The sequence below is a fragment of the Schistocerca nitens genome, chromosome 1 (assembly GCF_023898315.1).
Source record: "Schistocerca nitens isolate TAMUIC-IGC-003100 chromosome 1, iqSchNite1.1, whole genome shotgun sequence".
NCBI lineage: Eukaryota > Metazoa > Arthropoda > Insecta > Orthoptera > Acrididae > Schistocerca > Schistocerca nitens.
Window position 1 is genome coordinate 263,616,229 of NC_064614.1, and position 144,179 is coordinate 263,760,407.

A 144,179-nucleotide genomic window follows, 5' to 3' on the forward strand; every position below is an offset into this window, starting at 1 on the left:
TCAGACTTCAAGAAGAATATAATAATTCCAATACCAAAGAAAGGTGTTGACAGATGTGAAAATTACCGAACTATCAGTTTAATAAGTCACAGCTGCAAAATACTAACGCGAATTCTTTACAGACGAATGGAAAAACTGGTAGAAGCGGACCTCGGGGAAGGTCAGTTTGGATTCCGTAGAAATGTTGGAACACGTGAGGCAATACTAACCTTACGACTTATCTTAGAAGAAAGGTTAAGAAAAGGCAAACCTACGTTTCTAGCATTTGTAGACTTAGAGAAAGCTTTTGACAACGTTAACTGGAATACTCTCTTTCAAATTCTGAAGGTGGCAGGGGTAAAATACAGGGAGCGAAAGGCTATTTACAATTTGTACAGAAACCAGATGGCAGTTATAAGAGTCGAGGGGCATGAAAGGGAAGCAGTGGTTGGGAAAGGAGTGAGACAGGGTTGTAGCCTCTCCCCGATGTTATTCAATCTGTATATTGAGCAAGCAGTAAAGGAAACAAAAGAAAAATTCGGAGTAGGTATTAAAATTCATGGAGAAGAAGTAAAAACTTTGAGGTTCGCCGATGACATTGTAATTCTGTCAGAGACAGCAAAGGACTTGGAAGAGCAGTTGAACGGAATGGACAGTGTCTTGAAAGGAGGATATAAGATGAACATCAACAAAAACAAAACGAGGATAATGGAATGTAGTCAAATTAAATCGGGTGATGCTGAGGGGATTAGATTAGGAAATGAGACACTTAAAGTAGTAAAGGAGTTTTGCTATTTAGGGAGTAAAATAACTGATGATGGTCGAAGTAGAGAGGATATAAAATGTAGACTGGCAATGACAAGGAAAGCGTTTCTGAAGAAGAGAAATTTGTTAACATCGACTATAGATTTAAGTGTCAGGAAGTCGTTTCTGAAAGTATTTGTATGGAGTGTAGCCTTGTATGGAAGTGAAACATGGGCGATAACCAGTTTGGACAAGAAGAGAATAGAAGCTTTCGAAATGTGGTGCTACAGAAGAATGCTGAAGATAAGGTGGGTAGATCACGTAACTAATGAGGAGGTATTGAATAGGATTGGGGAGAAGAGAAGTTTGTGGCACAACTTGACTAGAAGAAGGGATCGTTTGGTAGGACATGTTTTGAGGCATCAAGGGATCACAAATTTAGCATTGGAGGGCAGCGTGGAGGGTAAAAATCGTAGAGGGAGACCAAGAGATCAATAAACTAAGCAGATTCAGAAGGATGTAGGTTGGAGTAGGTACTGGTAGATGAAGAAGCTTGCACAGGATAGAGTAGCATGGAGAGCTGCATCAAACCAGTCTCAGGACTGAAGACCACAACAACAACAAACTTTTAGATCCCTAAGAATAAGTAAGGTAGATGAATATCAAATATAAGTCCACATTAGTGGTTATATGGGCCCAGAAACCGTAGCGAAACTAAAAGGTACAAAAAATAAATGAAAAATTAATTACGCCACATGTAAAATACAGAATTAATCAATTATGTAACATATTAATCTATATAGACACTTGTAACAACAAGCTTAAATGTGATAGAGGCATGTGCAACGAAAAGAGAACAAGGCCTTCGTTATCACTCCGAACTCCGAAGATAGAGGAATAAGTCTTTCAAACTCTAGTTCAAAGTATGTATGCGAAGATAATTCTTCTGAAATTTGTTACTGTTACTGACGCATATCCTTCAAATAGAGGGCTGTCTTCAGATTAAATATTCATATTTCCACAATTTACGGAAGAAGAACGGTATCCATTTTACACACAGGCTGTATTTACAGTGTGCACTTAACCGAACCAAATTATTCATGCATTTAATTAACTGATTAATGTGATTTTGCTACATGTTGGACGCCGTCTTACTGTAACAATATTTATAAATTTACCTGACACCGACAGTATAAAATCAAAACACAAACTTTCGATGACTGGAAATGAATGGAAATACACATATTTCAGAAATAAAGTTTTTTCACGCTGGTTTTGTTTGTTGTATTATGACTGCAATTTTTTTTTGGACTACCATATCTATCTAAAACTATTATCAAGCAATAAAATAACATTTTAATTAATGGGTCTATTTGATCGCCTTGTTTCTTTGCCAGCGTACTACAATTGAACTCTCTGTGAGATATTAATATGAAATGAGGTAAGTTTTGCAATTCTCATTTCCTGTAGTGAGAATTTGAAAGAAAATTCACTTTGTTCTATATCGAGTATAACTGTATGTGATTGTGAACCTTGAATTGGAAACGTCATAAATTAAGTTATTCTCATTTCTTCTAGTCAGGATTTGAAACAAAATCTCTTCTTGATATCTACTGAGTTTTCATAACAGAAGTGGTCTAAAATAATGAAATCAGAATCCTTTAACAGATGCATTAGAGTACAGTCTCTAAACCTGAATTTCAGACAAGACTGTCATGTTCTCTCCTTCCCACTAGTTTTCAGCGTTCTCCCTCGTGTCTGTACCATTCTCGTCGCTCATCGTGTGTGTTTTTGATCAATCGAACTGCTTGCCAAAAAGATTGCCAGCTTTCTTCCAGAACACAGCTCAAACAATCTTACAGACGTGTGAGTTGGTTTCCACCTCCGCACACTAAAAAATCGCCGAAGCTGTTACTGAATGCACGACGTAGTTGTCCTAGACTAGTGCTGGGAGCAACACAACTAAAGATGTGAACCGATGGAATTTTGAAATGTAAATTGCACATCGCGTCATGGCAATCGCTCTATACCGTGTACTTAGTTAAAATTCTCGGACTTCTTTTCCAAATGACTGCAGGTTCAGGTCGTACAATACGCAAGAAATAGACATTGAGAATTTGTAATAAAGTTGCGCCAATGGTAGATCGGTGCCACATCGATATTTTGCGTCTTTCCCTCACAACAGGCTGAAAAAATAAATTGATTCTACATTGGTAGTTAGCATAAATACGTGAACTGGTATGATAAGAAAGTATTCGAACACTTTTGACTGAAAGTTAGCTTAATACATTACAAATCATGCATAGCTAAGGAGCAATATGGTTAAAGTGAAAGTGAGGAGACTCAAAGACAAAAGTGAACAGCCAGGCATCTCGTAGGTGCCGACGAAGAAACTAAAGGCCGCACCTTCATTCACTTGTACAGATAACGCAAATATTAACATATCGACTCTTTGGTTACAAATCTTTATCCAAAATTTTCGACCAATAGTAATTTTTTAGAAAGTGGTATTACAGCCATTTTTATAACCCCTTCGCCTGCCTGGGTTATCAGATTTTACACTATTTGGTTCGCCTGTAAAAAATTAACCGCGGGGAATTCATCCATCGATTTGTAACAGAGATTCCGAGATTTTTTTATTTTTGCTATTGCTATGTCGAATTCGACAATGTAGAAGATTGCTGGAATCGAGATGTATCTTTTCGATACACAGACTTCCTTGTGTCACCTGGCGCTTTCACGGGGATAGCTATAGCACTGCCGAGAGCTCCAAAAAAACTGACTGACAAGTCAAATAGTGCTTTTGTTCTTAAAACTGTTCTGTTGACAGAAGGTTACCAGTTTAAGTTGTTTGTAATTGTGATTCGTAGGTTTTTAGTTCAATTTATGGCATTGAGATCCGACTGATTTATCGTGCTGACGAAGTTTATCGGATTCCTCTTAGCACTTATTTGGATGACTTCACACTTTTCATTATTTAGGGTCAACTGCCAATATAAAGTGCTTGTTGGGTTTCACAAGAACGATGTTTTCTAAATCCGTGTTGACCGTACGAGGTGTGGCTAGAAAAAAACCGGACTAGTACTGGTGAAACAATAAAACAAATGCAATAAGGCTGAAAGTCACGTGGCCTGTCACGTGACTCTCGCTCCGCCTACTGCTCGAGTTTCATCTGCCTCCTGCACTCAGTCTGTCCGTGGCATCTGTTTTAAGTAGTTGACGTTTTGTCTGTGCGTCGGAAAATGTTGAGTGTACAGAAAGAACAGCGTGTTAACATCAAATTTTGTTTCAAACTAGGAAAATCTGCAAGTGAAACGTTTGTAATGTTACAACAAGTGTACGGCGATGATTGTTTATCGCGAACACAAGTGTTTGAGTGGTTTAAACGATTTAAAGATGGCCGCGAAGACACCAGTGATGACACTCGCACTGGCAGACCATTGTCAGCAAAAACTGATGCAAACATTGAAAAAATCGGTAAACTTGTTCGACAAGATCGCCGTTTAACAATCAGAGCAGTGTCTGAGTTAACAGGAGTTGACAAGGAAAGTGTCGAACAAGTTTACCGATTTTTTCAATGTTTGCATCAGTTTTTGCTGACAATGGTCTGCCAGTGCGAGTGTCATCACTGGTGTCTTCGCGGCCATCTTTAAATCGTTTAAACTACTCAAACACTTGTGTTCGCGATAAACAATCATCGCCGTACACTTGTTGTAACATTACAAACGTTTCACTTGCAGATTTTCCTAGTTTGAAACAAAATTTGATGTTAACACGCTGTTCTTTCTGTGCACTCAACATTTTCCGACGCACAGACAAAACGTCAACTACTTAAAACAGACGCCACGAGCAGACTGAGTGCAGCAGGCAGATGAAACTCGAGCAGTAGGCGGAGCGAGAGTCACGTAACAGGCCACGCGACTTTCAGCCTTATTGCATTCGATTTACTGTTTCACCAGTACTAGTCCGATTTTTTTCTAGCCACACCTCGTATGTCAATAGGCCGTTCTCTTCGAGGTAATTTATAATTTTTGAAACAATATATGTTCCAAAATACTGCTGCATGTCCACGTAATGATATGAGTCTGTAATTTAGTGGATTACTCCTATTGCTTTTCTTGAATATTGGTGTGACCTCTGAAAGTCTCCAGTCTTCGAGTACGGATCTTTCGTTGAGTGAGCGGTTGTAAATGTAAGGGGCTACTGCATATAAATGACCTAGCAGATAGTGTCGGAAGTTCCATGCGGTTTTTCGCGGATAATCCTGTAGTATATAGAGAAGTTGCAGCATTAGAAAATTGTAGCGAAATGCAGGAAGATCAGCAGCGGATAGGCACTTGGTGCAGGGAGTGGCAACTGACCCTTAACATAGACAAATGTAATATACTGCGAATACACAGAAAGAAGAATCCTTTATTGTATGATTATATGATAGCAGAGCAAACTCTGGTAGCAGTTACTTCTGTAAAATATCTGGGAGTATGCGTACGGAATGATTTGAAGTGGAATGATCATATAAAATTAATTGTTGGTAAGGCGGGTGCCAGGTTGAGATTCATTGGGAGAGTCCTTAGAAAATGTAGTCCATCAACAAAGGAGGTGGCTTACAAAACACTCGTTCGACCTATACTTGGGTATTGCTCAGCAGTGTGGGATCCGTACCAGGTCGGGTTGACAGAGGAGAGAGGGAAGATCCAAAGAAGAGCGGCGCGTTTCGTCACAGGTTTATTTGGTAAGCGTGATAGCGTTACGGAGATGTTTAGCAAACACAAGTGGCAGACTCTGCAAGAGAGGCGCTCTGCATCGCGGTGTAGTTTGCTGTCCAGGTTTCGAGAGGGTGCGTTTCTGGATGAGGTATCGAATATATTGCTTCCCCCTACTTATACATCCCGAGGAGATCACGAATGTAAAATTAGAGAGATTCGAGCGCGCACGGAGGGTTTCAGACAGTCGTTCTTCCCGCGAACCATACGCGACTGGAACAGAAATGGGAGGTAATGACAGTGGCACGTAAAGTGCCCTCCACCACACACCGTTGGGTGGCTTGCGGAGTATAAATGTAGATGTAGATGTAGATCAGCATACTTTGAAAGGAACCTATTGGTATACAGTCTGAACCGAAAGACTTTCTTTTATTAATTGACCCTGAATAAATAAAAGTTTGAAGTTATTCACATGAGTACTAAAAGAAATCAGTTACATTTCGATTACGCGAGAAGTCACACAAATCTGAACGCTGTATATTCAGCTAAATACTTAGTGATTGTGATTACAATTACAAATAACCTAAATTGGAACGATCACATAGGTAGTATTGTGAGTAGAGCAAACCAAAGACTGCGATTCATTTACAGAACACTTAGAAGGCGCAACAGGTCTGCTAAAGAAACTGCTTACACCACGCTTGTCCGCCCTATTCTGGAGTATTGCTGTGCGGTATGAGATCCACATGAGTTGGGACTGACGGATGACATCGAAAAAGTACAGAGAAGGGCAGCTCGTTTTGTATTATCGCGAAACAGGGGAGATAGTGTCACAGCCATGATACGTGAATTGGAGTGGCAATCATTAAAACAAAGGCGTTTTTCGTTGCGACTGGATCTTCTCATGAAATTTCAATCACCAGTTTTGTCCTCCGATTGCGAAAACATTCTGTTGGCACCCACCTACATAGGGAGAAATGATTATCACGATAAAATAAGAGAAATCAGGGCTCACACAGAAAAATTTTAGTGCTCGTTTTTCCCGCATGCCGTTCGAGAGTGGAACGGTAGAGAGACAGCTTGAAGGTAGTTCATTGAATCCTCTGCCAAGCACTTGATTGTGAATACCAGAGTAATCACGTAGATGTAGATTAAGTGATTTAAGATGCTTCACTACTCTGAGGATATCTTCTTCTAAGTCACTCATGTTGGCAGCTGTTCTTGATTCTAATTCTTGCGTATTTACTTCGTCTTCTTTAGTGAAGGAATTTGGGAAGCTATGTTTAGTAACTCTGTTTTGGCAGCACTGTCGTCAGTAGCATTTCCATTTCTATCGCGCAAAGAAGGCATGGATTGTGTCTCGCCGATATCATGCTTTACACACAACCAGAATCTCTTTGGATTTTCTCGCAGGTTTCGAAACAAAGTTTCGTTGTGGAAAGTATAATAAGCATTTCGCATTGAAGGTGATCCGACATCTGTCGAAGACGTGGCCACAGCGTTGAGGGAGAGGTCGAGCGGTGGTGTGCAAACTTGCAGTGCACGGGGAATCGGACGAACGTTTGACATGCCTGCGAGCACGGTGAATAAAATAGTACGAAACATCCTGCATTGCTATCTACACAAAGTCATCCGTCTTCAGTTGTTTCCTGCTGACCTGCCAACGAGACCAACGTTCAGTTCAAAATGGTTCAAATGACTCTGAGCACTATGGGACTTAACACCTGAAGTCACCAGTCCGCTAGACTTAGAACTACTTAAGCCTAACCTAAGGATATCACACACATCAATGCCCGAGGCAGGATTCGAGGCTGCGACCGTAGCAGCAGCGCGGCTCCGGACTGCAGCACCTACAACCGCTCGGTCACAGCCGCCGGTCAACGTTCAGTCTGTAACTGCTCGAATTGAAGTGGACAGTGAATGACCACGGAACGTTCTGTGGATAGGTGAAGCCGATTTTCATCAAACATGTCACTACACAGAATTGCAGAATACGAACAACGGAAAATCCGCTCTCTCGTCAATCGGTACCGCTTCATTCAGTAAAGGTAGCCGTGTGGTGTGAGTTGACGACATCGTTTATCGAAGGGCCGTATTTTTTTCGAGAAGATGGGTCCTGCGGGCCCTGTTACATGTGACGTCACTGGTAAACGCTGTGAGAGTCTTCTGCACACCAGCGTCATTCCAACCCTTCAACAGCGTGGACGTGTGGGTAGGATAATTTCTGTGCAAGACGGCGCTTCTTCGAGCATTACACAATCAGTGAAGCCGCTATTCTGAGGCATTTTGGAAATGCTAGAATTATCATTTCCCTATAGCCTGGCCGTCCAGATCTTAATCCGTATGACTTATCTGAAATTTGTTGTGTTCAGTGCTCCGACTAAAAAGTAACTGAATTGAACGTTCGCATTGCGTAACGCATTCTGAACCTGACCCCTGAGACACTCCTATCTGTTGTGGAACAGGCTGTTTCTCGATTTGAGTCAGTGGCAGAAAACGGTGCCCTACAAACTAAACATGTCTTGCGCCACTCTCACAACATTTAAAAACCGAATTCATTGTTGCTACTTATGCGGTTTTTGAACTGAGGACAGTTACAAACCGATATCATTGATGACTTTTATGCGGTTTTTAAATTCAGGTCAGTTAAAAAAAAAGATGTCATTGTTATTTCTTATGCGGTTTCTGGCACCAGACAATTAGAGAGAGATTTTTCCCATCCGATAGCAACCTTTTGATCTCAGAGTAACACTTGCAAACTACGACCTCAATTACTTCCTGGATGTATGCCAATCCCTGTCGTCATCTAGTTTTTACCCTCTAAAACTCCCTCTAGTACCATGGAAGTTATCCCCTGATGTTTTAACAGATGTCCTATCATCCTATAGTTTCTTCTTGACAGTGTTTTACGTATATTCCTTTCCTCGCCGATTCTGCGGATAACCTTCTCCTTCCTTATCAGTCCACCTGATTTTCAACGTTCTTTTGTAGCACCACAGATAAGATGCTTCATTTCTCTTCTATTATAGCTTTCCCACAGTCCATATTTCACTACAATACAATGCTGTGCTGCAAACGTACGATCTCAGAAATTTCAAATTAAGGCCTATGTTTGATTAACTTTATTTTGTTTCCCCTTCTTCTATATTGTGTTAAAATCTGACGTGACTCTGAACCACGGTTCATTTTTACTGCATTCTGAAACCAGAACTTTACTTAGAATCACCGTTTACTTTCCTTGCCGCAACAGGTGTCCACCACCCCACGAAGCACCATTCAACCGCGTGATGAGCAGTGGTCATAATGTGTCAGTGCATGTCGCAACTCGGCTGCGGGTTATGAGAAGCAGGTTTATGGATAGCGCAATTTCAGTACTTCAGTGTGTTTGTACATGTGATGACTGTACACATAGCCAAAGTAAACTCGCAGCGTGCAAACACAGATTCGCGTACAAAGCAAATGATGAAACAACATCTCTCTCACTATCTCGTACTTCGTACTGCCAGTTTATCATCGTCTGGTATGTTTACATTTACTTTACACTGTGTCCCACTGGTTACAGTGTTATTTGAAGGCAATCCGCAAGAAAGCTTTGATTTGAAAGCCGCGTTGTTGCGTATTCTCCATCATAACAACAGAGTTCTGTATCTACATCTACATTTATACTCCGCAATCCACCCAACGGTGTGTGGCGGAGGGCACTTTACGTACCACTGTCATTACCTGCCTTTCCTGTTATGGTTCGCGGGAAGAACGACTGCCGGAAAGCCTCCGTGCGCCCTCGAATCTCTCTAATTTCACATTCTTGATCTCCTCGGGATGTATAAGTAGGGGGAAGCAATATATTCGATACCTCATCCAGAAACGCACCCTCTCGAAACCTGGACAGCAAACTACACCGCGATGCAGAGCGCCTCTCTTGCAGAGTCTGCCACTTGTGTTTGCTAAACATCTCCGTAACGCTATCACGCTTACCAAATAACCCTGTGACGAAACGCGCCGCTCTTCTTTGGATCTTCCCTCTCTTCTCTGTCAACCCGACCTGGTACGGATCCCACACTGCTGAGCAATACCCAAGTATAGGTCGAACGAGTGTTTTGTAAGCCACCTCCTTTGTTGATGGACTACATTTTCTAAGTACTCTCCCAATGAATCTCAACCTGGCACCCGCCTTACCAACTATTAATTTTATATGATCATTCCACTTCAAATCATTCCGTACGCATACTACCAGATATTTTACAGAAGTAACTGCTACCAGAGTTTGCTCTGCTATCATATAATCATACAATAAAGGATTCTTCTTTCTGTGTATTCGCAGTACATTACATTTGTCTATGTTAAGGGTCAGTTGCCACTCCCTGCACCAAGTGCCTATGCGCTGCAGATCTTCCTGCATTTCGCTGCAATTTTCTAATGCAGCAACTTCTCTGTATACTACAGCATCATCCGCGAAAAACCGCATGGAACTTCCGACACTATCTACTAGGTCATTTATATATATATTGCGAAAAGCAATGGTCCCTTAACACTCCCCTGTGGCACGCCAGACGTCTATAGACGTCTCTCCATTGAGAACAACATGCTGTGTTCTGTTTGCCAAAAACTCTTCAATCGAGCAACACAGCTGGTCTGGTATTCCGTAGGCTCTTACTTTGTTTACCAGGCGACAGCGCTGAACTGTATCGAACGCCTTCCGGAATTTAAGGAAAATTACATCTACCTGGGAGCCTCTATCAAAACTTCTTCGGCCACGAGTTCGAAACCCGCCACCGGTTAAATTTTGAATAATAATCAGCATTGGCGGCCGAAGGATTCCAGCATAAGAAGTCACTCTCATTCTGCAAACAGAGGAGCGGATAGAGGTTCAGGGCACTTTCTTGTCCTTGGAGCAGAAAACTGCCCCTAAAGGCTGTAGGATCAGCAATGATCAACGGCATAGGGAGGCAGAAGGCAATGGAGACCACTGCATTAAAGACATATAACGTTTATCCACAGGACATGTGGCCTGTAACCGGAAAAGAGTCATGGTGATCTCTCCATTGACAAAAGATTCCAGAATAGTCCCCCATTCGGGCCTCCTGCAAATGCTGCCGAGGGGGAGGTGACCACGAGACAAAGATTTAATAATCAACGAAAAGATAACGCTCTATGAGTCGGTCCGTGGAATGTCAGAAGCTCGAACGTCGTAGGGAAGCTGGAAAGTGAAATACAAAGGCTCAATCTAAATATAGTAGGGGTCAGTGAAGTGAAATGGAAGGAAGATAAGGATTTCTGGTCATGTAAGTATAGCGTAATATAAACAGCTGGAGAAAATGGTGTAATGGGCGTAGGATTCGTTAAATATAACAAGGTAGAGCAGAGAGTGTGTTAATGTGAACAGTTCAGTGACAGGGTTGTTCTCATCAGGATCGACAACGAACCAACACCAACGATAGTTCGGGTACACATGCCGACATCGCAAGCTGATGATGAAGAGATAGAGAAAACATACATGAAGATATTGAACGGGTAATTCAGAACGTAGAGGGAGATGGAAATCTAATAGTCATGGGGGACTGAAATGCGGCTGTAGAGGAAGGAGTAGAAGAAAGGGTTACGGGACAATATGGGCGTGGTACTTGGAATCAGAGAGGAGGAAGACTAATTGAGTTCTGTAATAAATTTCAGCAACTAACAGCGAATACTCAGTTCAAGAATCATAAGAGGAGGTGGTACACTGGGAAAAGGCTGGGAGATACGAGGAGATTTCAGTTAGTTTACATCATGGTCAGACAGAGATTCCGATACCAGACACTGGATTGTAAGGCGTACACACGAGCAGACATGGATCACAAGGTCGTAGCAATGAAGAGTAGGCTGAAGTTTAAGAAATTAGTCAGGAAGAATCAATACGCAAAGAAGTGGGATACGAAAGGACTAAGGAATGAAGAGATACGCTTGAAGTATAGTGTAGCTACTGCAATAAGGAATAGCTCAGTAGGCAGTACGGTTGAAAAGGAAGGGTCATCTCTAAAAAGGACAATCATAGAAGCTGAAAAGAAAAACGAAGGTACAAAGAAGGTAATTGTGGATAAACCATGGGTAACAGAAGAAACACTTCAGTTGATCGATGGAGGAAGGAAGTACAAAAACATTTAGAGAAATTCAGCAATACAGAAATACAATTTGCTGAGGAATGAAGTAAATAGGAAGTGTAGGGAAGATAAACCGAAATGGCTGCATGAAATATGTGAAGGAATCGAAAAAGAAATGATTGTCCGAAGGACTGACTCAGCATTTAGGGATGTCAAGACAGCCTTCGGTGGTGGTAAAACAAGAGTGGTAACATTAAGAGTGCAACGGGAATTCTACTGTTAAATGCAGAGGAGAGAGAAAACAGGTGGAAACAGTACATTGAAGGCATTATGAGGGGCAATATTTGTCTGATCAGATAGAAAAAGATAGGAGTCAGTTTAGAAGAGGTAAGGGATCTAGTATTAGAACCAGAGTTTAAAAAAGCTTTGGAAGAGTTAAGATTAAATATGGCAGGAGGGATAGATAACATTCCGTCAGAATTTCTGAAATTATTTGGTAAAGTGGCAATAAAACGATCTGTCGCGTTGGAATGTAGAATGTATGAGCCTGTCAATATACCATACTCAATTCCCAAGACTGCAAGAGCCAAAAATTGCGAGAATTATCGCACCATCAGCTTAACAAGAATAATGTACAAAAAAGTGGAAAATAAAACTGAGGTCGATGATCAGGAAGATGATGACGTTAAGGAATTCTGCTACCTAGGCAGCAAAATAACGAATGACGGACGGAGGAAGAAGACGATCAGTTCGACTTAAGGAAAGGTAAAGGCACCAGAGAGACAGTAGCGATTGATAGTAGAAGCAAGACTAAAGAAAAATCAAGACACGTTCGTAGGATTTGTCCACCGGGAAAGAGTGTTCGGCAATGCCCAATGGCGCAAGATGTTTGAAATTCTAAGGAAAATAGGGGTACGTTATAGGGAGAGATGTGTACGAGAGCTAAGAGGAGTAATAAGAGTGGATGACCAAGAAAGAAGGGCTCGGATGAAAAAGAGTGTAAGACAGGGATGTAATCTTTCACCCCCACTGTTCAACCTGTATATGGAAGAAGCAATGATAGAAATAAAAGAAAGATTCTGGAGTGGGATTGAATTTCAGAGTGAAAAGATACGATTTGCTGATGACATTGCTATCCTCACTGAAAGTGAAGAAGAATTACATTATCTACTGAATGGAAGGCACAGTTTAATGAGTACTGAATATACACTGAGGGTAAATCGAAGAAAGACGAATGCAAAGAGAATTAGCGAGAAACTTAACAATAGGGTTGATGGTTAGGAAGACGATGACGTTAAGGAATTCTACTACCTAGGCAGCAAAATAAAGAATGACGGACGGAGGAAGATGAACATAAAAAGCAGGCTAGCGTTAGCAAAAAGGGAATTCTTGGTCAAGAGAAGTCTACTGATATCAAACAAAGGCCTCAATTTGAGGAAGAAATTTCTGAGAATTTATTTTTGCAGCACTGCATTGTATTGTAGTGAAACATGGCCTCTGAGAAAGCCTGGACTGAAGAGAATCGAAGTATTTGGGATATGGTGCTGCATTCGAATGTTGGTAGTTAGGTGGACTGACAAGGTAAAGAAAGAGGAAGGTCTACACAGAATCATAGAAGAGAGGAATATGTGGAAAACATTGACAAGAAGAAGGGAAAGGATTATAAGACATCCTTTAAAACACCAGGGAATAATTTCCATTGTACTAGTTGGAGTTGTAGAGCGTAAAACCTGAAGAAGAAGACAGAGACTAGAATGCATCAAGCGCCGCGCGTGATTAGCCGAGCGGTCTTAGGAGCTACAGTCATGGACTTTGCGGCTGGTCCCGGCGGAGGTTCGAGTCCTCCCTGGGGCATGGGTGTATGTGTTTCTCCTTAGGATAATTTAGGTTAAGTAGTGTGTCAGCTTAAGGACTGATGACCTTAGCAGTTAAATCCCATAAGATTTCACACACATTTGAACATTTGAACAATGCATCAAGTCCCGGGTTCGATTCCCGGCGGGGTCAGGGGTTTTCTCTGTCTCGTGATGACTGGGTGTTGTGTGATGTCCTTAGGTTAGTTAGGTTTGAGTAGTTCTAAGTTCCAGGGGACTGATGACCATAGCTGTTAAGTCCCATAGTGCTCAGAGCCATTTGAACCAATGCATCAAGCAAATAACTGAGGACGTAGGTTGCAAGAGGTTGGCACAGGTGAGGAACTCGTGACGGGCCGCATCAAACCAGTCAGAAGACTGATGAGTCGTAAAAAAAAGAAAATCGAGTAACTTCTTAAGTGATCAAGTTTGACAGATGGTGGAATGTAGCTCAATTTTTCCCCTCAGTTTCTGCGTATTTACACACACAATTAATTATTCACAAAACTGTATCCTAAATTAGAAGACTAAGCTAGCAAACAACACTTGAAAAATACTAATTATTTATTCATCATTTTGATTTGCAGCTCCTTGTGTTGGCCGTGTTTGCAGTTAAAATTGTTGGATTTGAGGTCCGCCAGTTATGCAAAACACCGTGGGTTTCCTAATTTCCTGCTTTAGCCACAAAATCTCCGCTTCATTTTTCACTTTCTTTGGTGCAGATGACATGCTATTTACAGAAAGAGAGTGGAGATTTTGTGGCAGGACATTAGGGAATTAAATTACATTCTAGAAGATAGGTTAACTCCCAGCACAAAACTTTCTCATCAACATCATTTGGTTGCAGATGACAAGCTACTTGTACTAATTAACACACAGGTGATCCAGAAAATTCATAAAGATGCACATAATTTTATAATCATTTAAGAAAAATGTTCATATTGCAGAATCAATAAAAACGTAAACCCACTGATGATGGCGCAGTGCTGCCGCAACATGTTTTGGTACTGAGAAAAAACGGTGTTTTGCATAACTGGCGGACCTCTCATCCAACAATACTAATTATTTATTTGTTGCAACCTATCCGTAATATGTATTAGTCTCTGAATTCTTCAAGCTTAAAATAAAGTAAATTACGGTTACTAAGTGTTTCTACAGCATGCTCCTTCCAGTTTTTTCGTGGTAAACTCACACTGCAGAAAATTTCCTTAATGTGCTTTAGACACCATTTAATTGAATGTTCAATTAAATGTTTCAAGTGATTCCTTCAGAACTAAGTTACATGACGCATTTACGACGAAGTGGTAAGATGATTCTACTGAACCGTTTATAAATGTGTCTAGTGATCATCTTGCGAGGGGCTGGTAAAATCATATCGATCAACTGAATCAGTGAGCTCTTATTGATAAGTTCGTACAGATAGTTTTGGATAAGCTAGCGGCGATTCTTTAGCTTAGAGCTTCCTCGGCACGCTGTAAGTGGGCCGGTTAGCTTCAAAACCTGGAGTAGTAGAAAAACGGATGGAAAGCCTACAAAATCTCGTTCTTTTTAGATTCTTTAGGTCGCCGATTAGGTATCAGATGAAGGTATCACAAAATTCAAAATTGCAGATCCAGTTTGGCGGATCAGAACTTATAAATTTAGCGCATTCGAGTAAACCTTCGGGTATGAATTGTTGTGAGGTCGCTGATAACGAATTAGAACTCGAAATTGCCATACTGAAATGCTTTATTCCATATTTTACAATTGTCAGTAGAAATCATAGTGACATTCGTCGCTTGTATCATTATTGTTCTCAGAGTGTCGCTGCCGTGTTGTCCACTGGGAGATGGTTCGAAAATCAGATCTTTCGCCTCAGGAGACATCTGTTTATCTTCTTAAATTAGCATTTTCTGGTCCCCGGGACGGATGCATGCGAAGGTGCCAGAAAGCCGATGGAGTTCGACATGCATCGTTGTCTCACGGAAATATTTGTAATATCTTTTGTAAAATCTTTCGGTAACACCAGGCATGCTTATTCCGAGCTTCCTTAGCATTTTCAGATAGCCGATCAATTGGCAACAAAGCAGCTTCGATTATGGCATATCCGTGCCCCAAGTTTACTGATGTCGGTATCAGGCATTATTGTAGAATATTCTGAGCCCGGTGAAGTTGGCTCTCGACTTTCGAGAAATATAGATTTTTTCAGAGTTCTTGAAAGACACGTTTTAGTTCTAGAGTTCTCTGTACAAAAACTGAATAGTTATGCAGCACTTCAAAAAAAAAAACACTAGTACTCGGGGAAATTTTAACCTTGTAAAATGAAAATTCTTTGCCAGTTCGGGAAAAAAATATGATCACTATTCCGAATAGCTCCCCAAGAATTCTACAGAAAACTACGACATTTTTTTTGCAGATATTAGTTTATAAGATAGTTGCAATCATGAGGGACTCATTTTTACCATGTGGAACTGTTGCACCACAGAAAAAAGAATGTCCACTAAAAATGTGCAAATATGTGAACGCAAACACATTTTAACTCGTTAAACATACTGATAAGGTAGTAGGAGAGCCATTTACAAAACTAGATCCACATACTTTACTTGTGGGCGCTTTTAAACAATCGTTTGGAGGTTACACTATGAGATTTTCTCACCAAGGCCTTAAGCCTTTTCATACTTATTATATTTGATGCATTGTAGACAGTTTAACAATCATTTACAAGTGCTAGACCGAATAATTAAATGTGGTGTGGTTACTAGCGTGTGCCTTATGTAAATATTTGAGTTAAATAAATTTCTGAAATTTTTCTGCTGAGAAACGGTTCACTCGCGTACTACGTCCGGATCCCCGGATCCTTAAAGCATTTCACGTGTCATTACCAGAGCAACTAACTTCCATGATACATTAATTAAGTACATAATGAGTATGACCTGCTCAACTACTAGATCTTCGCAGCGTTCCTCCATACTGAGTTAGTTTTACTCCCTTGTGTAGCCCCTTAATCCCGATGTATGGCTGTATCTACGCAGTAGCTTTCCATTAGCACCTGAACACTAAAGTTTCCTTAGTAATAATTTGCAACGTGTATAATCAGATGTCCGCAGCTCGTGGTCATGCGGTAGCGTTCTCGCTTCCCGCGCCCGCGTTCCCGGGTTCGATTCCCGGCGGGGTCAGGGATTTTCTCTGCCTCGTGATGACTGGGTGTTGTGTGATGTCCTTAGGTTGGTTAGGTTTAAGTAGTTCTAGGGAACTGATGACCATAGAAGTTAAGTCCCATAGTGCTCAGAGCAATTTCAACCATTTTTATAATCAGATGTTCGATACGGGCCACAAAACGACATTGTGTTTTTCCTGTTTGTTATTTTTTAAAATTTCTTTCATGAGAACAATGTCCAAAGATACCCAAGGCTGATCTCAACACAGGTTATTTCTATACTACACTCTGTCGTATTGGATGCGTTCCTTTCTCTGACGTTTGAAGAGGATCGTCCAGACATTTATGGCATGGCCTATGGTGTTAGCTGAAATTGCACTCAAGGCCAACTTTGATTTTTTTACGTAAAAAAACAACGCAAAATCATGAACACAAGGTAACTTCAAGAGAAAAACATTAGCTTGGACTCCAACTTAAGGATTCATACGTTATGCAAATGAAATGACACAATTTCAGAGGTTTTACTGGTCTCGTATAGAGATGACTTTATGTATATAGACTGAAGCGGCGAGTAAAAATTTGTTAAAAAGACAGGGAATCGAACCCGGGTCCTCTGCTCACGAGATAGGTGCGCTAGCCACATATTTATGCGTTACCCTTTTTTTAAGGAAAAAGGATTTTGGAAGGTTTGTTTTTCTGGTTTCTTTTGTATTTTTATTTTATTTTATTTTTATACAAATGGATAAAGGAAAGCGTTCCTCTTCGACTACATAAACAGAATAATAGGAAGTCGTCCCGTTACGACATAAGGATGCTCCATACTACAACCCGCTGCGAATTTTTCGATGACTGTCGTTGTTTGTTCAATCTCATGCAAAAAGGAACTGGAAAGAGGTACTATGGTTATCTTCTCATGTCATCGATAATCCAACTGCGAGGCGGATTATGAATGCACTCCGAAGAAAATTAGAAAAATATTGCCTATATTTAGGGTTCTTGACGATCGCACAACGTCGTTCGTTGAGGTAATGCCAAAAATCGGGTACTGTCTTTTCGCCATTACCGAATAGGTAGTGAACAGCGTGGCCGCTAATCCACAACACTGAGTTCGTTTTTGTTCTTGGGAAATATATCTCATCGGGGAAAAGAAGTGATTGGGCAGTTATACTGTCGGTAGTCTTGCGTGTGAGAAAAGCCGACATCGGAAGTACCAAATACCAAACGTCCTTTGCCGCCCCGCATTCGAAACGATGTTCGCCCGTGTCAATCACTTGGCATGTGGCACACAAGGGTGAATCGGCGAGGTGGATGTGATGTAGGCGGGACTGGCATAACTGTTTCCCATAAACAGTTACGTACCGTGCAGATAGCACGTCAGTATCAAGGGTGGTGGCATTCACTGCCTCCACACAGCACGCTACTTTGTAGTGGGGTGTTTGCTTTCAATCACATTCGGCGTCCTGTTCAGTTGCAAGGCAGCATGTATCGCCCTCGTCATCATCAAGCGTGTGGGTAGTAGTGCGGTATGGATGTAGCTTAATTCAAGGAAGAATTGGCTAATGTAGAAGAAAGGTGCTGGGATGTCCGATATCATCACAGGGAGTGCGAGTGGGGTTGGTCGTAAGGCCTCCAGGAAGAGACTTGTGAGACACGTCGGGCTTCTTCGCCACAGTTGCAGGTGACAGCTGACGAATAGGGCCTCCGCTCTGTTCTGAACATGACAAAGGCCTAAACCCCTTCTGCTCTTCGGTAGGGTTAGGGACTCGTAACGAGTCTCAAATAACATGCCCGTATTAACAAAGCATCCCAAAACCACCAACATGCGGTGAGCCACAGTAGGTGGTATCGGGAGTATCTGTGCAAAATGAGGGATACATGACGCCAAATAGACTTTAGCATGTCGCGTCCGTTGCAGGAGGTCTAGATTAAGACGGTGGTCACATCTGATTCAATAAACACCTGTAGTTAAGGGCTGTTGAACGCTTCATGTCAGATATGGATTCAATGCCAAGACAGCAGATTGTGTCACTGATTCGTAGCGGTGCGACGCTCTCGTCGGCTAGACCTCTGCCTATAGACAGTGAGTGCGATTTGTGGAGGTTGAGATTGCCCCCCGATGCCGCGCCGTAGGTCGCCACCCACGTCAGTGCAGCACGAACATCGTCATTACTGCGAAGGAGGAGTACCAGATCACCCGCATAGGCAGTGCAGCAAAAAGTGTGTCCACCAAGGGACATCCCAGTCAGGCGTTGTCGGAGGCCGCAGAGGAGTGGTTCCAGGACGAGGGCGTACAATATCGCCGAAAGAGGGCAGCCTTGTCGCACCGATCGCTGGATCTGTATCGGCGGCGTGAGACGGCCATTATACACTCCTGGAAATGGAAAAAAGAACACATTGACACCGGTGTGTCAGACCCACCATACTTGCTCCGGACACTGCGAGAGGGCTGTACAAGCAATGATCACACGCACGGCACAGCGGACACACCAGGAACCGCGGTGTTGGCCGTCGAATGGCGCTAGATGCGCAGCATTTGTGCACCGCCGCCGTCAGTGTCAGCCAGTTTGCCGTGGCATACGGAGCTCCATCGCAGTCTTTAACACTGGTAGCATGCCGCGACAGCGTGGACGTGAACCGTATGTGCAGTTGACGGACTTTGAGCGAGGGCGTATAGTGGGCATGCGGGAGGCCGGGTGGACGTACCGCCGAATTGCTCAACACGTGGGGCGTGAGGTCTCCACAGTACATCGATGTTGTCGCCAGTGGTCAGCGGAAGGTGCACGTGCCCGTCGACCTGGGACCGGACCGCAGCGACGCACGGATGCACGCCAAGACCGTAGGATCCTACGCAGTGCCGTAGGGGACCGCACCGCCACTTCCCAGCAAATTAGGGACACTGTTGCTCCTGGGGTATCGGCGAGGACCATTCGCAACCGTCTCCATGAAGCTGGGCTACGGTCCCGCACACCGTTAGGCCGTCTTCCGCTCACGCCCCAACATCGTGCAGCCCGCCTCCAGTGGTGTCGCGACAGGCGTGAATGGAGGGACGAATGGAGGCGTGTCGTCTTCAGCGATGAGAGTCGCTTCTGCCTTGGTGCCAATGATGGTCGTATGCGTGTTTGGCGCCGTGCAGGTGAGCGCCACAATCAGGACTGCATACGACCGAGGCACACAGGGCCAACACCCGGCATCATGGTGTGGGGAGCGATCTCCTACACTGGCCGTACACCACTGGTGATCGTCGAGGGGACACTGAATAGTGCACGGTACATCCAAACCGTCATCGAACCCATCGTTCTACCATTCCTAGACCGGCAAGGGAACTTGCTGTTCCAACAGGACAATGCACGTCCGCATGTATCCCGTGCCACCCAACGTGCTCTAGAAGGTGTAAGTCAACTACCCTGGCCAGCAAGATCTCCGGATCTGTCCCCCATTGAGCATGTTTGGGACTGGATGAAGCGTCGTCTCACGCGGTCTGCACGTCCAGCACGAACGCTGGTCCAACTGAGGCGCCAGGTGGAAATGGCATGGCAAGCCGTTCCACAGGACTACATCCAGCATCTCTACGATCGTCTCCATGGGAGAATAGCAGCCTGCATTGCTGCGAAAGGTGGATATACACTGTACTAGTGCCGACATTGTGCATGCTCTGTTGCCTGTGTCTATGTGCCTGTGGTTCTGTCAGTGTGATCATGTGATGTATCTGACCCCAGGAATGTGTCAATAAAGTTTCCCCTTCCTGGGACAATGAATTCACGGTGTTCTTATTTCAATTTCCAGGAGTGTATAACACCTTTGACGGCGCGCCGCGTAAGGAGACGCATCAGTACCTTACCTATGATGTCCGGATACTCCATGTGTTGCAGTACCTCCATCAAAAATGTGTGGTCGACTCTGTCAAAGGCCTGGCTAAAGTCGAGTGAGGCCAAAACTCCTGGCAGTTGGCGAGCTTTGGCTAGCGCGATTATATCTCGATATCGGCACAGTGTTGTGCGAATACTATGGTCACAACATAACGATGCCTGGTCCTGCGACACAACGCATTGTATCGCCACTAAACCGCCTTAGCACTGCGGTTCGCACGACTGCACGGATTACCCTGACACACCACAAATTTTCACCCTCCCCCTCCCCCCCCCCATCTCCCCCATATCAATACTGTACATAAAATCATACATGTGTGAGACTAGTAAAGCGAAACTACAATTAGTCAGCGAAATGTTGAGTGCGTTGGACCTCGATGGTGTCCTGCCTAGTGACGTTTCCTACTATTCTATGGCTATGTATCTTACCTCACGCCATGTGCTGATAGTGGCAGTGGGACCGCTATCTTTTTAAAGAAAGGCATTGAGGTAGACGAAGTGGTTTACCTGCCATCGGCTAGGGGTCTTCCGATGACTTTCCATGGTGTCCAAATCATCAATGTTTCCGCTCCCGCGGGCTCCACATGCCAGGAATTCTAGCTGCTCGTGCTCACCGATACTTGGGAGCATTGTGATGGACCTGGATGGACACACGTCACCAGCTGTTCAGCAAGTCGTCTTGGCCGGGTATGTGTTTCCCAAGGAATCGTAACTGCCACACCTGACGCTGGGTTGTGGCCTACGGCCTTCTTCGACCATATCGCCTACATTTGCACAATTTCGCCCTCCGGAGGCATGTATGGCACGGTCGCGGCCCGTGGGAGCTAAATATCGCTCATCTCAAGGATCCGGAATACAGGCAGGTCGTAGAGACGACGTGGAACAATTGTGTGAGATGCCTTCCAGCGTGTCCTTCAACAGTCTGGTGGTGGCTCGACTGCACCAGTCCTGCTTTACGTCGTTCGATGATGACTTATAGTCGCGAAAAAATGCTGTGGCAACGACATACCATAGAGTTCTATTTCACAGTTCTCTGCGAACTCTCAGGCCATGTCCCCCCTGTTCAACGACACGTTGAAATTCAACGGATTAAGGCGAAGATAGTTTTGCTTATGCGTCGCCGCCTTGAGGGTACAATAGTACGAGTAAAGTGTCACGCTTGGGTACTAGAAGAACCATCGTATTCCCCGGGACAAGCAACGTTGTCGGAGAAAGCTGGTCAACTCCTCCGACATGCCAGATGGTCGCCGATTGACGTCCCAGAATGATATCGCAGACGCCTTTGTGGATCACTACAAACAGTTCTATGCAGCGGAGGAAGGACATCACGGTAATGAATAATGTCCTCAGCTCGTTGATAGGAACCGTTGACGGGACTGCAGCGGAGATTCTCACAGAGACCATTACAGCTGACGGCGTCGCTGATGCTCTTCATAAGCGCGCGGCAAACAAAGCCCCAGGTTCTGACGGCTTTCCGCTAGAGTTCTACCGCACATTCAACGACATCATGGCTTCACGCTGGACTGGGTGGTCAGTGTGTGTGTGTGTGTGTGTGTGTGTGTGTGTGTCGACTCGATGTTCAAGTCCGGTTGACACATGTCGGCGTCCGTTGAGCCCGACAACTCCGACTTATAAATGTTAAAGGCCGGCCCGTGTGGACGAGCGGTTCTAGGCGCTGCAGTCTGGAATCGCGAGACCGATACGGTCGCAGGTTCGAATCCTGCCTCGGGCATGGATGTGTGTGATGTCCTTAGGTTAATGAGGTTTAAGTAGTTTTAAGTTCTAGGGCACTGATGACCTCAGAAGTTAAGTCCCATAGTGCTCAGACCCATTTATTTGGTTTTTTGGTTTTTTTTTTTACAACTGTTAAAACAAACTCCTCGCTTTGTTTGGTTAGTTTCAGATACTATCTTCCGCCAAAAAGAGTAAATTTGTAAGACTGGATGTCATGAACTGATACATATATTATGACTTCTGAGCACTATTAAGGTAAATACATTGTTTGTTCTCTATCAAAATCTTTCATTTGCTAACTATGCCTATCAGTAGTTAGTGCCTTCAGTAGTTAGAATCTTTTATTTAGCTGGCAGTAGTAGCGCTCGTTGTATTGCAGTAGTTAGAGAAACGGAGAGTTTTGTGAGGTAAGTGACTCATGAAAGGTATAGGTTATTGTTAGTCAGGGCCATTCTTTTGTAGGGATTTTTGAAAGTCAGATTGTGTTGCTCTAAAAATATTGTGTATCAGTTTAGTGTTGATCAGAATAAGTAAAGAGAGTAATGTCTGAGTACGTTCAGTTTTGCTCAGCTGTTTGAAAATCAAATAACGTAGAGGTTTATCAGCACAGTAATTCATTAATTTTTCTAAGGGGACGTTTCACTTGATAACAGTAGTTTTTATGCTCGGTTTGCAAATGAATGTTCAAACGTAGATAATATGATATCTCGAATTGTTTGTCCCACCATTCATGCCGATGCCACATTATAGTCCTGCGAGATGTTGATTTGATCCAGAGATAACTTATTCTCTAAATAACGTATAGAAAGCGTCGTAATAAAATGTTCAGTTTCTGTTCACTGTTACTAATGTCACTCAGTCACCTTTAGCTTCGGTCTTCTATCAAGAAAATAATTATTTCACAGTTACACAATAAAGTTCAATTAAATGATGTAGACGACACGAAGTATTAAAGTTACAACTGAGTTTATTGAAGTTCTGAATTATCCAACCACTGCACTGGAAAGCACAACGATCTGTCATTCAAGAAATTGAAGCTACGATTTACATCAGCAATTCTGACATTGACTACAGCTTCCAACAACACGGCATATCTGTGAATTCTTCATGATTGCGTGTATATATTTCCTACTCAAGTCTGTTTGTAGAGTTTAAGTCGGCGTTTGGTACAGTGCTGTGTTCTTCAATGTTCGTGACAATCACAGATCACGACGACTAAGTCCCAGAATTATTAAGTATCACACGAGTTACTTTTCCCTCGCGTATAATATCTGTTCCGTTGTGTGGCTAAACGCTAAATGGTCTATCACCTTTCTTCAGAACTTTGACTAGAACGTCAAGACGATACTTGAAAAACTGTAAAATTCCAGATCGTTCTGAAACAATCTAATATCGATCAATAAGTGTGTTTCTACCGCGACGTCTACAAGAGAGCGAATTAACATCTCTATTGAGGTTTTTCATTGTAGTTGCAGCGCACTTACAGCTCGATGCAGTTACAACTCTTTTCTTGGATAAATGTTATCTCTGATCACCTTATCTCGTCTGGGTTTTAACCTTCGTAAAGCATATATTTTGAATTCTTTATTTAGAGTTTCATGCTTCATAGATTAAGTAATCATCTGATAGTCTTTCATTTAGTTCTTTCCGTGGAATGATGTTGTTAGTTCTCTAGTATTTCTGTTGGTCAAACTTTCAATAGTGTTAATATTTTGTAGCAGTAGCTACCGTCAAGGTCAGGATAATTAATTTTTATATCTTTTGCTGTCAAAAGTGGTGTCATTAGGGGCTCTATATTTGGGGTATATATATATATATATATATATATATATATATATATATATATATATTTCGCATCTCTGTTTCCAATACCTTTAATAAATCCCAACTGACCTCCATCCAACACATTGTTACTTACATCTGCCGATCTTATGTACATTATTCTAGTTAACATGAGCTGTCAACATGGATACATGAGGTGTCAAAATGACTGTGCAATATATTTCATATTCGTCTGTCCTTATTAAATCAGGTAGTATGTTTCCATTCTCATAAAAATTAGATGTTGATACCCTTGCATTTAATGTTTCCGAAACGTATTTTGCCTTGGCTATATGCTGAATTTGCCATTCTGTCGACCATTGTTATTCTTTTTTCACATTTTTTTCTGCAGCCATTTCACTTTCACTACCTAGCATTTTCTATAAGACTTCTTTCGTAAGTAATTTATATTGTTACATTCCTTTTTACCCTGTATATTGTTGTATTCTCTTCGTTCGTCGATTAGTTAAGTCGTGTCCCTTCTGCTACCTGTAACCGATTTTCAGCTACCCCCACCCCCAAAATAGCTATCTTTATTTGTCCAGCTTCTGTGAATATCATTGTTAGGCACATCAGTGTTCCTGAACTGAACTAGTCAGTGTGGCATTCATTAACGCAATCATATGTATATTATCATTTCTCAATACACCGAATCTGTCTTCCTTGTACACTGATTTTTCCTGACAGTTACATCAAATTTCAGTCTACCCTTCATCATTACTAAATTATGAGCTGAGTATTCTCTGCTTCTGGGGACAGCGTACAATCAAATATCTAATTTCAGACTCTGTCTCGCCATGATGTAATTCGGCTCGTAACTTCCTGTGTCTCCTATCTATATCCAAGTATATTCATCCTATTATGATTCATGAACAGTGTGTTTGCTAATTCTACTTGAAATTTATCGCAGAACTCAAGAAGTCTTATAGCTTTCTCGTTCCGATTGCCGAGTCCGTATTCTCCCCTAAGTGTTCTTTCAGCTCTTTCACCTGCTATCACTTTGACTTCTTCTCCCTCACGTGTATTATTTTTCGTTCCCCCCACAAGTCTCTGCAGGATCTCAAACAGCACGGGATGAATAAGTCGTCACTGAACTCGGGGATAACCCGAATAGAGCTGGAGGACGACGGAAAGAACAAATAACATGCGTCCTAGGTGAGACGTTCACGATGACAACACGAGACGGATAAGTGGGCGACACCCATATCGATCCCAAAAGTAACCAAGCGAGAAGCCAGTATGAAGCGATAACGTCGTAGAGACAATGCAGAGGCAGGTGTGATGGCTACTATGCACAGCAGAGGCAAATACCAGATTCATGGATCTCCAGCCGTGCGGCCACATTTATCTCGGCCTCGGCGAGATCTGCTGGCCGGAGATATCATGTGAAGAATAACGGGTGGCCCTATCTTGGCAATTGAAGCGTTTCATTACAGCCTCCTAATGACCATTTCTTCCGGCCGGCGTTAATTCATCAGGCCACGATATCGGAGTCTGTGTTGCCATCATCTGCTTGTGACGTCGGCTTGTACACCTGAACTATAGCTGTCGGTGACGGGCTGGGTATGATTCTTATTGTTATGATTTTGTCAGTAGCAGCGTTTTCTTTGCCCTACCCCTGTTGAACCATTTCCAGGTATTTTTGAAGTTACTGTACATACTCTGAGGTGACAAAAGTCATGGGATTTGCACAAATACAGATGGCGGTAGCATCTCGTACACAAGGTATAAATAGGGAAGTGAATTGGAGGAGCTATCATTTGCATTCAGGTGATTCTTGTAAAAAGGTTTCCGACATGATTATGGTCGCACGATAGGAATTAACAGACTTTGAACGCAAAATGGTAGTTGAAGCTAGACGCATGGGACATTCCATTTTGAAAATCGTTAGGGAATTCATTGTGTGAAATAACCGCAGATACCGATGTTGGACGTACGACTAACGTATCCGCTAGGACAGAGCGGCAAAATTTGACAGTAATGGATTATGGCAGCAGACGACAGACGCGATTGCCTTTGCTAACAGTACGACAGCGCTTGCAGAGCCTCTCCTGGATTTGTGTCCCTCTGCAACTGGAAAACCGTTCCCTGGTCAGATGAATTCCGATTTCAGTTAGTAAAAGCTAATGGTAGGATTCGAGTGTGGTGCAGACCCCACGAGGCCAAAGACCCAAGTTGTGAATAAGACACTGTGCAGGCTGGTGGTGGTTCCATAATGGTGTAGGCTGTGTTTACATCGAATGGACTGGGTTCTCTGGACCAACTGAACAGTTCATTGACTGGAAATGATTACGTTCGGCTACTTGGAGACCATTAGCAGCCATCCATGGACCTCATGTTCCCGAATAATGATGGGATTTTTATGGATGACTGCGTCACATCACCGGGCCACACTTGGTCGCGACTGGTCTGATGAACATTCTGGACAATTCGAGTGAATGGTTTGGCCACCCACATAGCCCGACATAAATCCCATCGAATATTTATGGGGCATAATCGAAAGATCAGTTTGTGCACAACGTCATGCATCAGCAACACTTTCGCGATTACGGACGGCTACGGATGCAGAATGGCTCAACATTTCTGCAGAATACTTCCAACGACTTGTTGAGTCGGTGCCACGTCGAGATGCTGCACTACGTCGGAAAAAAGAAGGTCCGACACGATATAAGGAGGTATCGAATGACTATTGTAACCTCAGTGTAGGTACCTTTTTTCTGTTTCACTTATTTGCATTTTCGCTGTCAAATTTTCTGCCTTGCCACCTACATTAAGACATCTCGAATTGCGCAGTAGAGACATCTTCATTACAACTTATTTTTATTTTTTTTTCTTTCGTTTACGCCATAGTCCTGCAGCAACCGCAGGGTCGACGTGGTTAGAACGGATTTGGCAATGTTAGTTTTATGGATGGCCGGATGCCCTTCCTGCCGCCACCCTGTACCCCCAGGGATGGAATCAGTGTACCCCAGCTGTCTGCGTCTAGTGTAAATCGTGAAATAGTGCGGACGTATTTCAAATGTCTGTGACGCGTGTAACTGAGGCGGAACGTGGATACCAGCCCGATATTCACCTAGCAGGATGTGGAAAACCGCCTAAAAACCACATCCAGGCTGGCTGGCACACCGCCCTCGTCGTTAATCCGTCGGGCGGATTCGACCCGGGGACGGTGCGCCTACCTGAGTCCAGAAAGCAGCGCGTTAGCGCTCTCGGCTACCCTGGCGGGTTTCGTTACACCTTGTTATTAAAAGTTCATATTTCCTACGTATGCAGTGCTTTCCACCACCTTCTCCATTCTCTTATCATTAATCATTGTTGATTTTTCCATTTTTAGAGGCTTTTCCGTCATAGGGTAAGGAGAACAATTTTGCAATGCTGTTGGCAGAATAAAGGCGACTGCTTGTACCGGACGTAATCGATTCATATAGCTGATGTTTGTCATTCACGATCTAAACTGTGGCTGTGATCGAACATTACCCAGAATCTCTAGAAACCGAGGCACGAACTAATCTTTGCCTTTGTCTTATATCTGGTTGCGTGTTTGTGTATTCTTTGTGTCTCTGCATGAGTGTGTGTGTGTGTGTGTGTGTGTGTGTGTGTGTATGTGTGCGTGCGAGACAGAGAGGGCGAGGGAGAGGGAGAGGGAGAGAGAAAGAGCGATGAGCAGTCACTTGCTTATTCAACCTCTTCATCTGTATCCGTACTCTACAAAACACCTGTGAAATGTATGACAAGAGGGTACGTCCCGTTGTACCAATTGTTAGGGATTCTTCCCTTTTCATTGAAATATGGAGTGCATGAAGATGAGTGCTTGAACGCCTGTGTGCACAGCATAATTAGTCTAATTATTTATTTCAAGTTTCTGCAACCAGTCACTTTTTATTTTATGCTTAATCTAATATAATGCAACGCGTTTCGAATATGTTCTGTTCATCTTCAGGCGTTATACATACATACATACATATAGAGAAATGTTACTTAAAAATAAACAGTCTTAAACTAGATTAATCTAGAACTCTTTGGCCATTGTTTTTTACTGTAGCTGCTGGTGTGGCATTTGGTGGGAAGGAGGGGGGGGGGGCAGTGTATGGCTAGAAATCGAAATCAGTGATGTCTTCTGCTGGTTTTCTTCCTTGTGGTTGACTATGTATATCACTGCAATTCCATCACCTTGCTGCTTCACTTGCATCACTGATGTAATGGCGGAGCTGTTGATTGACATTACACTATTGCACATTATATTTTTTGTCACTGATTTCCAACGTAATTCACTGCACAAATTGCTTCAATGTTAACATGACTGTATATGATCGTTGCATTTCATATCTCACCCCAGTATTTGTAAGAGTTAAGATATTGGATTTGTGACTCACTTGTATTGTATTCATAATTTTCGTTTTGTGAACTGTTCAATTTTACATTTCTGACGCTTTCAAAAATGGCTCTAAGCGCTATGGGACTTAACGTCTGAGGTCATCAGTCCCCTACACTTCAAACTACTTAAACCCAACTAACCGAAGGACATCACACAGATTCATGAACGAGGCAGAATTCGAACCTGACGCCTGTACATAAGAAGGGTAGAAGGACGGATCCTCAAAATTACAGACCAATATCCTTAACATCGGTTTGTTGCAGTTCGAATATAATGAATTTCCTTGAGACAGAGAAGTTGATGTCCATGCATCAGCATGGCTTTAGAAAGCATCGCTCCTGCGAAACGCAACTCGCCCTTTTTTCACATGATATCTTGCGAACCATGGATGAAGGGTATCAGACGGATGCCATATTCCTAGACTTCCGGAAAGCATTTGACTCGGTGCCCCGTTGCAGACTCCTAACTAAGGTACGAGCATATGGGATTGGTTCCCAAATATGTGATTGGCTCGAAGACTTCTTAAGTGACAGAACCCAGTACGTTGTCCTCGATGGTGAGTGTTCATCGGAGGTGAGGGTATCATCTGGAGTGCCCCAGGGAAGTGTGGTAGGTCCGCTGTTGTTTTCTATCTACATAAATGATCTTTTGGATAGGGTGGATAGCAATGTGCGGTTGTTTGCTGATGAAGCTGTGGTGTACGGGAAGGTGTCTTCGTTGAGTGACTGTAGGAGGATACAAGATGACTTGGACAGGATTTGTGATTGGTGTAAAGAATGGCAGTTAACTCTAAATATAGATAAATGTAAATTAATGCAGATGAATAGGAAAAAGAATCCCATAATGTTTGAATACTCCATTAGTAGTGTAGAGCTTGACACAGTCACGTCGATTAAATATTTGGGTGTAACACTGCGGAACGATATGAAGTGGGACAAGCATGTAATAGCAGTTGTGGGGAAGGCGGATAGTCGTCTTCGGTTCATTGGTAGAATTTTGGGAAGATGTGGTTCATCTGTAAAGGAGACCACTTATAAAATACTAATACGACCTATTCTTGAGTACTGCTCGAGCGTTTGGGATCCCTATCAGGTCGGATTAAGGGAGGACATAGAAGCAATTCAGAGGCGGGCTGCTAGATTTGTTACTGATAGGTTTGATCATCACGCGAGTGTTATGGAAATGCTTCAGGAACTGGGGTGGGAGTCTCTGGAGGAAAGGAGGCGTTCTTTTCGTGAATCGCTACAGAGGAAATTTAGAGAACCAGCATTTGAGGCTGACTGCAGTACAATTTTACTACCGCCAACTTATATTTCGCGGAAAGACCACAAAGATAAGATAAGAGAGATTAGGGCTCGTACAGAGGCATATAGGCAGTCATTTTCCCTCGTTCTGTTTGGGAGTGGAACAGGGAGAGAAGACGCTAGTTGTGGTACGAGGTACCCTCCGCCATGCACCGTATGGTGGATTACGGAGTATGTATGTAGATGTAGATGTAGATGTAGAAATCAAACATCTTTCAGCCGTCTAGTTTCCACATTTATTTTATTTACCAACCAGTTTCGGCGATTTACTATGCATCTTCAGGCCCCTGACCGACGTGTAGGAAGATTCCACCTAGGTTCTGGTGTCTGCTATAGCAAGCAGAATTCTACTAATACCAGTATTTCTGGCCCCTGTTTTGACCAGAACCGAGATGTAATCTACCTACACGTCGGTCAGGTGCCTGAAGATGGCGTAGTAAATCGTCGAAACTGGTAGCCAAATAAATTTGGAAACTACACGGCTGAAAGGTGTCTGATTTGACATCCTGTATCGAACAGCCGAGCCCCGCAAACATCTCTGAAAAGATGAACATACAGAGATCAAACGATCGAATTCTCTGGTTACGTTGGCCCAACAGTAGCAAGACAATGAGGATAGTTTCTTTGTCGAAGAGAAAGCTTACATAGTTAAAAACTCAGGCCGACCCAGAACTTGGAACAGTTGGAGAATGAAACAAAAGCGAAATGGACGACCTCGCACGAACAACACTTTATGAGACATCCCATTTGCGTGACTTAATAACTGTCGAGAAGAAATCTGAATAGTAGCGAGGAGGCCACGGTCATTTCGTTCGGCGCGCAGACAGTGGTTTATGTGCGACGCGAAATATGGAGCTGGCGCAGCATTCGGTTAATGACGTCGGCTGGGCGTGGCTCTGCCGGCGGCCGACTGCAGCCTCACAAATTACGCGGGCAGGCGAGCGGCGCGTTTATCTGGCAGCTGCAGCTGCAACGCTGGTGCAGCGTTGCCCGTCACCAGGGAGTGCCCTCGACCCATAGGCTCGTCCTGCACACAGTGCCCTTTCCTGACCTCCCCTGCACGCTAAACACAGGACAGTGCTAACGCGAGGCCTACAGAACGGACTGCTATAAATCAAAAAATGGTTCAATTGGCTCTGAGCACTATGGGACTTAACATCTGAGGTCATAAGTGCCCTAGAACTTCGAACTACTTAAACCTAAGGACATCACACACATCCATGCCCGAGAGAGGATTCCCCGACCGTAGCAGTCGCGCGGTTCCAAACTGAAGCGCCTAGAATCGCTCGGCCACACCGGCCGGCTATAAATCAAAATGTTCTTGTGATCGCTAGCCTAGCAAATCGTTTATACGGCACTCGGTGGCTAAACTAAGGCGAAACGAGATGGATAAAGGTACGTCTATGAGGGTGTGCCCAAAGGAAATCGAACAGGTTGCAACAAATCTACTCCTGTATACTGGTTACCACCTCTAAGCAACATTGAACCACCAGACCTCCGAAGACAGAATTCCCTCCTCAAGGGAGACCAAAAATTACTTAAAATCTCCGAGTTTTCAATGCACTCTGACGTTCGTGCACTCCGAATGAACCGACTAAAATCTAGGCAGACATCTGTCCTACTGGCAGAATCACTACAGGCAGCTACTTTCAGTATCAACAAAAAGTGGACAGAAATGTGGAACACTATTGCCCATGAGGAACATCAGACCCTCCAAAGACCTGATACAAGACTAGCCGGTATGGAACCAACGCGACCTGCCTGGAAAACAATTAATCGGATCCGCACAGGCCACGGCATCTGTGCTGAAAACCTCTACCGATGGGGAAGGGCTTCATCTTGTCAGTGTGACTGTGAAAATGAACACCAGACGATCCATCACATTGTAACAAGGTGTAGCAGAAGAGTTTACCATGGGAACTTGGAAGATTTCCTTGAAGTGACAGACACGGCCCTTGATTGGATCGACAAATTAGATGTTAATTTATAGACTTATTTTTTAAATATTAAATTATGGAATTAACATATTTTTGTACACTTTTGTAAAACTATGTAATCCACAATTGTTAGTCGACGTTCATATGTAACGCCATACGCTAAATAAATAAATCGAACTGATGTTGTGGTCGGCGAAGATTTTGTGCCGCTTGACCACAATAAGTTGACTTCGTGCGGTGGCTGTCGGGAACAGCAGGAGGCGTGCCGTGCCCAGATATCACGACTGGTGTTTGTCAGGAATCACGACTGTGGAAGGGAGAGGATCAGAGAAAGGAACGTAGATCGACTGCGTCCCACAGTGTTGCCACCATTACCCCTAAAATATTCCCGACACACTGTCAATGGAACAGCGGCCAATACCATACCGAAAGAGTTTGTTTTAGTCTATAATTGCAGTTTTTTTATTTCGCCTACTGGCTACCTGTTTCCGTACACAGTATCATCCTCAGGCCATCCTATTATCGAGAAATTCGATAACGCAGAACAAAAATGCAAAGGCAATTTACAAAATATTGTCCTCTACGACAGCATACGTATGGTATAGAGTGTAACCTTAAAATGTATAGATAATGTAGTCGTCAAGCTTGCTTCCCAATCACATACGTCAAATACTAAAAGAAAATATCAATGTTGAGCTTTAATTAGATATAAATTGCGGCCAGCTGTGATAGGAGTACCCCCTAATTACAGAGAATTTTTATCTCTTAAAAATGTTACGAGCATAAAATTCAAAATTAAGAAATTACGTGGCAAAATAGTCGCTACTGTAATGAAACCTTAAAAGCAAATTGGCAGATCGGTTTAGTCAAGTTTACATTTTACAGTTATGTACAGTTAATACCACTATAAAATATCGACCTGACCATGAACCTTCAAGTCACGCAAGTGTCGTCGTCATACATCGAAAACACAAAATTATATTTATTGAAAAGAAATCAAGCAGTCAGATGGAATAGTGACACACTGTGGTAATGTATTTAGTCTGCAACCGTCAGTTGACGATCTTTGGCCGCATGTCTAGTTACATGATTGTCCAGGTAGTGTCAATATGTACGCGGCCCTCCGTGACGCTGCATCGCGCTTTTTCGACCGTTTGCACTGTGTACTGAAACCGGTAACTAGTAGGCAAAATAAATAAATTACAACTACAGACTAAAACAAACTTTTTCATTGCCCCTAAAAATGAGTACAGCAATACTTCGCGTCTACTGTTGACAGCACTTTGAGACTAATGAATATCTTATAACTAGGGTCGATTTTCTCCGCTTCTGGCATTCACCAGTGAAATGTCAAGTTATCGAGGACATATACAGTAGTACCGAGTTCTGCTGCAAGGAACGTATAGTGGTACCATTCCGTAGAGAGCCTATACAGGGTGTTTGACTATTAAAGGTACAAATGAAAGGGGCAAGTAGAGAACAATGAAGCAAGCAAATAATCCTAATAAACATATGTCTGGAAACCAATGGTGTCCCCGATATAACATATGAGCAAGTGCAACTGTGCCAGCGTTAGAACATTTACTGTATGCGGCGACTTATGTGAAGGATGTGTACGTGATACGCACATGATGGTCCAACGGCACATTTTCGCGTGGCTTTTCACGAATATGTAGCAGTAATCTTCAACAAGTGTGTCGTTTGCGGCTCGCCCATACAGCCTCTGAGGTCTCCCGAGATGAGCCTTTTGCATTTTTTTTTTTTTTTTTTTTGTGTGGATATTTAAAAGGATCGGTGTATTCTAGCACTGTTGACAGCATTGATGAACTCCAGGAACTCGTTGTGGATAGTTGACAATTCATTCGGAACATGCCTGGGATTTTTTCTTAACATGTATGGGCACTGCTGAAGGGTAGTGCCACACTCCGCCTCTAGCCGCAACATTCGAGCTTCAGACAGGATACATCCTCAATTGAGAAACCTCTTCCCGTGAAATTTGGTCACATAGTTTAACATTGCTCGACATTGCGTCTGTCTTGGGGGGGATCTGAAAGTTACATTATTCTTGAAAAATCAAGTATGCCAAAATAGCTGTAATTCTTTTTATTACTATTGCCCGTTTCGACAGTTTAATAATGTTACAAGAACCTATGATGACCGAGTAGAAATGTCGAAACTGGTCATAGTAATAAAAGGAATTGCTAACGACCTTAAAAAACTTGATTCTTCAATAATAAAGTAACAAACTGTATAAATCTGCTACTCGTTAATCCATTCCATGATACATTTAGCAGAACTACCATTGCAGTGCTCACCCACTGGTAACGTTGTTGCCAGTTGCTATAACATAAAAAATAAATAAAAAATCGAAAGGGAAGGTTTGTCCGCATCATTTCATTAATTTTCTAACTTTGTTGCTGTGGACAGGTATATCTAGCTCACTAGCCATACATGGCGTTAGTCTGAGTTTCCTGAATCCTAGGCAACGACCTACTCATTTCCATGTAGTAAAATGTGAATTTTGCGATAAAGGGACGATTATTGTTTCAAACGAATCCGTACTCTAGGGGTAGAGTCTTTGACTAGTAAGCAAAAACGCCCTGAGTCTCGAGTTCGCTAACAGTCACAGCATAAATTTTGAGTAAAACATCACCAGCAATGGCAACCGGGGAGGACTCATCCTCATTCTGCCAACAGCCTCGTCAAAGAAGTTTGGGGCACTCTCTTACCCTTGGGTAAAAAACTGTCCCTAAACGGCTCGAAGAATCAGCAATGGTCAATGGCATAAGGATGGAGATGGTCATAGAAACTACTGCATTAATGCCACATAAGATAATCCTCGGGACATGTGGGCTTTAATTGAAAATGTGCCACCATGATCACTCCACTGGCAAAACGTTCAACATTAGTCTCCACTCAGATTTCTAGGAGGGGACTGCTAAGAGGGAAGCGAGTATCAGAAAAATATTGAATAGCCAACGAAAAGAATACATACTGTTGTGTTGGCTGAAGAGCCAACACCGCGTTACTAGAGGAGGCCGAAATGCACGCGTTTTAGCTCACGCAGGCTGGCGTGAGGAGGGAAGGACTATACTGACGTAAGGTCCGGAACATGACAAGGAATTAAAATTCAGAAAGGTTCAAATTGGCTCTGAGCACTATGGGACTTAACATCTGTGGTCATCAGTCCCCTAGAACTACTTAAACCTAACTAACCTAAGGACATCACACACATCCATGCCCGAGGCAGGATTCGAACCTGCGACTGTAGCGTTCCTGAAGCGCCTAGAACCGCACGGCCAAACGGGCCGGCAATTCAGAAAGCGGACGTAATTAGTTTGATACTTAACTTTAATCCATTAATGATGAACGTCGCTCTTGACGGTACATGATTCACAATATTATCTGTTCAGAAGACATAGTAACTGAATATGGCGCCTTGCTAGGTCGTAGCAAATGACGTAGCTGAAGGCTATGCTAAACTGTCGTCTCTGCAAATGAGAGCGTTTGTAATCAGTGAACCATCGCTAACAAAGTCGGCTGTACAACTGGGGCGAGTGCTAGGGAGGCTCTCTAGACCTGCCGTGTGGCGGCGCTCGGTCTGCAATCACTGATAGTGGCGACACGCAGGTCCGACGGATACTAACGGACCGCGGCCGATTTAAATGCTAACACCTAGCAAGTGTGGTGTCTGGCGGTGACACCACACATACTACTAGTCAGGTTGTGTAATGTGGTAGAGCAACTAGAAATCTGAAAAGGGAAATGCATAGGCTCAGTCTAGAAATAACTGGAGTTGGCGAAGTGAAATGGAAAAAAGATAATGATTTCTGGTCAGACTAATGTCAACAGCAACAGAAAGTACTGTAATGGTACCAGCTAACAATGCTGGGAAATGAGGAAGATCTGGTTGGAAAGAGGGAAGTACAAGGACAGTGGTAATAATTACTGTGCCGGATGTGTTTCTGGAATGTAGTTCCATGCCTGTTGCAATTGGTTGGTCAATACTGAGACGGTTAATGGTGGTTGTGGATGACACTGGAGTTGTCGTCCAATGATATCCCACATGTGCTCGATTGGAGACAGATGTTCTGATCTAGAAAGCCAAAGCAACATGTCGACACACTGCAGAGCATGTTGCGTTACAACAGCGATTTGTGGGCGAGCGTTATCCTGTTGGAAAACACCCCCTGGAATGCTCTTCATAATAGAAGTACAGCAGGCCGAACCACCATACTGACGTACAAATTTGCAGTCAGGATGCATGCAATAACTAGGAGAGTGGTCCTGCTGTCATACGAAAGCGCACCCCAGACCCTAAATCCAGGTGTAGGTCCAGCGGATCTAGCATGCAGACAGGTTACTTGCAGGCCATCGACTGGCCTCCTCCTAACCAATACATGGCCATCACTGGCACCAAGGCAGAACCAGCTCTCATCAGAAAATACAACAGACCTCCACCCTGCCCTCCAATGAGCTCTTGGTTGGCAGCACTGAAGTCGTAAATGGTGATGGTTTGGGTTCAGTGGAATGCACACAACAGGGCACCTGGCTCGGAACTGTCCTTGAAGTAACCGATTCATAACAGTTCGTTGTGTCACTATGGTGCCAACTACTGCTCAGATGTGCACTGCACATGCAGCAGGATGCGCCAGTCATGTGCCAACACAATGGTCTTCCCTCACGGTAGTGCCATAAGGTTGCCTGAAGTGCGGTCGTTCTGTGACAGTACACATTCGTGACCACCGCTGCTGACAATCACATACAGTGATTATACATTCTAGCTGAGTATTTCTGGTGTATCACAGAAGGAACAGCCAGCTTTTTGCATCCCTATTAGACGACCTCGTTCAAACTCAGTGAGGTGTTGATAATAGTGTTGAGAGAGGACAGGTTACTCTCTCACCTATTTTTCGTATAAAGAAACTTATTAAAGATTTTGTTACAACCTTACACACCTTGAGCGAGACTCTAGAAAGTTAACGTCCTGAGCAGATGTTGAGGGAGCCTGGGAGGGCGCTAAAAGCATGAGGTATTTTTATGGTTCTTAGTTCGTAGAAACGGCATATTGGAAGTTGAAAGCAAGTGGCAACGAGCCCAACCCTCAGTTAATCTTGCCAGACAGGCCCACAGCCACACAGGGCAGACAGAGAAGCCCCTAGTCAAGACAGGTCTCCAGCAGGACAATGCCGCTATACCTGCGTTGGCGCCAGCTGAAGGTTGGGCTGGGGACGACGGACTGAAGGGACATATCTACACAGTGGAGTCGTAAACCAGGCATTGTGTGCAGAGCCACACATAGTAAAAATTCACAAGTTTTCATGTTCACTGATATGCATGTGACTCACTTCTATTGGCTGCCTCAGTTGTATAAGAAACTCTGGCGTCTGAGAAACGCTTAGAGATAGAATCTTTATCACACCTCATAGTTATGACTAACATGCTCCAAGGCACAGGCGATTTTGATAAAGATCTTTAAGATTGTATCTGTTCGCTTGTTGCCACAGGAAGCGATGTGACTTTGGAGAAAAACATCTTCTTCCTCTGTGAAAACTTTAAAAAGCCAGTAATTGGCGGTTTCTTTTTTTTCCAGAGACACAGGTTTCTTAACTCTTGCGCTGGTTTGACATGTGTTTGTGCTGTCATGTAGGAGGGTATGTGTCTCATGTGTAAAGCCCTGTGATTGGCTCAAGATGGGGTGAAGGTGGTGTCGTTTACGCACTTTGCGAAAGAAAGGAATTTTTTTTATCTGGAGAGGTGTGAGACACTTAGGTTCCAGACTTCGGTCTGGAAGTGATCTTCTGGTCAAAGCTCTGGCATGTGTGGTTGGTGCTTGGGACCTGTGCAGAGACTGACTTCACTTGCAAGTAGTTATACTGGTGAGCCTGTGGTGAAGTTCTTACTGTACTGACAGTGTGACTTCAAACGTCTCAGACTACTTGTTTGCCTAGGGCATATTTATTCGTTTTTGGTTTACCAGTCTTGATGTACGGTATCCTTGTGCGCTCTGTCATATAAGTTAGCCAAATTCGTCCTTGGTGCAACCAGCGAACAGGAGTTTCACACACTGAAATCTACCGTGATTTCAAGGCTCTAGTAGAGAGTAAATTTCGACCCATCTGCATGATTGCTAGACCGTGAAATTTGGCATTTCTTTCAGGGCCGCGATCCATTCACAAGTGCCGCCTTACGCCTCGCTTCCGCCGCACACATCTTGCTACCTGCAAGTTACACACAAAGCAAACAGGGTAACATACTGCTGCCCCAGCCTTGTCATGGCGTACAGATCTCAATCGCCACTTGCTCTCAGCTGCACCAATATAAACCTGTAGATTTGAACAATCAAAGTCTGCACAGCGTCAGATCAATTCAGATTTCGCTATTCACATTTTTAGGGCCACATTATTTGACTCACTTCAGCCACCAAGGATATTTGTCCATTGTGGTCTTAAAATACCTGTTAGTTGTTTACTGTATTCAATCAATAACTATAATTTATGTCTTTTTTTCTTTTAAAAAATCAATGTTGTTAGTAAATTTTATTACATTCTCAATCTTTTTATGTAGTCAGCCCCACGGGTTAACTTTTATTGTCTTTGACGCCTTAAAGGCATTATTGACTGTCATCAACTCATCATGTCCAGTCTCACAAGTAACTAACTGTTATGATCGTTACAGCTTGTATTTAAAGCAAATCGGATTTGAATCCTCATAGTGTCTCTCTAGTGCCACTCTTACGTGACTGTATACACATTGTCTTCCAGGAGTAGAAACACATCCACCAACTTTCTTTGATATTGCACATTTCTTTCTTAGTGCTATCGTAAATATTTCACTTTACTTCTGTCTACATCTTTTAGATATGAGTCATCACAGTCACTAAACTTACATTGGATGTGGGGAAGTGGTGATTTGAATGTAGGGGCAGAACGAAGAATTAACTACTGTTAATTGCATTTTACATTTATTACAAACTCCATGAACAATGACATGGAACAAAAGTTGCAAACATTGAATGCTACTGTGACCAATAGTAGCGGAACAAAGCAGGCGTCATCACACTCTCCATTGTTGCCAAATTTATACAAGATGGTGGATCCAAGATGGCGGAACCAAGATGGCGGTGATAGATATGGCAACGTCGCAATGACATCATGGCAGAAAGTCAAAATTTTGGCAGGAAGATTGGTCAGTTGGGCTACCTCCACTAACCTAACCACCTCCCCTCCCCTCCCCCAGAAAAGAGCGGGAAATTCAAATTCCATCAGAATAATGCAACACAACGCGACCAACTGCACTAACCTAAGGAAATGGCGGGGAAAAAGGTCACTTGAGCTACCTCCACTAACCTAAGTCATCCAACTGCCACTTCTTCCTAGGAATTGGTGGGAAAGGACTCAGCCTGTGGTGGATAGGATGGACGTAAGTCTTTATTTTGCATGCAGTCTATATTTAAACAATTAGAGGTAGTACCTCCATCCAGTGTGTTCACCACGAGGTCCGGAGTCCAACTAACCTAGTGCACAGTACTACCATCAGAGAGTACTGTCACCCCTCCTGTGATGTAATCCAAGATGGCGGATGAGTGATGGCATCCCCACCAGAGATGGATGGCCTTCTTCATCTTGTCTTTGAACACTTGCTTTCTCAGAACTTTTTGTAGATACCTTGCCTGCATCTTGTTCGAATCAGTTTGTAGGCTCTCCTATGACCCAGCATCAAGAACGTCTTGTGAATGAATAGAGCATTGTGATTGGCTCTCATTGAGTTTACCCTCCAAATTACTGATGCTGCTGGTGTGGAAGCACTGTCCGCCTATTTTTTCTTTCTGCAGAAGAGACTTTCAGCTGCAAAAACTATTTTTTACAGATAACCATATTGCACCAATAATTAAACCCAGCATAGTGGCCTACGGATCGTCCAATAAGGAAAGATGCTTAGTCAATTACACTGCTCTGCCACTGAGGACGGAAGCTTGAATATTAGAACGTGAAACTGATCTCCAACCCAGCAATATGTATCACCGAGTACCATGTCGATATAGTAAACATTCAATTTGTATCCTGCACCATACAAAATCGCACCTTTTACGTCATCTGTATAGCTATGGACCGCCAGACACTGGTACATATACCATGAAGACAGACAGCACTGTATACACTCCTTGCAGCACTAGATACTTTCCCGCAGCTGTCAATTAAAAGTCATCCACTCCCGACCAAGACCAGAGCGCCCTCTACTAATCAAAGTCACAAATTCGGGGTCGGCTCCCTTCAGCACAAATGTGTTACTGTTTCTGGACCTGACCTGTTTGCTTGCTTGTCTACACACATCTACAGACTCTGGCATTACAAGATACATGTATTTTCACTTGGTTTGCCATGATATTATACTATTTACCCTCTGCTTCTCGATATCAAGCACGTAGCAGTATCCTATTGATCGCTTGCACAACGTAATTCCGAAGATATAGACTGGAAATTATTTCTCTACAAAACCGAAACCTTAGCAAAGAGGATGAAACACGTATGTGTTCAGTGTATTCAGTACAGCGATGGTGAGGCATGACAGAATCTCTGACCAGAGAGTTATATAACGTTGCTTGTCTTTGCTTGACTGTAACCTCCCCACAGAAATTTGAAAAGGACAATAATTAAATGTAAATGGTCATCGTGCTAAACGTAACCTCCCAGCAGAAATAAAAGAAAAGTCTATGATAATGAAAACGAGCCAAATGTTTGTTCCCCACAAAAATTATAAAATAATGATGACCCAAATGTAAACTCGACACAAAAATTGAGAAATGAACATTAATCATTAAACCCACAATAATAGGGCAGCATCGCTGACCTTAGGCCCTGTGTAATAATTAATCTGATAAATTGATTCTGGGAGGAAAAACATAGGAAATATTGTTTTAATTGGAATGATTCTTTTCTTAAAAACGATTGCCTTGAAAACAAAATTATTATTGGGGCATTTCTTGAACAAATTAATTACAATTAACAGATGTTATTGGCTGTGCGCAATGCTGCTTCATTTCCTTATTTAACAATATACCTCGTTCCGAATCGTGACCAGAGACCCATGTCGACGCCTGCCAACTCCTCACACACAACTCCGACTGAGTACAACTTGCAACTGACAACTCGCAACTGAACTGTTCCTGCGGACTCGCTACACGCAACTGAATTCTCGCGCAGTCAAGCGCAGACTACCAACGATAAATAACTCTCTGGTCAGAGATTCTGTCATGCCTCGCCATCGCTGTACTGAATACACTGAACACCTACGTGTTTCATAACCCTCCACTGGGGGGGGGGGGGGGGGGGCAAAAATTTGGCAGCGATGGTGAGTCATTTGGACTTGCCATGAGCAACAAATTTTTTCATAATTAATTAACTTTACAATCACAGAATATACAGATGTAAAACATGAAGTAAATGTGGTGCACATGCACCGAGTACAAAACATATTAGACAATAACAAAATGTGAGTACAAAACATATTAACAAATGATATAAGTGCACACGCACTGAAAAACTTTTTAGCATTTTCACAACAAATAAACATAATGGCAAAAAAAATCATGTTGACAAGTGACATAAGTGCACATGCACTGTAGTTCAGAATATATCAGCAAATCACAAAATGTATATACAATAAGTAGAAATCATGTTAGAAAAATGATAAAAGTGCACACGCACTGTAGTTCAGAATATATCAGCTAATCGAAAAAAAATGTATAAGCCATGAATACAAATGATGTTAGCAAAAAAAATGATTTTCACTATGTTACAAGAATTAGGAAAGGAAAGGGAAGGATTGCATCATGGTTGTAGCACTTTAGGTTGCACACAGCTGCACTGAAAGTCCATATCTTTCCACAGAAGTACAACACCAAGTGAGACAATCTGAAGTTCTTTTCCCAGAAGTATTTATCAGCGTAGCCAAGACACTGAAATGTCGTAGTAATATTCCATGTTATCATTTTGGCTGTACATCAGGTACACCAAACAGTGGGACCATAATAACATCTCCATCGCTCACGGTGGTGGACAGCATGTCGTGTCAACACCACGCTCTTACAAGGCACACCAACGTAGAATTAGTGCAAAAACCAAATATAGTGCTCCATGATCAAGAGGATATACAGGACAAATGGATATTGCAGTAATTCAGGGTAGTTAGGTCAGAAGGTGAAGGACAGTAAGTCACATACTAGTCTTCATTGGGAATTACATTAGTAGTTTGCGTCAGTCATAGCCCAGTTATTGAACATTTCTGTACCATGTATGTAGTATTACAAAAAAATGTTCATAAATTGTTTTACATAGAACATTGGCATTCATTGCCTAATTACAAATCATCAGTAGTCATTCGTTTTACAGAGAACATTGAAATTCGTTGCCTAATTACAAATCATCAGAAGTCACTCGTTTTACAGAGAACATTTTACAGAGAACATTGGCATTCATTCCCTAACTACAAATCATAGAAGTCATTCGTTTTACAGAGAACATTTAAATTCGTTGCCTGATTACAAATCGTTAGAAGTCATTAGTTTTACAGAGAACATTGAAATTCGCTGCCTAATTACAAATCATCAGAAGTCACTCGTTTTACAGAGAACATTGAAATTCATTGCCTAATTACAAATCATCAGAAGTCATTACTTAAAACAGGAGGTAGTCAATAACATAGTATTACAGAATAATATTGATAATTAATCATTGGTCATCCCAATACAGTAATTAGTAGCATTCATTTCCCAGTTACAAAGCATTATTAATTAATCATTGGTCATCTCAATACAGTAATCAGTAGCATTAGCATTCATTTGTCAATTACAAAGCATTATTAATTAATCATTCGTAATCAGTAGCATTCATTTCTCAGTTACAAAGCATCATGTCAATACAGTAATCAGTAGCATTAGCATTCATTTGTCAGTTACAAAGCATTATTAATTAATCATTAGTCATCTCAATACAGTAGTCAGTAGCATTCATTTCCCCGTTGCAAAGCATTATTAATTAATCAGTATCATTCATTTCCCAGTTACAAAGCATTATTAATTAATCAGTAGCATTCATTTCCCAGTTACAAGGCATTATTAATTAATCATTGGTCATCTCAATACAGTAATCAGTAGCATTCATTTATGCATTCATTATTCAAGTGACATACTATTCAGAGCTAATCAGAATTACTCAGAACTCTCTTAAACTGGTATCATTATTTGGGACTGGTAATACATTTTTTTTGTTAGCAATGCATTGCTTTGGGTAATTATAGGGGAAAGCAAGAAGAAAAAAAAAATTTGCTTCTGGGTTGTTCCTGTAAATGAAAATGTGTAACGTCATTCGCCATGAGTCAGCTGTAGCAAGGTTATGAAACAAGTATAGTATATGTAATCACATTCATAAACGACATAGATTTAATGAACAACTGCTTATAGCACATTAATTTCATAAACAATTTCTCCTGCAAAAATATATATAAAAAATGGATTATTAAGCTGAAAGAACAAACGCATTTTATGCTGAAAAGTAGTGAACTTCGAATTAACAGGTAGTGAAATGTGTATAAAGATGTGTTCCATAGCTGTCCTTTCCAAAACCTTCAGTCATTATACTATGCAATATAACACCTGCTGTCAAGCGAACTGCAACAAATACTTAAATAACTACATAGCATGAATACATAACTTCCACATTATCCTCATCTGTAAAGAAAAACTTCATTATCCATCACTTCATTATCTATATTATCATCATCACCTGTAAAGAAAAACTTCATTATCCATAGTAGCATTATTCTTCATCATTATTCATCAGCATTCATTATCATCTGCAAAAAATCACTTCATTACTCATTATGCAACTATCCCTTGTTGTTGTTGTGGTCTTCAGTCCTGAGACTGGTTTGATGCAGCTCTCCATGCTACTCTATCCTGTGCAAGCTTCTTCATCTCCCAGTACCTACTGAAACTTACATCCTTCTGAATCTGCTTAGTGTATTGATCTCTTGGTCTCCCTCTACGATTTTTACCCTCCACGCTGCCCTCCAATGCTAAATTTGTGATCCCTTGATGCCTCAAAACATGTCCTACCAAACGATCCCTTCTTCTAGTCAAGTTGTGCCACAAACTTCTCTTCTCCCCAATCCTATTCAATACCTCCTCATTAGTTATGTGATCTACCCATCTAATCTTCAGCATTCTTCTGTAGCACCACATTTCGAAAGATTCTATTCTCTTCTTGTCCAAACTGGTTATCGTCCATGTTTCACTTCCATACATGGCTACACTCCATACAAATACTTTCAGAAATGACTTCCTGACACTTAAATCTATACTCGATGTTAACAAATTTCTCTTCTTCAGAAACGATTTCCTTGCCATTGCCAGTCTACATTTTATATCCTCTCTACTTCGACCATCATCAGTTATTTTACTCCCGAAATAGCAAAACTCCTCTACTACTTTAAGTGTCTCATTTCCTAATCTAATCCCCTCAGCATCACCCGATTTAATTTGACTACATTCCATTATCCTCGTTTTGCTTTTGTTGATGTTCATCTTATATCCTCCTTTCAAGACACTGTCCATTCCGTTCAACTGCTCTTCCAAGTCCTTTGCTGTCTCTGACAGAATTACAATGTCATCGGCGAACCTCAAAGTTTTTACTTATTCTCCATGAATTTTAATACCTACTCCGAATTTTTCTTTTGTTTCCTTTACTGCTTGCTCAATATACAGATTGAATAACATCGGGGAGAGGCTACAACCCTGTCTCACTCCTTCTCTAGTATATTCCATCACTAAAACTAAGATGTGTAGTTCTGTCTGACAGCCTGCATCAATCGCCTTGTATTCTGAAAGACAAAATTAGTTAAGACTACTATTCTACGATGTGTTTAGTATATTCTTGTTAATGCTTGTTAATTCTGATCCATTTACTCTTCCTCACGACGTTTGCATCTTCTTTCGATCATTCCGAAGGTGAAATTCCCATTTCTGTTTAATTTATTTCATTCATGCTTCATTTCTTTCTGAAATTGATGAACAAACATTAATGTCTTGCATTTAAATCATATACTCACTAAATAATGACTGGTTTATGGTAACATAATTAAGCATACAGCATAACATGACAAAAAACGTAATATGTGAAAAACTTATATAGTGTTCAGAGGCAAAAATGAACTCAGTGTATCACAATGTAACAGTAAAGTAGTCACGATGTTGAGATATCATAAGGCAAAATGACAAAGTCAACTGGTGTTTGCTATATCTTAACTATTTCATAGTGCACACAAACAAAACATGAAACAATCGTATACACCTAAGAAAGACAAAAAATGTGACGTTCGTTGTGTTCAGCTTGTATGTTGTGTAGTTAATAGAGGCGAGAATTAAAGACTTTAATGGAGAGAAAATTTGATAAAATTAAAGAACCACTAGATAACATTGCATAATTATTCATACAATACGTAAGTTTATCTGGAAAAAATGTGCACAGTCTGATATGTAACGACAAGAAGAGCGACCTGCTAACCTTACCTTGCCGGGCACTTGCCAGGAAAAAATACGATAATCATCAATAAGTAGTCATGTGAATATAATTGCATAAGTGATCATAAAAGTAGCAAAATGGCATTATAGCATGTTAAATCATAAAGTGTCTTCATTCAATAAAAGGTTTGATGTTTGACCAATGGTGGTTGCCTTTGGATTTTCTGGTTCTCAAAGTTTCGACGTGTACAACATTGGGGTGAGGAATGCTGCGAATCCGATATGGACCTGCGTATAGAAGTTCAAATTTACTGCACCTACCTTTTCCTTTGTTGGATAAATAGTGTGTACGTACTAATATTTTCTGTCCAATGTGAAAGTCACGGCGTGTACAAACCTGTTTTTGCTGTCTTCTCCGGCGCTCTGCGGCACGTTTGATGTTGTTCAGCGCAATGTCAATTATTTCATGGTGTCGTAGTCGACGAGATGTAGGAAAGTTTACTAATTCTTTAATTTTGTTAGGTGGTTCAGCATTTTTCAGTATAACAAACGGAGATAGCATAGTAGATTCATTTGGAATGGAATTAATTACATCTTGGAATGAGAATATGTGTGTGCCCCAATCAATATGTTTTTTGTGGCAGTATATTCTACACAGTTTACCAATTTCTTTCATTAATCGTTCACAAGGGTTCGAAGAAGTATGGTACTTAGATATATAGATCGGAAAAATGTTTCTAGCTCGTAACATGCGTGTCCACATAGCAGATCGAAATTGTGATCCATTGTCAGAAATTACTTTCATCACATGCCCTACATGAAATAAAAAATGTTTCACAAATGCTTTCGAAACGGTTTTAGCAGTAGCTTTGCGTAACGGAGTGATGGTAACAAATTTTGAAGTGAGTTCAACAGCGACAAAAATGTAGCAAAAACCTGTATTAGTTCTGGGAATCGGACCAAAAATGTCTACAGCGGCCATATGTCTTAATTTAACAGGTACAATGGGATATAATGGAGGAATATGTGAAATTGTGTCTGACTTAGCTTTCTGGCAGATTTTGCATGACGCTAAAACTCGTCGTATACGTTTCTCCATGTTGGTAAAATAACAGTTCTGTCTCAGTATAAGAAAACATTTTCTGGCTCCGTAATGTGCATAACTTAAATGAGTATACCAGATTAATTTGTTAACAAGTTCGTCAGAAATGCATAATAACCAATTGTTGCTGTCAGAATGAGAGCGGCGAAACAGAATGTCATTGGGTACAGTGTAATGGTTTCTAATCGTAACATTATTCCTATCTTGCCAGAGGTGTTTAATCTCTTTCCATACGTTGCCTTTACTTTGCTCTTTTGCTATGTCCTGTAATGATGATGAAATAAAATTTTCAAATGCAACTTGCTGAATGTACATAACACTGAAATTTGCTTCGCAGAAGTTGGTTGCGATGTCATGCTGATTGTTGCTGAGAGAACGAGATAGTGCGTCTGCTATAACATTTTGTGTGCCGGGAATGTGAACAATTGTAAAATTAAATTCCTGTAAATATAGCTTCCATCTGCTTAATCTGTCGTGTGTTAATTTAGCTGAAAGTAAAAATTGTATAGCTCTATTGTCAGTGTAAACGGTGGTATGTCTTCTATAAAGAAAGTGCCGAAATCTCGTAAAAGCCCGTACAACACATAATGTTTCCAGTTCTGTAACGGAATAATTCCGTTCAGCAGGTGACAGAATGCGGCTTGCAAATGCGATGTTTTTGATTACTGTAGAACCATCTTCTTCAATTTCCTGGAAAATATGTACGCCTAAAGCGGTGTTAGAACTGTCGGTGGCAATGGAAAAATTTCTGGTAAGATCTGGGTGCGATAAAAGTGGTGCATTCAACAAAGCATGTTTCAGGTTCATAAATTCAGAATGTGCTTGCTTATCCCAGGACCAAATAGTGTTTTTTTCCAGTCAATTGGCATAATCTAGGTGTGTCTAAAGCAGAGTGATGAATAAATTTACGAAAAAAGTTAATTAAACTCAAAAAACTGCGTAATTGTTTTTTCGTCGTAGGAATAGTAATGTCACGTAAAGCTTGAAGTTTTTCCGGATCAGGCGCAATGCCTTCTGCTGAAATTACGTGTCCAAGAAATTTTATAGAAGTTTTGCCAAAGTGCGATTTACAGAGATTAACTGTGAGTCCTTGTGCATGAAAAGTTTGCAACAGTCGTTCTAAAATCACATTGTGTTCAGACCAGTTAGCTTCTGCAATAAGAATGTCATCTACGTACGTCGTGATTCTGTCTTTAAGTTCTGTCGGAAGCATTGTGTTCAAACCGCGAATAACAGCTGCTGAAGAAATAGTTAAACCGAATGGTAATTTACAAAATTGATAAGTCACCAAAACAGAGAAAAGCTGTGTACTTTCTGCAGTTCGGATGGAGCTGAATTTGCCAAAATCCCGATTTCAGATCTAATGTAGAATAAATAGCCGTACCATGAAATTTCTGTAGTAGTTCTTCTAGTGTCTGTGGTCGATCTGTTTCATTAATAATAATGTCATTAATGTGACGTGAATCAAGTACGAGGCGAAGTGAGCCATCCTTTTTCTTGACAATATGTAGCGGGTTTATGTACGGACTAACTGCCGGTTCTATAATTCCTTGGTCGAGCATATCTTGCAACTCTTTGTTAACTTGTTCTCTGTGGATATATGGAATGGGATAATGCTTTGCTTTAAATGTGTCGTGCTGTTTGACTTGAAATTCATACATAAAACCGGACATAGTACCAGGAATGTTGTCGAAAACTGGAGCTTGCTGTAAAAGAATTTTGTGTAGTTGCGTGCGTTCGTCGTCTGTATTTGCACTGCTTTGTTTAACTTTATCAGAAATCATCTGCATTACGTCGTAGTCAGCTTCGTCTGGCGTGTTATAGTTATGTACGTACGTATCAGTGAACAATGTGGAATTACAGTTTATGTTACGTGATGCGGAAATGACCTCTGTTCGATTAATTGTTTGTTCTTCTGCAGATAGTGAGTGCTGAAATTCTATAGCAAATTGTATATTTTCATCCTTCAACATTAAATAGGAATTCTGAAAATCGATAACTGCGTCGTGTTGTACCAGAAAATTCGTACCTAGAATAACGTCTGTTGTCAATAATGGAACAATCCAAAAATTTGAGTGAAATGTGTGACCTGCAATGAAAAATGATAAATGTGTCTGTAATTTAACGTCTACTCCTTTACTCGAAACTGCTCCTTTCACTTTTGTTTTGCCTAATGGTAATGTAGGATAGGTATTCTCTTTGTTACACTCGTTGAAAGTTTCTTCATTTATTACTGATGTAGGTGATCCGGAATCGATTACTGCTGAAAATTTCGATGAACCAATTTTAATTTCGATGACAGGGTGTGAAATAGTTTTTTGAACAACTGGTCTTTCCTGTAAAAGAGTGTCTCTGATGTCGTCAAAAGTAATAACATTTTCGTGAACAACATTCTGCGTGTCAAAAGTAGTGCTTGTGTTATTGGAAGATGCGACTTGTACAGTATCTAGTCAGATTCTATCTGACGTGTTATTATTTTCTGGAGGATGTTGTGGCATTTCGACTATTTGAACCGTTCTGTTATTTCTTCCAGACGTATTACGCTCTGGATGATATCTACTGTCGGGTTCATTCATGAGAATATGTTCTTGCGGATGATTTTGCTGTTGGTAAGACCGACTGTTATTATACGTACGCTGAAAATTGTGCTCATTACTTTTACGTTTGTCATGGTAGTCACTTCTATACGGTGCATTTGCGATACGAGTGGAAATACTGTGTTTTCTGTAGGTAGTTATTTCCTTGCAGGCGTGCGTTACTATTTGTTGTAGTTGGGACTATACGTGCACGCGGCGAAACATTAAAGTTTGGTTGACCTTGTAGACTGCATTGTTGGTTAGGTATGCTAACCGGCTGGCTTTGATGCTGTTGCGGAGAAAAACCTCTGTTGTTACAAAAAATGCGTTTGCTGTTAATTTTTGACGTTTGCTGAAAATGCTATACATACTGATGATTAAAATTTTCTCTGATATTAAAGTTCTCGTGGTTGTCATTTCTGGAGCGTCTAATGAAACAGTGTCACTTTCAGTATAATTTGTCTTATCGGGTTTTCTTGACTCATTCTTAATCCTAGATAGAGCAATAGCTAAAGAGCTGTTTTGATAGATATAAAGGATAGTAGAAGAGAAGGCAGCAGTGCAGAAAACTAAAGATGAAACAGCACTACTACAGCTCGGGGCCCTATGCACGCTACGGCACATATTCATTAAAGCGTAATGAATCCCCTGAGGTCAATTATGCGCTACAAATACCTTTTAGCTTTTGCGTTACAGGCAATGCCGGTGAAAATTCAAAACCAAATTGTTGTATCCATGCTAATTCCAGTTCCTGCGTTATAGGCAATGCTATTGAAAATACAAAAATAAATCGACGTATTCAGTTCAAAACGTGTACCTGTGTTCTGTCATTATTAAATACTTTAGATTTTTTTACACATACAAATTGCTTATAATCAACGTTCTTATCACTGAATTTGAGAACACGTTCAGGTTTGTGTGAAAATCTGTTTGTCTGCGTCATTTCGGATTTCAAGTTGCGTAGCTTTTCAGATTTTAAGTCGCGTAGCTTTTCGGATTTTAACTCGCGTAGTCTCTGTAAATTGCTTAAGTTACACTGGCTGTGTGAGTGTGACAAATGCTCGCAACGTGTCTGATTCTGTGACGTATTGGTGACTGAAATAGTTTTCATTTCTGTTACTTTAATACTCTCGTCAATTTGGTTGTTCTGTCGTTCACTTTTATCATCGACTTCGGTATTCAGAGTGTACGAAACTTCTGGTAACTTTAAAGTAAACTCGTCGCGTATCTGTGTTGCATTTTCTGAACATTGTTCAGTGACTACAATAATTTCATCTTTAAGTGATTCTGTTGTCCCTAAGGCAAAAACATTTTTCATTTCTGTTACTTTAATACGTTCGTCACTGTGGCTGATCTGTTGTTCAAATTTCTTATCGAATTCTGTATTCAGAGTGCGTGAACGTTCCGGTGACTTTAAATTAAACTCGTCGCGTATCTGTGTCGCGTTTTCTGAACATTGTTCAGTGACTGCATTAATCTCATCGCTATGTGATTCTGTTGTGGCTGCATGCTTATTATCTACTTCTTGTGCAACAGTTCCAACTTCTTCATTACTGTTATTAGCACAAGCCTTGGTATCCTCACGTAATTGTTCTTTAGTATTACGACATCGCGCGGCAATGGCTGTAATCTGTTCAGTAAGCTGTTTATTAGGTTCACTAAGTTGTTTGATTTTTTTATTAATGTTGTCTTGTCCTTCATTCGACTGTTTATAACTTTCATTAGTTAGTTTAAGTTGTCTGAGCTCGTTTTCCGCTCTTTCATTCATTAGTAGTAATACTGCCACAAGCCGACCCCAGCCAAAATTATCGGCTCTATTCTCTGTGCTATTAGATGGTGTACCCGCAATTGTCACGTTTTGTGTAACCAGTTGGTTATTCTGTGATTCTTGAAAAGGTTTCCCAATCGGATGTGTACTGTTAGTCACTACATCGGAATTAAATAAATCTGTCGTACTCTGATTACACTGTTCATTTTCATTAGACAAATTTGTCTGTTCATCACGTGAATTTTGCAAACCGGTTGTGTTAAGCTGGGCAGCGCTCATTGCAACAGAACGCCCCACGTCATCAATTGTCGTTAAATTAACAGACGACGCAATTGAATTCGTCTGTTCATCACTAAGATCAAAATCATTATTAATGGTCGGTACGTACTGATTGTCACTAAATGGAGGATTGTCATCATTACACTGCGTGTCACAATTACTATAGGTCAAGTTGTTTAATTCGGTTATTTCACTCATTATACTTCGCGATGCACTATTCACAGTCTTTCGCGGCATTTTTACACAAATCACAATTATTCACTAATGAGACAAAGACAATGCAAAATCCAACAAATACAAATACAACAAAGAGCAACGAATTGCCGATGATCTGAGGAAAGAAAGTCACAAAATTAGTAAAAGCGTTGCGCCAAATGCTAATTATATTTTAGTAAATAAAAGCAGATATCTGACTACTTCTCAAAAGATTCTCAAAGAAATACGATCCTGGTTCGGATGTCGCCAAGTGTAACCTCCCCGCAGAAATTTGAAAAGGACAATAATTAAATGTAAATGGTCATCGTGCTAAACGTAACCTCCCAGCAGAAATAAAAGAAAAGTCTATGATAATGAAAACGAGCCAAATGTTTGATCCCCACAAAAATTATAAAATAATGATGACCCAAATGTAAACTCGACACAAAAATTGAGAAATGAACATTAATCATTAAACCCACAATAATAGGGCAGCATCGCTGACCTTAGGCCCTGTGTAATAATTAATCTGATAAATTGATTCTGGGAGGAAAAACATAGGAAATATTGTTTCAATTGGAATGATTCTTTTCTTAAAAACGATTGCTTTGAAAACAAAATTATTATTGGGGCATTTCTTGAACAAATTAATTACAATTAACAGATGTTATTGGCTAAGCGCAATGCTGCTTCATTACCTTATTTAACAATATACCTCGTCCCGAATCGTGACCAGAGACCCATGTCGACGCCTGCCGACTCCTCACACACAACTCCTACTGAGTACAACTCGCAAATGACAACTCGCAACTGAACTGTTCTTACGGACTCGCTACACGCAACTGAATTCTCGCGCAGTCAAGCGCAGACTAGCAACGATAAATAACTCTCTGGTCAGAGATTCTGTCATGCCTCGCCATCGCTGTACTGAATACACTGAACACATACGTGTTTCAAGGAGCGTGCTGTAATCCACTGAGTAACTACAAACTTATCCCGTCTGCGAAGACCTTTACGTGAGAACTGGAAAAAAATAGAGGAACCCGAAAATTTATTATATATTTAGATCTGACTTCTCTGGGTAGACTGAAATGCAGCTGGTTTGCAGTCTAGTTCAATATGAACTCAAACATTTATCAAAACAAGAAAAAAATTGGAACTAAACGAATTAGAAACACTGTCAGGTAATATGAGCCAAAATGCCGACATTAAAATTATGGAAACCTGTAATTTAGACTCGGACACATACAGCTGTCTAAAAGAAGAGGGCGTTTGCTATTTTGACAATACTTCCATGTACGTATGCCTCTGAGTCATTATTATTCCAACTGAATAACATAAAAGTCTCGCTAAGAAGCCATCTGTCAGATCCCTCGAGTTCAGCTTGCATCTGGCTAAAAGTTACACCTAATAGAAATTGTTTGGCATCAAATTTGCAACAGCAGAAATCACATTACTTTTTCTTTCATTTAGGTAAACTAAAAATGTTTATTTTGTGATCGGTGCATAAAAGGTCAACTTCTGGTTCCAAATGATGGAAGCATTTAGCTTTTTCGTTAATCAGTAGGGCCCAAGTTTCTAAGTACCACCAAATCTTAAAATATGCATGCATTCATGCACTACTATATGTATAAAGCTGCAAAAAAATAAGCAAGAAAAAAAAGAGGAATGTGATGTATCAAATTTTAGTTCCACGATCAGTTCGATGGCAAGCATGGCGGTATTAGAAATATGTTGGAGAAAAATGGCACATAGATATACAAAGGTTCGCCACCCACAGCCTAGGAAATTGCAACAGGGTCAGTATGTAGGTCACGGTAAAGACTTGTTCGCTGAAGTGCCCTGCTAGAGGACCACATTCGATTCTCGCTGTAGCCAGTAGTGTGCAGCGTGCGGCCGTTTGAGGCTGGAACGCGAGCGGGTCCCTCTAAAATAACAATCGCTTTCCAGCCCCGTCTCCGCGCACCAGACTTCCTCTTTTTTTCCGATGGAATTTAATCCGCATTCTCTCTGCTCGAGCTTCATTAACTATCGGCCATTGGCGATCGGAAAGCGTTTTGCAATTTAAGCGCCGACTACTGCGGTATTTGTGTGAGCTCATTAGCGCAGCTCGCCGAATTTAATCCGCTATCAGTTCTCCATTAACAGATGCAGGCGGGCCACGCCCATTTTTATACATGCGCGAGCGTCAGAAGCAGCCGCCGCCACCGCGCCACTGCTTTAACGTCTCTTCTAGTGCCCCCCGGAAGCAATTATGCCGGCTGGAATGGCTTCCCCCTTTCTGTAAAGGCACTCGATGAAATATTTCTCCAGCTCCCTTTACAGGGGACAGCGAGACAGGGGTTATTATAAGCCTCATATATATGTTGTTACATGCGAATAGACGCACAGCGAATGGGAAACAGTAGGCCCTGCATAAAAACTGAAGAAAGTAAGACGCTAGGAGGCATCTCTTTCAAATTTCTTATTTACTTGTAATCGAGCGGCTTATGTGAGCTCATCTTTCTGACTGCAGAAAACTAATTTCACGCATTTCTACACTACTGGCCATTAAAATTGCTACACCAAGAAGAAATGCAGATGATAAACGGGTATTCATTAGACAAACATATTATACTAGAACTGACATGTGATTACACTTTCACGAAATTTGGGTGCATAGATCCTGAGAAATCAGTACCCAGAACAACCACCTCTGACCGTAATAACGGCCTTGATGCGCCTGGGCATTCAGTCAGACAGAGCTTGGATGGCGTGTACAGGTACAGCTGCCCATGCAGCTTCAACACGATGCCACAGTTCATCAAGAGTAGTGACTGGCGTATTGTGACGAGCCAGTTGCTCGGCCACCATTGACCAGACGTTTTCAATTGGTGAGAGATCTGGAGAATGTGCTGGCCATGGCAGCAGTCGAACATTTTCTGTACCCAGAAAGGCCCGTACAGGACATGCAACATGCGGTCGTGCATTATCATGCTGAAATGTAGGGTTTCACAGGGACCGAATGAAGGGCAGAGCCACATCTGAAATGTAACGTCCACTGTTCAAAGTGCCGTCAATGAGAACAAGAGGTGACCGTGATGTGTAACCACTGGCACCCCATACCATCACGCCGGGTGATACGCCATTATAACGATAACGAATACACGTTTCCAATGTGCGTTCACCGCGATGTCGCCAAACACGGTTGCGACCATCATGATGCTGTAAACACAACCTGGATTCATCCCAAAAAATTACGTTTTGCCATTCGTGCACCCAGGTTCGTCGTTGAGTACACCATCCCAGGCGTTCCTATCTGTGATGCAGTCTCAAGGGTAACCGCAGCCATGGTCTCCGAGCTGATAGCCCATGCTGCTGCAAACGTCGTCGAACTATTGGTGCAGATGGTTATTGTCTTGCAAACGTCCCCATCTGTTGACTCAGGGATCGAGACGTGGCTGCACGAGCCGTTACAGCCATACGGATAAGATGCCTTTCATCTTGACTGCTAGTGATACGAGGCCATTGGGATCCAGCACGGCATTCCGTATTACCCTCCTGAACCCACCGATTCCATATTCTGCTAACAGTCATTGGATCTCGACCAACGCAAGCAGCAATGTCGCGATACGATAAACCGCAATCGCGATAGGCTACAATCCGATCTTCATCGAAGTCGGAAACGTGATGGTACGCATTTCTCCTCCTTACACGAGGCATCACAACAACGTTTCACCAGGCAACGCCGGTCAACTGCTGTTTGTGTATGAGAAATCGGTTGGAAACTTTCCTCATGTCGTCGTCACGTTGTAGGTGTCGCCACCGGCGCCAACCTTGTGTGAATGCTCTGAAAAGTCAATCATTTGCATATCACAGCATCTTCTTCCTGTAGGTTAAATTTCGCATCTGTAGCACGTCATCTTCGTGGTGTAGCGATTTTAATGGCCAGTAGTGTACTATTAGGTACAACAACATTTAAAGGAAACATATAAAATACTTAATTTATGTGGCTATCACGATCGTAGTTGCTGCATACTTACAGAAAGTGTTTAAAATCCGTCTCCGCAGTTATTAAAAACATGTATTTATTTTACTATACGCGATTCGTTTCAAATGGCTCAAATGGCTCTGAGCACTATGGGACTTAACATCTGTGGTCATCAGTCCCCTAGAACTTAGAACTACTTAAACCTAACTAACCTAAGGACATCACACACATCCATGCCCGAGGCAGGATTCGAACCTGCGACCGTAGCAGTCGCGCGGTTCCGGACTGAGCGCCTAGAACCGCTAGACCACCGCGGCCGGCTGATTCGTTTCACCCATGTGAAAGATCTTCAGTACTCTGGAATCAAATGTATTAAAAATTTTTGTTTGCTTCTAGATTTAAAAACAGTACGTTTCATAAGCGACTGCTGGTCAGGAATATTTGGCAAATATGCTCGCTGACAACGCTTCTGGACGTAATCTGAAACAGACGCAAATGCAGCAAGTAAAATTTACAAATCAGTACATTATCAACCGAACTGTTTTCAGATCAAGAAGCAAATCATAGTCATTAGTATATTTGATTTCAGGCCATAGACTAAGTTTTAAGAGAATAAAACGAAATGCCTATGTTAAACCGATGGGCATTTTTAGTAACTGCACAGACGAGTCTGAAATACCTTAATTAATGACATAAAATAAGTAAACAATCCGAAATTGATCAAATTAGCCTTAAAATTCTAAATTAAAATATTAACTGTTTACACCGTGTACCATGTAAAGTGGACAGACACCTTAATATTAAGAAAACGGTACGAAATATCGAAGCAACGTCTTCGGTAAGCAAACGTACACAACTGGCTGAGCATTTTTCTGTGTGGCCGCTACTCGTAACTGTTTAGAGGCATTCAGTAGCTTAATGAAAACAACAGTACACACTCGTAGATACAGCCCATGTCCGAGATAACTTTTATTAGTTTTATTTTATTTGTTTATTTATTTATTGCAAAAAAGGAGAAAACTAAGTTAAATTCACAGCAAAAGCAGCAAGTTAATCGTGATTTCACGCACACCAAGCAGTGTTCACACCATAACGGAGGTGAATCAGCTTTATCGGTAAACTTGACCTTACTTTCAGCACACTTCTCGTAAATTATTTCGATTTCTTTTCATTTATATTGTATGATCTGACACCTGCAGGCGAGCAACCCACTCTAAAGCACATTGCATATATAGGGTGTTACAAAAAGGTACGGCCAAACTTTCAGGAAACATTCCTCACTTACAAAGAAAGAAAATATGTTAAGTGGACATGTGTCCGGAAACGCTTACTTTCCATGTTAGAGCTCATTTTATTACTTCTCTTCAAATCACATTAATCATGGAATGGAAACACACACCAACAGAACGTACCAGCGTGACTTGAAACACTTTGTTACAGGAAATGTTCAAAATGTCCTTCGTTAGCGAGGATACATGCATCCACCCTCCGTCGCATGCAATCCCTGATGCGCTGATGCAGCCCTGGAGAATGGCATATTGTATCACAGCCGTCCACAATACGAGCACGAAGAGTCTCTACATTTGGTACCGGGGTTACGTAGACAAGAGCTTTCAAATGTCCCCATAAATGAAAGTCAAGAGGGTTGAGGTCAGGAGAGCGTGGAGGCCATGGAATTGGTCCGCCTCTGCCAATCCATCGGTCACCGAATGAAATGATGATAACGTGCTCCATTGAGCGTAGGTGGAAGAACTAAACTAAAATGAGCTCTAACATGGAAATTAAGCGTTTCCGGACACATGTCCAAATAACTTTTTTTCTTTATTTGTGTGTGAGGAATGTTTCCTGAAAGTTTGGCCGTACCTTTTTTATAACACCCTGTATATAAGTCTACAAATACTCATACATATCATATATGACACACATATCATAACATAATATTTACACAAAACAGATTTTCAATGTTTGAATATGGCGCGTAAGCCTATAAAAGTTTATGTTGGCACTACGCCTACCACGCTTGTGCAGTCGCGTAAAGTTCAATACCCCCACGGCCGTGGCGAAACGAGTTCATCACACTACACATAGTTTATACTCAGTCCGGGTCTTCATGTGCACAAGACGTCGCAGAGACAACATTTATCATCATGGATTTCACAAATGTGGATGAATATTTAACACAGGCACAAAATCCTAAAGATACAACATTCGTTAACATTAAATCACAAATTCTTATTACTGATAGTCTCCTTCGCACGGTATTGCGCTTGAAATGTCTATTTGTTTCAGATATAACGTGTTTTCACAACGTGTCGTCGTTCACAGTTCAATGAACCAAAAACATACGATAACATTTTTAAGGTGAGCATTGTTTATGGCAGTTAAATGTCACAGTTCGCAGTTTTGATACAGATGCGTGAGAGCAAATTATTTAGATTGATGTCACTGTTTTTTGCCCTAGGTCGTACATCGCCTGATAGAAGACTGATGGATTCCCATTACACAGTATAAGTTCGTGAAGGCAATCTGAGAGAGATGCTGTCGATATAGATGAAATTAATAAGTTTATAATGAGTAATGTCGATGATATTAACGAATATAGTGAGTAGGAGGGGGCACATAAAGTGCGAGTGAAAAAGAATTTTGCAGATGCCATTCCCAAATCAGTCGAAATCGACACATTTAATCAGACAGCCAGAAACTGTAAAATACGTCAGGAGTATGTAGCTTCTGACAACCGAATGTAATTAGTAAGCCAAACATGTGGATGGAGCGTGTACGAAGTCAAGTTTGACGTGATACGATCAGATGAAAGTGATAAGGAAAGCAAACCTGCCGATTACTAACATGCACCGATGGTTAAAGATGTCGTGTGTCAAGAGGAGGAAAGGGATGGGGGAAAGCTGAAAAAAAGTGTAAATTAGTTGAAAAAGGTAACGTTCTGTGGAACAATCTGGAAGTGAAACAAGACTTGTTGTGGGAATATTAAGGTTATGAATCGAAGTGTTGTGAGCAAATTATAATAGCCACTGAGGTGTATGGAATAGAAACTCAAATATTAATTGATAATGGTGGTCTAATTAGTGTCATGTTTCAATCATTTTATGATTTTATCAAAACAGCAACAGATATCGTTGAGATGTCTGTTATGGGAGTAAAAGACAGAGGTACTACTACTGTCTGTAGGAAATTGAGAACCAAGTCCCGCTCCAATTTCTTATTAAAGGTGTTGTGTACATAGTTCCGCGTAGTCAGCGTGTACACAACTTTCCCACTAGAGCGCGCCCCGCTAATCACAACAGCGCAGGCGCAGCGCTCGTCCATCTCCGCACTAAGAGATGGCGCTGTCTTAGAGACGGACCAAATTCTGCTTCCGCCGATCCGCGTATTAATATGTAACGCAGCCAATGAGATTGCTGCTAACGTAGAACCTTTTCTCCTCGCGGATCACACTCGTGCAGTGATACCTGAAAGCGCGAGGTATTATAATGAGTGTACAGGCCTCCGATTAGTCAGTCTGCATCAGTCTGCATTTATCTGCACCTGTCTGTACCAGTCTGCACTAGTCTGTACCAGTCTATAGTCAAGTTTCAGTCTGCACCTAATAAGATTATCATATTCCTGTACATAGCCATGAAGAGAAATGTATAGACACAGAGATATGTGAGAATAAGATTAACGTACCAAGACCAAAGGAACTTCATATTGTCAATTGTAAACAGCATCCAGAATCAAGTTATGTAATATCTATGATTTTTATTTTAATATATGTGTGTGAAAATTAATCAAGTTCTGTTTAAAGCTGGTCACCGTCAATCTGCTACTCTAAGCGTGCAAGTGGCATTTCTATCGTCTGACCTAACGGCAGAAGATAAACACGCCATGATAAGACCACGAGATATATTGCTGACACTCGTCTACTTCGTTAGAGCGGCAAGTTTCTCTTCATCCAGATATGGTCGTGCCATTTCATATGTGACTGTGGTATCATAGGTCAAATTTTCCATGAAGGTGAAAATAAGGGATGCGGATCCATAGCTTTTGGTAGTATGACTTTGACGAAATACGAAAGAAGTTATACCGTGTCGAGAAAAGAAGCCATACCTATTGAATGAGAATTAAAAAAACTCAGAGGTTTCTTATGGGGGCACAAGTTATAGCGCATAGGTTGAGGAGATGTGCATTATATATTGCATTATATATGTGCAACAATTCGATTACGAAATTTGACATGTGAGGGGTGTAGGCAATAATGTTGCAGACGCATTGTCTAGGCTACCATATGATCCTGGTGGGACAATAATAAGCAAAATTCAGAGGGAATGTTTAAAATAATTTATTTCAAGGAACATAGAAAAGAAAATGGAAAATATATGTAAGAATATGAGTCATTATCAGAATGAAGATGAGTGTGTGAAGTTGGTTAAGACTGATTATGATGCCAAGAATGAGGAAGGTAAGAAATTGTTGGGACATAAGATTTATGGAGGCATCCTATACTCTTGAAAGAATACCGACAAGGAAGGCTGGCGAGCAAGTGGCCAAAGAATTATGTGCCTGAGTTGATTTACATTTAGCTTTTGGTCATTGTGGCACAAAAATGTGCCTAAAGAAGATAGCTGAGTCAGTAAATTTTGACAACATTATCCAGAGTGTGGCTGAGAGACTACGGATGTGTAATAGATGTCAGAAAGCGAAAGTAACGAATGCAATCAGCCATGGTCCCATGCCGACTATCTGACCTAAGGATAATTTAGAAATACTGGCAATGGATCTTTAGGGTCTGTTACCCAAAAAAACTTGTAATTTTGCGTATATTTCGATCGTGTTGGATATATGTGCATAATTTGCGAAACCGTATACGTTACGTCAAGCCACAGCTAAAGCAGTATTTAGTAAAATACAGTGAAGATAGGGAAAATAAATTTGGAATGAAAGCATGAAGGAAAAAGGTGTAAAGTTGATTCATATATCAGACTAAAACTTTTCGAAACGCTATATGCGTGAATTAGGCAGATATTTTAGAACATATTGCCCACAGATATTGGGGCAAATACGTGGCTGAAACTGAAAAAAATATGATCTCTCTGTCTCATGAAAGTACAGGTTTTACATCTGAGGAAATTATGTTGGGTGCTAAATTAAAGAATGTAATAGAACAGCCGATTGGTTTTCTACCATGACAAGACCTAGACATTGTACAAAAGAAAGAGATGTTACGAGAAAAAATGAGGAAGCTTGCTGAGGCATGAATTAAAAGACACGATGCTAATCTGAAACCAATAATACAGAGACAACAGGGGACAGCGTCCTCCCGAAAACGCATGAAAAAAATCTAGTGGGATGGAAAATGAAATCCCCAAGTTCCTGTTTATTTACAAAAGATAATTAAAAGCTGAGAGCATTCCTCACCCTAAAGCTTACTGTTTGATATACCCTCAATAACATAAAAAGTCTGATGTGTGAAATGTTGTAGATCTGAAAACGTACCAGAGTAAAAACAGTTAATGTTTATGCTGACTGTACATAATCATGAATAATTAGTATAAGAAAGACTTTTGACTTTTTCATACTAAAGGATTATGAACAATGTTTGTGTTACATAAACATCTGTCTATTGTTGTGTTGTAAATAGTAATTAGTTCCAAAAAGAGGTGAATGTAATTTGTGTCTTCAGATGAACTTAGACTTGTCATTTAAGTTCCAGGTGAAAACCTAAAACAAGTGGACGATTATTAAAGCATAGAATTGTGTGTTGCCTGTCAAAATGACAAAGAGAAACCCATGTCAGAAACATTTTGCTTATGGACATGGATGACATACAGACACAAGAGTCAAAGACGATGAAAACGCTCCAGGCAGCGCACCACTAATGACGTTTTTTATTTTCAGGAAAGATAGCAGTATGAAATATTTATGTGAATTTTCTAATTTGGAAAGGGAGTAGTGACTATAAAAAAAATATGTTGACACGGATAATATTAGTGCTGTGTGATGAATTTCACAAATCCCTTTGAGTAACAGTAATACAAATGCATGATACATTAGTTAATGAGAATGCCTTTAGCTGTGTGTGATCACACAATTCATTTGCTCTGCAGAGAAATGATTAATTAAGAGATGAATTACATAATGTAAACCATATGTATATAGCTGTGTAGGAGAAAAAAATATTTGTATAGGTAAGATGATAACTGCAAAAGTATGTCATGTGAATAGCGTAAAATGTTTCAAGCAAAAGTGAGTGTAAAAGAATGAATTACATTTGTTAATATCTTGCTAATAAAACATAAACAATCTTAGGCACTGGTTGTTGATGTTTGGACGTTTCTTTGAGTCTATATTTGGCAATACAGATCAATGAAATGTAGATCAAATGTAACGCAACAACACAGTGTCTAACATAAGAATCTTTTTCTGTATTTATGTTGTAATTCTGAGTAACGGAGTAATTTTTAAGTAACATATTTCGTCAATAGTTTGAAAATAATTTCTTATAAATTAATATGATTCCGTAATTTAATGCAATACATAAAAAAGAATCATGTAATAACATGTAGTAAACTCGCTGATCTACCTCAGGGCAATTTGCGATTGTGAACAACCAAAGAGTATCTCTGAAGCAGGGAACATTGTCGCTGAGCGCGCATGCGTACAGTGCAGTGGAGTCTAGCGCCAACTCTTGCGCAGTAGTCTGAGAAGCGCGCAGGCCTAGTGGTTGCTAGCAGCGTGAAGAGCGGCATGTTGTAAGCTACCAAACTGGAAGAATTGTATATTATGGCCAGCCATAATCACGCTGACAATTGGACACATCGCAAAAAGCATCATATGAAAGAAGAGCACTATGGGCCCAAAATTGTTTATTGCAAAGCGATGCTAAGAAGAGGCCATTGCTATACATAGTCCATCCCGATAGCTGAGTGGTCAGCGTGATGGACTGCAGTCCTACGGACCCGGGTTCGATTCCCGGCTAGGTCGGGGATATTCTCCGCCCAGGGTCTGAGTGTTGTGCAGTCTTCATCATCATTTCATCCCCATCCGGCGCGCAGGTCGGCCAATGTGGCGTCGAATGTAATAAGAACTGAACCAAGGCGGCCGGACCTGCCCCGCTAGGAGCCTCCCGGCCAATGACGCCAAATGCTCATTTCCATTTCCAAAGCTATGTACTGTGAGTGATTAACACCTTATGCAGCAATAGCAGGCACTAAATGAAGTAATACCATACCAACTTTAATACAGAATAATGCTGAAGATTAGATGGGTATAACATGTAACTAATGAGGAGGCACTGAATAGAACTGGGGAGAAGAGGAATTAATGCCACAACTGGACTAGAAGAAGGAATCGGTTGGTAGGACACGAACTGAGGCCTCAAGGGATCATCAATTTAGTATTGGGGGGAAGTGCGGAGGGTAAAAATCGTGGAGGGAGACCAAGGCATGAGTACACTGAACAGATTCAGAAGGATGTAGCTTGCAGCAGTTACTCGGAGATGAAGAAGCCTGCACAGGATGGAGTAGCATGGAGAGCTGCATCAAACCAGTCTCCGAACTGAAGACCAAAATAACAACAAAGGCCGGCCAGCGTAGTAGTTTTAATTTGCGGATAATTACCAACTTAACATTAATGCTGCGTTACGAGCGCTTAAATATGAACAATTACCAAGTAGGGTCCTATCCTGTCGATATTAATTAAAACGAAGTATCACTGTTTATGATAAGACGACTAAAATTTCTGAGCTAACTTATTTTTGATAATTTGTGTAAATAGTAAAAGTTATCAAAACTTTAGAAATAATTGGGACTGATAGTTAAAGGAAACGGACTTTGTCCATCAGCTAAATCTTCACTTAAAGAACTAGTATTAATATCCAGTGACTATGAAAAAGTAATTTCCGTGAGTTTTTAAAGATTGTTGTAGATCAGGATTTTTGAGTTCTTTGTGTGATCAACAATTTCTACTCTCATTTCCAAAAAAATTACATTTTTATGCAAAAATAAATAAGTACTTATGTAATTAAAGTTAAGACATATTTTGCTTAATAGAAAATATTTATTTAAGAACAATTAAAACAGTAGATATATTAGCAGTAATCATTGGGCTGTGTGAAGCTATTTATTACGCAAACTGAGCGACACACAGTAGTCAAGTGCATATGCTTAAGCAATTTGCTTTACTGATGTCACGATTAGATTTTTTTCATGTTGCTAACTGCGATTTGGAATCTGAGCCCAAGTTAGTGCTATTGTGCTCTTTCCTGCCTGATTGTCTTGCATTAATTGTTATGTAAATACTTTTCCATATTTATTAACAACTATACAATAGTCTTCATTCACACCGTGAGCTGGCATCCGTTTTCTGTAAACATTGCTATTTAAACTAAAAAAAATGTAACTCCATTACCTGAAATTTCACTACTTTGCAGTTTTTATCATTTGTCAAAATTCTTTCGATTGTATTGTTAAGAAGTAGATGTGCAACAACGATTCGGTTCTACCTGGTTCTACATTTTTTTTAAAATTTAATTTGTTTTCGCAACAGATGGTTTTTCCCAGACAACAGGGACATTAGGAACAAGTGTCATCAACTATTTCAGTTATCCGAAAGTGTCAGTCCATTGTAATACAACTGTCCGTGAAAGTCTTCATTGTATGGTAAGCTGGAAAAATCTAATATTCTGTGACTGCCCAACACATCACTGGTATATGCATATCATTACCATTCTCAGATGCCAATCAGAAATCTCAGGAGGGAATCGATTTCATAACGTTCTTGCTATGGGTTGACCAGTTCTGAATCGTGTAACACCACTTTTACTAGGTAATGGTAGCATCTTATTTAAGGATTTATGAAGTTGACTTCTTGTAATGTGTTTGGGAAACATTATCCAGTAAGAAACTGGAAGGGAAAATGTGGAAAGCAGTGCTCTGTATATAGAGAAGGCTTCTCCAGCCTTCTCCCCTAATCTTTTCCTATCAGGGCTTTCCCATGGAAACCTTCTTGGCTCTGCATATCTGAATTCCGGTAATGAGACACCTAGTCATTTCAATTAAGTAAGGCGTTGGTCAAAAAGAATTATTCGTCAATAAAGGAAATAAGTTTCCTGAACTTCTCGTTTTTCAATTCATCATCTTTAAAGTTGTTGATACAGTTCACAGGCAATATTATAAAAAATCTGTTCCTGCAATGCTGTATGTACTGAGCGCTCGATGCTTAAATCTAATTACAAAATCGAGCAGGTTGAAGGAATGTCCACAGACTTGATTCAAGCCAGCTAACGATCGAATCGAAGGTGATTGTACTTGCTGCATCATACCAGTGTCTGTTGGTCTGATATTACTGACTGAATGCCAAGGGGGTGAGAGAAGTGCGTAACCGCTGTGTTTTTTTTTTTTTTATAGAACATGGCTTCGCCAAAGTTTATGTGCCGTTACGTTTTATGAGCAATCAAACGGAGTTGCCATGAGGTCCCACAATCACTTGTGGCAGAAGACTTTCTTAGAAACTGAATTTAGCTCTGCCGCGCTTCCTCTACTGTTTTGGCTTCAACACATTGATAAGACTTTTATTATGGGACTACAAGGGTGTGCGGAAACCCATAAGTTTCATCGGCTCAAGACCAGCCGACATCAAAAATTCAATTAGCAGTAAAAGGAGAATGGAGTAGCACACTTCTCTTTGAAGATGTTGAAGTGTGTAAGAGCAGAAGGTATCTACTAAGGCACAAGATCCTCAGAAATCCTATGCATACTTCATCATATCATAGTCTTACACACACCCCAATCTTAACACCACAATCACAAAATCCCAGCTCGGGATTTTGATGATCTGACGCGCCAGTTGGACACAATTTGGCACGATGTCCCTCAGGAGGACATCGAACAACTCTACCAACAAATGCCAAGTCAGACAACTGCTTGCATAAGAGCTAGCGATGGACAAACGCCTTATTGACTTACTCGGTTATTGAGGCTCTTTCTCTTGAATAATCACCCAATATTTCTGAAATTGTAATCATTTGTTTGACTGTTCATTTGCATCACATCTATCGATTTCCGTCCCATTCGGATAATTTCTTTGTGACGAGTCTTTCATTTTTTTCCTTAGTTTATGTATCATTACGATAAATAAGTTACAAACTGATAAATTTTCTAAGAAATGGCAGCTACTGAACACTGTTTTTTCTTAATATACATAATAAATAACAGTTTCTGTTTGCTCCACATAAATTATTAATGGTGCTTAAGGTATTAAAAAGAAATAACTGAAAAAGGTTTTTGATGAATAATTGAGAAAATCCTTTACGTTTGTTTATACAAAGGTTCAGCTTACGTGAACAGAGTATGGCTGCCACAATAAGTAACAGTTCCATTATTGGCTTGAGAATGACGGCTTATACTGCTTGAACTCTTTCCTACTTGGACAGCAGAACGAACCAAGAAAGATTTACAGGGTGACAATTATTGAGCTGTATGTAAAAAAACGTAAATTAGTTACAATTTACATTATTCAAGTAAGACAGAGATTTAGGAATCAGGTTTTAAATTGTAAGACATTTCCAGGGGCAAGTGTGTACTGACCACAACCTATTGGTTATGAACTGTAGATCAAAACTGAAGAAACTGCAAAAAGGTGGGAATTTAAGGAGATGGGACCTGGATAAACTGACTAAACCAGAGGTTGTACAGAGTTTCAGGGAGAGCATAAGGGAACAATTGACAGGAATGGGGGGAAGGAAGACAGTAGAAGAAGAATGGGTAGCTCTGAGGGATGAAGTAGTGAAGGCAGCAGAGGATCAAGTAGGTAAAAAGAAGAGGGCTAGTAGAAATTCTTAGGTAACAGAAAAATATTGAATTTAATTGATAAAAGGGGAAAATATAAAAATGCAGTAAATGAAGCAGACAAAAAGGAATACAAATGTCTCAAGAATGAGATCGACAGGAAGTGCAAAATGGCTAAGCAGGGATGGCTAGAGGACAAATGTAAGGATGTAGAGGCCTATCTCACTAGGGGTAAGATAGATACTGCCTACAGGAAAATTAAAGACATCGTTGGAGAAAAGAGAGCCACTTGTATGAATATCAAGAGCTCAGATGGAAACCCAGTTCTAAGCAAAGAAGAGAAAGCAGAAAGGTGGAATGAGTATATAGAGGGTCTATACAAGGGCGATGTACTTGAGGACAATATTATGGAAATGTAAGAGGAGGTAGATGAAGATGAAATGGGAGATATGACACTGCGTGAAGAGTTTGACAGAGCACTGAAAGACATGAGTCGCAACAAGGCCCCGGGAGTAGACAACATTCCATTAGAACTACTGACGGCCTTGGGAGAGCCAGTCGTGACAAAACTCTAGCATATGGTGAGCAAGATGTATGAGACAGGCGAAATACCCACAGACTTCAAGAAGAATACAATAATTCCAATCCCAAACGAAGCAGTTGTTGACAGATGTGAAAATTACCGAACTATCAGTTTAATAAGTCACAGCTGCAAAATACTAACGCGAATTCTTTACAGACGAATGGAAAAACTGGTAGAAGCCGACCTCGGGGAAGATCACTTTGGATTCCGTAAAAATGTTGGAACACGTGAGGCAATACTGACCATACGACTTATCTTAGAAGAAAGATTAAGGAAAGGCAAACCTACGTTTCTAGCATTTGTAGACTTAGAGAAAGCTTTTGACAATGGTGACTGGAATACTCTCTTTCAAATTCTAGAGCTGGCAGGGGTAAAATACAGGGAGCGAAAGACTATTTACAATTTGTACAGAAACCAGATGGCAGTTATAAGAGTCGATGGGCATGAAAGGGAAGCAGTGGCTGGGCAGGGAGTGAGACAGGGTTGTAGCCTCTCCCCGATGTTATTCAATCTGTATATTCAGCAAGCACCAAAGGAAACAAAAGAAAACTGTGGAGTAGGTATTAAAATCCATGGAGAAGAAATAAAAACTTTGAGGTTCGCCGAAGACATTGTAATTCCGTCAGAGACAGCAAAGGACTTGGAAGAGCAGTTGAACGGAATGGACAGTGTCTTGGAAGGTAAATATAAGATTAACATCAACAAATGCAAAACGAGGATAATGGAATGTAGTCAAATTAAGTCGGGTGATGCTGAGGGAATCAGATTAGGAAATGAGACACTTAAAGTAGTAAAGGAGTTTTGCTATGTGGGGAGCAAAATAACTGATGATGGTCGAAGTAGAGAGGATATAAAATGTAGACTGACAACGGCAAGGAAAGCGTTTCTGAAGAAGAGAAATATGTTAACATCGAGTATAGATTTAAGCGTCAGGAAATCGTTTCTGAAAGTATTTGTATGGAGTATAGCCATGTATGGAAGTGAAACATGGACGATAAATAGTTTGGACAAGAAGAGAATAGAAGCGTTCGAAATGTGGTGCTACAGAAGAATGCTGAAGATTAGATGGGTAGATCACATAACTAATGAGGAGGTATTGATTGGAATTGGAGAGAAGAGAAATTTGTGGCACAACTTGACTAGAAGAAGGGACCGGTTGGTTGGACATGCTCTGAGGCATCAAGGGATCACAAATTTAGCATTGCAGGGCAGCGTGGAGGGTAAAAATCGTAGAGGGAGACCAAGAGATCAATACACTAAACACATCCAGAAGCATATAGGTTGCAGTAAGTATTGGGAGATGAAGAAGCTTGCACAGGATAGAGTAGCATGGAGAGCTGCATCAAACCAGTCTCAGGATTGAAGACCACAACAACAACTTTATTCAACTTGTAAACGTCACTACAGACATTCGGGCTTAGGTTGTGACGTGTTCGTTATGCCTGCCATCATCAGCGATGATGTGGTGCAGACGAATAGCGAAATTCTGTATGACCCGCTGACGCGTCAGAACGTCGATGCTGTCGATGACCATCTGAATGGCTGTTTTCAGCTCAGCAGTGGTTTTAGGGTTATTGCTGTACATCTGATATTTAATATAGCCCCACAAAAAGCAGTCACGTGTGCTTAGATCCGGAGAATATGGCGGCCAATCGAGGCCCATGCCAGTGTTCTGTGGGTATCGTAAAGTGCAGTCCCCGAAGTGCTCCACCAGGACATCAAACACTCTCCTGCTGCGATAGGCTCTAGCTCCGTCTAGCATGAACCACATATTATCGAAATCAGGGTCTCTTTGGATAATGGAAGTGAAATCATCTACTAAAATCTTCACGTACCGTTCAGTAATCACCATGCCATCATGGAATATCGCACCAGTTATTCCGTGACTGGACATTGCACACCACACAATCACCCGTTGAGGGTGAAGAGACTTCCCGATTGCGAAATGCGGATTCTCAGTCCCCTAAATGCGCCAGTTTTGCTTATTGACGAACTCACGAATGAAAGTGGGTTTCGTCGCTATACCAAACCATACAGCGCATACTAATTACCATGATGCATCGCAGCCAACCGTTCAGTTTGAAGGTCCTAACGCAAACTGTTCAAAAGTTATGAAAGTCAAAGATCACATGCAGCTTCTTTTGCTTGCTTCCTCCTACTGCGCGTTTCGCTCCAGTCCTCTGTCAGAAAAAGTGGAAAATCCTTGGTCAAACAGCGTATTTGCTTCAGTAACCGCTCGCGGAGGGTTGAGTTTGTACACTCCTGGAAATGGAAAAAAGAACACATTGACACCGGTGTGTCAGACCCACCATACTTGCTCCTGACACTGCGAGAGGGCTGTACAAGCAATGATCACACGCACGGCACAGCGGACACACCAGGAACCGCGGTGTTGGCCGTCGAATGGCGCTAGCTGCGCAGCATTTGTGCACCGCCGCCGTTAGTGTCAGCCAGTTTGCCGTGGCATACGGAGCTCCATCGCAGTCTTTAACACTGGTAGCATGCCGCGACAGCGTGGACGTGAACCGTATGTGCAGTTGATGGACTTTGAGCGAGGGCGTATAGTGGGCATGCGGGAGGCCGGGTGGACGTACCGCCGAATTGCTCAACACGTGGGGCGTGAGGTCTCCACAGTACATCGATGTTGTCGCCAGTGGTCGGCGGAAGGTGCACATGCCCGTCGACCTGGGACCGGACCGCAGCGACGCACGGATGCACGCCAAGACCGTAGGATCCTACGCAGTGCCGTAGGGGACCGCACCGCCACTTCCCAGCAAATTAGGGACACTGTTGCTCCTGGGGTATCGGCGAGGACCATTCGCAACCGTCTCCATGAAGCTGGGCTACGGTCCCGCACACCGTTAGGCCGTCTTCCGCTCACGCCCCAACATCGTGCAGCCCGCCTCCAGTGGTGTCGCGACAGGCGTGAATGGAGGGACGAATGGAGACGTGTCGTCTTCAGCGATGAGAGTCGCTTCTGCCTTGGTGCCAATGATGGTCGTATGCGTGTTTGGCGCCGTGCAGGTGAGCGCCACAATCAGGACTGCATACGACCGAGGCACACAGGGCCAACACCCGGCATCATGGTGTGGGGAGCGATCTCCTACACTGGCCGTACACCACTGGTGATCGTCGAGGGGACACTGAATAGTGCACGGTACATCCAAACCGTCATCGAACCCATCGTTCTACCATTCCTAGACCGGCAAGGGAACTTGCTGTTCCAACTGGACAATGCACGTCCGCATGTATCCCGTGCCACCCAACGTGCTCTAGAAGGTGTAAGTCAACTACCCTGGCCAGCAAGATCTCCGGATCTGTCCCCCATTGAGCATGTTTGGGACTGGATGAAGCGTCGTCTCACGCGGTCTGCACGTCCAGCACGAACGCTGGTCCAACTGAGGCGCCAGGTGGAAATGGCATGGCAAGCCGTTCCACAGGACTACATCCAGCATCTCTACGATCGTCTCCATGGGAGAATAGCAGCCTGCATTGCTGCGAAAGGTGGATATACACTGTACTAGTGCCGACATTGTGCATGCTCTGTTACCTGTGTCTATGTGCCTGTGGTTCTGTCAGTGTGATCATGTGATGTATCTGACCCCAGGAATGTGTCAATAAAGTTTCTCCTTCCTGGGACAATGAATTCACGGTGTTCTTATTTCAATTTCCAGGAGTGTATAATGCCGTAGCGAGGTAGCAGCAAGAACTGCGCCGTTGAACGTCAGTGAGATGTGAAGGCGAGCAGCTGTGTGAACCAAGTGCACTGTTGTCACGTTAGCAATGTTAGCCTTTCCGGTAGAAGTTGTCTTTTTTTGTTTCTTTATGGTGTTACTTGGACGAAATGGCACCGGCTAGGCTATATTTTGAGGTATTTTGATGAATACTCGACTGTAGAGAAGCAGATAGCGAAATCAGACCACTTCCAGAGGAAAGACATGCGACTGTAAAAATTTTGTCAGTAAATTGTTGAAGTGTTCATAACAAAGTTCCCGAATTTACTGCCCTCCAGGAGTTCTGTCGCGCTCAAATTATTCTCGAGACAGAGAGATGACTGAAACCCGAAGCAGAATGCTCTCAGATATTAAGCGGTTCGTGGAACGTATATCGAAAACACAGATCAGACGCCGTACGAGGGTGTGTTTTCATTCCAGTTGACAAAAATATTATGTCTTCTGAGATTGAATCTGTGTGTGACAGTGAAGTTATATGGACACTTACAGCAGGTCTAGGTGAAATCAAGTTAATTGTTGGATGTTTTTAAGGGCCAACCGACTCTAATGTGACAGTTTTTTAGTTATTCAAATAAATTCTATGCTCATTAGCGCAGAAATACGAAAATCATTCAATATTACTAGAAGGCGACTTTAAGCTAGCAAGTACGGACTGGGCCGTCTATGGATTCATTGCAGGGGGTACGGACAAGCAGTCTAGCGAAGTACTGTTGAATACGTTTTCCGAAAACTGTCTTGAGCAGCTAGTTCGACATCCCACACGCAAGCCGCACCTTATCGACGGTGTCAGCACAGAGACAGGTATTAGTGATCACGACGTCATCATTGTGACGTTGGCCACTAAAGTTAATAAATCAGTCAAGAAGGATAGGGAAGTATTTTTGCTAGAAATAGCAGATAAGCAGGTGCTATCATCCCACTTAGACAGTGAGTGGACATCACTTAGTTCCTGTGTGATGGATCTAAAGAAATTATGGACAGAGTTTAAACGGATCGCAAATCATGTTCTGGAGAAGTATATGTCGAGTAAGTGGATTAAGAACGGAAAAGATCCACTGTTCTTTAATAACGAAATTCGGAAAATGTGAGGAAGGAAAGACTGTTGCACCCTCGGTTCAAAAGAGAATGCGCAAATGCCAACAGGCAAAAGTTATTAGAGATTTCTGCGTCTGTATGTAGATCGATGCGCGAAGCTTGCAGCTATCACCGACATACGTTAGTAAAAGATCTTGCCGATAACACGACAAAATTCTGGTCCCAGGTAAAATCGCTAAGCTGGTCGATGGCTTCGCAACAGAATCAGGCAAACGTACCGTCGTTTGACCATCGCATAGACTCCCACCCTGAGGACATAGTAATCGGCATCCCTGCCGTAGACAAGATGCTGAAAGGGTTGAAAACAAACAAGTCGACATGTCCGGATGGAATTCCAATTCGATTGTGTAAAGAGTACTCAACCGCACAGGTCCTTATTTTGCTTGCATTTATTGCGAATCTCTCACCCAGCGCAAAGTCCCAAGCATGTAGAAAAAAAGCACACGTATATAAGAGGGGTAAAAGAACGGATATGCCAAATTACAGACCATTATTCCTAAGGAGACCTGGACTTCATGAGGTCCCAGAAAATGGAAATTTTGGTTTTTTATTAACAAAATACTATTATTCTGCCTCATTCTAAAAATATATTCTTTATGTACATTACCTCATAATTTTTGTGTATAAACGCCTTCTTAAAGCAGATGCAGGCATTTTTTAAATGTCTAGCTGTTACAAAATCACTAAACTTGGCTAAAATATATCGCTTTCTTTTTAATTTTGGCGCACGTATTTCCATAGAAACTCGATTGTGTATTATCCTTGAAGAACATATCAATTGTACTGTGTCAAGGTAAAAATGTTTACATGGCCCGTTTTAACGCAGATTCCAAATGAAAGTCTCAATACTTGCGTTTGGAAGTGATTTTCGGATTGGTATGATGGATGCTATTATGTCTTCATGCTCGTCGTCAAATATGTGGTGTTTAGGAAGCCTACATACTCGGTTCGCTAGAAAAACAATTCAAGCAAATCTTATTAATGAGTTTTATTACAAAATGAAAAGATACAATACTTAACTTCGCAATTACACAGGTGCGTCGCAAGCAATGGGCGACATACAAAGTAAGCAATCTTATTCAGTATAAACAATACTATGTCTGCTGCTACGTACAGTGTACAAGCCAAGTAACGAGCGTTGACGCTTCTATCCAAGTCACTACTCTTGAAGCTGCTATTAAACTGGGGCGTCGCCAGTCGGTCGCGGCGGTTATGTCCTCTTCGCATAGGGGCCGCTGCTGTCCCGCCTGGAGAGGGGTCAGTCAGCGTGCTATTGGCTGACATCTTCTGACAGCCATCTCTTCTCTATCGTTCCCGAGTGGCGCGCCAGCGCTTGACTTTACGCCGTAATAAATGCCTTAATATCTTTTAATTCTGGAGTAACTAGCATCTTAAATTCATGAGCAGACTAAGCATCAAAACTGGAGAAAATATGAAAAATAGGCTTCTATGAGTGGACAGGCAACGTGTCACTGAAGCTGAAAAGGCACTTGCCCGCGAAAGGCAAAGGTCCTGAGTTCGAGTCTCGGTCCGGCTCACAGTTTTAATGAACCAGGAATTTTCATATCAGTGCACACTCCGCTGCAGAGTGAAAATCTCATTCTGAAAAAGCTGTTGGAAGCACGAGAAGAGGCCATAATAACAAAGAAAATAAAGACAATGAAAAGGATACTCAGAATCAATGAAGTTATGGAGCTAAATTGTTTTGACAAGTCATCACAGAAAAGAAAATGCCATGCAAATATTTAATTTCAATTTCCCGTAGTAAATATTTTTATATAATTAGCATCATTATGTCACCCAGTATTAAAGCTATAAAAACAAAATTTTTCACGGTTAATAACACAGTGCTTTCCTTCACATTAAACCAGTTTATTTAACTTTGTATTAAATTTTTCAATCTGGAGCTTGCCCCATGTTCTTAGACTGTTATGAGAAAAAACTGATTTCTAATAAACATTTTTTCAATATGCAGAATAAGTAATTGGTAAATATAGGTGCTTTGTTCTTTTAAGAAGTTAATAACTGAAATAACAAAATTTATTTTCACGTTTTATTTTGAATAGTGTGGAAGTACAGTTTACCCAAAATAAAAATTAAACATACTTCAGTGCGTAAGATAAAAATAAACCTCCATTCCATTATGAATTCCATAGTACCTAACTTTTTATCATGTAGAGGTCACAATACACTAATTATTTGGTTAAAGTTTCATTTCAATATCTATTACATTCCAAATACTTGTAAAAAAGAAAGATCGTGATGTCACGTCCCCGTAGCATCGGTTTGCTGCAGAATTCTTGTACATATCCTCAGTAGGAATATAGTAAATTTCGTAAGGACTGTATAGCTTCTGTTCACAAATCAGCACGGTATTAGAAAGCACCGTTTGTCCGAAATTCAGCTTGCCCTTTTCTCGCAATATCTTCTGCGAAACACGGATAAAGAGCACTGGTTAGATTTCGTATTCCCAGATTTCCGAAAATCTTTTGACGCGGTGCCCCATTGGAGACTGTTAGCGAAGGTACGAGCATACGGAATAGGTTCCCAGACATGTGAGTGACTCGAAAAGTACTTGATAAACTCTGTACGTTGTTCTCGACAGCGAGTGTTCATCAGAGAGGCAGTTATCATTAGGAGTGCCCCATGGAAGTATTATAGGACAGATATTATTCTCCTCTCCTCTCCTCTCTCTCTCTCTCTCTCTCTCTCTCTCTCTCCCCATTGTTTTATTCTACGTCTATGTAACAATAGTATGGGATTTTTATCTTATATTATACTTATCTCTAGGTGGAGTTATGTCCATAAAGCATTCTGGAACGTAATTTCTTTTATTTATTACATTTTCAATATGGGTTACGTGTTCACTTTCTGTAGAAATTTCATGTTATTTATTGATAGTTGCCAAAATTTGTAGTTAGTATGATGAATGGCAGCTATCTCTAAATGTAGAAAAATGTAAGTTAATGCAGATAGGTCGCAAAAAGAATCCTGTAATGTTGCAGTATAGTGCTGTAGTTGTGTGTGTGAAACGGAATGAGCATGTAAGGACTGTAGCAGGAAAGGCGAATGGTCGACTTTAGTTTATTGGGAAAAGCCGGCCGAAGTGGCCGTGCGGTTAAAGGCGCTGCAGTCTGGAACCGCAGGACCGCTACGGTCGCGGGTTCGAATCCTGCCTCGGGCATGGATGTTTGTGATGTCCTTAGGTTAGTTAGGTTTAACTAGTTCTAAGTTCTAGGGGACTAATGACCTCAGCAGTTGAGTCCCATAGTGCTCAGAGCCATTTGAACCATTTTATTGGGAAAATTTTTGGAAAGTGTGGTTCGTCTGTAAAGGACAGGGCGTATAGAAAGCTAGTGCGACCCACTCTTGAGTACTGCCAGAGTGTTTGCGATATCTAACCGGCCAGATTAAAGGAAGGTATCGAAGCAATTCTGAGGCGGACTGCTAGATTTGTTACCGGTAGCTTCGGGCAACAAGCAAGTATTAAGGAGATGTTTCGTAAACTGAAATGCGAATCCCTCGAGGGAAGGCGACGTTGTTTTCGCGGAACACTATTGAGAAAATTCAGAGAACTGGCATTTGAAGCTGACTGCACAACGATTCTATTGTCGCCAACGTACATTTCGCGTAAGGATCACGGAGAAAAGAGAGAATAGGGCACGTACAGAGGCTTATAGACAGTCGTTTTTACCTCGCCCTATTTGCGAGTGGAACACGAAAGGATACGGCGGCTTGGGTATGAATGTAGATGTAAATAAAATAACACTGTGACAACAGCGGGATCGAGGAAATGGCTTGTTCTCGTGCCCAGAAAATAGGAACATGAGGAGTAGGAGAGCGCACATACTTCTCACGTATGTGTAGCACGTACAGGGTGTTTCAAAAATGACCGGTATATTTGAAACGGCAATAAAAACTAAACGAGCAGCGATAGAAATACACCGTTTGTTGCAATATGCTTGGGACAACAGTACATTTTCAGGCGGACAAACTTTCGAAATTACAGTAGTTACAATTTTCAACAGCAGATGGCGCTGCAAGTGATGTGAAAGATATAGAAGACAACGCAGTCTGTGGGTGCGCCATTCTGTACGTCGTCTTTCTGCTGTAAGCGTGTGCTGTTCACAACGTGCAAGTGTGCTGTAGACAACATGGTTTATTCCTTAGAACAGAGGATTTTTCTGGTGTTGGAATTCCACCGCCTAGAACACAGTGTTGTTGCAACAAGACGAAGTTTTCAACGGAGGTTTAATGTAACCAAAGGACCGAAAAGCGATACAATAAAGGATCTGTTTGAAAAATTTCAACGGACTGGGAACGTGACGGATGAACGTGCTGGAAAGGTAGGGCGACCGCGTACGGCAACCACAGAGGGCAACGCGCAGCTATTGCAGCAGGTGATCCAACAGCGGCCTCGGGTTTCCGTTCGCCGTGTTGCAGCTGCGGTCCAAATGACGCCAACGTCCACGTATCGTCTCATGCGCCAGAGTTCACACCTCTATCCATACAAAATTCAAACGCGGCAACCCCTCAGCGCCGCTACCATTGCTGCACGAGAGACATTCGCTAACGATATAGTGCACAGGATTGATGACGGCGATATGCTTGTGGGCAGCATTTGGTTTACTGACGAAGCTTATTTTTACCTGGACGGCTTCGTCAATAAACAGAACTGGCGCATATGGGGAACCGAAAAGCCCCATGTTGCAGTCCCATCGTCCCTGCATCCTCAAAAAGTACTGGTCTGGGCCGCCATTTCTTCCAAAGGAATCATTGGCCCATTTTCCAGATCCGAAACGATTACTGCATCACGCTATCTGGACATTCTTCGTGAAATTGTGGCGGTACAAACTGCCTTAGACGACACTGCGAACACCTCGTGGTTTATGCAAGATGGTGCCCGGCCACATCGCACGGCCGACGTCTTTAATTTCCTGAATGAATATTTCGATGATCGTGTGATTGCTTTGGGCTATCCGAAACATACAGGAGGCGGCGTGGATTGGCCTCCCTATTCGCCAGACATGAACCCCTGTGACTTCTTTCTGTGGGGGCACTTGAAAGACCAGGTGTACCGCCAGAATCCAGAAACAATTGAACAGCTGAAGCAGTACATCTCATCTGCATGTGAAGCCATTCCGCCAGACACGTTGTCAAAGGTTTCGGGTAATTTCATTCAGAGACTACGCCATATTATTGCTACGCATGGTGGATATGTGGAAAATATCGTACTATCGAGTTTCCCAGACCGCAGCGCCATCTGTTGTTGAAAATTGTAACTACTGTAATTTCGAAAGTTTGTCCGCCTGAAAATGTACTGTTGTCCCAAGCATATTGCAACAAACGGTGTATTTCTATCGCTGCTCGTTTAGTTTTTATTGCCGTTTCAAATATACCGGTCATTTTTGAAACACCCTGTATTTCTTCCGTGTTTTTGTTTTCGGTCGGTTTTTGCGCTCCTTCGCGGCTATGCCCTTGATGGGAGCCTATCTCGCCAACCTCTCGGTACGTTCATGCTGCTACCGGGGCAGCTGGCTTGTTCGCCATGTCGATTACTCAACGTGCGTCCTGGGAAGAGGGCGATAACACAGCGCTACGTTGTCCGTAGCAACAGGTGCAACTCAGTTACAACTGGACGGAGTGATTTTCGTTGAGAGTACGGAAAACAGAACCACCACAAAGTGGTAATATGGAAAAAAAACGGCAGCCACTTACCACTGCAGAAAACGAGAGGGGCTCCCAAAAGCAAAATGTGTCTTCCATCGTTTCATGAAAAGACATTTATGACTTTTTGTATACGTGACGATTACGGGAATCAATACGAGGAGATCTGGCTTTTTCCTCAATTGCGTGAACATATTGAAAACTTCATTTTTCAATAAGGAGGTGTCCCACCGCACTGATATCTACACGAAAGAGCATTTCTTTACAATGCGATTCTACAGCGATGGATCGGCTGTAAGGGACCTATGTACATTGAAGGAAAAAAATCGGAGCACCAAGAAGGATATAAACGAAAGTTGGTAGGCTTGTTTCTACATGAGGAACGTAGTGTCTATTCAGATTTCACACCAGTCGCATAAGAGTAGTGCTAGTCGACAATGCTTTTAAGACGACATACACGCCAGTTTTAACACCTCACTGAGTCTGAACGAGGTCGTTTAACAGGCCTGTGAGAAGCCAGATCTTTCTTCTGCAATACTGCAGAAATATCTGGCAGGAATATAGCCACTGTCCATGATTGCTGGCAGCGGTGGTCACGAGAAAGTACGATCGCAAGATGACTGGGCTGCGGGCGGCCTCGTGACATTACCAAGAGGGAAGTCCATCGTGTACGGCGTATGACTCTGGCGTACGGTACTGCATCTGCAGCAGCCATATGAGCAGCGGTTGGCACCACAGTGACACAAACAATTTTTACAGCTCTGAGTCAAAAACACTGTAGCGTGCATTCCACTGACCCCAAACCACTGCCACTTGTGACTTAAGTGGCGTCAAGCGAGACCTCATTGGAGGACAGAGTGGAGGTCTTTTGTGTTTCTTGACGAAAACTGGTTCTGCCTTGGTGCCAGCGATGGCCGGATGTTGGTTAAAAGCTGAGGGCCTACAGCCAACCCGCCTGCTTGCTAGGTACACTGGAGCTACACTTGGAGCTATGGTCTGGGGTGCAATGTCGTACGACACCAGGAGCACTCTCATGGTTATCACACGCACCCTGACTGCAAATTTGTAAGTCACTCTGGTGATTCGAGCTGTTGTGCTGCCATTCATGAACAGCATTCCAGGGGGTGTTTTCCAATAGGACCACGCACACTCCCTTATCGCTGTTGTAACCCAACATGCTCTAAAGAGTGTCGACATATTGCCTTAGTATGTTCGATCACCACATCTATCTCCCGTCGAGCACATATGGAACATCATCGGACGACAACTCCAACGTCATCCAAAACCAGCATTAAATATCCCTGTATTGACAGAGCAAGTACAATAGGCGTGGAACCTCATCCTATAAACTAACATCCGGCATCTGTACAACACAATTCCTGCACGTCTGCATGCTTGCAGTCATAATTCTGGCGCTTACAGCAGTTATTAATGTGACCGCACTTCACACTTGCAGTGACTCATCTCTCGTTTACATTAACCTGCGGTTCTGCAATGTTAATCACTTAGGTATGTTACCTAGACAAATGTATTCCCGAAATTTCATTACTCTACAGTAATTAGTTTTTGGTGCTACGATTTTTATCCTTCAGTGTATTTCGCGTTGCGCCACTGGTCTCCAAGGCCGCCTGATGTCATGGTTCAAATGGCTCTGAACACTATGGGACTTAACTGCTGTGGTCATCAGTCCCCTCGAACTTAGAACTACTTAAACCTAACTAAACTAAGGACACCGCACACATCCATGCCCGAGGCAGGATTCGAACCTGCGACTGTAGCGGTCCCGCGGTTTCAGACTGTAGCGCCTAGAACCGCTCGGCCACTCCGGCCGGCGATGTCATGGTAAATGACTTTTTGTGCGAGTTTGTGAAAGAATCCATGTGTGTGCTTTCCCTTCCAATTGGTCTGCGTGAACTGCCATGCCCCATGTTGTGTAATGTTATGTGCAATGCAAGCAGTATCATGAATGGAACCACATGAGCCTGCAACTTACAAGGGAAACTCCCCATCGCACTCCCCTCAGAATTAGGGGCATGTTGGCCCATTGGACAGCCCATCAAAAGCTGAACACAGCTCAAGCATGAAAACAGGAAGAAGGTGTACTGAACAGTAGAATAAAAGAGAACAATAGAAACAGTGAACTGTCTAAATTTAGTAAGTGCAATGTGGAGCATTGTTACCGACCGTCGTGTTGTGGTTGTGTGGAATGGTAATAGAGTACGAAGGAGGAGACCCGGGCTCAAACATGCCTCAAATTTTTTTTCACAAAATTACGAACTGTCCGTCCGGCCATTGGCGTGTCTGTTCGCTGTATTCAAATTTGTGTAGGTGTCATAGTGTAATGCCCGTTTGCAACAGCGACCTCCAGACGTATGTACCTTCTATTTTCACTACCCAGCTACCACACGTTATGCATCTTGCGTTCCGTTCTGGAAGTTTTGACTCTTGAATTCCTTCGTTGTGGCATAGTTCACATCCGTTTATTTGCTGTTTCCATCTCTGTGAGAGGTCTATGCGGCACATCGCCTGTTCTCACTATTCATCACAAAATATGAGTCATGTGGAAAGAATATATTATGGTCGCAAGTAAATGTGATGAATAATGAAAGCAGGCGAGATGCCGCAAAGACCTCTCACAGAAATACAACAAGTAAACGTATGCGAACTGCGAAGGAATTCGAGAGTCAAAACTTAAAAAACGAGACGCAAGAGGCGTAACATGTGGTACCTGTGTAGAACAAACAGCAGGTAGGTACGTCTGGAAGTCCCTTTGTTACGCGTCGCTGTTGTAAACGGACATTGCACCACGACAGGTACACAAATTTGAATACAGCGAACAGATACGTCAATGACCGGACGGACAATTCGGAGTTTTTTTAAAAAAAAGGGTAAGAGGAGGATTTGAACTCGGATCCTCCCATTCGTAGTCACGACACGACGGTCACTAATGGCGTTCGATATTGCACATATTAAATCTGGACCGTTCACGGTTTCTACTTTGCTTCTTCTCAGTATAACGTCTTCTTGTTTTCATGCTTGATCTGTGTTCACCCTTTGACGGGCTATCCAATGGGCTATTTTACCACTAAATCTGAGGGGGGTTCCATGGTGAGTTTCCTTTGTTAATCTATAATGGCGCCAGATGCGTAAGTTGAAATTCACGTCCAGTTTCTATCTTCATTCAAATATATTGGGTTGTGAATTCGGACGTTTCCTTTTGAAACAACATTATAGCACGACGAGTGGGCATTAAAGCGATTTACATCGTATAGCAGTAATACATTGGGGTAAATTGTAGGTTCCACAAAACGTCAGAAGGAGATTAACTGAGACTGCTACGGTATTAACGTAGAAGAATTGTACTGGATTATATTAACACACGTGTGATCCAGCAGAAGTACTAAGTGTCATTAGAATAAAGCAATTTTGCAAGTGATGGAACGGTCACGTAGATAATGTGTGGAAAACGAACCAAAGACTGCGGTTTATTGTCAGAACATTTAGAAAATGTGACAGGTCTACTAAAGAGACAGCCTACGCTACGCGTGTTCGCCCTCTTCTGGAATACTGCTGCGCGGTGTGGGAACCGTATCAAACAGGATTGACGGACAACATTGATAAGTTCAAAGAAGGGCAGCTCGTGTTGCATTATCGCTAAACAGGGGAGACAGTGTCACGGCTATGATACACGAATAAGAAGGGGGGGGGGGGGGGGGTTGCTCATTGAAACGAAGGCATTTTCACTGCGACAGGACCTTCCCATGAAATTCCAATAACCAGTTTTCTCCTCAGAGTGTGAAACTATTTTGTTGATACCCACCAACATAGGGAGAAGTGGTCATCGCAATACATTAAGAGAATCCATGGCTCGCACGGAAAGATTAATTTTTCCCACGCACTATTCGAGAGTGGTACAGTAGAGAAATAGCTTAAAAGTAATTAGATGAACCCTCTGCCAGGCACTTAATCGTGAACTGCAGAGACATCATGTAGATGTAGATGCAGCTGCTGATGATTCCATAAAAATAGTAAAAATGTTGACGGAGTTCACATTCTATTAGAACTGTCGGTAGTGATCAAGCAGAAAATTATAAATGACATAGAAATCATTAAGTGAACTAAAAATATGAATAGAGAAGACAGCCTTATCTTCGTGGTCCCTAAAAATAACGACTAGCCCTGCACAAGCCAGTGTAAGAAGGCAAATAAACAAATGATAGGACGACTACGGCTGTGTTTGGGTATTGTCGTCTGAGTTGCCAAAAACAGACGGTCAGAAACAAGAATTAACATACAGGTAGAGTTACTTGCTGCGTGTCCACCACACTAGCTGAGTGGTTCGGGTAGCTAACTGCCATGTGAAGGACCCGAGTTCGATTTCCCGGTACTGCCAGGGCCTTTTCCTTGTCAGAATGACTGTTATGGGATGCACTCAGCATGGGTAGGCCAATTGAAAAGCTAATCGGCCGATAAGCAGCGGTTTCCAATCTCAAGACACACGACAACGACCGCGAGAGCAGTATGCTGGCCACACGCCCCTCCATACTGCATCCAGTCTGCATAACATGGCAGTTGTTCAAGTCCAATTTGCCCGTCTACGGCCAGAATGCGGAACATTACTTCGCTTTACTTTTGCTTCATCTATGTTCCCATCGTTGCTGAGTGTTTTAATTCGTATTACTCGACGTAAACTACTGTAAACGTACCGCGAACCTTGAGCAGTTCCACTATTTTAGGATGATTTTCGTACGTTGCCCCCTGAGAATAGCTCCTGAAAGAGAGGCCGACACGTCGACTGTGTTTGATAGTATGTCGAGATTCAGAATCCATAAGAATTTATTGTTACTTTTACCACACGCGCGCCGGCCGGTGTGGCCGAGCGGTTCTAGGCGCTTCAGTCTGGAACCGCGCAACCGCTCCGGTTGCGGGTTCGAATCCTGCTTCGGACATGGATGTGTGTGATGTCCTTAGGTTGGTTAGGTTTAAGTAGTTCTGAGTCTAGGGGACTGATGACCTCAGATGTTAAGTCCCATAGTGCTCAGAGCCATTTGAACTTTTTTTTTTCTACCTTACGCTGCTGGCCAATTAGACTGCAGCAACCCGAAGGACATCAAATAACGAAATTTTGCGTATTTTCAGTGTACAATGTAGTACGAGCAACACAACGTTAAACTGTAGGCGATTTGGGATGTAAATGGTGTGAAATTTAGTACGCAGAGCAGCCACCTCTGTCAGCCTAACTGTCTCAAACACAGCAGACCATCAAATCGATCTGTATTTGTATGACATACACTGATGGAAGAAAATATTGCAACATTAAAAAAATAATATAGAATGTTGAAATTTAGGGAATATCTTTTTCTAGGTAACATATTTAAGTGATTAACATTGCAAGATCACAAGTTAATGTAAATGGGAGATAAACCATTGCAAATGTGAAATGCAGGTACATTAATAACAGGTGTAACCGCCGGAATGTTGAATGCAGACATGCAAACATGCAACCATTGTGTAGCACAGGTGCTTCCCAGTAGCCCTGTTAAACGAACTCGCTCAAATTCGTTGTTATGTTGACAATGGCGTCTTTGTCACCTTAAAGACATTCCTAAATAACATCTCACCACGTCCAATCTGAAAGTAACTCTCACGACCGTTACAGCTTGTATTTAAGGCAAATCTGTTTTGCATCGTCATAGTGGCGCTACTAGCACCACTCTCTTGCGACTAGCGCGAAATTGTATCAGACACCATCTTTCGTTTATATCGCACAGTTGGTGATGCAAAACTTTCTTTGATGAGTGTACATTGGTACAGAGGGTGACCTGCTGTCACCGTGGCCATCACTTTTTCCTGTTTTCGCAGCCACTGAAAACAAATCATCATGGGTTACTGAGACACGGGAACATCACAACTCGGCAACCACTATGTTTTACGAAATGAGACACAGAGATCAAGCAGCAAAGAATGACGTTCCAGTATATACTGACGGAAAAAATAATCGTCACGAAGACGAATGCCACTCCAATATGCTGCCGATATGGTTGCACTATCGGTCGGAGGATGGCATTCACGTATAGTACAGCCGTTACGGCGCCTTCCAAGACCACCAGCAGCATACGTCGGCCGCACATAACTCCACCCCAAACCAGCAGGGAACCTGCACCTTGCTGCACTCACTGGGCAGTTTGTCTAAGGCGTTCAGCCTGACCGTGCTGCCTCCAAACACGTCTCTGACGATTGTCTGGTTGAATGCATATGCTACACTAATCGGTGAAGAGAACGTGATGCCAATCCTGAGCGGTCCATTCGACATGTTGTTGGGCCCATCTGTACCGCGTTGCATGGTGTCGTGGTTGCAGAAATTGACCTCGCCACGCGTGTCGGGAGTGAAGTTTCGCGTCATACAGCCTATTGCGCACACTTTGAGTCGTAATACGAAGTCCTGTGGCTGCAAGAAAAACAATATTCAACATGGTGGCGTTGCTGTCAGGATTCCTCCGAGCCATAAGCTGTAGGTGGCGGTCATCCACTGTAGTAGTAGCCCTTGAGCGAGGCATGTCATCGACAGTTCCTGTATCTCTATATCTCCTCTATGTCCGAACAACATCGCTTTGGTTCTCCGAGACGCCTGGATACTTCCCTTGTTGAGAACCCTTCCTGGCACAAAGTAACAATGCGGACGCGTTCGAACCGCGGTATTGAACTACAGACAAGACGAGTCGTGTACCTACTTCCTGGTAGAATGACTGGAAATGATCAGCTGTCAGGCCTCCTCCGTCTAATAGGCGATGCTCATGCATGGTTGTTTACATCTTGGGTGGGTTTAGTGACACCTCTGAACAGTCAAAGGGACTGTGTCTGTGATACAGTATCCACAGTCAACGTCTATCTTCAGGATTTCTGGGAACTGGGGTGATGCAAAACTTTTTTTGATGTGTGTAGTTCAGGACACCAAGGGCATCATGCGATATCCCTTTATTTTGTTGGATAGCAATGTTATGGAGTCCTAGAAGATATGGTACAGCCACTTACCTTAACACTTCAAAAAGGTAAAGACGGCAGTCCAATTGTGGTATGCGAAACAGAGGTTATGTAGCACCTTTTGCTGGGCCCATGTGATGTTGATAGGAAATTGGGAGCGTTCTACACATACACACACATACACACACATACACACACACACACACACACACACACACACACAAAACACGTCTATTGTGATGCTATATTCAAACCAGGACTTTTACGAAAAGATGACGTTTTACCACTACTACGACTATTGCTGTCGTTGGCACATCACTGTTGGCGCACCTGTCTTTACTGCTGCATCAAGGGAAGCTGCAACAATGGTTGTCATGGTGACAGCCCATGGCGCTGTCGCTGTGTCTGGTGGATATTTGTTTTTCTGTACGTAAGTCCATTCCACGATACATGACGTCGCTGTACGATCCCACGCTGCTTAGTGAACGACATGTCTGTCCTCCCTGGCACTAGTTGCGTAGATAACTTTTAATTCAACACAGTGCTGCATATGGCGTATTTACATGACAGTCGTGGGGCCTGGATCAATGCGTAGAACAATATTGGGGAATAATAAACTGCAGTCTCAACAGGCCACAATCCTGCTGCTGTCAAATTCTGACCCGGGCTTGTAGCCTTTTCCCCTTTCGACACATGGTACAGCACTGTCTCTTCAAACATGACCATCAATCACATGTCGTTTTCGAATAAGAAACCCGTTCCTAATCGTTCCTCATTTACAGAGGGCACACGGCGTTGCTGCAGACGGCCTTGCCGCCGTGGTAACACTGGTTTCCGTCAGGTGACCGAAGTTATGGGCGGTCGGACTCGGCTAGCACTTGGATTGGTGACCGTCTGGATGCATCGAGCGCCACTGGCAAAACGGGGTGCCCTCAGCCCTTCGAAGCCAATTGAGGAGGTACCTGATCGAGAAGTAGCGGCTCTGGTCATGACAACTGACAACAGCCAGGAGAGCGGTGTGCTGACCACATGCCCCTACCTATCCGCATCCAGTAACGCCTATCGGATGAGTATGACACGGCGCTCGAGCGTACCATTGGACCTTCCGAAGCCTGTTCGGACACCATTACTTAGAATTAGTTTAAACGACGCTACTCCTACTTATGTTGTGCAATTGCCTTGAAATGCCAATCATTCGTATATCCAAATACGTAGTACATTTCATGCCAGTTTGTCGTTTGTTGCTTGCCACCTTCATAGCATTGCATTTTTTATAGGCAGCACTGTACTGGCCTCTGAATCGTATTATAAATTCTGAATGGGTTACGTTTCCAGTATCTTCGAAGGTTAAATAAAGTGAAAACTGTTTAGTTTAGATATTTCTTGTACCAAAGCATGTTTTAAGAAACAGGCCCAACCATCGCAGTGTTGACAAAAATTAATCTTTATTCTCCACAAAATTTTTATTTGAGTATTACAGTGTCAAATAAATATCTATACTAATGCATAAAAAAAACTGTAATTTTGAATTCTAAACCTCCTCAAAGGAGACTCCCCCTCCCCAAACACACACACCGATTTGTGGATAACGGTGGCCCGTCCCTAACAATAGCACCTACCTAGATACGAGTAGGAAACTAAATCCCGTATTCGATATACAATGAGGTGACAAAACTCGGCCGGCCGGTGTGGCCGTGCGATTCTAGGCGCTTCAGTCTGGAACCGCGTGACCGCTACGGTCGCAGGTTCGAATCCTGCCTCGGGCATGGATGTGTGTGATGTCCTTAGGTTAGTTAGGTTTAAGTAGTTCTAAGTTCTAGGGGACTGATGACCACAGATGTTAAGTCCCATAGTGCTCAGAACCATTTTTGACAAAACTCGTGGCTATACCTCCTAGTACCGTGTGACCTCCTTTTGCACGTGGTAGTGCACAAACTCGACATGGCAAGGATTGAACAAGTCCTTGGAAGTCCCCTGTAGAAATATTGGTCCGTGCTGCACAAGTGTGCAAGTGCAGCCGGCGCAGAATATTGCGCACGAACTGAGCTCTCGATTATGTCCCACAAGTGTTCGATGGGATACATGTCGGACGATCTGCTTCACCAAATCACTCGTCGAATTGTCTAGAATGTTCTTCAAACTAATCACGAACAATTGTGGCCCATTTACGTGGCGCATTGTTAGCCGTAAAATTTCCACCGTTGTTTGGGAATTCGTAGTCCATGAATGGCTGCAAAAAGTCTCCAAGTAGACGAACATATCATTTCCAGCCAATGATCGGTTCAGTTGGACCAGGGGACCCAGTCCATTCGGTGTGAACAAAGCTCATACCATTGTGCAGCCCCCGCCAGCTTGCAAAGTGTCTTGTTGACAACTTGGATCCATGGTTTCGTGGGGTCAGCGCCACATTCGAACCCTGCCATGAGCTCTTACCAACTGAAATCTGGACAGGTCTGATCTGGCCACGGTTTTCCAGTCGTTTATCGTCCAACCGATAAGCTGACGAGCCCAGGAGAGGTGCTGCAGGTGATGTGCTCTTAGCAAAGGCAGTGGCGTCGGTCGTCTGCTGCCGTAGCTATTAACACCGAATTTCGCCGCATTGTCCTAACGGATACGTTCGTCGTACATCCCACTTTCATTTCTGCCGGTATTTCACACAGTGTGGCTTGTTTACCAGGGTATGTTTTCCAACAGGATAATGCTGGCCCACATACCGCTGTTGTAACCTGACATGATATACAGAGTGTTGTCATGTTAACACTGACAATTCTACTCAAACGCCGCTGCTCTCGGTCGTTAAGTGAAGGCCGTCCGCCTCTGTCTTGTCCGGGGTGAGAGGTAATGCCTGAAATTTGGTATTCTCGGCACACTTGACACTGTGGATATCGGAATATTGAAATCCCTAACGATTTCCGTAAAGGAATGTCCCATGCGTCCAGCTCCAACTACCATTTCGCTCCAACTACCATTTCGCGTTTCGTGCGGACATAGTCACTTCGGAAACGTTTTCACATTAATCACCAGAGTACAAATGACAGCTCCGCCAATGCACTACCCTTTTATACTTGTGTACGCGATACTACCGCCATCTGTATACATGCATATCGCTATCCCATAACTTTTGTCACCTAAGTGTACAAGAATTTTCCAATCCGACACCTCTACTGGCCAGTCAACTACTTTACTGAGACAAAAATGAGATCAGAGACGTGCAGTAACAGTAGGTTTGATCAATTGTCCCTGTCAGTTTTCGAACAACATTTTTATTCCTGCTGCCAGACTTGTGCAAACTGGTATCATATAAAGCGAATATGAAAGGACTCAGCCAGAGAATTGGTTGACGTCTTTCAAATGAAGAGCGGAGCAGTAGCTTATTATGTACGGCGGACTGACTAGAACTTAATCTACATTTGTAGTGTTTGAGTAGTCATTTTGGAAGGTGTTGCCTGTATCCGTACCTCATTTGTATCGTTGATTTATTGAGTCTGGAATCATCCACTCGCAAACCTTTTTCATACTTTGTGGTAACGTGGGTCAAAGTCGTCGATCGTAACTGATACAAACGGCATATACTCCAAACAGCAACATAACTTCTACAAAGTGCACACACCGGGGCCACAATGCTCCTTCAGCATACTCCTAGCGCCAAATTCCAACACGACACTGTACAATCCGAAGGTGCCTATAATACCCAGTTCTTTCCCTAGACGTGGCAGAGAAAAGGCATACTACTATATTGGAAGCTTTAACGACACGTAGCACTGTGATAGAGAAAGTTAGCGACACGTGTTCTTTCTGTTATCGCACCTTCAAACTAGATCGAAAACTGATCAGCTCAGGGCACTGTTCAGTCCCTTCAATGTAACTTCTTTTACTGTACGGTAATTAATATTTGTTATGATACTCATTTCATTCGCATGAAGGCCTAATTATGCTTAAATGTAAGGAAATTCGCATTCTTCGGCAACAATATTGTACTTAATCCTGAATCTTGATGATTTCCATAAATGATTTTGCTCCTGAAATAAAAATCTATTATCTTTACAGTTAAGTGTCGTGCTCTTTACTTGTATCATTAAGTACATAAACCACTACAGTTGTTGTTACTCAGACAGTCAAAATACCTAGAATAAGTCGCAGAACACAATGACTGGTGCTGTTTTGTTGAAGTTCGTTCATCTTATTTAATCCTACTGATCTGTCTTCTGTTGTATCTTGCTCATTTTCTTCCCAAGCGTCTTTCATATTATGGTTTGTTTCTGTTGTTCACTATTTTCTCCCCTACTCTGTCAAGGCATTTTCTGTTGGTTGTGGTATCGACACACATCAAAAAACGTTTTGCATCACTCCGGTTCCAAGAACTCCTCGAGATAGACGTCGACTGTGGATATTGTATCACAGACACAGACCCTTTGACTGTCCAGAGATGTCACTAAACCCGCCGAAAGATGTAAACAACCATGGATGAACAGCGCCTATTAGACGGACAGGGCCCGACAACCGATCACTTCCAGACATTCCACCAGGAAGGAGGTACACGGCTCACGTTGTCTGTAGTTCAGCCATGCCTAGACGGCCAATACCACTGTTCGATCGCGTCCGCATTGCTACTTTGTGCCAGCAAGGGCTCTCAACGAGGAAAGTGTCCAGGCGTTTCGGAGTGAACAAAAGCGATATACACTCCTGGAAATTGAAATAAGAACACCGTGAATTCATTGTCCCAGGAAGGGGAAACTTTATTGACACATTCCTGGGGTCAGATACATCACATGATCACACTGACAGAACCACAGCCACATAGACACAGGCAACAGAGCATGCACAATGTCGGCACTAGTACAGTGTATATCCACCTTTCGCAGCAATGCAGGCTGCTATTCTCCCATGGAGACGATCGTAGAGATGCTGGATGTAGTCCTGTGGAACGGTTTGCCATGCCATTTCCACCTGGCGCCTCAGTTGGACCAGCGTTCGTGCTGGACGTGCAGACCGCGTGAGACGACGCTTCATCCAGTCCCAAACATGCTCAATGGGGGACAGATCCGGAGATCTTGCTGGCCAGGGTAGTTGACTTACACCTTCTAGAGCACGTTGGGTGGCACGGGATACATGCGGACGTGCATTGTCCTGTTGGAACAGCAAGTTCCCTTGCCGGTCTAGGAATGGTAGAACGATGGGTTCGATGACGGTTTGGATGTACCGTGCACTATTCAGTGTCCCCTCGACGATCACCAGTGGTGTACGGCCAGTGTAGGAGATCGCTCCCCACACCATGATGCCGGGTGTTGGCCCTGTGTGCCTCGGTCGTATGCAGTCCTGATTGTGGCGCTCACCTGCACGGCGCCAAACACGCATACGACCATCATTGGCACCAAGGCAGAAGCGACTCTCATCGCTGAAGACGACACGTCTCCATTCGTCCCTCCATTCACGCCTGTCGCGACACCACTGGAGGCGGGCTGCACGATGTTGGGGCGTGAGCGGAAGACGGCCTAACGGTGTGCGGGACCGTAGCCCAGCTTCATGGAGACGGTTGCGAATGGTCCTCGCCGATACCCCAGGAGCAACAGTGTCCCTAATTTGCTGGGAAGTGGCGGTGCGGTCCCCTACGGCACTGCGTAGGATCCTACGGTCTTGGCGTGCATCCGTGCGTCGCTGCGGTCCGGTCCCAGGTCGACGGGCACGTGCACCTTCCGCCGACCACTGGCGACAACATCGATGTACTGTGGAGACCTCACGCCCCACGTGTTGAGCAATTCGGCGGTACGTCCACCCGGCCTCCCGCATGCCCACTATACGCCCTCGCTCAAAGTCCGTCAACTGCACATACGGTTCACGTCCACGCTGTCGCGGCATGCTACCAGTGTTAAAGACTGCGATGGAGCTCCGTATGCCACGGCAAACTGGCTGACACTGACGGCGGCGGTGCACAAATGCTGCGCAGCTAGCGCCATTCGACGGCCAACACCGCGGTTCCTGGTGTGTCCGCTGTGCCGTGCGTGTGATCATTGCTTGTACAGCCCTCTCGCAGTGTCTGGAGCAAGTATGGTGGGTCTGACACACCGGTGTCAATGTGTTCTTTTTTCCATTTCCAGGAGTGTAGTTCGGACATGGAGGAGATACAACGAGACAGGAACTGTCGATGACATGCCTCGCTCAGGCCGCCCAAGAGCCCTACTGCAGTGGATGAAGGATTATGGCTCGGAGGAACCCTGACAGCAACGCCACCATGTTGAATAACGCTTTTTGTGCAGCCATAGGACGTCGTGTTACGACTCAAAGTGTGCGCAATAGGCCGCATGATGCGCAACTTCACTCCCGACGTCCATGGCGAGGTCCACCTTCGCAACCACGACACCATGCTGCGCGGTACAGATGGGCCCAACAACATGCCGAATGGACCCCTCAGGATTGGCATCACGTCCTCTTCACCGATGTGTCGCATATGCCTTCAACCAGACAATCGTCGGAGACGTGTTTGGAGGCAACCCGATCAGGCTGAACGCCTTAGACACACTGTCTAGTGAGTATTTTCGGAATATAAGGTATGTGTTAATTCAGAGTATAGGTTCTCTCCATTCAAAGTCCATTAAATCCGTCCAATTGCTTCGGCGTGAAGGAGTAACAAACATACTAACTCGAAAAAAAAAGAAAATAAGCAATTCCTACTTCTGTACAGCGCATATTTTACAACGCCATCTGCCTCCAAGTGTGAGCCTGTTACCAGCGGATACCCTCGTATATCATAATCATACCCAGCCTCACTAATAGTCTACCACGTTCGACACGTAATGGCACGACGTGTCTCTGTCGTACAGAATTAAATAACACCGTCTTCGTCTCTTCAAGCATCTTAAAAGCTGCAAGATACGCCTGACGCTCAGCCGCTAAAATCAAACGGACTTGTACAGGAGCATGGATCAAACATTTTGAAGATTGTATAAGCAGTGTATTCATTACGTGGAATCGTGTTATGCAGGACATATTAAACAATAATAGCTTTTTCATAAATATGATACAGTTCAAAGGTGAAACAGAAAATTGCTTTCTCTAAGAGTAATTATTGTTCCACATTTCGTGTTATATTTTTCAGATCAATAAATATCTTGTACTACACACTTTTAAAATCAGCCTACTTGTTAATTCACGGTATAAGCTAATAACATTTCAAATTTCTTCCAAATCCGTTCTCCCGTTTCAGCTACAAAATACTCATACATTGGTCCAGCTATATTAAATTTGGCTTCGATTCTCTTGATAGTATCTCATATTTTACGTTATATCATTTTTGACATATTCGAAAATCTTTAATTGCATTTTCGTACATCTCCAGTGGCTTCATAGCCGATGAGACGAACATTCCTTCCTTGCGTTCTTCCATTTCCAATACGTTTCAAGATAAACTGTCTAGTTTTCACAGCAGCATTGTAAGTTTTTGTTTCTATCCTACAGACCACATCCTCAGGAATCCAGTATCGATATTTCAGTATTAGTTCATGGCTCTCAAACTCTTGTGCATCTTTGAAGTGCCTCTTTTTTAATTTTTCTTCGCATACTTTCTTTGCAGAGTACTCTTTAAAGAGACAGAAGTCACCCTAAATGTAATCGCTCATTGTTGCTGATAACTGATTCACAATTCAGGACTCATATTCAAAATCTTCTTTCTTTTGTGTAATCTCAGTTGCGTGAGAAAAATACAGTTCCTGGATAATTTTCAATTCTAAGTGCTAATCTTACAATTTTCTTTTCTGAAACCTAAACACAAAGATAATTTTGCATCCGCAGTGAAGTTCCTAGAAGTATAAACAAATCCCTTTTTATTTTCAGTGACTTTTATAAGAAATGACGCCCCATGAGCAGTATTTCTGCCGCAGCTTATGAGTGATACCCGTCTTCGCAGAAGTATTCTCCCTTGATAGCTCAGTAAATACTGGAGTTGCTCTCTGGCGGCACACGACTTCGTATTATTTACGATCTCTAGCGAACTATAAAAGCAGCACAGAATGTAAAAATCCACTGCTCAGTGAGCTGCAAGCTAGTGCTACTGCGTCTTTGGACCTAAAGGGCTCAAGTGATCTAAATAAATACGACTGATTGTCAAAATAACCTTAGAAAGTACCAGAAAATTGGACAACTCACCTTTTAAAACTGAAACTTTTAACAAGAATAATAAGTTGTCGTCTCTTCCTCTATGAATAGATGATGAATGCAGCTAGCCGCTAACTTTGTGTAATGTCTTGTCTGTATAGACGTGTATCTGTTGCCTTTAAGATCCCTTCACCTCCACACATAAATCTATACAATAATGTAAGGGCCTCCCATGTCTTGGCTGATCCGTGATAAGACAGGCGAAAAGTTAGACTAATGGAGGATTATTAGTATTATCTCTATTTTCATTCGCTCTCCCTCTTTCTCTCTTTCTCTCTATATACAGTTTTTAATACAATATTTCATTACGTGAAATCAGCCAAATAGGATCTTTGGTGGAGTCCTTCGTCTTGGTAATCAGCGGCTGGCTTGCTGTAAGAGATCTTTACATTTATTATTACTGTTAAACACTGTATTCAGTCGGGAGAATCAATCGTGTGGACAATTTGTTCCTTTTACGAAAGATTGCGAATTCCAGATGTGTACGAAGCCTTTTTGGACGATCTAACACAGACTCAGTGATTGCAGGCTCTCTTCGACACAGCTGAAACTTCCCCACTAATTACAGGGCCAACGTGATCATCAAATGGTTCAGAAAAAACTCATTCGTTCATTCACTCCGGAACAAAAAGTCACAAACCTTATTTATGAAGGAAATTGTGTATTAAATCCATCTCCATTACATGTCCAGATCTCCGGTGATTCCACGTCTTAATTATTTTTCTTTTACAGTCTCTTTCTCTTTAAACAAACCACTAGTGGCACAGATGTTAAGTGGCTCGATTTAGCGAGAAGAAAATCAGAATATGTATCTCTCAGAAACCCGTCAATCCCTCAATCCATACTCCAGAAGCTGTCCTAGTTACCACTCTAACAACCATGGAGAATGTATATATGCATCTCTGTTATTTCAAAGAATAAACGTACTAGAAAATACTTTGGCGTCGACGAGTTGTCGCCGCATATATTACGAGAAAATCAGATCAGATACTTTTCCAAAGTGAATGAATGTGGTTGGTTTGATTGACAATGATTAATTGGTGCGTGGTAGAAGGTATTTTCTGTGGGGACATTACAATGCCCCTCGCAGTGAGCGAAGTTTGTGGGCCTAATTTTGATTTACCGAACACACTTCGCGAGCTATCTATTAGTGTGGGTAACCCGGAAGTGATGAGTGTCAGTCCTCCGACTGAAAAAGATTAATTATGTTTAAGACAGACGAAGAAAATAAACATTGAAAACAGAAGAAATGAAGAGACAGGTACCGCGGCTGTATTGCTTTTACGTGCATCAAGGTGTTATGTTTGCTGTGCACAACCAAGGAAGATGATCTTTCATGAAACTGTTATCAGGGTCTACCCATTCGGGAACTTTCTTAAGCAGGGAAACCTTGGAAAACCTCTTAAGCCTAGACAGGGATACCAGATTTCACATGCAACATTCATTCCAAAAGAATTAGCAATAACCGAAACGGAAACTCTTCCTGTAAAAGAACTGGTTAGGTTCCACCGTCCAAGATTCTCCTTTTTGAAAACAAAATCCCTATGGCTTCATGCATCCTTTTCTTACGATGTACTGCAAGGAATTTAGCCATTGACTTAAAGTTTCCATTTTTCCATTGACTAATGCTGTTGCCGAAAACATCATAATATTTACTCTAGCTTGAATTTTCTTTTGGACTTCGCATCACCATTTGTGCTTGTAAGTCCAAAAATTCTGACACATTTTCTGTCAATGATTTGTTCTTCGTAATTTAAAGGATTCATGCAACTTGCAGTAGATTTTGGATTCAAATCATCGAATAATGGAAAGTGTGGTTCCTTTTATACAAAGCAGCAGTTGCAGGAAGTTTTGGGGAGTGAGTACCAGGTCACCAGCATTGTGAAGCCTAATGCAGGATTGGCTCAGGTGACTTTTAACATAGGGGGGTTATGTAGGGATTTTACTAAAGAGGATCAGGTAGTGATTGTGGGTGGGGCTGGTAATAGTATTGATAGGGATGGGGAGTATGACATAGATGGTGACCTGGAAAAGATAGCCACTCAGACTGGCAACACGAATGTGCATTTCGTGGAACTGTTTCAGCGTCACGATCGGCCTCATCTTAATACAGCCATCAGGCGTAATAACATGAGACTTGGGGGTGCGCTGATGACGGAAGGCATGAGTCACATTTCAGTGGTGTCGGTGGAGTCTATCGGCAGGACGGGTTTCACTAGACATGGCCTACACCTCAACAGGTATGGGAAGGGGAGGTTGGCAAAACTTATAGGTGACAGCATAGGTGGGGGTGGTGGGATCACTCATGGGAAAATTCCGGTAGTTGTGGGTGTTAGAGCTGTACCTTTTTTAGATTGAAGTCAGCTGATAGGTATTCCTGCTTAAGGGAAGTCTCTCTAACAAAGAAACCACTTTCTACAAAGCTTGGGTATCCGATTAATGAGGGAATTAGTATATTTCATCAAAATATACAAGGTATTAGAGATAAAGTTAGTGAACTGCTTATAGATGTTGACTCTGAAATTATTGGTATATCTGAACACTTCTTAAATAAGGAGATAATTCAGAGGCTTCCTTTACCAGGATACAGGTTGGCTGGCAGCTTTTCTAGGAGCTCTTTGCGGTGTGGGGGAGTAGCCATGTATGTGAAAAACGGTATCCCATTTGAGTCGATTGATGTTTCAAAGTACTGCACTGAAAAGGTGTTTGAATGTTGTGCAGGTGTGGTTAAATTTAGTGGAGCTAAACTTCTTACTGTTGTTATTTATAGATCCCCAGACTCCGATTTCACAACATTTTTGCTAAAGCTAGAGGAGGTTCTTGGTTCACTTTATAGGAAATACAAAAAGTTAGTTATATGTGGTGACTTCAATATTAATTGTATAAGTGATTGTGCAAGGAAAAGGATGCTGGTAGACCTCCTTAATTCATATAATCTTATGCAAACCGTATTCTTTCCAACGAGAGTGCAAGGGAACAGTAGAACAACCATAGACAATATTTTTGTTCATTCGTCATTATTAGAAGGGCATTCTGTTAGCAAAAAGGTGAATGGCCTTTCAGATCATGATGCACAAATTTTAAGTCTAAAAGATTTTTGTGCTGCAACACATGCTAAATATAGTTACCAACTTTTTAGGAAAGCTGATCCAGTTGCTGTACAGACTTTTTTAAACCTTATCAAGGAACAAGAGTGGCAAGATGTTTATAGTGCTGATACAGTAGACGATAAATATAATGCTTTCCTCAAGACTTTTCTCGTGCTCTTTGAAAGTTGCTTTCCGTTAGAACGTTCAAAACAGGGTACTAGCACAAACAGGCAGCCTGGGTGGCTGACTAAAGGGATAAGAATATCTTGTAGAACAAAGTGGCAATTATATCAAAACGTTAGAAACAGTCACAATCTAAATGCAAAAGCCCATTACAAACAGTATTGTAAGGTGCTTAAAAATGTTATTAGGAAGGCAAAAAGTATGTGGTATGCAGATAGAATAGCTAAGTCTCAGGATAAAAATAAAACCATATGGTCAGTCGTAAAGGAAGTGGCTGGTCTGCAGAGACAGGTCGAGAATATAGAATCAGTGCGTAGTGGGGATGTCCGTGTTACTGATAAGTCGCATATATGTACAGTACTTAATAATCACTTTCTGAATATAGCAGGTGAACTAAATAGAAACCTAGCCCCAACAGGGAATCATATAGCACTCTTAGAAAAAAGTGTTCCGAGACTGTTACCTGAAATGCTCCTCCATGATACTGACAAGAGGGAGATTGAGTTAATAATTAAATCACTAAAGACCAAGAACTCTCATGGATATGACGGGGTATCTAGCAGAATACTGAAGTATTGTTCCACGTATGTTAGCTCAGTACTTAGCCATATCTGTAACTTTTCCTTTAGGAGTGGTCGGTTTCCTGACCGATTAAAGTACTCGGTAGTGAAGCCACTTTATAAAAAGGGAGACAGGGATAATGTTGACAATTATAGACCTATTTCTATGCCATCGGTGTTTGCTAAAGTTATCGAGAAGGTTGTATATACAAGGTTACTGCAGCATTTAAATTCACATAATTTGCTGTCAAATGTACAGTTTGGTTTTAGAAATGGCTTAACAACTGAAAATGCTATAGTCTCTTTTCTCTGTGAGGTTTTGGAAGGATTAAATAAAAGGTTGCGAACGCTAGGTGTTTTCTTTGATTTAACGAAGGCTTTTGACTGTGTTGACCACAAAATATTACTGCAGAAGTTGGAACATTATGGAGTAAGGGGAGTAGCTTACAATTGGTTCGCCTCCTACTTTAAGAACAGAAAGCAGAAGGTAATCCTCCGCAATATTGAGAGTGGTAATGATGTTCAGTCCCAATGGGGCACTGCTAAATGGGGCGTTCCCCAAGGGTCGGTGCTGGGGCCACTGCTGTTTCTTATTTATATAAATGATATGCCTTCTAGTATTACAGGTGATTCAAAAATATTTCTGTTTGCTGATGACACCACCTTGGTAGTGAAGGATCTTGTGTGTAATATTGAAACATTATCAAATAATGTAGTTCATGATATAAGTTCGTGGCTTGTGGAAAATAATTTGATGCTAAATCACAGTAAGACTCAGTTTTTACAGTTTCTAACTCACAATTCAACAAGAACTGACATTTTAATCAGACAGAATGGGCATGTTATAAGCGAGACGGAACAGTTCAAGTTCCTAGGCGTATGGATAGATAGTAAGCTGTTGTGGAAAGCCCATGTTCAGGATCTTGTTCAGAAACTAAATGCCGCTTTATTTACCATTAGAACAGTATCTGAAATAAGTGACATTTCAACACGAAAAGTAGTCTACTTCGCATATTTTCATACGCTAATGTCATATGGTATTATTTTTTGGGGTAATTCTTCTGATTCAAAAAGGGTATTTTTGGCTCAAAAACGGGCTGTTCGAGCTATGTGTGGTGTAAGTTCGAAAACCTCTCGTCGACCCCTATTCAATAGTCTGGGAATTTCGACATTGCCCTCACAGTATGTATTTTCTTTAATGTCGTTTGTTGTTAGCAATATTAGCTTATTCCCAAGAGTTAGCAGCTTTCACTCAGTTAATACTAGGCAGAAATCAAATCTGCATGTGGAATGCACTTCCTTGACTCTTGTGCAGAAAGGAGTGCAGTATTCTGCTGCATCCATTTTCAATAAGCTACCACAAGAACTCAAAAACCTTAGCAGTAGCCCTAACACTTTTAAGTCTAAACTGAAGAGTTTCCTCATGGCTCACGCCTTCTATTCTGTCGAGGAGATCCTGTAAGAGCTAAAAAATTAAGCAAATTCCAGTGTTACACTCTTGATTTTCTTTATTTAAACTAACGACTTGTCGCCTGAATATGTTTCTTATATTTCATTTCATTCTGTTTCTACAATCGTGTTATAATTTCATGTATTGACTCGTTCCATGACCATGGAGACTTCTCCTAAATGTGGTCCCACGGAACAATAAATAAATAAATAAAATAAATAAACATAATCCATCATTTCTTTGAAAAGTCATATCATTTATCTATACTCATAAAAATTTTATCCTAAATACATATATTTCTCCGCTTGATTGCTGTAATGTAAAAGTTATTAGTAGTGAGGAATGTGGATTCTCTTCTTTCATTTATTCTCTGATTCTTCCGGCATTCATACATGCACATATATGGAAATGGATTTTCAAACAAAATTCCAAAGTGAGCAAGACCCATTAAATAACTACTAATTCTATGAATCTTAGTTTCTTTTGACATTCAACAATAAATCAAGAACTCTTAACATCTAATTATGACACTTTTTTTTTAAGTTCAACATCAATCAGTTTCCCCTCGCGTTTGATGCGAGTCTCTTACAAAGCATATCTGTGTCGTCTATATCGATTCTAACTCTAAAGCCGACGTCAATTGTTTTGTGCGGGAAATTATCTTTGCGGCGTTAACCGTCACTCATGATTCACTGCCTAAACGCATCACTTCACACGTTTACACATCTAAGTGTGCACTTGAAATTATATATGAACATTCACTGGGAACCTCTTTTGATTATGCAGCGTCATTTTCGGGATATATTTCTTTCTTCTTGAAGGTCATTCAGATCCTTTTATAATTCTTGATGACATTAGCAATGCTAAAGTTCCATGTTTACCCAAACACAGGTGAAGCCTATCTCCACTGTCATCTTTGCAGCACTCGATAGTAATAGTTAGTCACTATTTCTACAATCTGTGTCACTGATTAATTATTTCAGTTTAAAGTTTTCTAACACTAAACACACACACAGTTTATTGTTACGTTTTTTCGAGCGTTCATCTCTGTCACTCGCAACACCATTCCTATCTTCTAATCTTCATTAAATTTTTTCAAGTCGTTATGGGAAAATAACCCTTTAATTTTGTTAGATCCCGGGTATGCTAACAGATAAGCCCCAGGGTTCGGAATTTGTAGAATGATGTATGGGCCAGTATATAATAACTCCCATTTCTTTATACTCTTCTTTATTAAGGATGATTTGGTATGTCTTTTGACTAAAGTGCGCGTCATATATCTTGGCGGCCGAGTTTAGGTTCGTTCTGCGCATCTGACGTCACAAAACACAGTCAGCCAATGAACAGAGAACGACGTTGCCAGATCTCGACTGCAGTGCAGAGCACGGACGAGTGTCTTCAGTTTTAGAAACGTTCAGTCATAAATAAAGTAATAGAACAAAAGCAATTTCTTGATAGCAGACTTTCTTTTATAGAAAGTTTGGAAAAAGCATTCTTTATACCAATTGCTTCATATTCTATTAATTAATTAAACCAAACAAGCAATAAGACTCCTAATTCACGCGATAGCAAGGAAAGGTGTTTGTTTCAATCTCACAAACTGCTTTTTCGCAATAAAGAACAGCGGTAATTGTTTTTTTTCCTATTGTACTTCGACGAAGCGTGAGTAATTCATAGTCATACCAACAGTGTTTATAAGTAGTTGCGTGAGGTGTTAGAGTCCTTATGGAGTTACACTGTTCAATTAGTAGAGGTAGTGGAATGTTTAAGGTGTTGGGCTGCCAAGTGAAAGGTTATAAGTTCAAACCTTGTGCAGTGCTTAATATTTTCTTTATTTAAAAACAATATTGGAGTGCCTTACTTCACGAATTTTATTTGTTTGAATGAAATTTCTAGTGCTTTGCCTCTTCATTAACTTTTTCGCTGCTGCAGACACGTGCTGCCGCATTCCGCACTGTGCGCGATTTTGTCATCACTGCACTTCTCGCCTGTGCAGACACATGGTGTTCCCACTGCTTTGACACACTTATCATTCGATTTCCAAAAACTATTTGGCCAAAAAATTTGATTTTTACACGTCTTCTTGACTGATACCTTCCCCCCATAAATGACTTTTGTTTTGATGTGCAGCATTAAATGTAGTAAACCATTGCACGAAATTTTGAAGAGTTTGCAGAGGTAAAAGTCCATAGCGTATACTTTCCGTATGGTCGATTTTAGTTGCCATAATGTTGAGAATGAAATGTGGACAAGATACCTAAATTTCATATAATATTTACTGTATAACAATATCTCATTTAATTTAAGTACCACATAGGTGTCGTATGTAATATTGAGAAATATTCCGTCTTTCGCGACTGTAATAAAAGATTTATTTACACAGGGCGCGTTTGGCTTTATTTTAAAGCACTTCCATCGGTGAAAGGTATGGCACAATGTTGAGAATGAAATGTGGACAAGATACTTATATACACTCCTGGAAATGGAAAACAGAACACATTGACACCGGTGTGTCAGACCCACCATACTTGCTCCGGACACTGCGAGAGGGCTGTACAAGCAATGATCACACGCACGGCACAGCGGACACACCAGGAACCGCGGTGTTGGCCGTCGAATGGCGCTAGCTGCGCAGCATTTGTGCACCGCCGCCGTCAGTGTCAGCCAGTTTGCCGTGGCATACGGAGCTCCATCGCAGTCTTTAACACTGGTAGCATGCCGCGACAGCGTGGACGTGAACCGTATGTGCAGTTGACGGACTTTGAGCGAGGGCGTATAGTGGGCATGCGGGAGGCCGGGTGGACGTACCGCCGAATTGCTCAACACGTGGGGCGTGAGGTCTCCACAGTACATCGATGTTGTCGCCAGTGGTCGGCGGAAGGTGCACGTGCCCGTCGACCTGGGACCGGACCGCAGCGACGCACGGATGCACGCCAAGACCGTAGGATCCTACGCAGTGCCGTAGGGGACCGCACCGCCACTTCCCAGCAAATTAGGGACACTGTTGCTCCTGGGGTATCGGCGAGGACCATTCGCAACCGTCTCCATGAAGCTGGGCTACGGTCCCGCACACCGTTAGGCCGTCTTCCGCTCACGCCCCAACATCGTGCAGCCCGCCTCCAGTGGTGTCGCGACAGGCGTGAATGGAGGGACGAATGGAGACGTGTCGTCTTCAGCGATGAGAGTCGCTTCTGCCTTGGTGCCAATGATGGTCGTATGCGTGTTTGGCGCCGTGCAGGTGAGCGCCACAATCAGGACTGCATACGACCGAGGCACACAGGGCCAACACCCGGCATCATGGTGTGGGGAGCGATCTCCTACACTGGCCGTACACCACTGGTGATCGTCGAGGGGACACTGAATAGTGCACGGTACATCCAAACCGTCATCGAACCCATCGTTCTACCATTCCTAGACCGGCAAGGGAACTTGCTGTTCCAACAGGACAATGCACGTCCGCATGTATCCCGTGCCACCCAACGTGCTCTAGAAGGTGTAAGTCAACTACCCTGGCCAGCAAGATCTCCGGATCTGTCCCCCATTGAGCATGTTTGGGACTGGATGAAGCGTCGTCTCACGCGGTCTGCACGTCCAGCACGAACGCTGGTCCAACTGAGGCGCCAGGTGGAAATGGCATGGCAAACCGTTCCACAGGACTACATCCAGCATCTCTACGATCGTCTCCATGGGAGAATAGCAGCCTGCATTGCTGCGAAAGGTGGATATACACTGTACTAGTGCCGACATTGTGCATGCTCTGTTGCCTGTGTCTATGTGCCTGTGGTTGTGTCAGTGTGATCATGTGATGTATCTGACCCCAGGAATGTGTCAATAAAGTTTCCCCTTCCTGGGACAATGAATTCACGGTGTTCTTATTCCAATTTCCCGGAGTGTATTTCATTTAATTTAAGTACCACATAAGTGTCGTATGTAATATTGAGAAATATTCCACCTTTCGCGACTGTAACAAAAGTTTTACTTACACTGGGCACGTTGTATTTCTTTTTTTTGTTCCATAGTCGCAGTTTTACCAATGGTATTGAAATATATCCCTCTTCTGCAACTGTAATAAGCGACTTATTTAGACCAGACGCGTTTCTCTCTTTTGAAGCATCATAAGAGGATTGTATTTTGTGTCCTCCATTGCCAAGTCACCTTTCGTAGTTTTGTGCTGCGGTAGTACAATATTCAACGTTTGTGTTGGCTCATCAGTGTTTTAGCAAATAAATGCTGTCTGTGTGTGCCACACACAAAATTATATTTGACATAGCTCTGAGCACTTCACTGACAGACGGTATATTCAAGTACTAATGTTTTTGTAAGTCCACAGTTTTGTTTAATGTATTTTGTCTACTTCCATTTGATTGATTGAAGTGCTTTAAAACAAAGCCAAACGTGCCCAGTGTAAGTAAAACTTTTGTTACAGTCGCGAAAGGTGGAATATTTCTCAATATTACATACGACACTTATGTGGTACTTAAATTAAATTAAATATATAGGTATCTTGTCCACATTTCATTCTCAACATTGTGGCAACTAAAATCGACTATCTGGAAAGTATACTCTATGGACTTTACCTCTGCAAACTCTTCAAAATTTCGTGCAATGGTTTACTATATTTAATGCTGCATAATAACTGCGTTGAACATCGAAACAAAATTAAGTCATTTATGGGGGGAAGGTATCAGTCAAGAAGATAGGTAAAAATATAATTTTTGAGCCAAATAGTTTTTGTGGAATCGAATGATAAAGAGTGTCAAAGCAGTCGGAACACAATGTGTCTGCACAAGCGAGCAGTGCAGTGACAAAATCGCCCACAGCGCGGAATGCAGGGAGCACGTCTTTGTAGCAGCGAAAGGGTTAATGCGGCCGTGGTGGCTTTACTTCATGAACTACGCGCTCCCCCCTAAACGTAAGCTTGCGAACTATGCTATACTATGGCGCTGCTTCTCTTGGCGCGTGCGTCGTGTGCAACTGGCAACGCAGCAATCTCCCGCGTCTAGGCGGGCATGCGCGAGCCGCCAAGATAAAAGAATTGAACTATAGTACCTTCTCTCCGACGTGGTACGCCTGTACCCTCTTGATTAATTTGTCATATTGTTGTTTTCTCTGATCAGCCTTTTGCGTCATATTTATGATGGCTTGTCTTATTTTTTCTTCCCAAGGCATCTCAGTTTCCTGAGTTTTGGGCATATGTTCAGTCCAGAAGTTTTCTTCTTTTGCCTCGAACATCAATTCATGAGGTGTATATCCAGTGGAGGAGTGGGGCATGTTGTTGTATATCTGCTCAAATTCTTCCACATAATTTGCCGACGCAGTCTGCTTATTATGGCAATAGGTCCTCATAAATCGATTGAACTCTCTAAAAATTCTCTCAACCAAATTGCCTTGTGGGTGGTAAAATGATGTGAGTATGTGTTTCACACCGACTTGAGACAAAGCCTGTTTCCATCGGAGTCCCGTGAATATCTTAGCATTGTCTGTTATTATCGCCTTAGGTATACCAACATGTGGAAGATAATCCCTTGTCAATCTTAATACAATTACTTTGGCTGTAGCCGCCTTTATCGGGTATAGCTTTACGTATTTCGTACACACATCGAGAAATGCCAACACATATCTAACACCTCCTCTTGAAGTAGGTAACGGTCCATACAGATCGCACGAAATTAATTCTTTTGGTTCTCGGACTAATATAGAGCATAATGGGTGCTCACTCCCTTTTGAATCCGGCTTTGCTTTTTGACAGATTATGCATTTCTTCAAGACCTCATGCACTCTGCGCTTTATGCTGGGAAAATAACAGTACACACTTATCTTGTTTGCACATTTTGTCGCACCGAAATGTCCCCAGATTAAATGGGTGAACCATACGAGTTTCTCTATTTGCGCCTCAGGTATACAAACACACCAACGGACTTTGTTTGGCCTTCCACAGCGGAAAAATAATACGCCATTTACCAGCTTGTAATAATTTGCTATCTGATCCGAAGGTTGCTGTTGTAACCTTTGAATGACACTTCCCCATTGAGCATCTCTTTTCTGTAACTGTGCCATATGCGCACACAAACTGACGTAGTACATCTTATATGGATTTTCCTGCAGCAGCAATACAGAGAATTCTGAGTTATTATTTACTTCAATCTCTTTGGTCAAACCCTGTGGTGACCTTGATAGAGCGTCAGCAATAATGTTTTGCTGTCCTGAGACATGCACGATCTTAAATTGGTATTGTTGCAGAGCGAGAGTCCATCTAGCTAGTCTGGGGTGTAACAGTTTACACGTTTGGAAAAACGTTAATGATTGATGATCGCAATATACGATAGTCTTTGACCCATATAGATAATAATGAAATTTTTTAAATTCCCAGATGACCGCAAGAGCCTCTAATTCTGTCGTCGTGTAAGTTCGTTCACAGTTGGACAAAACACGACTAGCAAACGCAATAGGACAGAAGGTGAGTTGTCCATTTATCTTGCGTACTTGGAAAAGGCACGCTCCGATACCCACATTCGAAGAATCTGTTGACAAGTAAAATTCTTCTTGCATGTCCGGATGGTACAAAAGCGGTGCATTTACTAATTGCTTCTTTATCTCTTCGAATGCTTCTTGACACTCTAATGTCCAGAGCCAGGGCACATCCTTCTTCAACAGATTATTTAGAGCTGCTGCGTTCATCGCCTGATCTGTTATGAATCTTCTAGAAAATGAGGCAAGGCCCATAAACCCTTTTAATTGCCTCCTATTCCTTGGTGTTGGAAACTTACTAATCGCAATTAGCTTCTCCTTGGTTGGTAAAATTCCCTTTGTGTCAATTATATGCCCCAGGACCTTGATTCTGTTTACTGCAAAATGGGATTTCTGTAGGTTAGCAGCTATTCCCATGGTTTTGAACACGTCCAACACTCGGTTCAGTAAGGTAATATGCTCCTCCCAAGTTTTCGATGCAATAAGCAAATCATCAACAAACACTGTTATCCTGCTTCTGAGTTCTGGGCCTAGTGCATAATCTAGAGCTGCTATAAAGATTCCGGCACCAATGTTGAGTCCGAAAGGAACTACAGTAAATTGGTAACTTCTTCTGGAATAAATGAAAGCCGTATACTTCCTTGATGACTCATCCAGCTTGACTTGCCAATAAGAGCTCCGCAAATCAATGCTCGTCAAATATTGGACATCCTGGAACCATTGTATAAGTTCGTCTATGTTTTCCGGATGTGTTCTCACTGGAATTATGATTTTATTTTTTCTCTGACGTCGAGTACCACTCTAACAGACCCATTTGCTTTTGGCACAACTAACAATGGGGAGCAGTATGGGCTTGTAGAGGGTTCGATCAAACCCCATTTCAAGATGCGATCTATTTCCTTTTGAACTTGAGCCTTTAACCTCCAGGGAACAGGATAGAAAGTTCTACAATACGTTCGTGCGGCTTAACGTAGAGATAGCATATGTATCCTTTAATAACTCCTGGCCTTTCATCAAAAACGTTTTCATACATTAATAATAATTAATTGAGCTGCATTATCTTTGATAATGCAGTCGGATTCATTTAACTTTTCAAACACTAATTGACCGAAATCTTCTTTGACTTGGAACTCATTAATTACGTGCTCTTTCGAATTTTGGGCCGTCCTGATTACTTGCACACTGATCCAAAAAAAAAAAAGGTTCAAATGGCTCTGAGCACTATGGGACTTAACATCTATGGTCATCAGTCCCCTAGAACTTAGAACTACTTAAACCTAACTAACCTAAGGACATCACACAACACCCAGCCATCACGAGGCAGAGAAAATCCCTGACCCCGACGGGAATCGAACCCGGGAACCCGGGCGTGGCCCGAGAACGCTACCGCACGACCACGAGATGCGGGCGCACACTGATCCCACAATTATATTTTCTCGTAAGGCCTTTTTTTTTAACATCTCCAACTCAATTTCTTGTTTATTAACATTCAACCACATTTTTCCTGTTTTAAAATCTATTCTGCATCCGTATTGACGTAGGCTGTCGACTCCGATAATGCAATCTACCACCAAATTTTTCACAACCAGGAATGTGCTTAATATTGCTACATTTCCGAATTCCACACCAAGTAGTGACTGCACCTTTACATTAGCCGATCGAGCCCCAACAGCGCCTATTATTCTGCAATTTTGAACTGGAAAAATTGGTACTCGTCTTATATTTCTGATCCTGTTGAATAGTGTCTCCGAAATAACATTTGTGGTTGCAGCTGTGTCTAAAACCGCCACTATAGGTATGGTCTCCATAATGACTTGCACTTCGGCTACTGCCACCTGTTCCTTATCCTCATCTTGTGGTTCTAAGTCCTCGGTCAGTTCATCTGCCAGTAATCGTCCATCATTATACGTTAGCATGGATACACATATCCTGTTGCCCCTCAACCAATTGTTGACCGCTCCTCCGGGGCACGAGTGGGTCCTTACAAGTTTGTTGGATTTTGATTTGTCTGCTGGTTGACATCATCCGTCACTTCGGTAATTACCGGTTGATTCGAAGATGTCCGTCCCCACTGATGTTGGCTATTTGAATTCATTCCTCCCGGTTGATTCCACTTCCTATTATCGTTATTATTCCAGGCTTGGGGTCTGAAATTTCTTTCTTTCCCCCACACGGGATTGTATCTTTTCCCGTTCCTGTTGTTCCTTGAATAGCCCCTCGCAAGACCATTGCCGGGATTACTATTGAGATTTTGAGGGGTTTCTCCATTACTTAACAACGATCTCTGTTCATTCCTTCTAAGTGTCGATTGATCGCCATTGGTATAACCTATACTTCCACCTTGCCTGCCGTTTGGCGCAGGTTCTATCTCCCTGTATTGTAATCTGTTATTACGGGCTTTCTGGTTGTTCTCTTCGATAATATCTATATGGTCTAACGTCGTGAGGAACGACTCCAAGTCTTTGTCGTTGCCGTAAATCAATTGATTCCGGATGCTAGTTGGTAGTCTTGCTTTAAGTATGTTTATTATGTCTGGTAAGGGCATAGGTCTGTCCCAGTATCTCGTTTTATTTATATATTTTTCGAAATACTTTCTAAGGCTTCCTTTCGAAAAGGAGAAAGGCTCTGGGTAGAGCACCTCCTGCCTTAGGCGCTCCTGTACCCCTTCTAACCAGAACTTTGCTAAAAACGCCTTCTCAAAATCGTCATATGTCGAGCAAACAGAAGTCATGTCCGAGGCCCAGATCGCCCCCGAACCTTGTATATATCCTGTAACAAAACTGATCTTCTGCCACTCCGACCAATTTCTGGGTAACACTCCTCTGAAACTTCGAATAAAAACAATTGGATGGACCCCCCTTTTGTCAGGGTTAAAAATCTGGACTTTCCTATGCTTTATCATTTTTTCTTCGGCATGGCAAAGGCTTTCGTAATCTCCGTTACATAATAATTCACGCGAACAGCCCGCTTGTGGCAATTTAATGTTTGAATTACTTACACAAGTCGGTATTGTGTGCGAATGGGCAGTAACTGGCTCTATAGTCGCTGCCAACTTCTGCTGCTGCCCTGTATTCATTTGTTCTGAGCTTTGTTGTGAAGCGCGCATCGACTCTTCTATCGTTTGTTTCCAATGCTCCAAATCAGCACCTAACTGGTGTCGCAACTCCTCAAGTCCTTTCGCAAACAAATTCTCTTCCTGTTTGCCAGATAAACTCTGGAATGCTGCCTTAACATTTTGCTCAACGTTTTCACACATTAGCCTTTTGTTTTCTAATGTGATTTCGGATAATTTACCCGTTAATGCGTTAATTTGGTGGTCTATAACATCTTGACGCTCTGTCAGATGTTCAGCGCTTTCCTTTAGTCTGTGTACGTGCCAATTCAGGAAGTTGCGCAATTGCACATGACATGGCGTCTTGCTTTTGTATTAATTGCGGAACCATTTCCACTTGTTCCCTTACAGTATCTATCTCAACAGCCACATACTCCTTCATTTCGACACGTACGCGGTGAGTAGATTCCTCACATTGTGCTTTCACCAATTCTATTTGTGCAGTTAATTTTCGTTCCGTCTCTTCGGCCTGATCTTTGATTTCCTTGGTCTTCGCCTCTAACCGCTGCTCTAATTCGGAAAAACTGTCTTGTAACTGCTGCTTAATCTCAGTCTGGACTAATTTCATTTCTTCTTGAGTTTGAGTGACTGTCACTAATTGTGCTTTAATATCGGTTTTTAGATTTTCCTGCCCTTCAGTAACTGAGGCTAATTTCGCGTTAATGTCGGTTTTCAGATTTTCCTGTCCTTCAGTAATTGAGGCTAATTTCGTATTCAATTCATTTTGCCCTTCAGTAACTGAGGCTAATTTCGCGTTAATGTCGGTTTTCAGATTTTCCTTCCCTTCAGTAACTGAGGCTAATTTCGTATTCAAATCATTTTGCCCTTCAGTAACTGAGGCTAATTTCGCGTTAATATCGGTTTTCAAAGTATTCATGCTCTCGGTTATCATCTGCATCTGTCTCATGATAATTACCAATGGATCTAATCCCTGCTGTGTACTTGCTGTTACACATCCAGCCGTGTCTACAGGGCGTTCTATTGCGCTATCTGTAGCCATCGGTCCTACAACACTTCTTACTGCATCATTATTATCAGTGCTAACAGCTGAAGGCTGTTGCGTGCTGCTCTGCTCTGCTTGACTCATCCTAAACATTGCCCTAGTTAAAACCATATAAATGTTCTACTGTCACTATATATAGAACTCCCTTCTACTGTCACTATATGTAATTCCGTTCACACAAGAGTACTTCTGTGTCTACCTTCTTAATGTACATACACAGATAAATGCAACTGGGACAGTTCAATGAAAATACATCTAACATGAACACAGTTAATCAATGTTCAAAAATCAAATAACACTAAACAAAAGAGCGTATACTTCAACTATTCAAAAATCAAATAACACTAAACAATAGACTTGGCCCCTGTTTCTATGTTTCGATACAGTGTATCGATACGTGGAACTGTTTCAGTGTTTCGGAACGGCTGTGGTTCACTGTTTCGAAACAGCGGTGTTTCATTCCGCCCTTGTCTCGATCTCGAGCCAGACACAGAAACTGTATCGTTGTTTCAAAATAAGGCTGTTTCAGTCCACCTGTGCTTGGAACGGACTGATTGTATCGAAACAGTGATGTTTCATTCCGCTCTGTGTCGGACGAGATTCGGGCTCGGCACAGGTACTGAAACACAGCATAACACTTCGTGAAACACTTTCAAGAGTGTCGAAATCTTTTTGACAAGCAATAGCATGAAGCTTAAGATGTCCGAAAATAAAGCTTCGTTTCCAGCTGACTATCATATTCCGAAATGGCGTAACATCTGCTTTATAAACACTAACTAAACAATAAAACAACGCATACTATTCACATTCAAAATAATAAATATGTGAAAATCATTCAGTTAAATTACAATTTTTTATAACATATTCTTCTCTGTTCATGTACTGTAATCATATTAAGAAACGCAAGTAAGCCTGCAACATTTTGAATAAAAAAGGCGTAGAGTGACAGTTATTAGACATATACATAAATTTGATGTAGGTATAATTGCAAGCATCTGTTTGACATATCACTGATAGTGTAATGGTGAACGGGAAGGACTAGGAAGCATGGTGAATGTATAGTAACGGTTCGAAACACCTTGAAAGACAAAATTTTTTTGTTATATTTTGTTATTTATTCGAATTATTTGGCGTTATTTGTGAGTCTATAGTGACTGTGCCTATTATCCTCAATGATTCCCTTTGTGTGCATGGAAAGAAGCAGGATGGGTATATTACCCATACTGATGGAATGTGGAAACCCCAGTAGCATATCCGTTGTTTCTGCAGTTTGCTCCCACCTCCAGTTCCGTTCGTGGTGGTTCTTCTGTCTTCAGCTATGGCTGTCCTCAGCCAATTGAAAAGTATGAAAGTCACACGACACGAAAGCAGTGCATTTGCTGCAGGAAATACGAAACTGCCAAGACGCCTAAGTGATAGTTTCATACTTTCTGCGACATGATTAGTGCTCTCGCACCTCATTTGTGTTTATATGGACATACTTATACAGTAGACATTCAAGGTGATAAAATGTGTAGGTTTATTAGACTACAAAACACAAATTCTTTCACTGTTTCGAAACAGCGTATCGAAACATTACATTGTACTGTTTCATTTGTTTCGAAACAGTTACGTGTTTCAGTTTGCCCATCTTGACTAAACAAAACAGCGTATACTTCAACTATACTAGCAAGCTTTAATAATATAAATATAGATCCGGCCGTTTCTCTGCGCCCAGCGTGCTGTCTTTCGGCTTTATTTGTAGATCCAATTATATCACATGCGAGTCTTTCCTCTCTTTTCCAAGCGTCGGTTAGGTTATCTCGTCGTAGGTGACATGAAACAGAGGACAAAATTATTTTAGCAACGTCCAAAAACGTGTCCTGTCACGGATTGGCCATTTTAACAAGAAGAATAAGTTGTCGTCTCTTCCTCTATGAATAGACGTGTATCTGTTGCCTTTATGATCCCTTCACCTCCACACATAAATCTATACAGTAATGTAAGGGCCTCCCATGTCTTGGCTGATCCGTGATAAGACAGGCGAAAAGTTAGACTAATGGAGGATTATTAGTATTATCTCTATTTTCATTCGCTCTCTCTCTTTCTCTCTTTCTCTCTATGTACAGGTTTTAATATAATATTTCATTACGTGAAATCAGCCAAATAGGATCTTTGGTGGAGTCCTTCGTCTTGGTAATCAGCGGCTGGCTTGCTGTAAGAGATCTTTACATTTATTATTACTGTTAAACACTGTATTCAGTCGGGAGAATCAATCGTGTGGACAATTTGTTCCTTTTACGAAAGATTGCGAATTCCAGATGTGTACGAAGCCTTATTGGACGATTTAACACAGACTCAGTGATTGCAGGCTCTCTTCGACACAGCTGAAACTTCCCCACTAATTACAGGGCCAACGTGATCATCAAATGGTTCAGAAAAAACTCATTCGTTCATTCACTCCGGAACAAAAAATCACAAACCTTATTTATGAAGGAAATTGTGTATTAAATCCATCTCCATTACATGTCCAGATCTCCGGTGGTTCCACGTCTTAATTATTTTTCTTTTACAGTCTCTTTCTCTTTAAACAAACCGCTAGTGGCACAAATGTTAAGTGGCTCGATTTAGCGAGAAGAAAATCAGAATATGTATCTCTCAGAAACCCGTCAATCCCTCAATCCATACTCCAGAAGCTGTCCTAGTTACCACTCTAACAACCATGGAGAATGCATATATGCATCTCTGTTATTTCAAAGAATAAACGTACTAGAAAATACTTTGGCGTCGACGAGTTGTCGCCGCATATATTACGAGAAAATCAGATCAGATACTTTTCCAAAGTGAATGAATGTGGATGGTTTGATTGACAATGATTAATTGGTGCGTGGTAGAGGGTATTTTCTGTGGGGACGTTACAAACTGGAACTATTTCTACCACGCATTGAAGGTGCCATCAAAAGTTGCAATTTTACCCTCCCCCGAACCAATACAGGACCATTCCAATTGCTCCTGGAAATTATTGTAGTACTATAAATATTCACGCAGTCCATGCTAACACGGAGCGGTGGCTGACGGGAGCGACCGTAAATGGAAAATATCTTTATGACTTGTGCACTTCATGAAGTGTTACGACGCGGTGCCTGATGGGAGTAGTTCAAAAAAATGTTCAAGTGTGTGTGAAATCTTTTGGGACTTAACTGCTAAGGTTATCAGTCACTAAGCTTACACACTACTTAACCTAAATTATCCTAAGTACAAACACACACACCCATGCCCGAGGGAGGACTCGAATCTTCGCCGGGAGCAGCCGCTCAGTACATGGCTGCAGCGCCCTAGACCGCTCGGCTAATCCCGTGCGACGATGGGAGTAGTTATTTCGAATCTTATCGGTCGGTGATGACAACCTTTCCGCGCAGCCAACCCAGTCAACCATAGTTACCAGACCGACAATTTGTTCAGCGTATCCACAGACTCGTAAACAAAAGCTAGAGATCACAGAAATGTTCTAAGTAATTGACTTTGAAATGGGTTAAATTTGTTGATAATTTCAGCGACGATGCTCTTCGCACACATTATTGAAATCTGTGGCTGTTAGCGATCAGAAACAAGTGAATTTCGTTCGAAGTTACACATTCTATCGAAACAGTTGCTCTCGTCATCCAATGCCCAGTAACTCTTCTCGAAGTTAGGAAGGGTGTCAGCTTGGAGTGCGCGAATAGTACGAGTCCTCCTATTCTGTCACCCCTTTTTGTAAGACATTTCCAGTAGCCTGTCCTATTACCTCGTCCTTACCTTATCTGCCCATTCAATAATTAACACCTTTCTGCACTACCACTTTCCAAATACTTCAAGTTCCTTCTTTTCCGATTTTCCGGCAGTCCATGCTTCGACAATATCCTGAATCAGTGAGAACATGCCACATTCAGGTTGTATAGTCATTATCCCCAATTGCAGCACAGCAGCTAGCGATCATTAGCGACATGATATACAATGCTATGCCACTTACAGAGGCTCGTGAGTACGTACAAATGGCTACGAGCGATAACGTATCATTTTCAAAGACGGTAATGGACTCCGACGTAGAACGAGTCTATTTGGTAATTATGTAAGGGGACACAGTATCAGAATACTGTAATGAGCAGCGTGATTGACGGATCTTAACCCGATTGATAACATGTGATATACTTTGGCTCGACGTCTCAATGGCTCTGTATTGTCTGCATAAATCCTATCAGAGAAGCAGTGTTTCCTCCAAGCTTCTTAGTTTGTTCGCGCCATTTCTTACTGTATTTTTATCTGTTCTTCACAAATGCTTGGTTAAGATTCATCAAGCAAGAAACAAAGCTTTCCAAAGTAGCTTCATTATTCGGTGAGAATTTTCGTTCTCCCTATAAGGCTACATCTGTCTTGAATCCATATTTCTGCCGATCTGATTTAGAGCGACCGCGTCGTCCATTGTGAGTGTCTTTATATATACATAGATAGGATGGGGCCCCTCCACGCCCACATGGACATGGTGGCCAAACCAAAAGTTCTACTGTCACCACCGTATAACATGTTAGTTTTCGAATCAGGAGTCACAAGATCTGTGCTGTGATGTTGTCCATGAGTCTGGCTAGAATTACTCATTGACATGGTCCACCAGGAGACAGAAAGTGGACGAAAGCGATCGAAGGGTAGCGGTTTGTAAGGGAAGAGGGAAAAAAGTGCCAAGGCAAGCGTCAAGGGGAAAAAATCTCTGCGACAGTAGGACGGATAGTAAAGGCAGTGCAGTGCTGGCTGCAACAGTGCATGCAAGGTGAGGTTAGGGCCTATGTTAGTGCAAGGTATCGTGCATCGTTACCTTTGTCGCTGCGGGTGTTCGTTGTAGATGGGTCAGTCCAGGCGCTGCAGTTGGGCTCCTGTGAATTCTCCTGGGCCTGCTGCAGAGAGCCGGCCGAGGTGGACGAGCGGTTCTAGGCGCTACAGTCTGGAACCGCGTTACCGCTACGGCCGCAGGTTCGAATCCTGCCTCGGGCATAGATGTGTGTGATGTTCTTAGGTTAGTTAGGTTTAAGTAGTTCTAAGTTCTAGGGGGCTGATGATCTCAGAAGTTAAGTCCCAAAGTGCTCAGAGCCATTTTTTTGCTGCAGAGGCTGTGTCCCTGCAACAGTCCGAGGTCGTCATACATTAGTGGGCGATCGGCCATAGATCAGCTCACAGTGTAGGGGGTGTGTGTGGCTGGTTTGCGGGTTGTGTACAGTACGGCTTCCCTGCGATTGCCTGTTTTTCGGCGGGTCGAGCATCTGGGGTTGCCAGTAGTAGCTGTGTTGCAGAGGCTCGCCAGTACTGTTGTGTTAGCGTGCTATGGACCATATATGTTTAGTTCTTTGCTAATAGTGTCTTTGGTCTATTATGTTTCCACCTATGGTTGCGGTCGTAGTTCCCCAGAGCAAGAATAAACGGGTTACGGTAGTGTCTCGAGTTTCTGTACAGTCGTGTGGAGAGTTTTTGGAATACCTGCAAATGCGTATCCAGCCGATGTTCCCAGTGAAGATCCGCGGTATGTGTGTAACGCGGGGCATTGCTTATGATTCTGAGTACTTTGGTCTGTATGAGCTGCAGACGGCGCAGGCGTGTGGGCGCGGCGTATCCCCAGACGGGAGCAGCATACGTCATCGGAGGTGTAATAAGTGTGGTGTACATGGACCTGGACACCCTCCTATTCAGTGTGCTACGCCTGCTAAGCATAGGATTGAGTTGTCTGAGCCTCTCGTTAGCTTTGTTGGTCATGTGTTGAGTGGGGTCCCCCAGAGTAGATTCCGGTCCAGCCAGACACCGAGGTATCTGACCTTCTCACGGAAACGTATTGGGCGTGCATATAGTGTTATTGGGTTGCAGTCTTGATGTTTGCGCAGTAGTTTCGGTCTTCTAGTGAACAGAACGTCTTCGCACTTGTCGACGTTTGCTCTAACACGCCATTTCACCAACCAAGGCTCTGCCGTTCTGAGTGCAGTCTTTAGTCGTGAGTTAACGTTGGACTGTTTCCAATCTTGCTCGAGGATGGCAGCGTCATCCGCGTAGATTGCTAGTGTCTAGAGTGGCCTCGCTTAAGACTGCGTTCACAGTGGGACCGACAACGGTCGTCCGACGCCGTCACCAAGGGTCATCCGACAACATCGGCCGACAGATGGATCACAATGCGTCCGATCTCTCCCGTCAGTTTTTGGCAGGATCATGCAGGTTACGTTAGTTCAGAATAAATTCTACGTATGAACTTCGTTAGGTTTTAATCTCCAGTGATGGGACAGGTATCACGAGGTCTCTCTTCTTGGATAAGATTGCTACAATGCTGCTTTTATTCTTAAACAGCTGTCAAATATATGCGGATGAGTTGTATCCGTCTCGAAAACGACGTGGCGACTACTCTACAGTGTCCTCAGTTAATGAAATTATCGGACAAGTCTTACGAACATACGAGATGGAGGGAAAAACCATTTATTACATACTCGAGATGAATCGTAGTGATCTTGAAAAGCACAAACACTCTGTTTTGCTTAATCTGTTTGAACTAGTGCAGACATACGTTAACTAACCTTCAATGACTGTCTTTCAGCATACGTGTGAAAGACAATCATAAAGTTTAGAATAAGGTACTCCGATCACCTTTCGTACTGAACAGAGGAAATACGTACACCACATTTGCAGACAACTTCATGTAACGGGATCACCATCCTTATTTATCCAATAAAACAGTACCAATCGCCGTTATTTAGGTTTTATTTTTAGGCTACCACATTCGACGATAAACTACGTCATCGAAATAACGGCGATTGGTATTATTTTATTGGATATTGACCTGCCGTAGTCCCATGCTCCAGACACTAGATGGAGTTGCGTTCATCCTTATTTATAGTCACCAGTCTTATGCTGGTTTTATGAGGCCCGCCAAAAATTCCTCTCCAGTGCCAACCTCTTCATCTCGGAATAGCACTAACAGCTTAACGTCCTCAACTATTTTCTGGATGTACTCCAATTTCTGTCTTTATCTACCGTTATTCCATATATTCCTTTTCCTCCCCGATTCCGTGGAGAACGTCCTCATTCCTTGTCATTCCACCTAATTTAGAAGATTCTCCTGTATCATCACATCTCAAATGCTTCGATTCTCTTCTTTTTCCCGTTTTCCCACAGACCATGTTTCATTATCGTGCAATGCTGCGTTCCAAACGTACATTTTCGGAAATTTCTTCCTCAAGTTCAGACCTGTGTTACATACTAGTAGACTTCACTTGTCCAGGAATGTCCTTTTCGCCAGTGCTAGTCTGCTTTGCCTCCTTGCTTCGTCCGTCGTTGGTTATTTTACTTCCCAGGTAGCAGAATTCCTTAATTTCATCTACTTCGTGACCGACAATCCTGATGTTAAGTTTCTCGCTGTTGTCATTTCTGCTATTTCTCTTTACTTTCGTCTTTCTTCTATTTACTCTCCAGATTGTTCATTCAATTCAGCGGCTCATGTAATTCTTCTTCACTTTCAATCAGGATGGCAATGTAGGTGTACCGTGAATAATTCAAAAGATGATTTTTTGTGTTGTCTTCTGCTGGAGAAGAACTTTCTCCTTCGTAAGAGACTTAGAATAAAAGTTATGGATGGATCACTTTAATGAAGATAGAGTTACATATTCCCAATATACTTCCTTTTGGGTCAGAGACCAATATACACTGAAGTAGTGTTTGTTTTAGTGTGTATGGCTACTTTTTCCTTATTTTTCCCACTGGTTACCGGTTTCGGTACACGGTACCATCCTCAAGCCATCTCCTGGCACGCAGTCGTTACGTTCGCTTCCCAGGTAGGTGTGTCAAAGTCGTTGTGAGTAATCAGAAGCATCTCTGAATGAATAAGCTGACGTTTGAAGTGACGGGAAATGAGAACCAGTGGGCGACGTTACGGCTCCTGTCGACCTCGCTTCATTAACGAAACCTTGAGCTTCGAGTGCTTCAAGACGCCCCCCACGATTTTCGTTCGGAGATTCATTTCCTCTAATTATTGAGTTGTTTAACACATGTCAGAAACATTACTAAGAAGGAATATTTCTCATCATTTAGGTACTGAAGGGGTTTTGGAGGAACAAGTTCAAATAAATTGATCTTCCTTTTTTTTAATGTCACATGCTAGAGAATAGGTTTTTTTTTCCCTTAAGAGAGGTTTCGATTCATGAGCTTGTGACCTGACAAATGATGCGGATGGCTCTGGTCGTATTGAAGAACGACCTGTACTTGTTTCATCGTTGTTTGCATTTTCCTCAGTTGCCATGGCGGGGCTTTGGTCACGTGGAAACATTTCATTGTACACTTATTTTCCCACAAAATACTAAAAATTTACTATAGTCATCAGAATCATCAGCCAGAGATGATAGAGTAATCAGGATTTCTTGTATCATGCTAGAACGGACTGAAGAGACGGTCATTTCAGTCGGTTCCAGTATCAGTTATTACGTTATGTTTTTAATAAAACCCTCGAATATAAAACACGAGATAGTTTCATTTTGTCGCCGTGCTACGATGAAAAGCATAAGCAGAGACAATAAAAGACCCAGAGAAGTCTAAGAACAACAATTTCATACTTAGTAACAATTAAAGAATATATTTGTATTTTTGGGTAGGTAAAAGGTTGTCTGTTTTATCGTATCTTATTGTTTCGTTGGCCGTCGCTCAGACTAAAAGTGAGTTATATGAACTGTTCTCCTAAGTGAATAATAATCCACTTCAAGATTAACTGCGTCGGAAAACTTGCTCAAAATTATCTTTCATAAAAATTAATGAGAGAAATAATCAGGTAATTTGAAATGCGGCCGTTTTTAAGACGGAGTCGATTCGTTTCGTGTGACTGCCATTTGCCTCCAGTTTAATCACTACCATTTTAAACAACGAACCTGTAGAATTAAGAGACGAAGTCCGAACATAACACTAAATGAGATTTTCATATAAGGAATACTGTTCACTAATTACGCAGTCGTGCAAAAAGATTCTGAGGATAGTAATATATTCTAATTCCATAAAAACGGAATGAAAACTACATAAACGTTTAAAGTATTTCATTTAAAAGAGAACTATCCGCTGCAGTTATTGCACTTACGCTTGTAGTGAAGGCAAAGATTAATTTTATTTTTTTCTTTAATATTGTATGCCAACTCTACCATAACATTCAATTAAGGAAAGATGGGAACTATTTATCCATTAGTAGTAGTAGGCCACGTTAAACAGTTACGGGTCCCAGGATAGCAATTGAAATACCATCGGTAACAGTGCTGCTAAAGCAGAATTACTAAACACAGCGTTCCGAAATTCCTTCGCCGAAGAAGATGAAGTAAATATTCCAGAATTCAACTCAAGAACAGCTGCCATGAGTCACTTAGAAGTAGATATCCTCGGAGTAGTTAAGCATCTTAAACCACTTAATAAAACAAGTCTTCCGATCGAGACTACGTAACAGTTAGCTTCCTTTCACAGTATGCTGATGCAATAGCACCAACTTAATCACGTACAACCGCTCGACGAAACACCTGTACCCAAAGATGGGAACGTTGCACAGGTCACACGAATATTCAAGAAAAGCAGTAGGAGTAATCCACTAAATTACAGACCGATATCATTACGTCCAGGATTTTGGAACATATATTGTGCTCGAACATTATGAATTACCTCGAAGAGAACAGTCTATTGACACACACGAAATGTTGGGTGCTGTGACAAAAGATTTCAAATGAATTCCGTATTTCTACATCTCCAGAAGGACTTTGACATTATCTCACAAAAGGCTTGTAATCAAATTGCGTGCTTATGGAACATCGTCTAAGTTAAGCGACTGGATTCGCGATTTCCTGTGAGAGATGTCACAGTTCGTAATAATTACCGGAAAATTATCGAGTAAAACAGAAGTGATTTCTGGCGGTCCCCAAGGTAGTGTTATAGGCCCTCTGCCATTCCTTACATATATAAACGATTTAGAAGACAATCTGATCAGCCGTCTTAGGTTGTTCGCAGATGATGCTTGTCGTTTATCGTCTAGTAAAGTCATCAGAAGATCAAAAGAAATTGCAAAGCGATTTAGAAAATATATCTGTATGGTCCGAAAATTGGCAAGTGACCTTAAATAATAAAAATTGTGAGGTCATCCACATGAGTGCTAAAGGGAATCTGTTAAACTTCAGTTAGTCGATGAATCATTCAAATCTAAATTCCGTAAATTCAACTAAATAGCTAGTAATTATAATTACGAACAACTTAATTTCATAGGGCCACATAAAAAATGCTGTGGCGCGTGTGAACCAAAGACTGCGATTTATTGGCGGAACACTTAAAAGATGCATTAAAAGATGCAGCATATCTACTAAAGAGATTACCACCACTGCGCCTCTCTGTCCCCTTTAGGAGTACTGCTGCGCGCTGTGGGATCCTTGCCAGTTCAAAGAAGGGCAGCACGTTTTTTGCCATCGAGAAATAGGGGAGAGAGTGTCACGGATATGATACAGGATTTTTGGTAGACATCATTAAAACAAAGGCGATTCTCGAAGCGGCTGGACGTTCTCACGAATTTTCAATCATCAATTTTTCCTCCGAATTTGAAAATATTTTTTTGACGCCGACCTACATAGGAAGAAACGATCGTCTTAATAAAATAAGGTAAATCATAGTTCGAAAGGGAGGATATTGGTGCTCGTTTTTTCCACGCGCTGTTCGAGGGTGGAGTAGCAGAGAATTATTGTGGAGATGGTTCCACGCACTCTCTGCCAACCACTTAAGTGTGATTGCAGAGTATCCACGTAGATGTAGTTTCTTCCGCTGGGGTCGCTCCACTTATGTTGTAACGGTGAACATGATAAAAGATTCAGTAATGCAGTTCCTCTGTTCAGTAATGTCCTTTCTTTAACTACGCTCTCCTCCCTTCGCTCCGTACCGAGTTGTCAACATCGCAAAGTTTTTTATACGCAGTACAGCCAGATGCTTCGTTGGCGCAACATATTAGTAATTGAATAGTTATTAAAAAAAATGGCTACCGCGGACAACTTATAACACTGACGCTGTTCCCTAATAACTGAACGTTTAGTCCCATCACGGGAAAGGCACATGTAACTCTCTAACGTGCCGTAAAATACGCTAATGTTAACCTATGAGAGGATTTCGAAGTTTGACAGCGTGCGTGTCTAATGGACAAGGGTATCGGACTATAATTTAGAATTTGGTGAAATTAACAGAAAAACCAAATGGGTTTTAACCTTGGGAGTTAACGAAAGTGGTAAAACCATAAATTAATGAAAAAAGAAATGAACGGTCGCCAGCCCAGTTAGGCACATTAATTTGGAAATATATATTTGAGAAAACTGAATATTTGTTATTGAAATTAATTTTGTTGAGATTTTCCTTTGGAAAGTAAACAGGATACAAACTGACACAGTACACTCTGCACTGTGTGAAGCAGCAATTACCAATAACAAACACACCAGTGAATTATGGGGAGCAAATTTGCACCACGTTCATACTAATGACAGCCACACTGAAGGGCATTACTTAATCATATACTGAAATGCCACTGCATGAAGCGCAGAACTAAGTTTGGACATGAGGGGCTTCTACCTTGACTGACATGAAAAAACACAAATAAAGATATCATAAATACACAGTTTAAGCTCCTCCACATAAAGCAATTTTCCGTAGCAACAGAAATAGTTCAATTTCTTTCTAATAGGTGTAGAATATGATGGGGACCCATAAACTAGTATAGTTTCAGTAGTCAAAGATCTTTGATTATTACAGTAGTAAAGACTAACTCTAAAAGCTAATCATTCACTTCACATGGAGTAGTTCATAAATAACTTTGCAAGACAATAAAATAGAACACTGGATTTCATTAACTTCAAAAAAGGAACCTTTCATTATGTGTACCAAAAATACACCTTCTTTAAAATTATGAATAATTTTTTTCTAACAATATTATTGTAAATTTGTTCATTAAATATTTATATGTACTTGAACTTTAACTGCCTGTGTCATAGCTATTTTTTGCAATAATACTTACACAATATTGCACTGTAATCCTAAAAAAACTATATTTTATAGTAAACTATGTATAGGTTAACAAAAGCCTATCCAACTGGTTTTGGCTTTAACTTTTACTACTCCTTTTACTTTAGACAAAAAATCACTTTTGAACATGTGAATGCAAGAACTGATAAGTATACTCAGTTTTAGTAGCTCTTTGGTGAGGACCCTGCGTAGGTTCGTGATCAGGATTGAAAACATGTTTCCGGACACGAATTTATGTTTTATTTAATTATTTTTGAAACAACACACAAATTAACTGGTCCATGCCCATACACATTACTTAACTGAATGTATGAAGTTTGTGAAGCAATGGAAAGACTGGTGGCAGGCGACATGGCGGCTAACTGTACTCACGACTCTTGATGTAGGAATGTTCTAGAAAATCTCTTCTTGGCGTCGGATTTTCGACATATTAAAGCCATTCCATTATGCCGTGAATACCAAATAATAGCCAGAGCCACATCCGAGGCAAATCTCTTATAATGCAGCTTCCAATTGCCTCTCTTAGCACCGTCGAAGTGTACCATGCTAACGCTGGCCACATACTGCGTGTCGTTCACACAAAGGAGCCGCTCAATTCGACCGCTAAACCTACATCTACATCTACATTTATACTTCGCAAGCCACCCAACGATATGTGGCGGAGGGCACTTTACGTGCCACTGTCATTACCTCCTTTTCCTGTTCCAGTCGCGTATGGTTCGCGGGAAGAACGACTGCGGGAAAGCCTCCGTGAGCGCTCGAATCTCTCTAATTTCACATTCGTGATCTCCTCAGGAAGTATCAGTAGGGGGAAGCAATATATTCGATACCTCATCCAGAAACACACCCTCTCTAAACCTGGACAGCAAGCTACACCACGATGCAGAGCGCCTCTCTTGCAGAGTCTGCCACTTGAGTTTGCTATACATCTCCGTAACGCTATCACGCTTACCAAATAACCCTGTGACAAAACGCGCTGCTCTTCTTTGGATCTTCTGTATCTCCTCTGTGAACCCGATCTGGTACGGATCCCACACTGATGAGCAATACTCAAGTATAGGTCGAACGAGTGTTTTGTAAGCCACCTCCTTTGTTGATGGACAACATTTTCTAAGGACTCTCCCAATGAATCTCAACCTGGCATCCGCCTTACCAACAGTTAATTTTATATGATCATTCCACTTCAAAACGTTCCGTACACATACTCCCAGATATTTTACAGAAGTAACTGCTACCAGTGTTTGTTCCGCTATCATATAATCATACAATAAAGGATCCTTCTTTCTATGTATTCGCAATACACTACATTTGTCTATGTTAGGGGTCAGTTACCACCTTTTACATAGCGCCATGCCACTTCCGTTGCGGTGGGAATTCCATACAGCGTTTGCATGTTACAAATACAAGTGCCCTAAGCATGAGCCAGCTAGCTTATAACAAACATTTTCTTTTTATAAACAAATTCACATAATAATAATTTACCATTTCAATATAGTCTTTTGCTTTTTTCACATATACGTTACAAAACTCTAATTTTCTTGCCATATTTCAGGGAGATTAAACAACACAGAATACCCACTTTATAAATGCAGATACACGGTTACGTACTATCAACCTACACCTAATCGATGTAAGTATTACAGATTATAGCCTGAAACATTAATTCAGAATACAGTAATACAATCTTCAGTATGAAATCGAAATACATGTAACTGTGAATCGAAATACATGTAATTGTGAATACCTGGGTGGTTGGGTTTAAACGTCGTTAGGAAGTGTGTTACTTGCAAAAAGTCAGTAAATAAAGTGAAATAATCTGTACGGTTATCTGTTCAAAGCAACATTTTTCCACTTAAACTTGAAGAGTTTTAATAAAGTAAAGAGAGACGTTTTCAATTAGGCAGCACGGTTAAATTGTCTTATAAGCGAAGCCTGCTCTCTCCCATATCCAAGTCCGACAGTCGCAAAATTAAACTATAAAATGTACGGGAAAAGAGGTTATAAACTTTGGTCTAAACCAGTGGTTGTCAGTTTGCGGCCCCGAATCAAGTACTCGTGCGGCCCGCGGTTCTCAGCCATATTTTATAATAATATGCATCCAGCAACTAACAATCGAATCCAAAAAGTCAACTAACGTGAAGAGCTTCTTAATACTACAGCATTTCGGCTCAGTTACAAAGAGAAATACTTACTGAGAAAATAATATTTTAAGATACGCTTAATTTTAATTCACTTTGGTGATTTCATCTGAGATCTGCTTACTTCAGACGCAGAGTACTAAGCAGCGGAACCACTGTGTGGTTCGAGGATGTGAGAAGGACAATATTTTGTCTGCCTTCCAGCACTGACAACTCATCGACGTGCGCGACTCGTACCGATCAGCTGACACGCAAGTAAGATGGATTTGTGAATGCGGTTTACAGACAAATGTGGTACATGTTTGTAAAAAGGGATACGAAATTAAATTAAAGCTTTTGTACTACAATACCATGAGTATAAAAAAGTCATTAACACAATTAGTAATCATTTGCGATGTTATCTCATAAGCATAATCCATTTAATTATAAGTACAAAAACTGTTATTAATCAATTAATCATCCACCCACACAGACAACACAGAAACACTTGGTAAGGCAATTACATAGTCACGAGTCTGGGGTGACCGACGGTGACAGCCATAGAGACAGCAATCTACACTGAAGCGCAAAAGAAACTAGTACAGGCATGCGTATTCAAAATCAGTGATATGTAAAACAGGCAGAATACGGTGCTGCAGTCTGCAACACCCATGCAAGAAAACAAGTGTCCGGTGCAGTTGTTAGATCGGTTACTGCTGCTACAATGGTAGGTTATCAAGATTTAAGTGAGTTTGAACGTATTGTTATAGTCGGCGCACGAGCGATGGACACAGCATATCCGAGTTAGCGATGAAGTGGGGATATTCCCGTACTGCCATTTCACATGCGTACCGTGAATATCAGGAATCCAGTAAAACATCAAATCCCCGACATCGCTGCGGCTGGAAAAAGATTCTCCAAGAACGGGATCAACGACGAATGAAGGGAATCGTTCATCGTGACAGAAGTGCAACCATTCCGCAAATTGCTGCAGATTTCAATGCCGGGCCAACAAATGTCAGCGTGCGAACCATTCAACGAAACATCATCGATATGGGCTTTCGTAGCCGAAGGCTCACTCTTGTACCCATGATGACTGCATGACACAAAGCTTTACTCCTCTCCTGGGCCTGTCAACACCGACATTGCTGGAAACATGTTGCCTGTTCGGACGAGTCTCTCCTCAAATTGTATCGAGCGGATGGACGTGTACGGGTATGGAGACAACCTCATGCAGCATGTCAGCAGGGAACTGTTCAAGCTGGTGGAGGGTCTGTAATGGTGTGCGGCGTGTGCAGTTGGAGTGATGTGCGATCCCTGATACGTCTAGATACGACTCTGACAAGTGACAAGTATCCTGTCCGATCACCTGCATCCATTCATGGCCATCGTGCATTCATAAGGACGTGGGCGATACCAGCAAGACAATGCGACATCCCACACGTCCAGAATTGTTACAGAGCAGCTTCCTAAACTCTCTTCTGAGTTTAAACACTTCCACTGGCCACTAAACTTCCCAGATATGAACATTATTGAGCATGCAAGGTGCTGTTCAGAAGAGATCTTCACCCGCCCCGTGCCCTTACGGATTTATGGACAGCCCTGCAGGATTCTTGGTGTCAAATCCCTCCACGACTACTCTAGACGTGACTTGAGTCCATGTCACGTCGCCGGCTGGGGTGGCCGAGCGGTTCTAGGCGCTGGAACCGCGCGACCACCACGGTCGCAGGTTCGAATCCTGCCTCGGGCATGGATGTGTGTGATGTTCTTAGGTTAGTTAGGTTTAAGTAGTTCTAAGTTCTAGGGGACTGATGACCTCAGACGTTAAGTCCAATAGTTCTCAGAGCCATTTGAACCATTTGAACCATGTCACGTCCTGCTGCGGCACTTTTGAGTGCTTGTTGGGGGGGGGGGGGGGGAGGGGGGGCTATACGATATTGACAGGTGTATAAGTTCAGTGTATAACACTGACATCGACCGTCGGATCACCCAAGTTTAGCACCGTCTGGCGCGGCCCATATTAGAATGTGTGACCGTCCGGTTCGCAGCGTGTCGTTGACGATATCCCCTTCGACTTTACGGCAGAGGGGTCAGAAGGGGCAGTGGCGTAAAATCCATGATCACCAGTCTTTGTGCCAAAGTCCTGGGTTAAATTTCAAACGTCTCCGCAGTCCCTCGTGAAGCGAGGGTGTGTGACACTGTTGATGATGATCCGTACGTCTGATGGGAGCGTTAAACTTGGCGGCTCCCTCTGTGCTGTTCGGGAGGAGTACGCTGTTCGCCGGTGCCGATACCGTGTTTCACCGTCTCCCTTTCTTACATCATCTCCAACAGGAGAACAACGCAAGGCGCCCAGCATTACTGTCATCTATACTTAACAGATACACTCCCACATACAGCGCTCATACTTCTTGAAGGAAAGGTGCCTGAAGGAGCGGATGATACTAAAAAATCTTTCCAATTAGGTGGCTGAACCTGCCCTTCAGGGTCTGTCAGTAATTCATGCCATACGACCTTACTTTACTTTTTTCCGAAAGGCGCCCAGTTTTAACGATCAGTACTTCGAGGTCGGCTACCATCTTATCGCGCTTTTATTGTAGCTCGTCTTTTGGGAGCTCATAACATTTGTGTACGTTACCTATTAATAATGGAAATGGAAATGAGTGCTTGGCGTCATTGGCCGGGAGGCCCCTTACGCGGCAGGTCCGGCCCCTTGGTGCAGGTCTTATTACATTCGACGCCATATTAGGCGACCTGCGCACCGGATGGAGATGAAACGATGATGAAGACACCACAAAACCCAGCCCCTGAGCGGAGAAAATCCCCGACCCAGCCGGGAATCGAACCCGGGCCCCTTAGGACGGCAGTCCGTCACGCTGATCATTCAGCTATCTTTTTTTTTTTTAGCTCTCTACCGACCTTCTTTTTTTTATCAAGGAATCAGGGATGGGAAGAGGAAATCTTTTGTGGGAATTATTATTTATTTATTTATTTTTATTTACTGTTTTTAATACATTCTTAATTTGGTTTTACTTTATACCACAACAAAAATAAATGTATCTAGCACCGCATCGTGCTCTGAGTAAAGAAAACAATATCTCGGCTCGTTCCTACACCGAGGGAATGTATATGGGGAAACGAAAAAAAAGTGCTGCATACATGATGCAGAAGGGTGTGTCGCTACTCTCCTTACGCTCCATCATCCAGGTACGTCTTCACGTATGTCATGTTATTCCACCGAGAATCGAACTTAGTCTTGTCAGCTCACTCAATGGGTGTCTTCACCTACCTGTTGATGATCCAGCTGCGTGGAGGGTCGCGTAGCGCACTCCCTAAGTAATTAGAAAAATACTGTCTGTATTTTGGGTTCCGTACGATCTTGCAGTGACGTTCTCGTAGGTAGTTCCAAAAGTCGAATACATCTTTAGGTCCATCGTGAAATAAGTAGTGTACCGCATGCGCACGGATCCACGTGACAGCGTTGGTCTTGGCGCGCGGGAAATGCTTTTGATCCGGAAATAGTAGAAACCGAGGTGTAATGTGTTCCGGAGTCACTCGTAGAAAATACGACAAAATTTGTCGCACCAAGCGCCATACGTCTTCTGCTGCGCCACATGTGAGACGGTGTTCGTCCGTGTCTGGCATCCCGCAGTCTACGCATAGAGGCGATTCCGCCATGTTTATCTTGTGGAGGCGTGATCGAGTGATCTGTTTACCATTGACCGTGATGTACCATGTGGATCGGACGGCTATATCCAGTGTAAGCGCGTGAATCGTCTTCCACATCACCTTCCAATTAACCTGAGGCATTTTGGTCTCCACGATGTTTGGTGGGCGCCTCTGCTGTAGGTCATGATATATATCCCGTGCCGACGCCTGTTTCGTCGGTGGTACTGCGATACGGACATAGCTGTGTTCAATGTAAAAGTTCCCGAAGTAGTAGAAGGGTGGGGGTATGTCTTGCGTCGTCAGTGGGGGCATAAGGGAGGGTGGAGCTAAGGACTCCAACAGCAACCTTTCCGGGTGGTGGCGCCACAGCTTGATGTGTGAGCTGACATACAGGGCCACAGCTCTGTCGTGGACATGGACTAGACCAAGACCTCCCCTTTCTGGGGGAAGGGTCAGTGACTCCTAACTGACTTTGAAGAGCATGCCTGTACTGACGTAAGCTCCGAATGCCGCTAATAGTCGTCGAGCCATCAGTAACGGTATTGGAAGAACACGCGCTATGTGTGGAAGGCGCGATGCGAGGTAAACATTGACAAAGTGTGTCCTTTGGAGAATGTCGAGGGTCCGCAGACGAAGGTTGAAGATCTGGACCCGAATTTGTTGTAATAAGCGGCGGTAGTTAAGAGCCGCAGTGCGCCGTATGTCGTCGTGAAACTCTATTCTGAGACATTTTATAGTGCCACGAAGCTGTAGGGGTTCGACACACGCTGGGGTCAACCCGTCTCCTATAGCCATGGCGACCGATTTGGCGACGTTGAGACAGCTGCCGGAAGCCACACCATACGTGTTAATCCATTCTAGTGCTCTGTTGACATCGTCGCGATTGCGGAACACGAGAACCAGGTCGTCTGCATATGCTGTACAGCGAAATGTGACGTCACGTAGGGTAAGACCGGTGAGGCGTTGACGGAGGCCACAGAGGAGCGGTTCCAGTGCCAGAGCATATAGTAACGTCGACAAGGGACAGCCTTGACGCACGGAGCGGAAAATCGGGAGGGACTGCGAGAGACGCCCGTTAACGAGCACTCTGGAAGTCGCCCCTCGGAGGAGGCGCATCACGACGTCTGTGAATTGCTGTGGGTACTGCATGTGCTGGACAACGGACGTTAGGTACGCGTGATCCACTCGATCAAAAGCTTGGCTAAAATCTAGTGATGCCAGCGCTCCCGGGATGCGGCGTGCCCTGGCTAGGGCTATTAAGTCACGGTATCGACACAGTGCTGTGTGGATGTTGTTGATACCCCCTAGGGAAGTTTGATCTGGTGAGATGACGTAAGGTAGGGTCCGTCGTAGACGGTTTGCTAATAGTCTGGTGAATATCTTCATGTCGCAGTTGAGTGTTAGCGGGCGGTAATCTTGTATTCGAGCCCCACCTTCAGGTTTGTGAACCGGTATAATTATTCCTTCTACAAAGGTCGCAGGGAGCGGCACCGCGGGGGACATAAGCTCCCGACAGATGTCTGTCAACTTGGGAGCCAGTAAATACTGGAAAGTTCTACAAAACTCCACAGGGAGCCCGTCGGGGCCAGGAGACTTATTCGCCACTCCTTTACCGATGGCGTCGATAACTTCGTCTTCCGTAATGACGTTCAATAATTCAGTTTGTAAATCCTGTGGGACAATGCCGTAAATCAGTTGTGAGACTGCTGTCACCGTCGTCGGGTCGGAAGATTGAGCAGAATAAAGTCGCGCGTAATGGTCGAAGAAGGCTGCAGCAATATCGCGTTGTGTGGTGTGATGACGGCTGTCCTCAGTGGTGATGGCATGTATCAGCGCCCGTCTTCGCAGTGTACGTTCTCGGATGACGTGGTACATGGTGGGTCGTTCCGTTGCGAGTCTGTCTTGTGTTCGCGCTCGGACGATCGTCCCTTCGAGGTGTCGGCGCATATGTGCTACGATCTGTGCTTTCGCACGCTGAACTGTCAACTGTCGTTCCGGTGTGGGTGGCAAGGAGGCGCATTCGCGAAGGACGGTGAAATAAAAATCGAGGGTCTGCCGCCTCCAAGCAGCAGTCTCACGACCATACGTAATAAAGGTTCTCCGTAGGGCCAGCTTGGCGCAGGTTAACCACCAACTAATCGACGTAAGATACGTTGGGAGGCGGCGGACGCACAAGCTCCACGTGTCTTCGATGGCGCGTCGACAATCCGGAGAAACGAGATGAGTAAGGTTTAATTTCCAGGGATGTCGGCTGCGCCACACCCGTTGGCGACGAAGAGTGACGGCACATATGTAGGCCTCGTGATCAGAAAAGGCTACTGGCCACACCTTGCATGGGGGCTTAATTATTAAAATGAAAATGCAATAATTTTAGTAGCTGTGTGTCCGGTTACGAAGTCTCGTAACCGGTTGGCCCTGTCTAGTATTAGTACGTAATCTGACTGAATAAAATTACAATAAAGAATGAAGGGAAATTTCCGTTAACACAATTGATTAATTAAGTCCCCTACAACTATAAAAGCTACGAAACAACAAAGCACAAGTGTAACTGTTCTGTGTGTGGAAATGTGATTCAACGTACACGTATCTGGCACGGTTCTTCCTCAATACGACGAGATATTTTAAACACTATTTACAATGAACTAATTGAAAAACCAGAAATACTATAATTGCACATAGAAACCAGAATTACAAGTCTAAAACATGAACACGAGCCAGATGCTTTGTTGACTGAACCTGTGACCAAGAGGCATTATTATTAAGGAGATTTGAAATAAAAAAAAAATTTGTTACCTCCATATATACTGACTAAAAATACACTGTGATCATTGCAACATCTTCCATATATACATTACACCAACGGAACAGCATCTACTCTCTCGCCCAACAGAACAATAACTGCACATGACTTGCTCTCAACTAGTACTGCTCTCGACATCCTCTCAACAAACACTGCCCACGGCAACCTCTGAACTACAACTGCCCTCGACATTCCCTGAACAACTACTGCGCCAGTGGAGGCGGCGGAATAATACTCTTCGGCGCAATCTCTGGCGCTGTGACTCAGTGTAGCCACCTTTCAACCTCCGCGTCACTCACTGTTGCCGCGAGAGAACGGGAGACGTAAATCCTATCGATGCGACTAGGCGAGTGACTCGTGAAATGGGTGTATCCCGGTCTATTTCCTCGGACATGTTCCCATGTATCTACCAGCTGGAGATCGCCGATGAGTGTCCCAAGTTCGGGGCACGGTGAATGGCGTGGCAGCTGATCTTTAAGTGCTTGGGTGCAATTGAAACCGCCCCCTAATATCAAGTCATCGTGCCTGCCCTGAAAAAGCGGTGCTATTCCTTCTGCGAAGAAGAGCGATCGGTCACGACGGCGATTCATTCCGGAAGGGGCGTACACATTGATAAACCGGACGCCTTGCACCGTCACGGCCATTCCTCTAGCGTCGGGGAGATATCGGACTTCGTCCGCCTCGAGGCCCTCTCTGAGGAGAACTGCGACTCCACTGTTAGTTTGCGAGGCGTGGCACACATAAGTCGTATAACCATACATACCCGGGAAATCGGCGATGAAGACTTCTTGGAGAAAGACAATGTCAACGTCTGCTGCATTGAGCATGTCTTGGAGCAGCGACAACTTCGTAATTGTCCGAATGGTGTTAATGTTGATGGTCGTTAAGCGATAGGTCTGTAGATCGTCTCCTGCGGTAATTGTCCGAATGGTGTTAATGTTGATGGTCGTTAAGCGATAGGATTGTAGATCGTCTCCTGCGGTGGGGGCCGCCGTCAGTGTCGCCGTAAAAGGTGGGGCCTGTGATCTGCTGGCCGCGTCCGCGCCGTCATCTGTTGCTACTCGGGAGGGGCCGAGGTGTGGGAGGAGAGACCCCTCTCCTCATCCACCACAGCGGCCGTAGAATCGTCTTCAATGTCATCCGCCCAAGGTCCGTAAGTTAACAGTGGCTGCAGTAGAACACTTGTGGTCTGAGTGACTAAGGGTGATTCCACAGTTGTTTCCGGTTGTGCACCAACGACGGGCGTTGTGCTTGTCATCGGTTTGCCCGAGAGAACGGAATCGGGTTTGTCAAAATCAGACAAAGTGACAGGTTTCGTCGGCCGTCCGGTCGTCAACTGGAGAAGACGTCCGCTGCAGGCAATCGTCTGAGGGTGTGCGACGTCGCTTTTTATGTTTTCTCGGTGACCTTTGTTTGCGGACGTGGGTTTCTGTGTCCGAAAGAGTTTGAGGTTCCCGTATCACATCCCCCTCAGGTAGAAAGGCAGAGATCGGTACAACCCTAGCGTCGAGTTCCATTCTCTCGTCCGAATCTTCATGTGGAGTTGATGGGCGGCGTTCTTCAATCTCTGCAGACACCATAATGGTGTTGGTCAATCCAGGATTGGCGACAGGTGTGCATTCTAACGCTTCCTGTCTTCCAAGGGGTTTGTCGTCTGTCATGACGGTCGATCGTGTCACCTCTGCGTAATTGAGGGGAAGGGCCGCGAGCGTAGGAGGTGGTGTCGTGTCATGTAATGGAAGTTGTGTAACCCGACGGTGAATACACGCCGAGTGCACATGACCCTCCTGGCCGCAACCATAACAAGTACGACGTTGTCCGTCGTACATTACTATTGCTCGACAGCCACCTATGACTAAGTATGATAGCACATGTTTCTTTAATTCAATTCTCACTTGTCGGACGCCGTTGAGGACCTGGTACGTCTCGAAGGTGTTCCATTTTTCGGCCACGTGGCTAGTTACCGTCCTATAAGGGCGGAGAGCTGAGGTAACGACGTCCGGTGGTACTTCGAAAGGGAGTTCGAAGACTCTTAGTGTGCGTAATCCTAGTCCAGCATGGTCAACAGTAACCTCTCCGATGTGACCATCGGGGTGTTTGAACTTGAGAGTGTTCGCGCATCTGTTTACAACTGCGTGACATAACTCGTCATCGACCATCTTGGCGTAAACGACGCTACTTGTGATGGATAGGTGGATCCGATGATGTGCTGTGATGGTATTTGAACTTCGTCACGGATGAATCGTTCGACTTCAAAGGCTCGTGGTCGTGCGTAGTCGGGCTGGAAGCTGATCTTGATGGGAGCTTTTCTGTACGAATGAGCCATGGCGACTCAATGTTAACGGACGCGAGTATTAGCTGCGGCGAGGAAGTAAACAAACTACGCGCGCTCGCGACTCTGCGGACGGGACGTAAACAAGACGTCCTCGCCGCTCACCGGCCGAAAGCAGACTGAACTATCAGGGCAGACACCTATTAATAATATGATCTGTATAATAAGTTCTGTACTTACGTGGCTTGAGGTGCCGCCCTACAATGTCAGTATTGACTCTTGAGCAAGAAAGTTTGACGACCACTGGTCTAAACGAGCGTGTAATTGTTTCGAGAGCGTAATTGTTACGTATCAATACAAGACATACAAAAGACAAAAAAAAATGACCAAATGCGCGTAGGACTCGCGCACTGTGAGTTCCGTACAAGTTTTCTCGAGAATCGACCATCTCGACAATTTTTGCCTGTTGTCAAGATACTGGCAAGATATCGGTCCCAAGGTTTCAAGACTTTAAAGAATTAAGACACAAAGATATTGCAGACGTTAGCTGCGAGTGGGCATTGATGGAAATCAGTAGAGGAAGTTGACAATTTGTGCTGGACTGGTATTCGAACCAGGGTCTGCTGCTTACTAGGCAGCTGCGTTGACTACTGCGCATCTGCCAGTTCAGGAGGAGACCCGGGTTCGAATCGCGGTCTGGCACAAATTTTCAACGTTCCCCATTGATTACCATCACTGCCCACTCGCAGCTAGTGTCTTATTTCATACAGGCTGGCTGATGAACCAAAATGGTATTCTTTCGGACGTGTACAATGGAACAGACGTCACATTTGCTTTCGAGACTGTTTTAATTTAAAGTCTGAAGTTGAATAATAAGTGACAAAAAATACTTTTTTTTAAGACATAATTACAAATTAACAACTTTCTGATTTTTTTCCTTTACTTGTGAAACCTTTCTTCCTGCCAAACTTCAGGGAGAAGTGCCCTAAAGGTTTTAATGAGTGAGTTTGCAAGTATCAAAGTATGTAATATAAATGGCCATCTCTTTTGATTACATTGACTAAGAAGCTTAACCTTTCACACCGCCAAAGGACTGTAGCCTTCTGTATGTGACATAAATTTCAACTCGATATGTCTACCCAGTCCTAAGAAAAAGGGTTCTTAGCAAACGGACGGATAGAAAAATTTTTTGTGCGATATAATTACAAATTAACAATTTTCGAATTTTACTTTCTTTGATTGCACTGTGAAACCTCGTCACTTCGCAAATTTCATGATTCTAGACCAACAGGAAGCACTCTGCAGGTTTTGATGAGTGAGTTCGCGAGTATCAAAATACCGGGTGATCAAAAAGTCAGTATAAATTTGAAAACTGAATAAATCACGGAATAATGTAGATAGAGAGGTACACACATACTTCGAATGACATAGGGTTTTATTAGAACCAAAAAACTACAAAAGTTAAAAAAATGTCCGACAGATGGCGCTTCATCTGATCAGAATATCAATAATTAGCATAACAAAGTAAGATAAAGCGAAGATGATGTTCTTTACAGGAAATGCTCAATATGTCCACCACCATTCCTCAACAATAGCTGTAGTCGAGGAATAATGTTGTGAACAGCACTGTAAAGCAATTCCGGAGTTATGGTGAGGCATTGGTGTCGGATGTTGTCTTTCAGCATCCCTAGAGATGTCGGTCGATCACGATACACTTGCGGCTTCAGGTAACCCCAAAGCCAATAATCGCACCGACTGAGGTCTGGGGACCTGGGAGGCCAAGCATGACGAAAGTGGCGGCTGAGCACACGATCATCAACAAACGACGCGCGCAAGAGATCTTTCACTCGTCTAGCAATACTTTTTTTTCGTTCCTAATAAAACCCCAGGTCATTCCAAGCATGTGTATCAATTTTTACTTCTCTATCTATATTATTCCGTGGTTTATTACGTTTTCAAATTTATACTGACTTTTTGATCACCCGGTATATGACATAAATGGTCGTATCTTTTGGTTGCGTTGACAGATTTCATCTTGATACGTCTACCTGTTCCTGAGAAAAAAGGTTTTCAACAGTATGCCAGACAGAAAGTCGGACAACAAAGTGGTCCATTAAGAGTTTTTGCCAATTATGTTACGGAACCCTAAAAGTAAAAATATAGTGCAGCATGCAGGATATCTAAAACACTATGACTGCAGCAAAAGATTTTCGAGAATTCATAGATTGAAACTTGCAGATAAACACATGTCAACTTAGTTTAGCATTTCTCCCTTCTCGAGATAAATCCGTTAGTTCAATTTCGTGTCAGGCGCGAGTGATTTATCGTGCTGTTTAGTTTTGTTTTCGCGACAAAGCTTCCCATTTGTGGGGCGTCGCATTCCGTTCGCGTCGCGCGTCCGTTATATACGGCCGGCGTCCGCTAAATAATCGATCGGATTTATCGAGACGGCCCTGTTTGCGAGGTCGCGTGATGGAGCCACGGCGGCGGCGATGAACACCCCCCTCCCCACCCACCCACCCCAACCCCCCTCCATTCCCCAGCCCAACCCACAACGCCCTAGCGTCAGTCTGTCTGCAGGGAATGGAAGCAACGGAAAATGGATGCTCTGCTTTTGTTCCTCCGCGGACCTGGCCCCAGACAGGTCTACGTCTCTTCCTAGATGAAGGCACCAGATGTCTATTCGAACCGACCGTGACCAGTCCATCACCGTCGCATACGCTTCTGCTTGTGCAATTAATAGTTGCATTGTGGGTCCAGAGTCTCATTCAACAGTTTTACCATTCTTGCTAGGAGATATTTTCTATAGATATCTGTCTCTTCATTACCTTTCGCTTAATCTGACTGAACCATTCTCCTGTGTCTGTCCTTTTATTTCTACTCTACAGTCGTAAAATTCACTTTTGTATTGGAAGCCCGTCATGTTGTACAGAGGGGTCCATAAAAATGCAGACACTCTTTGATAGTCAATATTAACGGAATAAAATGACATACCGTTACAATTCTTGAATGGATTAGGTTATTCTATGTTTTAAAAGTGACCCCATTAGCAGCCAAACTACTTTAATGCCGATGAACTGTTGACCAAACTACAGCTGTCAGCGTTGCCGGTGTGATAGCCACACAGGACGCCTCGATGGATTCTCGTAACTCGTTCACTGTAGCTGGCTTCTATTGATAAATTTTATTTTTCAAGGTCCCCCACAGGTAGAAGTCAGGAAGTGTAAGGTCTAGAGACCGTGGTGGGTACTCAACGGCTTGTCTTCGACCTATCCACCGTCCATGTAGATTTTCATCCAAATAGGCTCTAGTAATGAGAAGGGGCGGCATCTTGTTCTATCTAAAATCTTTCATTTCCAAGCACCCCTCAGATGGGAGGTAAAATCGATGTTTGCAGAATATGAAGACACATCTCACCAGTTACGGTACTTTCAAATAGGAATGGGCCAATTACCGCGCAATGACAGACACACAAACACATTAACATCCGGTAGATTAACGTGTTTGTCCACGTGAAGGCGAGAATTTTCAGGAGCCCATACATGCAATTGTGGCGGTTTACAGTACCGTTCGGTTTGAACTGCGCCTCGTCAGACCAGATAGCTGTCCCTGTAAACCGTTTATCCTCGCGAAGCATGCCTTCAAATCACCCACAGTACTCGTCTCGTTCGTAGCGTGCAGCGATCTTGGAATGTACACTTTTCACTTTGCAGCCTTCATAATTCGTCGTACGCTTGATCGGTTTACCCCGCTTTCACGTACACCCTGCTTCACAGACGTTTAAGGTGGTATAGTAAAATGTAGTAAGACAACAGCGCTGGAAGCTGGACTTGTTGATGTTTTTGGTTGGCCAGACCTTTCCTTATGCACACCGTGAACAGTAGCGTCAGCTTCTAATTTATTCCGAATGCGATAAATTGTTGTACGTGTTGGTGGCTGAGTTCGGTACACATTACGCCATTGTGCCTCCGTCATGTTTTCGTACTTCCAGTATCATTTCAACATGGCCTTGCGTTGCTGAAATGACAATCTTATTTCATTCATTGCTGCACGGTCATCTGCTGGAAAACGCGCGCCATATCTGTCGAGAAAACAATGGACTACGCTACAGCGCAAAATTACAACGATATGCCATTTTGTTCCAGAGATATTAACTATCAAAGAGTGTACGCTCTCGGATAATTTCTACAGCAAAATTTTTCGTTCCTCTGCGTCTTTATGTCAGGCATTTCTACAGAATTTTTATCCCTTATTGACAAACCCCCATCTTCCTCTGCCGTGCTTCGTTTCTGTTAACTTTTTAATCATTAATACGTCCTCTATATTCTCCTCAAAATCTACTAGAACTACGAATGTAGCTTCGAACTGTCGACATTCAGGACATTAGAAGTATGACAACGGTAGAAAAGTCCATTTCGCTGTTGTAGAAAACATTTCGCAATTATTGCAATTGACTTCTCGAAAACGGATCAAATATTCAAGGGAAGGTATTGAGATGGCGCAATTGTTAAGACATCCGTGTTCAGCAAGAAAGGTGTTCCAACACTCATCCGGCCATCAATGTGTTGTGGAGTGGCACATTTATGATGGTCAGCATGTTTAACGTTTGGCGGTGGTGCTATCCTGGGTTGGAAACTGGAGGTAGAGGAGCAAAGTGAGCTGGCACGAGGAGGATACTCAGTACGGATTGCGTGCGGATTCGTGTGGCTAAAGGCACTCAGTTGACCTTGGAAGAGATCATGTTTATCCACATTTCACTGTCGGATATGCATATAAAGATGTCGTGCAACTGTGGCCTGAGGTGGAGACTGTTGGATTTTGTACGATAGTAGTATGCTGGGTGACCCATGGTCAGCAAAGGATTAAGCCGGTACGCCTCTATTTCTTCTGTATAACGCGTGCGTGCAATTCTAGTTCCGCAGCCTCTTGTGGGTACTAGTGGTGACAAATCAGTATTCTGTTAACATTTTGCCGCTAATGTTTGTGATTACATCACACAATTGTGTGTAATTCGTATGTTTAGACCTAACCGTTCCTCACTTCGCCATAACCTTTCTGATTATATGTATATCATACGCCAAGCCCGGGCAGACGGAGTGGAGTGGAGTGGAGTGGAGTGAGCTAATTTTGTGTTATATAAGCAGATTGATTTTAAAGGTTCTCATTACAGTGACAAACATTCAAATACAGATGCATATAGAAACTGCTATTTAAGTACGCAGAAGCAGTAACCTTCTATTTCAGAAAAAAGGGCGTTGGTCGTTTTGCTCATGCTGTTAGCATACGATGTTCTAGCTAATTTTGTGTATATGGCTGTCTGAGAATTGTGTAAAGCTCTAGTTCTATATGACTGACTAAATACAACGTGTGACCACTGTGCTTTGTTTTTAAAAAATACATTGATGAGACTCGTCTCTCAGTGTGTTACTGTAATTTTCGCGCAAGTTGGTAAAATTCTGTGCATATTTGTCCTTAGTAATGAACTAATTATGGTTATTTTCAGATTACCTGATGAAATGTCTGATATAGTGTAACGTTCGTGGATCTGCAGTGAATATCATCAATTCTACTAGTCCGGCACCACTTACCACTTTCCGCTATATGTTGCGTGGCGGTTGTCTACGTACAGGCTCTGAAGCTACTAGAGCGCCTGGGTTGTCAACCAAGCTACTGTCAAAAGCAATTTACTCATTCTCGTTGACTGTCGGTAATTCGATTTAAACTTTAAGTTGCTAATGCTACCTCACTGTGACAGTACGTGAGATGCTTTCTTGCCTGGTGTGCGAAGCGAGGAAATAAATTGTAAAAAAGTCTTTAATTACCATTTCCTGGTTAGTAGAACATTATGCTCGTTATACTGAGTTCTGTAAATAATTATTATCTTTTTGCGGTTTCTCGGATCAAGCAGTTTCAAGTAAATTTTAACTGTGTAAATGGTCATTACGCATTTACGATTTTTTGGTTAACCAATTTCAAGTGAATTAAAACTTTGAAAGGAAGTAGTTCCATTTAGTTGAGAGTTTCCGTGAATTATTTGGTTGAAAGTTATTTGCTAAACATTCATTGGGATTTATAATCCACAGAAGGTGTAACCTAAAAACCAAGATAGTGAAAGATTTAAAAATTGGTCCTTCCATGTAAAATCGCCTACTGTAATTTGTAATGACTGGTGAACGTTTAGTTTTAATAAAATTTTGAAAGTTTCAACGACCCTTTCTAGCACCCTGGCCTCGCTTCATATTACCTTTTGTGCTACATCATGATTTGGGCCCTCTGTTGTTCCTTTGATCACTTCCTTTCAATATATCATGGCCGACAACTTCTCCATATATTCCCAACAGAGGAAATGCTCCGCCTCTAATCGAAAAACAGCTAACAGTATTTCTGAAGCGTCCTGGTAGTTTAAAACTGTGGGGCCAGTCACCACGATAAAATAAGGGAAATCACAGCTGTTACGGAAATATATTGATGTTCATTCTTTCCGCGCGCTTTACGAGACTGGAATAATAGGGAATTGGGAAAGTGGTTCGATGAACCCTCGGCCAGGCAGTTAAATGTGATTTGCAGAGTATCCACGTAGATGTAGATGTAGATTCGAACCCAGGACCTTGTCTCCTGCGGGCAACCCACTTGCTGAACGAGCTACACAGGAAGGCCTACATATCCACCCTCTTTCTTCGTTCATCATCTTTGCCCGATAAGGATTTCTACGCCGTGCTTCTTTAGGAATCGAATTCATTGTCTTAATCATAGCATCACTTCGCCGGTCTCTCGCACAGACTTCCCGCAGACACTGAAATGAGTAGGAGTCTAGAACTGCATCTCGTAACCACAAAACAGGTAAGAGGAGGAAAAGGGGCGAATAAATAAGACATTTCAGGAGTGAGTTATGCAGACGTTGCCAGAAACTGTCGCCAGGTCTGACACAGAAAAGGTGCTTACGCTATTTATTAACGTTAGGTCGTTGTTGAAATTCATTGACCGAAAAGAGCGGTTTATCGAATGCCAGTTAAAAATTATTCATAGCCACATCAAACGAATTATTTCGAAATGAGGCCCTAATGAGTTTTGAAAAGTGGGGCTTCTAATTTACATATTGCATTGTGTTCCAAACATTCCTAAACAAAAATGGCATCTGTACTGTTGTTAATGCACTGCTGTAATACAGTGTACTGTTTGCAGATTGTATCATCACAGCACGAATAACAACTTCCATAATTGGTATCTGTTTAATCTGCAACTCTGGAAATAAAAGCAACGTGCACCACAGCTGTTGTGTCGAACGATGATAGCACTTGTATTCTTCGAGTGCATTGCTAGAGCTACTCCTGTTGTAATGGCCTGAATACAAACGACTTTGTTTCAAATAATACTGGATCAGCTACACATCCTGATTACAGTATCTAAGCATCTGCTGTGATAATGCTAACTTCTCAAGTACAGCAAGTCAAAAAAATCAAAAACGAACATTGCGCAACGAGTCATCTCGTTTTCGTGAAATGTATTTGCGTCACCTGCCTTTCTAGTGCATTTCTATGACTTGTTTTGACGTAATTGACAACAATTGTATTTTCTTTATTTTCCTTTGTTTTCCTTGGTAGCATTCCTTTTCTTCTTTATCGGAGACAGGGGTAACATCAGGAGTGCAACAGGGAGGAGTGATAGAACCATAGCTATTTTCTGTATGCATAAATGTCTGGTGGACAGGGTGGGCAGCCATCTGCGGGTGTTCCCTGACGATGCGGTGTGGAAGATAAGTAGCTGTAGATTGATACAATATGATCTAAAGAAAATTTCTCGTTAGTGTGAAGAATGGATGCTGACACGCCATGTAGAAAAACGTGAGTTAATCCGGAGGAGTAGGAAAAACGAACCCGCTATGTTCTGTTGCAGCGTTATTAGTGTCCTGCTTGACAGTCACGTTGTTTAAATACTCGGGCGTTACGTTGCGAAACGATATGAAATGGAACGAGCATCTGAGGATTGTGGTAGGGAAGGCAAACGGTCGACTTCCGTTTATTGGGAGAAACTTAGGAAACCTGTAAAGCAGACCGCAAGTAGGACGCTAGTGCAACCCGCTCTTGAGTACTACTCGAGTTTTTGGGATCCGTACCAGGTCGGATTGAAAGAAGACATCGAATCAATTCAGAGACCTCATTTTGTGAACATTGGTCACATTGAGGAAGTTGCATGTATAATGTAAAACGCAATGAAATGATCGTGTGGCTTTGGGTGACCTCATCAGCGGTTGATACGCGCCTGGTGCAAATCTTCTATTTGACAGCTCCTTCCTCGACTTGCTCTTCTTTGTGGCGAAGACGAGATGAAATGATGAGGATAACACAAACACGCAGTCCCCGAGCGAAGGAAATCTCCGACAAGGCCAGGAATTGAACACAGGACACCGTGAACTAGAGACGAAATTTGTTAATGTCGAGTATAAATTTAAGTGTTCGAAAGACTTTTCTGAATGTATACGTATGGAGTGAAGCCTTGTACGGAAGTGAAACGTGGACAATGAGTAGTTCACGCAAGAAGAGAATAGAAGCGTTTGAAAAGTGATTCTACAGAAGAATCTTGAATGTTGAATCTGACAGAGTTTCTTTCACTATACTGTGTTACTTATACGGGGTGATTCGATGATCATGCTACAAACTTTTTCAGAAATGATGGAGAACGGTAAATGTGTCAATACGAGATAAGGGATTATGGGCCGGCAATGGCAGGGCAGAAAGTTATAAGTGAAAATAGTCCTGATACCTTTGACAGTGGAAAGCATTTACCGGTACTGTTGTTGTTAAGATTTTAGGGTAGCGAACATTCAGAGGTGCTGATATGAGACCAAAACGAGAAAAAAGAAGTCCGGTAAATAGAAGCTCCAACGTGCGTACGAGCTACGTGCACGTGTAAATCTTCGCTACTGTGAAATACATCTCTTCTACTAAACAAATACACGTACCTCTTATAGCATACATTTTAGAGCCCATATTTAGAGTACTTTTCCCTTGTTGGAATCCATGCTACATCCTCCAAAAATATGAAAACCAAAGAGATTGCAGCAGAAAAAATATTTTTCACAGTCTCGAAAATGAAGAACGTGATTGTTAAGGTATGCCCTTCAGAGCCCGTGTGTATTGGACTATCCTTGGTTTGGTCCATAAAACAACCTCTGAAACTTATCTACTGTACAACTTCAGCAACAACAGTACTGGTACATGCACTTTACTGTTGGGAGTATCAAAACGTCTTCCGCTTATTACTTTCGACTTGGTCGTTTCCGGACCGATATCTTTTATCTCACACTGATACAACTACCCTTCCCCATTAACCATGAAAGTCTGTAACGCAACGCGCGATCACCCTTCTACAGGCAGTGAATGGACAAAAATGTAATATTCACGGTACACATGTGAAATGGTCGTACGGGAATATCCTCACTTCATCGCTACCTCGGAGATGCCGTGTCCCATCGTTTGTGCGCCGACTATAATACCACGTTCAAACTCACCTAAATCTTGATAACCTGCCATTGTACCAGCAGTAACCAATATAGCAACTGTTCCAGACGGTTGTCTTCTATAGACGTTGCCGACCGCAGCTCCGTATTCTGTCTGTTTACATATCTCTGTATTTGAATATGCATGCCTATACCAGTTCCTTTGTCGCTTCAGTGTGTTTCAGAATCGCATCGTCCATAGTCTGCTGGAAGATACGACTTTCATGCACGATGGCGCTCCACTCAATATTGCTACACGTGTAAAAGATCTCTTACGCACTTCATTTGGTAACAATCGCGTGCTGATCCGCCACGCCTCCCAGGTCCATAGATCTCAATCCGTGTGATTAGTGGTTGTGGGGTTACCTGAAGTCGCAAGTCTACAGCTTTAGATATCATTAGGGATGCTAAAACACAATGACCGATAGCAATTTCTCAGCATATCTATTGGTATGGTGTACAGGGCTGTTCGCAACATCCCTCGGTTACAGATATTGTTGATGAATGACGGCCGACATGCAGAGCATTTGTTATTGAGAATATCGTCTTTGCTGAACATCAATTGTAATCCTAATCATTACTTTCGTATCATATAAAGCGCCATTTGTTGGTCATTTTGAGCATTATTTGGTTACAATAAAACCCTAGGTCATTTCAAGCATATGCGTCAATTTTATATCTCTGCCTACATTTTTCTGTGACTGAATATTCAAATGTTAACGGACATTCGCGTCACCCTCTACTATAAGGTGGAGTAAGAAGTTTTTAAATTATTGTTTTCATATTGTTAACCTGCTTTGTTCATTCTGTCAAAATGTCCCATTTCTGGCCTGTAGCTGGCGCCACACATTTGTTTTGAACCTTTTTTATGTTGCGTTTCAGGGATACAGTGTAAATGAATGAAACGAACTGGTGTGTCATTACAGAAGTAGTGTAGCGATTTTTAATTGTTAACATCGCTGTTCTGAGTTATTTTCTTTTGATTTTAATGTTAGCATTGTTAAAGTGAATTTAACGGAGATGCGTAATTCTTCAGCGTGATTGGAATTACTAAATTGTAAATCGGAAATCGTTAACTTCATTTAATAATAATTCTTCAGTGGCTTAGTTTCGCGTACATATAGCTGCAGAATATCTTTACGAGAATATTGTTAAAATAATATTGAACGTATTTGTGCGTGAGACTGATATATTGCGTCACATATTACTTACTATTTTGCGCATAAGCTAACGTGTCCTCGAACAAGATTTCAAAACAAGTTCGGCACATGTGTCCACCACCTGCTTCCTGTTCCGACGCCTTCGACAACCGGCGAATAATAGGTCTCTGGTTGTCACTCCATTGTACAGTGCTTCGCGCCCCGGGATTAGGGCACTGCATTGGGGTGGAGCTAGTGACAGATAGCCGGTGCGCGAGAAAATCTAAAAGCTGCACTTTCAGCAAGTCTTAAATGCGTACTGTTAGAATTACGGCCCAAAGTTTCAGGAAGAGAACGCGGGTTGACTGCTCTGACTGATATCTTGCAAGGGCGCTCTTTTCTCCTTAAAAGATGAGGTCGACTTGCTGGTGTTTCCTTATATGGTCATATGCCTCTAAATTCGTTCCGTGTCTATTGTCGTGGTCCGCCCCGATAGCTGAGTGCTCAGCGCGGCGGTCTGTCACGCCAAGGGGCCCGGGTTCGATTTCTGGCTGGGTCGAAGATTTTCTCCGCTCAGAGACTGAGTGTTGTGTTGTCCTCATTATCATTTCATTATCTTCAGTGGAAGGCAACGGGAAACCACCACTGGAACACTTCCCTAGAATCTCATGCGGTGGACCTCTCTTACGAGGCTTCGCCCATAACAAGACCTGCCGTAAGGCAGAACACGAAGTTTTATTCTATTGTCATGCCTACTTGCTAAGGTTCCCAGCGACTGGAACAATACTTTATAGCTGGTCACACTAGTTTCTCCTAAACGATTTTCTTTACAGATGCACTGAACTTTTCCAGAAGCCTTCCAACCCTTCAATTTGTATTTACTTGGTCGATTCACTTAGTATTTCCCCAAATACTTGACAAAGTGACATACCCAAAATATTCACCACTAATCTTGTAAAACGATGCTACCGGACTGTTTCTCTTTGTTATAGTCACTATCTTACATTGATCCACTTGTAAAAAGAGTTGTCATTCGTTCCACCAAGCGGAAATACCATAAAAGTCTTTCTGCATTTTCTTTCGATTAATAGACTGCGATACTCTCCTCTAGAGAACAGCATCGAGAGCGCACAATCATACAATACTGCTCAACTTATATGGTAAATTGTTTACATATTCTGAGACCGTTAGAGTTTATATTACGCTACTCTGGGGCACACCTATAAAGCGGGAAGTACCATCCGGCGGTAAGCTTTCGCAGCCTCGTCTTGTAGAGGGCGGAAAGAAAGTGATTTTCCACTGCTTGAGCATTTCCTTTGAATGTAAGCCATAAAGGCCTGGTCCGCTTTCATCAATTTTGACCAATCGGCTGAAAAGGCTCAACCTTAGAGCGAACTCCTCCATTGCTGCCGTTTTCATTTTCTCTTCTGGGAAATCAAGAACACCATCACGACCCAAGGAATATCTGATGACACGTGACATCAGAATTGATCCTCAGTACGACCCATAAATCCATAACGGTTTCGTCTGATATCTCTCGTTTGCATTTTTTTTCTTGTAATTATATTCATTTATTTTACCTCCAGTGAACACGCTCTTTAGCCATTACAATTTAAGTCATGCAAATTCAGTCAAATAATATCTCAACATTTCGATAAATATGTCTGCATAATTACATATTTTTCTAGACAGGATGTACTTACAGTATTATACATATAATCATATTTACACTTGGCGGCAGGTTAAGATTATCACACAGTATGGCCTAAGTATAGAAATTTACACTCATTACTGAACATGATATTCAAAGCTGATGCCAGGCTGGAAGTATTACAGAGATACATTTATATTACTGCTTATCAAGTGATACCAAAAGCATTTGAATGTAGTAACAATTGTATTGAAGTGCTTTTCGTAAATTCACGCTCACCTTCCCTTTTTCTGTCTTCGCACTGACGAAGTAGGATCACCTAACACCTTCAGTTCCTTTTCTTTCTTTGCTGTGTCCTCTTTTTCCAGTACGTCCTCATCTTCTCCCCCTTTTTACATTTTACTTTCTTGTGTCCATGTTGTCCCCGGTTTCTTGTTTCATCTGCCTTCTAAATTTACTGTTTTATTCTGTTATTTCCGATTCTTTGACGTTGTTTCTCTTTAGTTCCTTTCTTGTTTCTGCAATCCAGGCTTTTGTGGGTTTGTTTTTCCTGAAATACGGGAATATTTCTTTCGTTAGCCTGTTCTCATACATTCGGTAGAGATGTTCAAAGAAGTTTAACATTAGCTGTGCCATTACTTCTGGTATGTTGTATATATTTTGACAGATCTCCTCATCTTTTCTCATTTCCCAGTTCTCTGTAGTTCGTACTGCACACGCAATTTTTCCCGCTACCTGTGTTTCAAGTACATTGTCTTCAGTTTATAATTCATCATGAAGCATGCTCATGCATATAAACATTCTGGTCACACCAACGTATTACAGTATTTTAAGTTTGTACTTCTAGATGTGCATTTCTCACTCAAGATATTTTTTCTCAAACCTTATGATCTTTCAAGTTTAGTAACTCTACATCTATTGCTAATTTTTCTAGTCTTTTCTGCTCTATTGTCTTCAAAGATACAAAAATTTACTAACTCACTCTATTTTATCTGTTTGTATCATGAATTTCTTTTCTTAAGCTGAAGTTTTGAGACCATTTCTTTCCTGAAGATTTATTTGAGTATCTGCTTCTGCCAGATTTTCTGAAAGTATTCTCAAAATCGTGTACAAAATCCAGGAAGTTCACCTTAATACTATTTTATTTTCTTCCCCCCAGAATCACTGGATCAGTTTGATGATTTTTTGGCTCCAAATC